Source organism: Phalacrocorax carbo, chromosome 4, assembly GCF_963921805.1.
Source record: "Phalacrocorax carbo chromosome 4, bPhaCar2.1, whole genome shotgun sequence".
NCBI classification, from domain to species: Eukaryota; Metazoa; Chordata; class Aves; order Suliformes; family Phalacrocoracidae; genus Phalacrocorax; species Phalacrocorax carbo.
In genome coordinates, this window is record NC_087516.1 from 83,548,538 (window position 1) to 83,690,966 (window position 142,429).

The 142,429-nt window shown below is 43.6% G+C and overlaps 2 protein-coding genes and 2 long non-coding RNA genes across 8 annotated transcripts in view; 3 read left to right on the forward strand and 1 right to left on the reverse strand.

Annotated features, from left to right (window-relative positions):
- Nucleotides 1–4,039: 4,039 nt before the first annotated feature.
- Nucleotides 4,040–67,736, forward strand: BMP2K (BMP2 inducible kinase). Of its 3 annotated transcripts, none has more exons than XM_064450761.1 (16): nucleotides 4,041–4,471; nucleotides 27,796–27,914; nucleotides 29,185–29,290; nucleotides 30,983–31,125; nucleotides 31,413–31,534; nucleotides 32,544–32,625; nucleotides 33,279–33,411; nucleotides 35,968–36,071; nucleotides 37,952–38,031; nucleotides 39,681–39,823; nucleotides 41,162–41,340; nucleotides 42,345–42,440; nucleotides 43,196–43,383; nucleotides 45,388–45,545; nucleotides 51,499–51,612; nucleotides 62,569–67,736. In XM_064450761.1, exons 1-16 carry the CDS (start codon nucleotides 4,306–4,308, stop codon nucleotides 64,008–64,010), a joined length of 3,375 nt encoding a protein of 1,124 aa, XP_064306831.1. In that variant the 5' UTR covers nucleotides 4,041–4,305; the 3' UTR covers nucleotides 64,011–67,736. The 3 variants fall into 3 exon arrangements, with proteins under 3 accessions (XP_064306832.1, XP_064306831.1, XP_064306830.1); XM_064450760.1 differs by having other exon boundaries at nucleotides 4,042–4,471; nucleotides 39,681–39,841; XM_064450762.1 differs by lacking the exon at nucleotides 51,499–51,612 and having other exon boundaries at nucleotides 4,040–4,471; nucleotides 39,681–39,841.
- Nucleotides 67,737–69,271: 1,535 nt separating this feature from the next.
- PAQR3 (progestin and adipoQ receptor family member 3) lies at nucleotides 69,272–77,165 on the reverse strand. Of its 3 annotated transcripts, none has more exons than XM_064450763.1 (7): nucleotides 76,746–77,165; nucleotides 76,499–76,661; nucleotides 75,152–75,307; nucleotides 74,205–74,402; nucleotides 72,636–72,726; nucleotides 72,164–72,312; nucleotides 69,272–71,770 (listed from the first exon to the last, which is right to left on the reverse strand). In XM_064450763.1, the coding sequence occupies exons 1-6, from the start codon at nucleotides 76,928–76,930 to the stop codon at nucleotides 72,170–72,172; spliced, it is 936 nt and encodes a 311-aa protein (XP_064306833.1). In that variant the 5' UTR covers nucleotides 76,931–77,165; the 3' UTR covers nucleotides 69,272–71,770; nucleotides 72,164–72,169. The 3 variants fall into 3 exon arrangements, with proteins under 3 accessions (XP_064306833.1, XP_064306835.1, XP_064306834.1); XM_064450765.1 differs by having other exon boundaries at nucleotides 77,094–77,134; XM_064450764.1 differs by lacking the exons at nucleotides 72,164–72,312; nucleotides 72,636–72,726.
- Nucleotides 77,166–77,273: 108 nt separating this feature from the next.
- On the forward strand, nucleotides 77,274–109,728 carry LOC135313307 (uncharacterized). The gene is made up of 3 exons (XR_010372923.1): nucleotides 77,274–77,877; nucleotides 106,812–106,992; nucleotides 109,407–109,728. It is a non-coding gene; the product is annotated as an uncharacterized LOC135313307 (long non-coding RNA).
- A 5,280-nt stretch (nucleotides 109,729–115,008) lies between these two features.
- Nucleotides 115,009–142,429, forward strand: part of LOC135313214 (uncharacterized) — a 323,303-nt gene continuing 295,882 nt past the window's right edge. The window contains exons 1-4 of the long non-coding RNA XR_010372855.1: nucleotides 115,009–115,401; nucleotides 115,492–115,591; nucleotides 118,080–118,182; nucleotides 142,081–142,284. This is a non-coding gene — a long non-coding RNA (uncharacterized LOC135313214). The remainder of the gene's footprint in view (nucleotides 115,402–115,491; nucleotides 115,592–118,079; nucleotides 118,183–142,080; nucleotides 142,285–142,429) is intronic.

Below are 142,429 nucleotides of genomic sequence, written 5' to 3' on the forward strand. Positions count from 1 at the left end.
AGTTTTAACACGTAAAGAACATATTTCTAGAAAATTATAAATTTTTTTTGTTTCTAACACTCAACTTGGGTAATTAGAATTAAAAGAGTTTGTCCAGAAATAGCAAGAGACATTAGCAAAACAACACTCATGCAAAAGAAGTTTTCCACTTCTATTTTGCCTTAATAATTACTTTCTGTAAGGGATATGTAACATTTCTGCAGGAAGCTGTTTTATTCTCACGATTGATTTAAAACCAATTTATGTATTATACAGAGGAAAGAGTTATGAATAGGAAGAAACGTAAGGAGAGAAATGCTTAAGAGTATTCAAGGTAAAGGCATTTGACCTATTCAGCGGCTTAAAGAGGATTAAACCATCACGTTCCAAACTCCAAGCACATGTGAAATGTCTGATGTTTCATTTTCAGGTAGCGTTCTCACCTAGCCCTTTCCTCCACAAATCCTCAAAGTATTTTACGATGAAGTAAATAATCACTACACAAATTTTATAGATGAGAAAATTATTCTTATATGGAGGTGAAGCAGCATACTTAAAGCTGCCTTATCCTGATCTCATAGATGGGAAACTTAAGGCTTAAGGCTGTCTAGCAGCCAAGGGTCAGGAAGGGGACCCAGATTTCAAGCAGTCTAAAATAAAGTAACGGATACATTATCTGGTACAAGCTCTGACTCTCGCTATCTTGACACTGAGAATAGAGTTACTGTTGTATTAAAAGAAGAAAAATTCTGGATGTTTGCGTTTTCAAAAGTAACTGTGAGAGAAGTTTCAAGATGCATGTTATGTGCTGAATAAAGACAATAAGTGGGATAATTTATATGCCATTACAGATCTGCCATTACACAATTATTAAAAAAGGAATAACGTATCAGCATTTTAGACCCCAGGCAATAAAAGAAAGGAAGAAGCAAGATGTACCAATATTGCCACGGAGTCATACGTGGCATGTGACCAGGACTTTTTTGTTTTTTCTCCTGTTTTCATGCAGTGAAAGTTCACTGTTGACTCCACAGTTGTAAAAAGCAGAAGCTGACCTTTATTGCTCTTTTATTCTTTTGATAAGGGAAGCTGAATATCTCCCATGATTTCATGATTCATCAAGTTGAAGGTTTAAGAAAAAAACATTATATAGCACCCCCCACCCCCCCACCCCCAGTAACGATAACTGATATCCCGGCTTCAGTGCAGCCTCTGCATTAAGGTCCCCCACCTTCTCCACCTTTGTAGCTGATCTCTCCTCAGTTTAGGATTCATACTTCTGACTTTCTGGTTTTTGTCACTGGATTTTTCTTCAGACCATCTACTGTTTGGCATCAACCAGAAAATAACTGTGCTTGCAGGTACTTTCAAGGTTTGTTTTCTCTTTTTTTTTTTTTAAACAGCATAAAGGCCTTTCTGATCTGTTTGTCACACTGTCAGGCATGCGTGGCATTAAATAGGTTGGCTCCACTGCAGGTATCCCAGATGCAGAAGACCCAAGCATCGCTGCTGAAACAAATGAGAGGCTTCATTTCATTTAAGGGGGAGCAAAGTTTACTTTGGGTTTCACACCCTGAGTGGAAAAAGCCTCGCAACTCTTCCTTTCTGGAAATTAGTATGTCTTCTAGAAACATTGAAATGTTGTTCCGCTCAGGTGAGGAATTAAATCAAAGTCAGTGGCCCTATTCACATATTCAAAATTATCACTCATGTTCCTGCTTGGAGTATTGGGCCCATATTTTTAAGTGGTCTGTCAAAATCATCTCTGTTATTCAACTTCATTGGCCTACACTTAATAAAAGCAAACCCTCAACAGGAAACCTCCTCACAACATGCTGGCCTCTTACCGAAAACAACCATTTGGGTGCCAAGCCTGCGATTAAATGGGCTGCGGAGCATCACAGGGTAGCTGCAGCATAGCTCTTTGAGATTACTCACGAGAGACTAGCCAGTTTTGCGGCCATCTACGTGCTCACGACCACAACTCAGTGTGCAATACTGATACGCTCGTTTGCGGGCAATGCCTAGCAGTTGACTTCTACGTCCTCTGGTATGCCAAGACAGAGATTAGTAGTGCTAATCCCAGGATAACAAGAGTGCTCATTTTGTCCGGACTATAAATAACGCAAGCAATAATTCAATCTCTTTAAAAAGAACAAATATACATGGGTGGGGATATGGACCCAAAACAAATAAAAACTAACCAGGCTATCCTAAAAGCTAATCCTACCTTCTCGCAGTGACTTTTAGAAGAATATACTATTTTTACTGAGGACGAGCAGAATCGTATTACTCAGTGGCAGTAAACTTATGTGCTTTTAACCTAGCCGTACTTTTTCTCAAAGACATAATTAAAAGCTTATGTCTAAGGAGCGCAGGCGTATAGCACTGTAAGAATGCCCTCATTAACGCAATGCTGCTGATCATGCCATTCCTCTCACAGTACTCTGTTCCTTTCATCTGCAGTCAAAATACCTTTCTCTTCTAAAGAAAACTGTGAATTAGAGGCTCTATATGCTGCTGAAAAATTGATCTCCCGCTTCTGAAAGGATGGCAACAACTACAGAAAGGGGACTGCTAATGCAAATATGCATCAGTGCGTTCAATATATGACAAGTTGTCACTTCAATAGAGAAATATCGTAATTTTCTTACCAACTCAAGAGTATGACAATATGATTAAGTCTAAACTAATTTGATTATTGAAATGCTAACCCAAAGATTTAAGATTCTGACTCCTGCAGAGGTTTTACTGAACTGATGGCTGCAATCGGTATCCATCCAGGAGATAACTTTTGGGCATGAAAGGCTGTGCTGTTAAATTCCCTCTATTGATGCCAAGAATGCAGCTTCGTTTGTTCGTGTGAGAGATTGACAGGAGGTCCCGTATCAATTTTGTTTTTATTGTATGATTTCATTTGGTAAGGGGAACAAAAAACGCAGGAGTACCTCATTTGTATTTGCACGGGGGGGACTACCCAAAAAGAATGGGATTGGAATGAAGTTACCTTTTCAGTTACTCTGATCTCTCACCATTTTTGGGTGATGAGGATCACTGTTTAAGTACAAAAACTGGATGCCTTTGGCATTTCGGACAGTTTGAAATTTGGTTTCAGTCTTAGTGTGAATTTGAGCTGGAAAGTTGAGATAAACGTTTGGGAAGTGTAGGGTGTTTCCCAAGTGCTGTTTCGAGGGATCTGTGACAAATATTGCCTTAACAGCCACGCTTGCCATGAAGCAGCACGGTCATAACAACGTACCTTGCAGTCAGCGGTTCCCTGGCTGCTGCAGCTTAGTGCCTTTCCAGTTGAGCTGACAGACTTAAGCGAGAGACTGTGGGACGGAGGGCTTCCTGCGGTTCAGAAGCCGTTCTCCAAATACAATTGCGATTTTCCTGAAAATTTCACAGGTGAAACGAAGGTTGTGTTGGAAAATTCCCGGGGGTTGCTTTGTCAGTTTCTATAGGGAGGACGCCCACGACGGTACATTTCACAGTGGGCAGCCTAGAGCTGATGTTTTCCTGTCCAGGTCCACCCGTTACCGCTTCTTTTCAGTCAGGTAACGCCCGACCTCTGCTCAGTGCACGCGCGGGGACCCGCCGCTGGGACTTCACGCCTGTCGCCAACGGTGTTGACAGTTATTTCCCCTACTGGAAGCCCCCCCCGGCTCCGTCCCGCCCCGCAGCGGCTGGCTCAGCGAGGCGATACCGGCGCCGTGGGGGCGGCGGGTCCCCTCTGCCTCACGCGCGTTCCCCTCAGCAGGGGCGCGAGGCCGCCGCAGCCATTCGAGCCCCTAACGGTCGCCGCGCGCGGGGAGAGGGGGAGCTGAGTCGCGCGAGGCGCCTCGCTTCCCCCTCCTCCCGCTCCACGTGCTCGCTCGCGGCTGACAACCTCACTTCCGGCCAGGCGGCAGTGGCGGTGGCAGTGGCGGACTGCGTGTGTGAGGGAGCCGCGGATGCGCATGCGCAGTGTGGCTCCCCGCTCCCTTCCTCCCCTCCTCCCCTCCTCCCCCGTCCCGGCCGCCGCGGGGCTGTACCGGGGTTGCGCCCGCCCCTTTCCTCCCCTCCTCCCCCTCCTCCGCCTCCGCCTCCGCCTCCCACCACCCCCGGGGCGGGCGCCGCTGTGGGCGCCGGAGGAGAAGCGGGTGAGGAGGAGCGGGGCGGGTGGCGCGGCCGGCATGTGAGCGCGGGCAGCCGCCCCTCCCGCTCCGGCAGCCCCTGGGCAGCGCCCGCCCGTGCCCGCCGGGCTCCTTCCTCGGCCGCCCCGCGCGGCGCGGCGGGGCCGGGCAGCCGCCCCCCCCTCCCCCGCCTGGCGGGGCCCCCTTCGCCATGAAGAAGTTTTCTCGGATGCCCAAGTCGGAGGGGAGCGGCGGCGGCGGCGGGACGGCGTGTGTCGGCTCCGGCGGTGGGGGCGGCGGCGGGAGCGGCGTCGCCTTGGGCAAGGTGTTCGCCGTCGGGCGCTATCAGGTCATCCCGGAGGAGCTGCTGGCGGAAGGTACCGGGGTGGGGGCGTGCGCACCCGGGGCCGTGCGGGGGGGGCGGCGGGGCCGGGCGAGGCGGGGGGCCGGCCGCCCCACTGCCCCCTCAGGGGCTGCTCGCCCGCTGTGAGGCGGTTCGCGGGTCTGGGTCTGGGTTTTAGTCCGTGTCGGCTGCCGGGGCTCGCCGAGCGACTTAGGGCTCCGCGGCGTGTGGCCGTGAGGGGCGCGGGCTGAGGCGCCCGGGGGAGCGGCGGGGCTGGCGGTCCGCTGGCTCGGATCCGCCGCGCCTCACGGCAGGGCGGTGTAATCCTCTGGTCGGCTTTTGCCGGCTAATGTTAAAAAAAAAAAAAAAAAAAAAGAGAAAAACACCAAACCAAAACCCAACAGCCAAACCCCAAAATAAAAGCCTGTGATCACCCTTGTTGGAATGCAGTCGATTTCTGGCCGGGTCACGAGTCAAGTTGCAGCGTTAGCAACTTCTCCTGTGCGGAATCGCCGTCCTCCCCTTGTTGCGGGGTGCCTGCCTTCTCATTCTCGTCCATAACTTGCGCTTTAGGTCGTTGGACCTCCGCTGGCTCTCAGTGAAGAGTCGCGTGTGGTAGGAGAGTCGTGGATTTGGCTGGACTTCGTTAGTTTTATGACTTGAACGGACACTGGCATGGGCTATCATCTAAACAGCCATATTTGAGTTCTACTCTGTGTGTGTTGGGGGGAAACAGTGCAGTATTCATCTCTCATAGTTGGTGGCAGCCGATGTTGTAATCTGTAAAGTATAATTCACTTCCTAGGTCACCGAGCACAGGGCTGGCCCGGTATACTTGGTAGCTGCTGAATTTCACAGCACTACAGCATGCTGCTTTGGATGTTCTAGGTAAAATACTTCCACCTTTGTAATTTCTATGTCTGTGTATTGCTTAGGCTGGCTTAGGCATAAAAGTCGCAGTGAACTTACATTGCTTGTGTGCGTTTCTTGATGAAGATTTAAAATGCGGTTTTAATAAGACCATGCAGATACTATTAATTTTTAAAAATGAAACGTAAAGGTGGTACTTAAATGTTCATTGCTATCTAGAAAAATTTTATTAGATTAGTGGAGTTGGTAATTAATATTTAGAAAGCAATATTTTGTGTTTGGATTATGAAAATGAAGTTGGGGCTTAGCCAACTGCATACCTGGCTGCTTAAAACCTGAGTGGTCCTTGTTGAGAGCTCCATCAAAGTCACTGTAGTCTGACAGAAGGTCATTTCTCTGCAGGGCTGGCTGCAGGATAGAGACTGCTTAAAAAATTATGGAAATAGTCTCCTGAACAAATTGAGGAAGAGACACAAACCTACCATATATATAGTGGAAAGGAGAATTGCATGGTGCTTGGTTCAGTTTAGTGTATTATGAAAAGTTTTCTCTTAATGTGTTGTTTTAAGAGTCACTGTAGATCACTATTTTTTCTGCTTTCTGCAGCTTGCAGGAAGAATTTTGCCATTCTTAAGGGCTTGGAGGCAGGGGGAACATGAATTTGAACGTCAAATGTTGTGCAAATTGGCTTCCTTACTTATGAGACTAAAATAGAAAGTTCTCTACAGATCTTACATGGCATCTGAAATACAGATGCCTAGGATTAGAACCGATAAGAATTGGAGCAGTGTAAACCTGCAGCATCTTGGGGAAAGTCTTCGAAGCCAACACCAGAGCTTTTCCCTAGGGAGGATCAAAAATGCTGAGAGGAGAAGAAAATAACAGGTGGCATAACTGCATGGTTGAGGTGGTGGGGAGGTGAAGGAGCTGGGGAAATGATACTCTTGCAATGCCTCTGACTGCCGGGAAGCAGCTGGGTTAACAGTGTGTGTGTGGGTGCGGATGTGTGCCCTGTGGTGCCTGGTGAGAAGGTTGCTGTGACTAAGTGCTCATGTGGCACTCGGGCGCTCCAAACTGACCACGAGAAATGAATGAATGTATGAATGAATAAGTTGCTTTTTATCTAGGAGTTGCTTCTTGACAGTCAGGTTTTCCCATGACTTTGTAACAATTAAAGGTAAGTGACTGTATGTTACTGATGTTATATTAGTACTATTGCAATCTATCAACAATACTTAACACTTGATAAATCCTCTGCTTAATAATCCTCCTCCTTTGGGTCAAAGGGGAACAAATGTTTTTGGCTTTGGTTTTTTTTTTTTTTTTTTCCCTCCTAGTCTCTTTGCATAAGGCATTTATTCTTTCATTTTCGGAAACCCAGTTATACTGAGGGTCTTAGGTTTGTCAGGTAGTTCCTGTTATCCTGTTATTCAGTGCTGATGGAATACAATTTACAAGGTACTCTGAGGCTCATAACAACGCTTTGAGACATAAACTAAAACTCTGATAACAAGTTAATGAATATAATAAACATAACAAGCTTATTTCAGAATGGGTATATAATGTTCTGTTAGCAGTGGTGTGGTGTGGGTAGGCTTTTTCGCTAGCAATTAGAATTAATAACGCTACATGCCTGTCAGATTGAAACTGTTTAACCACCACCACCACAGTATTGTCTTATTGCAGTGTTTTAAAGGTAAAATATATAGCATTATAAACTAGTTACTTTTTGTGGTGCGGGACATCCTTGGGGTCAGCTGTCCTGGCTGTGTCCCCTCCCAGCTCCTTGCGCACCCCCAGCCCCCTCGCTGGTGGGGTGAGGAGCAGCGAAGGCCTTGGCTCTGTGCAAACCCTGCTCAGCAGTAACAAAAACATCCCTGGGTTATCAACACTTGTTTTCAGTACAAATCCAAAACACAGCCCCATACCAGCTACTGCGGAGAAAATTAACTCTATCCCAGCAAAAACAGCACAAATGTCTAACGGTATCTAAAGCCAGTGTGTCCTTCTGAGGTAAAGTAGGTATAAAGGTTGAAGCGCTCTAGTTACTAGGCTGTTAGACAGTTTCTTTTGTTTTAAACACATTTCTCATCTGGTGGCTTATTAGCCTTTATAACCCAATGGTCACTATGTTGTTGGGTGGAGGTATTTGTTTTTAAGGTTTATTTCTCAGAGATGGGGAAAAAGCAACCAATTTGGATTAAGGTTTGATGTACAAAATTAGTTCCTGACCATTTTGAGGGCATCTAGAAGTATGTGGAATAAATGGCTGACGCAGGCAGAGTGAAGGCCTTTTCATTATATCTATTTGTTGTATGTGCCATGCAGTGCAAGTTTGGAAAACAAAATTGCATGAAAATATACAGAATTCTCTGTTCGAAGGTACAGATAGTGCACAGGGACCTTTATGGTGACTCCCACATCGAAAAAACACTTTATACTTCAGGAATTGTAGCAAGCTGGATGTGACCAAGTATGAAATATCCTTTTAAACTGATCTCACATGTCAATGCGAAGAGTGAAAAGAAAAAAAAACCCCAAAATTAGCAACTTCCCCAAACCTGTGAGCTTTATATAAGGAGGAGGTCAAAAGTTGTGGTTTGAGATGAGGATAATACTACTTAATTGCTTGCATTGACTTAAACAGAAGGGAGTTATTGAAGTGGAAGAACTGCAGCAGAAGTAATTTTTCTGGAGACTATAAGGGTAGGCATTGGAAGATACTCAGTTGTCTTATTGTCTTGCTGCTTGGCAGGACTTGGGGGTGTTTAAACTGAGTAAATAAAGACTTTTCCAGGTTTGAAGTAGTTCTTGTACCATGAGCACACCAAAGTGGGCATGTGATGTCTTGTGTTGAAATTCAATATGTGGGTATGTTTTAAGTGAGTGGGGATAGAGCAAGCAGAGACAGTATCGATTTTTTTAAAAAAAGAAACTGTACATGAAACATGCAGTGGACTTTCAAGCTTTAGTCTCAAATGTGACTGTGCTAATGAACTGCCATCAAGTGTCCTGCATGTCTTGATCTGGTGTTTAAAGTACTGCAGTTTCAAGGGGTTCTTGAGGCTGCTTGTTCTCCTGTTGTCAAGACCAATTAGTACTGTGTCTGGATGCTCCCTGATTTCTTAATGAGACTGTTTTTAGTCCATTGGAGAGATAGGGTAACCCCATGTCAGGCAGTAGTCCCCTGTTGTTTGTCCCTGTCCTGACCCACCCCCCACCTCGCTTTAAGGCAACAGCCTATAGAGACACCGAACTTTGGTCTGGTTGGAAGTATTCTACCAGAGGGGCAGAAATCCATACCTCTCCTTGTTCATTCAGCTTGAAGTGCTTCAAAAAAGTGAGCTGGGACTTGGTCCGCTAGTAGAAGGGCGATGATTGAACGCAAAGCTTTGGCCATCTGGGATTTACACTTTTCAGAGAAGGTAACAGGGTTCGAGCTTGTATGTTCTGATGGGGTGGTACTTTTTTTATTTGTTTCATGATAAAAGCATTATGTGGCTAGCCCGCAGCTGGAAGTTTATACTGTGCTGGTGCTCCTGGACTTGGACTCATATTCAGCAGAGAACCTTGAAGTGAAAGAAGTAGCATCGTAGAAACAAGGATGAGGGGTTTTTTGTTTTTCTGTTTTGGGTTTTTTGGCACGTACTGGGAACGCTAATCTGGCTGTGGGTGAGCTTTACTGAACTGGATTTCACAGCATTATCCAATAATTACTGTTTGCCTGTGATATAGATGTTAATCCTAGCTATGGATGAGGAATGGCCTAGTGTGCTGTGGGTATAGCACAAGAGGGTGATGAACTTGCTCCTGAAAACCTTGGTTTTTTTTGGAAGGACTAGACTGAGTCTTTGGAGGAAGCAAAACACTCTTGTCACTATTTCAGTACAGTTTTCCTCCACTTTAAACCTCCCACCAGCAACTGCATTGCTTAAAAGAGCGGAGGTGAGATACTAGAGACTGCCATGGAAGAAACTGGGTAATACCCTGTGCAGCTTTTTCCCAGAAGTCCCCAAAGTGGATGTAAAGTAGTGGTAGGTAGTGTTGCTGTGTTTAGAAAACGCAACAGTAGGCTCCTCTTCAACTTTTCTGTGTCTCAAAACTGTGGATGGGGGGGTTGAACAGGGCACATTACTGTTTGTGCTGTAATGTTCTGTCTTTCCTTTGCCCTAGTATTTGTGGAGAGAACATGTGTGATAGTGGTTATACAGTTATTTTTATCTTTCCAGTTGATAAAATGGTGAGTTTGGAGCTGTGTGGTCTTGAGCCTGCTGGCGCTATATCTTAGGAAGCTGTTGTTTTTTTCTAAGTGACCTTATGTCTAGGACTAGAGAGGCAGGGGAAGAAGCCACTCAAGTGGTGATTGCTTTTAAGTTTAATTATTTAATGTTTGTATAACACAGAACACTTGCTTCATTTATTTAATATGATGGTTAAAGCATAGTTTTCTGTGAGGAGGGACCTCTCAATAGGGAGGATGAGTGAAGACCTCAAATCTTCCCTTCCTAAAATTGGAAATTTATTCCCCCTTTTTTTTATAATCCATTTCACACTGCAACCTCTTGGAGTCGTGACTGGCAAACTAGTGAATGAATGAGCTTCTTTTTCATACTGTTCCAATTGAGGCCTAAGAAGACTAGCACCGTAATGGAGAGGAATCCAAGTCCTGATTGGTGAGATCTTGTGGTATGTGTTCTTAGCTTGTCATGCTGTTTAATTTTAGCACAGGTGTGTTTTCCTGGAGGTTTTTCTTCAATTAATTGTCTAAGGGAAGAAGGGGAGTCTTCAAATTGGATCAACATCACAGCTGTGGTAAACGCTTTGTCCAGAAAGGAGGCATGTTAAGTTTTTCAAAATCGGTCTTAAAATTAGGATAGCCTTCAAAGCTTAGTTGTGGATGGCTTTTGCCTACCTTGTGTGTCTTAGCAATAGCAGTTCGATTAGTAATCCAAATAGATGAACTAGTTGACGTGCATAGGGTTATTCTTGCCCTTCTAGGATGCCTTTGTTAAGCCCCATTTCAATTAACCTTTCATACCCTGATTTTTCGGTCTTTAGAGTAAGTTATCCTTGGGATTTGCAACTCTGGCAGCTGCTATAAATTCTGAATTGTGCTCCTGTACAGCATATGCTACTTTGCTGTGTGAAGATGTGGCTCGTTTGTTGTGCTTTGTTCTGAAGAGGCAAATGAAGAGAAGTGCCATCATAACAGATCTGTTAACTTGAGTATTTCAAAGCCTTTAAACGTGGTGTGAACTGACTTCTTAACTTCGAGATTCTGATTGTATGGTAGGAGAGCTTACTTATGTGGCAGGTGTTATGAATATAGCTGGTGCAGGGTCACTTATGTCATGACAATGTGGCATGGCAGACTCCTCATGCGTAGCAAGCTGACATTTTCCTTAGAGGTTTTCTTCATTTATTTAGTGGTTATATAGTATGTGACTCGCCGCTCTTTGCAGTAGCTACTGTTATAATTTCAGTTTGAATATAGTTCAGTTTTTCAAGTGGATTATGAGCTGGAAGCTTGTCTGGAAAGCTGATTTGTGGAATTTGAGTTGGGATTGGTCATGTTGATTTCCCCCCCCCCCCCCCCCCCTTGAGTGTAACATTACTGAATCTATGTTCACATGTACCTGTAAAGGCCAAGCCTGTTACTGTCTCAAACAGTTTTGCTTTGCTAATATTTGAGTAGCAGAAATGGTTTGTTGGAGTTCAAAAGAGGGAGGGAAAAAAAGCAGTGTGAGTACTCAAAACGTAGTGATTTTTATTTTGGTTAAAAATATAAGACACGCAAAGCTCTTGTGCAGCTCCAGTAGTATGCATTGTGGCCTTATTTCAAGTGTAGTTTCAGACTGGGAGGTGGTGAGATAGTGAATGAACTTTCAGCCTCTGGGCAATGAAAGATAGGACGCCTATGCTGTACTGCTTGGGACTTATCTTTGGGCTTTTCAAGCCTAACGAAGGCAGCTAGCAACTTGAAACAAGAGCATTGTTTTGTTTATTACAGGATGTAGCTGTTTTCTCTGTAAAGAAAACAAACCAGGAAGCAGTTTGGGTATTTGCATGTCATCCTAGTCTTACATGGATATGCAGGTAAACATACCTTTTCAGGTAACACAGCGCACAAAATAAATGTTTTAACTTTTGTTTTGTTAGTCAGATGACTAATGCACTGACTGAACTTTGGTGGTACTTCGGGAGAACAGTCATTCTGACGGCACTGTCCAGAGCCATCGTGCGCCTATTTTACATAGATGGAGAAAATAGCAGGTTAGGAAACATCTGTAGGCTGACAGAGGTATCTATTGTACAGCTTAGACCAAGTTCAGCTCTTAAGGAGTCGTGGTCTAATGCTCTTCAGTTGTCAAGTTATTAGTCTTGGCATCCCCTAGGGACACTCCTTTCTGCATTGCAGTGTACGTGAACATGTAATATTATGCCTCCTTTAACTGCACATAATTGTTCCGTTCTTTTTCAAGAACATTATCAATTTAACTTCTGTGTGCCCAGAAGTAGTTAAATACTGAGCGAATACTTGGGAACCTAGTAATTCTGAGCTAAGTTTTTGGGATAGTGGCCAAGAATTAAATGGCTTTACAGGAGAAACAACTTGATTTGTAGCAGTATCATGTTAATATGATGCACAAACTCAAGCCATGTTCCGTTTGCCAAAATTTGATGAAAGACAGATGTATCAAAGATATGTGCCATCTACTTGGTTTTTTTCCTGTGGATGTGTTTTGATGAAGTACACTAATGTTACAGTAGTCATAAAAGGGGGTGTATGCTTGCAGGTGTTTTTACTACAAAATCCTGGACACCCTGAAAGAGTAAGGCAGCATGTAAAAATGGAGGATATATTAGCTTTCTCTGTGAAAGACATGGCCTGGCTCTAAAAGAAGCTCTGCAGGATCTCATTTCGAACATGTGTGTTTTGTTGGTTTAACTGAAAGGTGGTTTTTGGTTTTTTTTTTTTTTTTTTTACTAAACCTCAGTATTTTGCATATCAGCATAGGCAAGAAACTTTGTTAGGTAATCCAAGTAGAATTCATTTTCAGACAGGTGTTAAGTAGAAACCAGTGGGTCTGGGAAGTGTGTTATTTCTCTGGGCTTTTGTTAGGGTAATATCAGAGCTGTCAGTCATTAACTAGTGTGTTACCCATATGGAAGTATTTGTACAGTTACCCTGTGCATGGAGAACTGAAGTTAATGCCAGAGATGGGACTCGGTCTCTATGGAGCAGCATAATTACAGGCTTATATTCCTTCCACATCTGGCAAGAATGAGCATGCTTTATTATATACACGGTAACTGTGTGCACTTAGATGTCTTTCTAGCTGTAGATGTTTTTCTGATTTTAGCTGCAAATGTGTGCACACATGCTGTCTGATGAATGTCTCGCTTTTGCCAAATAGATTTCACCTTGGGTTCAGAGGAAGTGTGTCTGAGGTAATCAGGTTGTGCTTCTTGAGTCTGCTGTTTTAGTTTACAGTGTTCTTCAAGTCTTCATTGTCGAAACTGTTCCATTTGTTAACCTTGGACTGTGTTGTACTTGCTGTGGCTATTTTTTTGCTTCCATAATAGCCTAGATAAGTAGGTTACCGCGGTTGAATGAGTTGCTGTTTGTAAGCAGAGCTGTGTTAACTGACACTATGAATGCTCTATGCCTGCCAGAATGTGGAGTGTAAGAGTGTCAGGTAACAGGTGGTTCTAGTAAATAAATTCTATTCTGCATTTGGGACTAACAGGGCGCACAGACATGCTCAGTCACCTAATGGTAATTGTATTGGTTGAGATGCTGTCCTTTCCCTAAGAAATGGTTAGACTTGCAGGCATCTGATTTGGAACGGAAGTTTGTCCTCATGTGTTTTCATAGGCTTAGCTTAAAAGCTGTTAATATACTGGATGAACAGCTGCTTCCTCAACTGTTGGGAATATCTGCTGGTTTCTGATCCTTTAAGCTGAAAGTCTGAAGCTAGTTTGCAGATCCCGTTGCTGCTAAGCAGCAGTACACTGATGCAGGTCACGTCGTCTCGTCTGTCATTCTGCTGTGGTAGAGATTGCTTGTCCTGTATTCTCCTCTCCAGCCTAAGAAGGTAGGCAGTTCATGTGAAACCCTTCTTCCCTTGAAAGACTAGGTTTTGTTTTTGATCTTCATTGTTGTCTAGCTGCTGACAAGGAAGGAAGACGAGTTCCTCATCTCCTGCTTTCCCAGTTGTCTTGGGAATGGATTTCAGTCTCTTGAATGTTTGTCTACTGGTTAAAAAGGTAGGAACGTTTCCCTTCCTGTCCTCTGATGGACGTGTTCCTTGCCTATGCTTGTCAGGGTTAGTTACTTTTTACAGGTAGTGGTGGGATGTCTTGGGTATGGGTGGGGTCAGTTGTGAAACTGGGTCTCTGACAGAAGCAGGGTGGAGGAAAATGCACACAAAAGGACAGGTTAACAACTGGAAATAGAAAACATTTACTTGATCCTCGGGGTGTGTCTTAATTAAGTGGGGAATATTTCTTTTGGTTTGAGTAGCAAAAGACATGCTGCTTTGTTCTTGAGCAACATGAACGCAGGTGTTACAAAACATTAAGTCTGTGTTGTGGAACTGAAAACTAGGTAACTTGGGGTTTACTCACCATAAAGGTATGATGGTCTTTCCTTAGCCTTGATTCTCCTGACCTTTGCCTTCCTACTACTTGTGATGCAAATGGTGGAAATACTAAAGAAATTATGTAGGCTCATGAGAGAGTGAATACCTCTTAGCACTTTTTTTTGTCTTGCCCTTCAAGAGGGGCCAAAGCTGGTATTGATCTGAAGAACATCCCACTCCCTTAGGGAGAGTCATTATTCCTCAGATGGAGAAACAAAGGAAGATGAAGGGGTTTGCCCCAAGTCATACAACAAGTCTGTACAAGAGATGCGCTAGAGTTTGGAATATCCTGGCTCTGTGATGGTTTCTTCCTCATCGCTTCTGTAATATGCTATACCTCGACTGCCATATGCAAAACTTTGAAAGGAATTTTGATGTTCTAGGACTTGATGAGAGTATATTTGGAACAATCTATGTGTGGGGCTTCCTTCCAAACTTGCACATTATTTTAATGGATTAATTTGTTCCTGTGGCACCCTGAAATTCGAATGTGCAGGTCTCTAAGAGTTAAGTACTAACGTATAGGAATGGTCCAATTCTTGGTTTAATTCCTGTTCTCTTGTACTGACTCATTTTACTTGTCATTCTTCAAATTCATTATTTGACTGTGATTTCTATCTGTGTGCTTTTCTCTCAGTAGCGGTTCTAATGAGCTACGACGACAGCATTTTGCCACTTTTCTGATAAAACAAAGAGTAGTTTTAGAACCTGGTGATTAATACAAGATATTCTTATGTTGTTTTGCAATTCCTGTAGGTTGAAAAACTGCGCTTTTATTTAAATCGTTGCTAAACAATTTTTTTCCTTGTTTTGGATAATTACTGGATTACTTGCATGAAACTCTATGAAAGCGGTGTTTTGCTGTAGAGATGAGCTGTGGAGGAACAAAACATGGAGCTAATCTTCATCTAACTGCTAAATGTGCATGGGCTTGGACTGTGCTGTTTAAGAGCTGTGACAGAGCCAAGTGCTTTTTCTGGATTGCAGCGGTGTGAACACAGAAGGTGATTCCTCTTAGTACTTTGGTATTTTGGTCTCTTGTTGTTCTATACCAGATAGGTCTGTATCTGTTCCATCGCTATGCTCAGAGTTTAAACATGTACAAGTGTTTGCAGGCAGCTAAAGATGATGATGTGAGATAATGAAAGTCCTTAACTGATAGCCTCAGATATACATGTCAGCTATTCTTAAGAAATAATTCCAGCCAGTTAATCTGGTTTTGATCGTGTCCACGTGTGAAAGATGGTCAGTAAGTTCACTTAGTCTCACTCACATGTTTACATCTACGTAGACTCCTTTGAGCAGTGGAGAGATGTGTGTTTCCTCTTGCTAATTTAGTATGTGTACGATGCCTTTGAAAAACAGTCAACTAGAGAATCTTCCTATGACATCTGCCTTAGTCTGAAATGCTTCTAGCATTATGAATCGCTTGGTTTATCTCTGCATGGCCTGATGACTCTTTTGTTTCTGTTGCAACGAAAGGTGGCACTTCTCCAAGATCCTGTAGAACCAGCTGTTTTGCTGAAGCTGGGAACGTTATGCTTTGCCTTGTTCCAACGCCGTGGTAGCGTTGTGGTATTCAGTGGGTGAGTTATTCATGTGTGAGGTTGTAGGCCCATTCCCTGACTTTCTCTACTTTGTATTCTCACCCTTGCACATTGAAATCAGAATTAAAATGGTGATTTCAAGGAAAATTGAAGACAAACTGCAGAGCAAATAGAGTTAGCTCAGGAAAAGGTTTGCTTTTTTTGTAATTGGGTGGTAAGCACTCAGTACAAAAATGGAGCCCAGTTCCGAAAAAGCTGTAGTGATTGCCTATTAGGTACATAATGTACCTGTACCCACTGATTTAACAATTCTGTATGTGTGTTTTATTTTGACTCATTTTGATTACATGGGATTTAAAATGAAGTTTTTGACAAAAGTACGGTGTTACGTACATTGAAGCTGCTTAGCAAATGATATTGGAAATCATACTCTACAATGAATTGAAATAATGGGTTCTATTGACCATAGCCTCAGTGCTGTAGAGTGAGTAACTTCAGTTCCCTCTCTAGTATGTATTGACAGATGATGTCATAGCTCTGCTTTTCGAACTCCCTATGTTTTCAGTTCAGGGTAAACTATAGATGGAGCTGAATTCAGTCAAGAAACAAAGTTGGGAACAACGCGGGGGGGGGGGGGGAAATCCTTTCCACATGTTGAGGATAGAACTACTGTTCACAGTGTGGTGGTGGTTTTTAAAATCTGTTGTAGTGGATGCTCGTTATAGCTGTCTTACTAATGTCTTGGACTAGTTGAGAGGCTTTCTCGTGATAAGTTGGGCAGGAAGCACATCATGCCTAAAGGCATCACCTTGGTTACATCTTCAGTAACACGATATGTCCAGTGTACTAAAGTTTGAGAGACTCGAGGTTTAATGGCACAGTGAAATTGAATTAACTATTCTGGCATAGATTACATAGCTTAGTCCCTTATATAAATGTTTAATCAACAGTGTTGAATTTGACAAAGAAAAAATACAGCTTTCAGGTTGGTTGGTAGGCCTCTGTTGTATGGATTTCTACTTGTTCTTGAAGCTTACTGTTTGGAAAGGGAATCATCAGTGATGTGAAGGTCTGTCTCTTGAAGAAAAATCTTGTTCCCTCCTGCAAACAGCTGTAACAGTTGACAAGTGTTTCTTGGCTTCAGAAATGTGGGTTGTGTTTCTCGAACTTCTTTTTTTGTTTAATTCCAGAACTGGTTTATGCCAGGTAGAGATTCTAAAAATGCCAAGTTAGTAAGGGATGCCATTATGAGTATTATAATGCGTTGTGGATGGGAACCTTGACAGCAATACCTGACAGGACTTTGTACGCCTGTGCAAAGGAAACTCACTAGAAGAATGCTAACCTGCTCTATGAAGAGAAGGCGCATTTATTTAAGTGTACTGGGATGTGCCAGAAGAAAATTTGTAAAGGAAGAAAGAGGTTAAAGAAAATAAAAGGATTGGTTGCTCTACCATACATCTCAAAAGTAAAAATCACTTGAAGATCCTCGCATTGCTGGAATATAGTCTTGTTCCCAGGCTGGAAGATGGTTCCATGAGCACTGAACTAGAAGATTCAAACTGACTACCGTTTCGCTATTGTTCCTGATGTGCCTGTAAACTTTGTGCTGTCTTTGTGCAGTAAACTGCCTAAGATTACTCTGACAACTTTGTATGATGCCGAAGTGCTTCCCGGCTCCCACCAGTGCTGGGAGCAGGCTGGATTAGTCTCTTCAAACATAAATACTTGTACTATTTTGGGGGAGTGGGGGGGGAAGCTCTCATTCTTTCTGTTAGGAGAAAACTACAGTACTCTTCCCTCTGTGTTACCTGTAACTTCCTGCATTTAATAACTCAAGCAGCAAGTGTCTGCATGACAGTGTAGCCCTGGAGCTTTAAGAGCTGACTTTCTGAATGAAGCTTAGTAGATTGTGACTTGTTGCCAAATTTTGCCATAATTTCCTACTTCTGGTTTCTATTAGTATAGATAATGGACCTATTTCATACTATCAAGTAACTTTTGTTAAAATGTGATTTTATAATCTATAGGTGAAAAGAGGTTAATGTGTTGATCCTCACAATCAATGAAGTGAACTGTTTATGATTGGCTAGTCATGTTCTCTGCTCGCTTCATTATTGAGAGAAGGAAAGTATTAGTTGATGTAAACACGGTTGTAGAGATAAATGCACTAGATATATTTTTTTTTCCAGTGAATAGCAAGAGGATGTGATAATATATGTGAAAGTAGTACAGTGGTTATGACTAATTCTCAGGCAGCTTGATTCGAGATGGAAATACAGAGAGGTTTTTAATGTTTATTCAAACAAGGATCAGTTTTACCCTAAGAAATACTGCTTTATCTTGGGTGCATAAGATGTACTACTTACAGGTTCTATCAAATGCTTGCTTCTTTTTCTCTCTCTCTCTCTCGTTTTTTTTTGGTTTTTTTTTTTTTTTTTTTTTGGAAAATGCATTAAATCACCTACTCAGTCTACGTGGTTTCATCTTCCTTAAACTTGACAGAATGTTGCAGGAATTGCAAGCTCTCATATTTCGGTAGCTGCATTCTAATAGTTTGCACATAGATTAGGAAATTGCGATGGCTGTTTTCCTGTTTCTCTGGAAGCAAAATAGCTGAGGCACACATGTAAGGTGGCACAGAAGCTATGTTGTCATTATAGTAGTCAGCTGTGGGTACCAAGTCACCTGGATGCTCGGAGAAGCATGTAGGGCGAGCAGCATGATTGTCTTCAGTGCAGGACCCTGAGCTCTGTTCCTTGTTGGTGTTGGCTAGATCAAACCTCGAGCGTCTCGGTCAGCCAACTGTCAGACAGAATTTGCTTAAATGTAGAACCACAATGTTAGCACTGGAGTTTGGAAGTTGCCTGTAGTAGATGGAGTTGGCGATCCAGCATAGTGCCGTAGGGCTTTAGCTGAGTAGAACACGTTTGCTCCGGACAGAAAAAGAATGTTCTGAAGTCTGTATTACCTCGTTACATTACAGTTTCTTTAGAAATGCACTTAACACTGTCTTGGCACAATAGATGTCTGTATAAAGTCTTTTTGTGCATGGGGGGGCTTCAACTGAGCTCCTTCCAGGGCCATTCTCACAGAAGTCACGCTGCCAACTGCAGCAAGAAAAATGACATCTTCTGGAGTCTGTAGAGGCTTGCCTGTCAAAAGGCCATCGAGTGCTATCTTAGTTTGTTGCGCTCTCACACAAACATGCGCTTACATTAGGCCTGTTTGTCTTAAATATTTTTTCCTTGAGTGACAGGGATGTTGCCTGATGGAAGGGAGGAGAGCAGAGGCTTTACAGAGGATGGCATTTTCAAAATCTAGAGGACTTGACCGAAACAGCTGAAATGCCTATCCATTGGCTATTTCAGGCTTCTTTGCTGGCCCTTAGGGGCCTGGAGGGAATGACAGCATTGTCAGAGGTGATGGCTAAAAATCCCTTTTAAGGCTTTTTGATGAATAGCAACCTCACCACTGTGATGAAGAATTGTTGAGGTCATAGCCATAAGAACACTATGTGGGATTTAAAAGAAGAGGAAGGTGCCAGTTTGGGACTGATATTTTTGATGTTTGTGTGTTTTCCACCCCCTGGTCTGTCTTACCTATTGCCTGCCCTGATGTGAGGGGGTTTCCTGTGTTGTCTTGGCAGTTTCCTGGAGAGTGCTGTGTAGCACATCAGTTTGCATAGAGTTAGTTTATGTCACTGTAACAAGCTTTTGGGATCTTGGGTGTTAAGAGAAAGTACAGTTGACATTTTGAAGTCTCTGAGTATGTGAACTTCGCTGGGGTTAAAGCTTTACTGTTGTTTCATGATAAAAATGCGAGTTCCTATTGGCATCACTGGTGTCTGTGGGTTTTGGTTATGACTGCACACTGTATCAATTTATCTAATGATTTTTCATTGGCTAAAAAATTAAGTTATTTGTGCGTTTGACATTGGTATGCTCTCCTTGGCCACATAACTGTTTCTCTCTTTCCTGGTTAGAACACCAGATAATTTTTTTCAGTTTGGCACCTGGGCATGTCTGGTGTGTAGGTGTTAATAAATGAGAGAACTTTTCACGAAAACATGTAGCAGACCTTAATTAATATTTCCTGGAGCACCTAAGGAAATCCAAGTGTTCTGGATGCCCCAGGTAGTCTCAGGTGCTTTTGTCAAAGGTTCTTGCAAAGTTGGATTGCAGTTGGTGCTATGAGTAAAGAAATGTGAGAGTGCCTGCTCATCAGCAGGGCTAACGGTCCAATTAGCAGGTAGAAATGTGCATTGCAGACCTGCTTTTCATGGGGTGTACTGTTTGTATGCGATTCACACCAGCTATTTTTTGCAGCGCTGTCTTAAGAGCAGATACAGGTTTAGAGAAAGCAGCACTTCTTGTCTAAACTAGCCCTGATATTCAGATTGTTACACAGTGGGAATTTGTGTGGGCAGTGGGAAAAGCAACAGTGGTATGTCCCTTGGAATGCATTGTCTGCACACTTAAAGTGGAGAAATGTTCAACTCCAGAACGCGTGTGTGTAGAAATGGATTACTTTAAAAGTAAGGAGCTATTTCTGCTCTTGGTTTTGGGAATGCCGAGGTCTTGAGATTGCAGGCAACATCTGTCAACTGCTCTTCTGGATGGGGCTCTGTCTGAGAGCCTTGTGTTCATGACTGAGGCTTGCAGAATATGCATTACTAAAAATACATGCACATGTGTGTACACACAGAAGAGCATACATAAGTGTATATGTAAATGTGTATATATGTGACTCCTGTCTTTGAATACTGCCTTTATTCAGCGGGAAGGCCACTTTACAGTGCTTTCCATCCAGTGAGCACGCAGAGGTGTTATGGATTTGATCGGCAGCCATACAGCCAGGGTGGTGGGACAGTCGATGTATGGCACCTTCCTGGGTAGCTGGAATGCTCTCGCTGAACTGGGGGCTAGCAGTGACTGGTGCAATGAGGTGGCACCATAGGAGTGAATGAAGTGGTGGCAGCCTACTGGCATGATAAAAACCAAATGACTTAAAACCCACACTCTGGAAGCCTAGCGTGCAACATGAGGTATACACCAGCTGCTGCAGGAATTCTTGTTGTGTTGCTGGGAGACGGATACCTTTATTAATGGGGTTTCACATCATCATCTCATGCAGAGGTGCTTCAGGAAAGGAGAGGCAGAATCATGGCCAGTGGCTTCCTTGTCTTGTGGAGGTTTTGCCACAATCCGAGTGCTTGAGCAAAAATGCTTCATAAGGCTTGAACTGCATTATAAGTGTTGTTAAAGTGTAGCCTCAACGATGACGTGGTGTTTGGAGACTGATTAAAAATTTCCAAATGGTTGAGTTCTGTGCTTATTTTAAAGGTTTATCCTTTAAAGGTTTAAATACTGTTAGCCTGAAGAACTAAATAGCATTCTCTACGCAAAACTCAAGTACTGTGTATGCTTTTAGTCTGTTGTTCCCATAAACGTGCCTGCGATACATCATCTGTACTGATGAACAGAAGACAGTGCCTCTGTGGAGGAAGGACTTCCGTTGTTGCGGGAAGGAGGGAGTTTCTGATAACTTGAAGACGTGCCCTGTAATTTCCGTAACAGGGTGCCAATGAAAGTACAGAGTTACGGGCACTGCAGCAGTATACCACAAGGGAAGAAATTGAGAAAGGTGGAAGAAGGGGCTGTGTGCCACTGATAGCAGTGTATCAGGATCACAAAAGCACCCTCTGAGCTCCAAGAATATGCTGTGTTCACTATATGAAGATGTCATCAAAGCTGAGCTGCCAGAAATAGCACTTGACATGGGTTGATCTGCAACTCGGGCAGAAAGGAATTTATTCAAAAATCCTGGTAAAATACCACCTCAACATGCTGCTTAACACATGTTGAAAGAGGGCCTTTCCTTGTGCTCGATATGGAAGTGAGTGTGGGTATTAAGAGCTGTTTTTTACTGAAATCATGCTTTGCTTGTGGAGAAGGACTACTTCTTCCCTGATTGTCTTAAGAAGTGTCCTGTTCCTTTGGACACTGGCTTCTTTAGGTTTATCAGGTGGCAAGACACCATAGAGGTGAGAGTTCTTCTGTTTGGAGTTGCTTTTGGCAAAGAGCATGTGCTTGAAATGGTTAATGAGGCCTTAACTGCTTTCCTTCATTAGGGACTTAGAAGAACGTTTTTGTCTCTTCATACTGCTTGGAGCCTATGTGCAGGGACTAGACTTAGTCTGTATTTTGAGTGGATTCATAGTCCATAAAATGGTTCACACTCATACGTTGGGTTTGCAAACTATAGTGTTCAACTATAGTGTTCAGAAGGCTGTGCAATTTTAGGAGTGTAACTTCTGAAGGAGGGTGGCTTTTGGCTGCAGGTCAGCCTGATTTTGCAAGATACTTGATATCTGAATGACTTTTGGCTTTAGAATTAATAGAGAGCAGATGTGTACAAAGTGATCCAGGTCTCAAGTGATGCGGAGTAAGGTAGCAGTGAAAGTATTGCTCAAGGCAGAAGTTAATTCAGAACACAGATGAACATCCCTCAAGTGCTGTTGTATGTTAGATTATCTGAAATGAAAAAAAACCCAGATGCGGTATTTTGAAACACACTAGCATGTGGGACACATGGCTATCTTAGTGCAAAGGAGGCAGGAGAAGAAGGTTAGCAGAGAATAAGTGTAGGTAGATGGGTGACTGGAAAATACTTTGCACTTCAACCTGTTTATCCAGCTTTGTGGAGAGAGGGATGCAAGGCCATCTCGCTGGCCAAGGCCATATGAGGCTGGCAGCTGAACTTGTGAACTGGCTTCAGATTAGAAATAAAATATCCTTCAGGTTGTTCAGCTTTCTTTAGAACAACTTCACTTAACGACTGTAAAAGCAGTTCTGGATCTCTGCTGTAATGGAGACAATCATGTTGGCCTTAAAGCCCCTTGTAGGGCTCACAGCGCTGAAGATTAGCTTACTCAAAAACTGTCCTTTTTTTTTGTTTAACTCAAGACTATATTTAGTTGTTGGGGAAGTTAGTAAATATCCAGCTGTCCAGATCATGTACGTATGTAACAAAAACTAGGATCTGTTGCCTCCTGCATTTATTTGTTAATTCATTTCAGGTTTTTGAAATGTAAGGAAAACTGGATCTAAATAACCTATCAGAAAATACACTTTTATATAACTATTACCTTTATAAAAACTTACTTTTGAGTCTTCCTTTGTGTCTAAATGGAAATGGATGTTAAAATTCGGCCACGTCTCCATAACAGCCAGGTATTAATGCATTTATAGGGAAGCGGTTATTCTTTGCTGGGTGTTGTGAGAGTGACTGTAGTAGCTACTGTTCCTGGATCCACATTTACAGGTGTGGGTAGTGGTTATTGCATGTTACTATACAGGAAAAAACTCTTCCCATCGTGAAGTTCCGTTCTGTTTGTCTGAGAATTGAGTATATAGTCAAGCAGCTCACCAGTTACAAGAAAAAAATTTCGTAATTCTATAAGTCTTAATGGTATATTAAAAAAAAATGTTACTGCCTGTATATCCAACTTTGTTCAGTCTGATAGATCAGCAGTCTGATAGATGGTAAAGGTACTGCAAGATTCTTCAGCCTTATGATGTTCTACCTGAGTAAGCAAATAGGATACTTTGAATTCTGACAGCCACACTGTTTCCTGGGTGGAGTTTCAGGAACTTAATGTAGTAAAGCACAAATAGAATGGTAAAGCCTGTCAAGTTTCCCAAGGCTAACCTTAAACACATGTAAGAAAAAACCAAACAACAGACTAGGCAAGGTGGCTGATATAGAACCACAAAACCCCAAAACATTGGTAGTTAGCTTGTAAATAAGATTGCCAGAGGTACATGGTTAAGGTGAAAGAAATGACTGTTCAAGGCAAAACAGAGGTGTGAATTTCAACTTTCTGAGCTTTGTAATGATTTCATCTCACAAAGCTTCAGGGTTTCAGTTCTGCTAGAGTATCTACTGACTTAAATAACCGTAGATTCTATAGACAGGCTTTTTAGCAAGTATTTTGAGGAAAAGTGACTTGTATAACCTGACGGTCCTGTGTAACTTCTGAGTATTGAAGTCTCAGATGAGTTTAATGGAGATGAAAAATTGTAAGAGATAGAGCTCCTACAAGTCTTTTGTGGCTTGACCCCAGCCAGCAACTAAGTTAAGCAGAGCTGCTCCTTCACTCCCCACCTTGGTGGGGTGGGGGAGAGCATCAGAATGGTGAAACTGAGAAACTTGTGGGTTGAGATACAGACAGTTTAATAGGTAAAGATAACTTTAAATATCTTTATTTATTAGGTTTAATACCTAAAGATAAATAAAGAAAAAGCTGTGCTTGCAAGCAAAGCGAAATAGGGAATTAATTCGATACTTCCCACGGGTAGGCAGGTGTTCTGCCATCTCCAGGAGAACACGGCTCTGTCATGTGTAACAGTTACATGGGAAGACAAACACCATAACTCTGGATGTCCCACCCCTTCCGTCTTCTTAACCCAGCTTTTATTGCCAAACATGATGATGTATGGTGTGCAATATCCCTTGGTCAGTTTGGGTCAGCTGTCCCAGCCATGTCCACTCCCAGCTTTCTGTGCGCCCCCAGCCACTCGCTGGCAGGGGACAGTGAGGGGCAGGAAAGGCCTTGACCCTGGGTAAGAGCTGCTCAGCCGTAACTAAAAGACCTGTGTGTTGCCAACGCTATTTCCAGTCCAAATCTAAAATAAAGCGCCATACGAACTACTATGAAGAAATGCAATGCCGTTCCAGCCAAAACCGGTACAAAGTCTCAAATCTGTGGAAGGAGATATAGAGATCATTTGGTTCTAATGGTACGGTACAGAATGAAAAGGATGCGTGTATTTGGAGGGGAAAATAGCGTCTCGGTAGCAGTTTGTGGCAAGGTCTGAGAGTGGCAGAGATGAGTCTTGGTTGTGAGGCACCCCCAGATTGTGGTGCCTCATTGATTCACACTTAGCAGGAAGCCTGTGGGATGTTCTTTCAAAGGTAATGTGGGCAAATACAGGTTGGCTAAATGCAGTGCTGCTGTCATCATGCAAAATTATATTTCTTTTGCTTTGCATACGAGTTTCTTTAGAACTGCAGTTGCTCTCATATTCAGGTCTTGAATGCTAGCTGTGCTACCAGCCCTATAGTTACCTTAGTCGCTTTTACTGTGACCTCTCAATTTATGCTTGAGTTGATTCTTGAGGATATGGAACAAAGGAGAAAAAATGGGATTGTGGCATTATGCTCTCTGCCTGTGCCTGGTAGTCTTATGTACTGTTGCCTTAAATATGTTAGTGGCAAGTTTTAGGTGGTATCTAAAATTATGTACTGACAAGTAAGCTAAAGGGCTTGCTACACTGAAGTACTGAAATGATGAAGGGTGGCGAGGTTCGCGTAATTGTGTTGCCAAACCTGTTGATGGCCTGAGCACATGAGCTATTTGCTAGGTTATTACGTCTGGTCATGTTGCCCTTTCTGTCCGTTTTTAAACAAAGGAACTGCAGATTTCGTTGCTCTCACACTTAAGACCACCTGAAGTTATGTTGCTGTTTGATGGAAAGGCCTCAAAGTCAGCAAAGCTCTTGCCTGTTGCCAGTAGGTCAATATGCACTAGTCAGTTAGTGCCTGCATGCCTGTCTTGGGCCCAGCTGCAGCATGTTGTGGTATTTCTTGTGCATGGGAAGATGGGGATGCTGTGGGGAAGCTGTGACTAGACTATATTAGGCATTTGATACGGCAACCAGAATTGCCACGATGGGTGGGAAAGAAGAGAAGGGTGTGGAGAAGACAGTGGCTTAACATCTGCAACTTCCTTGTCATCTCTTCATGTGCCATAGCTTATGATAGTACTGTTTTAAGCTTTCTTGCAAGTGTTGTGTTATGGAAAAGTCAGTGTATTTTTGGTCTTCACTGATGTAACATAATGGACTTTTTTTTTGTTTCTGGAAATGTGGGTGAAATGCCAGCTCCTATGCTGACAGGCATTGGAAGTGTAGTTCTTTCTGTACAGTCTGCAGTCTCGAGTCTCTGGCAGAGCAACTACTCCCTATTTCTGGTTGCGTTTGTGTATAGGAGAAGGCCACGTTTATAGCCAGCAACGTTTGCCCCGGATAGCAATGTTGAATAAGATTTTTCCTATGTGTTTACAGAACTGACGATTGCTTGCTTTGGTGCATTCAGTGTGAAGCTTAACATGAGAAATCACTTGAAAAGCTAAAAGCGTAACGGTTCAGGGTTTTGCTGGATAAAGATTCCCAGAACATTAGTAGCTATTAATTTTCCTATTAAAAAATGTACTTCTCAAGCTTCATTCAGAGCTATGCCACTTGGCTCCGATGAAAGGACTTCTATAGTAGCAATATTTACTAATAGAAAAGCATTCAAGGTCACATATCTACCCCTTGGCAAGATGGGCAATAGGTCTGCTTTTATGGCTCTTAACAGGTTTCAAGTGTTAGTTCATATTGCCACCTAATGGCAAGAAGAGCAGTTGTCAGTATATTTAGATTATTTTCACTACTTCGTACTGATGGCTTTTACCCAGTCATGTCTACTCTGGTTACATAAAAAAAATTGTCAGGGAAACTTGAAATCTGGCATTTGGTTCTTATCCTCCTGCTAGTCGTAGAAGATTTTAATGCTGCTTAAGATGACAAGAAGTGATTTTTGGTTTCTGATCATTACTTTTGTGCTTTACCTGAGTAGTGCTGTGTATTTTTGGTCAAGTATTGGTGCTTAAAAAAGAAGCCTCTTCCCATCAAGGGCATACTACAAAAAATCTTACACTAACAAAGGTCTGCACATGGTTCTTAACACGATCCCCCAGGCTGGTATTAGGGGAGCCCTATAGGATCAGTTTTAGAAGGTGAGTAACTTCAGAGCAGGTGTCCTGTTAATGTTTTGGGAAGGCCCTAAGTCAACTCAGTTAAGGACTATAATTTTGCAGAACTTAGGCTTTTGTACTAAAATTGGAAGTAATGCTGTTTTGACCATGTAGCATCTCATTTGGCCAAACATGCAGTTAAGGTAAAAAATAATCCATGTTCAATCTTCAAGATAATTTCCTAATAAAACCTAAGTTCTTGAGTTGCGGATTATTACGTGCACATTTGTTCAAGCACATGAGACTTGTTTCAGGTGAGGTGCATGATAAGATCTGCAGGCAGTGTTTAAGTATAATGAGGCACGGAAGGTGTGCGTTTCAGTTGGCTGCCTAATTATCAGAGCAGTTAAGGGTTTCCATTTACGTATTTCGGTCCTGATTGTGTACCTGAGTCTTTGCACTAGATTAAAGCTCCCATGGTGATAGCTGGCTTACCATCAGACAGCAGTTAATTAAAGAATGCATGATTGACACGGGCTCTTCTCTGAGGCAGATTCCCAAAACTGTGGGAAAGCTGTGCATGTGAACCTTGAGGTGATGCTAATGTAAGCTGCTTGAGGCCTCGAGCAGTGGTGAAGAGTAACAGAGGACAGACAAAACAGGGGAGTTCTGTTTTTCCCTTGGTTTGCCTGAGCATTTGGAGGTACTTCCTGTGGAGGCTACTTCACTTTGTACAATACCTGTTTGCGTCATCTTCTCTACCAGTTAAGAGGAGAAGAAGATCCTTATACTGTGAAGGTGGGAGGCGGGCTTCAGTATATGGCTCACAGTTGATGCTGCTGTTGGACCCAGAATGCTCTTGATGGGGCTTATTGTGGGAAAATGTTTAATTCTTACCTGTGTATTTCATATGGGTTTAAATAAAAACATTACTTGAGACTTCATTAATTGCACTGGCTGTGATCACAGGGAAGGCCTACCTGTCTTTAGGCTATGCTGAAAAGTTATGTGACTTGTTCAGTATCTCTCAAGGCTTCCTCTTTTCTTAGTGTTTTAATTTTTATATTTTGAAATGTATGTTTAGGGATTTTAATATTAACCTTTATCAAGTGTTGAGGGGTTTAGAAATTGTGATCTGGAGAATACCTTCACGTTGTTCAGGTTTCTGGATGACTCTAAGTACTTCAGGGTTGATAACTGAATACACAGAGATTGTACTAGGCTTTGTAAATTTATTTGTATGTGAAAATACTTTTCAAATATTTGGGTTTAATGAATGTAGTAACAAAGTAATAAGATCCTAATATTTTTGTTACGAATATTTCATCTATGTGAAATGGATTGAGGTAGCAAACCCTTGTAAGTTTTTAAATGTTTAAATACTCCATGAGTGATGTAGACTTTGTTACTTGTTTCTAAGCATGTATCAATGTTGGCTAGAGGAATAACAAAAACTTAAGTAGCTTAATTTGCTTGTAATTGTTTTTTCCAGGTGGCTTCTCAACTGTGTTTCTGGTACGTACCCATGGCGGGGTACGTTGTGCACTGAAACGAATGTATGTTAATAATGTGCCAGACCTCAACATATGCAAGAGAGAAATTACAATTATGGTAAGAAACCCGTTTTTGTAACTGGAGAATGTATTAATTTGTAATATGCGTACACAAAGTGCCTCTTCAGTGACAGCTGCTTTTAGATCACTTTTCTTTTGACATTACCCTCCTGATTTTGCACAGTTAGTTTCAGAAACTAATGCTGAATTTAGGGTTGGCGCATGATTAACTTGCGAAGCAATTACAAAAAAAATTTATTTGATGCTACAGTCAAGTTGGTCGGCGCATCTGCTTCCCAGGTAACAGTAAATTCTACCAGTTCTGCAGTCATTACTCAAATTCTCAAGGCCTCTGTGCCACAGATCTGTGAGCCAAATCATGCTGCTGGTGACTTCCACAAGTGTTTTCTTCAGTAGGCATAAGTGTATTCTTGAAGTTGCAGTCCAATGCGGAGGTAACGGATAGAAGTGCAGCTCAACTCCCCTGTGTCATCAGACTTTGGTTTTCAGCAGATGATTACTAAATAAGGAGAAACTAGAATGTTTTCTCAGGCATTCTTGGGTTTATGCTTACTTGACAGGTAAAATAAAAATTTAAGGGGGGAAAAAAAACCATTAGTTTTTGGCTGGCAAGAGGAAATCTATTATATTGCCCCTCAGCAGATACTAGAAAGGCTATTTATCTCCATCTCCATACAATTCTACTTTACACCTGTTCTAATCTCAGCAGTGCCTATTTAATTATCTAAGAGGTACTTTTATGTTGGCCTTAACATAAAGGCAGCAAGTCAGTAGTACAGATGACACCACTTGTATAGTCAGATGTGAAATAAGCATTGCTTAATTCTGTATGTAAAATAGCTCTTAAGAGTTAGGTTTTTCCCCCCATCGGACACCTGCAGTTGCTTGTTTGTAATAACTTCATAATAGCTCAGATGGCAACACTTGTGTCTTCTTTCCAGCTACCTTTTTTAATAACTGAGAGACTGTGTTTCAGTTTAGCTTAGGACAGGCACGAGTAGCTTGATTCTTCTATTGCCTACACATCCAGGCTCTAGCTATTACTACTTAACAAGGTTGTTTTAAAATGCAATAGTTGGATGTGTTTGCACTGTCCAAAAAGTAGCACGTAAATTTCTGTTCTGAGTAGTAATTGCATTGTCTTTGTAGTGGTCGCTCTGACATGGGTGGCGGCAATGAGCTTACGTTCTGTGGATGTGGGAGGGGGTTAACTTAGCTTGAAATGATGAATGGTTGTCTGAAGACTTGTACTGTCTTTTTACTTAAATTTTTCTGTGCTGAATTGTAATGTGCATCTTCCTTTTCAGAAAGAGTTGTCTGGGCACAAGAATATTGTGAGCTATTTGGATTGCGCTGTGAACTCTATAAGTGATAATGTTTGGGAGGTACTTATTCTCATGGAGTACTGTCGAGGTAAGAGGCAACTCCTAGGTTTTCAGAGCAAATGCAGAGAAAAAGTTTGTATTAGTCACAGGGGATGTTTACTTAAAATTGTTCCCTTAATGTAAAAGGTAAACCTCGATATCTTGTGCTGGAAACCAGTTAGTTCTTTTTGCTTTTCTGTTTGCGTTGCTGCTCTTGAACACTGGGAAAATATTAAAGTCAGTTTCACACAGCTTTGCCATTAAGTATGGTTAGAAAAAGGGAAATTATTCGTGTAAGTATGAAGCATGAAACTGCTGTTTGTGGTAATCAATGTGTAGCTAGAACATAATTTGATCGGAAATATTGGCAAGCTTTTCAGTGCTTTCCTCTCTTTGGTATTTTTGTTTTAGATAACAATATCTAAGATGCTTTACTCTTATGTGACAGGTCATGTGTTATAAATGACCATAGCATAGTTACCATTGATAATGCTGGCCAAATAAAATAATAGTCCTGTGGTCCCACTTTATAATGTAACTTTGCTCGATAGAATACATAATGACAGGTAGTTGATAGATTTGTTTGTTTGTTTTTGTTTTCCCATCCCCACCTCACGTATGCATTGGAATCAACTTGCCATTGAGTTGAACTTCTGAAGTTTACGTGAAATTTAGGGTAACTTGGCACCGACCTCATTAAAAAAGATGGTGGTTAAACCAAATAGATGATTCTATTAGAACAAGTGCTACGAGTACAGAGTCAATACTTCTAGACTAGAAAGAAAACTCACTGCATGTTTTGCAGTGCCTGAAGAATACTTTTAGTTGAGATTTACATGGGTTTTATTTGCAGTAGAAGTGGCAAACGCTACAGCTTGTGCAATCTTTACCATAAGGTGCCAAAGACTATCCTGACGTATGGTTTGGGGAGGGGAATAAGGAGACAAGTTGAAAACTAACGGCCACAGTTTCAACCCTCAATCCTCTTGGTGAACTTCTGTACCCTTGCAGGACCTCGCTTCTGCCTTCCTGTTGATAGGACTCTTCGCTAAACTATGATGGTAAACAGCCACGTGGATGTCAAGTGTCAGATGACTTAACAGTGTTTGGCTTTACTCTTTTCAAAGCATACTTGCTTCACGGAATGCTCACCAAGGCCCTCCAGATATTGAGTCTTGCTTCATCTGTTGGTGTTGAGTGAACATGGTGGTAGTAGAAGCATAGTACTATCCAGTAAGATTATTTCAAGAAACAGGGAAATAATGATTCCCAATATTAGAAAGAAACATATGAAGAGGTTTAGTGAGGTCTTCCTCAAAGAGTGGACTTAGGGCTCTCTTTTTTTTTTTTCTTCTTATCTCCCAGAAAGACACAGAGTGCCTAGAATATGAGTAAAAGTGAACTTGTTCGGTCACAGTGTTCTGGCTATGGATCTAAATGCAAGAGACACTTTTGACGTAACTTCTTTATGTGATGGAAGCTGCTTTGTATTTACAACCATTCATCCCGAACGGGTTTCAGTCATAGGGACTTTCTTTTTTTTCTTTTATTCACTTGAGACAGTAAGTTTTCTGTCTAGGATGGTACAAGAGTGTGTATTTGGAAAATGAGGTTTGTTTAATATAAATACAGAGGCTGGAAATCTGCCTTGCGTCTTACTTGTGGACTTTTTGCATATAAGTAGGTCTTTATTTCTCTCCATGATAGTAATTACTAAAAAAGCAATTTGTTGTTTCTTTAGCTGGGCAAGTTGTGAATCAGATGAATCAGCGTCTGCAGACAGGCTTTACTGAGTCAGAAGTAATGAGAATATTTTGTGATACCTGTGAAGCTGTTGCCCGGTTACATCAGTGCAAAACACCTATAGTTCACCGGGATTTAAAGGTATGAACTTCATAAAAGGAACACCTAGGTTAAAATTAATGATCTCCTGGAAAAAGAATTGAGAATATATGAGGTATTTCACTAAGACTGACTTCTAGTTAGGTAAGCACTTGCTATCGGTGGAGCTGTAAACAGAGGGACTAAACCGTAAGACATTACTTAGTGCTAATGCCAAGCCTATCAATTGATTTTTCTGAAAACTTTCCAACTTGTTTGTGAGAACATGTTACCTTGGAAATTAATACTGTTACTTTCATCTAATGTTTGCGTGTTCATTTCCTTTCAAGGTGGAGAATATATTGTTAAATGATAGCGGGAACTATGTTCTCTGTGATTTTGGCAGTGCCACTAGCAAATACCTTAATCCTCAAAAAGATGGTGTTAATGTGGTTGAAGAAGAAATAAAGAAGTAAGTTCACTTTTAAGTGGCCTATCATAAGCAATGGTTGTGCTTCTAGGAAACTCAAATGTGTTATTGCGCAGTGTGTACATATCTTATTAATATCAACCGAACTTAATGGTTCAACTTGAACTAGTGTTGACATAAGTACAGTAAACCTGTGGAACTATCTGCTAACATAAATTTGTTTCTTTATTCACAGATTATTTTCGTAAAACTGAGACTCCTAAAGAAAAAAAAAACCTGTTAGAGAAAAGCATGCTGTTTTGAAATTAGAGAGTTATAAAATTTATGTCTGGCTACTGGCCATTTTAGGAGTTTGATACTTGAAATGTAGGCTATGGTAATACAGCTAACAGTATGAGAGAATTATGTAAATAAGTATTGGAATGGATTTACGTTATGATTTATTTGAAGAGTTAAGTCCACGGTCATTCTCCTAAGACTGATCAGAAAAACATTTTGACTTTGATTACAGGGGCACTCTTGAAATAATATATTAGTTTGGTTTTGCCCCTTCAGGCTAACTGCTGCAGAGGAATAAGTACAGGCTACTTGTTCTCAAGCTATAAGGTGATACAGGTTTTTTTCCCCCGGCTCTGAAAAATACTTGGACTACCAGTTTAGTAAATACTTGGAGATGTTAGTTTCTTGAAGTCCACATTCTGTGTGTTTCAATAGGCGATAGGGAGTACTCTTGTATGACTCTGACATTACCTCTTTGAAATAACTGAGAATTGCAGTATTTAAGCTAAGTGACTCTTGCAGAAGTACGTGTGCTGGGGAAATAATGTTAGAAGTAAATTTTAGCTGATTTAAAATTATAATACACAAGAACAAATATTATGTTGCTACTTGAAATATTCTCTGTGATCTTGCAAATGCAGTAAACGACTTGAGTTGCGTAAGACAAGGCCAGGTGCGTGCCTGAAACCTGGGTGTGAATGGTGTGTGTGTGGCAGATGATTTCAGTTCTGAGGACTCTTTTCATCTATGGTCTCTTCTAATGATGTGCTAGGTATACAACACTATCGTACAGAGCTCCCGAAATGATCAATCTTTACGGAGGAAAACCAATTACGACGAAGGCAGATATCTGGGTAAGCAAAATATCAAGTATTAAGTAATAGGGAACTAATGGATAGTTGTGTGTGGGAAGTTAAAAGCAACATTGACTTAACTGAAAAACTAACCCTTGGAAAGTGAAATATATCATGCAACTATACAATGCAAAGAACAGTAGAGGCATCTTTGGTAGTTTTGTCTTCTATAAATAAAATGAAAGCCATGTGTGGTGATCATTTTGAGTTAAGGGGGACATGATTTGGAATTTCCTTTGTTTCTTTTTGTTCAGGTTGCTGTTTGATAGTCACCAGTGATTCCTATTGGAAACCTGGTGGCAGCACAATAAGGAAAGGTGCTTTAATTAGGTGATGTGCAGCGAAGTAAATGAAGACTAAATTCAGCTGAAACGCTAGTGGTATCTCTGGGTGATATGACAGTGTGAATGCAGGGTATGCTCTTATTTTGGTAGCTCGTTGTCTAACATAGGAGTCAGTGGGAAAGAAAGCCTTTTTAGAGCTGCTTTATATATCAGCTTGTCACATCGACAAAGTGTTTAGTAATGCGGCTTCTACAGAACAGTGTAAGCATCAGCTGTAGCTCAGATGCAATTTGTTTCTCGTTGGTGCTGCTTTATTGTGTAAAAGGCTTATTCTCATCCCTTTACAGTGGCTGTATTGGTTTTTTACAGGCACTTGGCTGCTTGCTGTATAAACTTTGTTTCTTTTCACTTCCCTTTGGAGAAAGTCAAGTTGCTATTTGTGATGGAAGCTTTACCATTCCGGACAATTCCCGATACTCCCATAGTATACACTGTTTGATAAGTAAGTATCTGGGCAGTGCTGCAGTTATTTTGCCTCATAAATCAAATAAAACCCAGAAGAGCCCACTAATGTAAACGACTGACTTGGATGGGTGCAGACTGGCTGGGTTCTTGAGTGAACAGTGGGAGTTGCTTCTGGCTGCCATCTGTCTTGCAACTCCTGCACTCGCCCTTGAAAGGAGGCTTGCTTATCGCTTCGCTCAATGGAGGACTGTGCCACAGGGTGCGGAACTGAGGTGCTGGCCTAGAAAGGAATTTCAGAAACCTAGAGCAATCTTCTTTCCAGTAGTGCTAAAGGTGAGCCACGTGAGTGAAGTACAAGCGAGTTGTTCTCCTGGATGGGTGACGTTAAAAATCAGCTAATGTATTCTGGGCATTTAATGGGTGAGTTGATAACTTCAGAATTGAAACAGAGTAAAATGGGCCAAAGACCTGCCAGATGAAACTGTACCTCTCAACTCGGAAGAGCTTTGCTGGAGTCGAAAGAAATTTTTGGTTTCTTTGGTAGGCATGGGTGATTTTTTTTTTTTCCTTAGGTGGCCACAAACCACAAAGGGGAATGAAAAAGGTACCTCAGAATTTATTCACAGTTCCTTTTTGCTGTTAAGTTTGTATTTTTTATGGAATGTCAGGTCGTTAACAGTATTTACTACCCCAGTTGGATAGTTGTGCTTGAACAAATTTCAAGTGCAAGTTTAGTTTAGAAATGTGAAGGTACTGAGATGAATAGCCCCGGGGGGAATTTTGTAGTAGTTCCATGGTTTATAACAAAATAAGTCTGAAGTTCGTGCAACCGGAAGTCTCCGACACGAACTCTCACAGAAGATTGAAAGCACAAAGAGCGTGAAGGAAGACTTGGGATAACAACAAGTTCTGAGGCTAGTGGTTAGTCTATTATCCAAGTACCGAGATAGAGGATCTAATATTTACAGCAATAATGAGTCTTTTCAGTTGGTTTTTTTGGCAACTCTGAGTAGGTTAACCTGACGGAACGCAGAAAATACAGAAAGATTGAAGAGGAGCTCTTAGTTACTTCGAAGTTCTGAATGTGTTGACCCCATAGTTGATGCTTTTGTATATAGGACATACCAAATAGAAATCATTTTTTTGAGCACGCATTCGTAATGGAGAAACAGCAGTTGCCATGGCAAGCATTTGACTTCTGCAAATACTTAAATGACGAAATGAGATGAATTTTTGAGTGATTAAGTCCTTTTCTCTATGTCACAGTGCTACTTTTAGAAGAATACAGGTTTTAATCCTGTCTCCTTAAAAGTATGAATGCTGATTTATTAAGATTCAGTGAACTGCCCTGCCAAGATTAGCATTACTGGCATGGAATATATGTGGGTGGGGAAGAACCGCGTAACGGAAACTTCCCTTCTTCCTATTTGGAATTAAACCCCCAAAAAAGCTGCTGTTGGTCATGAAAAGTATTCTAGGGACTCTGGGCTTCACCTCACCTCTCTTACAAGGTGGTGGGTGGAAGGCATGTGTGACAAGCTGAATGTTGGCCACCTCAGAAATCTAATATTTCAGAAGCAAGTAGCAGGAGTCACTTTGAAAGTGTTCTGTTGCCACTTAATGGTGCTGTCACTGTGAATTGAAGTCTCCTTTATTTTTTGAAATCCCATTAAAAATAAAACCTGCTGTCAACTGTATTGGCCATGAAATAATGGCTTGGAGTAAAATTGTAAGAGGTATCTAAAATTATATTGATATTAAAGTCTTCAATATTTTTTACTAGATCTTGTTTAATGTGGGCTGTACTACTGAACAGTTTTGTAAATGTAGCTTAATTTTCTCATCAAAACTGAGAACTTAAATTTTCATAGGTTGTTAATTTTCTTTGTAGCTGAACATATTCTTAGAAGCTTAGCTTTTTTTTTTTAGAAAAAACCAAAGTCTTTAGCTGTTTAGGTTCTTCAGTCATTCAGGCAAGATTTTCTGATTATGTACTATGTATCATACTGTAAACAATATAAAGTAACTCTTAACTTGCTTGAAAAACACCAGAGCTTTGAGTTTGGGAAGCTAGTGCTTGACAGGGACATCAGAAATTGTGTCTCGTCAGGAGTAAGTCTTTTCATCCGTGGAAGTACGTACTTATTTTAAATACGCCAAAGTGAGCATAGCCAACTAAACCTGCAAGACAAGTAAGATCGTGTAGAACCTTAGCCTGATGCAGTTAGATATATTTGTGAATCTTGTGTTAGCTAAAATAGATTTGTATTAACCCTAGAAAAATCTGGTACTCTGAGTTGGTGTTATGTTGCTCCTGCAGTTATTTATTACTACTTCTATTTAGCTACCCTTTCCACAACTGAGTATCAAAATATCAAACAGCATACATCATCTCCAATAATATTTGACCCTAGAAGCTATTTGACTTCACTAAAAGTATATTAAAAAATTTGACATCATAACAACAAAAATTCTTCTTTCTGGGGTAAACTCATTTGGCAGAGCTACTGAATTTCTTCTTGCGGGTAGCACCCTGTCTCAACAGGGGTTTTGATAAACAACAGTGATAACCTGGTCTTATCAATTTTGGCAGGATACATGCTTGAACCTGATCAAGAGCAGAGACCCGATATCTTTCAAGTATCTTACTTTGCCTTTAAACTTGCCAAAAAGGATTGTCCAGTGTCTAATATTAATGTAAGTAGTCTTTAATTTTCTTCTGTGTTTTTAGTTTACTTTCTAGGTAGCACTGACAAAAAGTATCGTCAAATCAACTGAGGAAGATTATTTCAATGTCTTCATAAACCTCGTTCCTGAATTGAAAACATAGAGCGGAGTGTGCTTCAAGTTGCTATTGTGTACATGTAACATAAGCGCTATAAAAAAATACTTCTATTATTTTTGAGAGCATAGCTCCATGAATTATAGTTATGCTGCACCATTATCTGACCGCCAGTTTTAACCATTTCTAGTATCTTGTGTCTAATAAAATTAATATGAAATACACTACTGAGCTTAAACTTCTTGACAGTAAGTTGAATGGTGTAACTATAGTGTCAGGGGCATTTATGCTTGTTCTAGAGAAATACTTTTCCTTAATCGTCCTTAAGAGTTATGTTAATCCATGGGAAGGACGTACAGGGAACTGGAAGGCAAACAGAATAGTGCCTTCATTAGCCTATATTCCTACCCTTATTTTCCACAGGAGTTGGAACTTCGTTTGAAAGTGTGAACTCTCTCTCAGTGATCATATCATTCACAGGTCTAATGACTGTGCAATGGAATTTGAGGGCACATCAATCATGTTCGGTATTGTAAAGTGATTCTCAAGATAGGCACCAGGAAAAATCTGTCTCAAAATTGATGTTGGAACTGATGTCAGTTATAGAAAACTGCTTTCAGAGGCAGACGGTTGAACTTAGTGAGATCCCTTTGAATTCCTTTGTCACTGATTGTTGGAGAAGAAGGTGCTCAGTAAATTGGGGTGTTGCTTTTTGGAAGCTTAGCTTAAAAAAATAATCAGAGAACCCTGAAGTACTTACTGTTTGTAGGTAAAGGCTGAATTTCAAGTGGTTTGAATGGTTTTTCATTATGCTGTTGCGATGTGTGATTAGGAGGAGTAATTTCCCTTGAATACTTTATCCTGAAATACGAGCAAGTATATAACTTTATCTTGACATAACATAATTTGGGAATTTATTATGTCACTCACTGGAGGAGTAGCATCACCTCGCTCAGGTGACTTGAGAATATTGTCATTGGTTTTTCTATTTTTCCCCTGCAGATAGGAATTGCCTGCTTAGTTGGCCCTTTGCCCTATGACAGACATTAAAAAGTGAAAGTGCTTGGAGTATTCTTACAAAGTGAGGCTGTTGTGTGTGTTGGTTTTTTCCCCTTTTTTTCCCCCCCGCTGAAGTGCTAAAACAGAACTAGGAGCAGTAGTCTAGGCACTGGTTTCTCTTGCTGATAATTTTCTCTGGTAGTGCTTGCCCCTCTAGCCCCCATGTCTGCCTTGAAAAGAGAAGCAGTAGTGAAGTGTGCACGTGGACACTCCTGACCTTCTCAAAGTTCAGTGAGATAACCTTCCTTCTCCCTCCCGCAGAACTGCCGTTTTACTTAGTTACATGAATTTGAATGAGATGGGACTAAGTTGAAAGGCCATAGAAGTTTAGGTGCTGCCCGGTTTTCTGGAACTTGTGTAGCGGTGGACTAAATCTACTGTTTGATCCAAAGGTTAGGCATTGTTTTAGTTCCTAAGCTTGAGGCTAAAATGAGTTTCTTCTGTGCAGTTACAAGAAAATATTTTGCGAAAAGGTTTGATGTTAATATCGGTAGTTGATAGTGTGTATATGAGGTGAAGTAGTTGACAAAACACAGCAATGTTTTTCTCTGTGCAACAGATAGGAGGACATAGACATACTGTTAAATTAAAACACTTTTCATCTATAGCCATGTGAGTTCGGCAAGAAGCCGTGTGAAATAAGAAGCTTGAACCCAAGTATTCCTCTTGAATACATAATGATTTTTTTCTTTCAGGATTTTGTTTTTTTAATTTATTCAAATTTATTTTTCCCAAGAATTCTCCTGTCCCTTCAACTCTTCCTGAACCCATGACAGCTAGCGAGGCAGCTGCTAGAAAAAGCCAAATAAAAGCAAGGTGAGCAGCAGACGTGGCTTTACCTTTTTTTTGCTAATATTGTTAAGCTACCTGTTTATCTGAAACCTGTTTTCATATGCCTGTTAATTAAAGAAAAATTATCTTATTAGTAGAGGTGATCAGAATAGATAAACTGTAATTCTAAGAGCTCAAGTCTCTGCATTCCACTCCATTCCTTTTTTCATTGTATTGAGAATCCACAGAGAGAAACTGAGAGCCGGTTTTGTGGTGGAATGAGTAAGTGCTAGCAGTCTGCTTCTCATCTCCTTCATTTTCTCCTAGTACAAAAAGTAAATTTTGAAGTGAAACATTTTAGTGGCACGTGAGGACAATATGGCACAGGTAAATTGTTCTTAGGACTATGATATGAATGTGCAAATCAGAGCTAACTGATGAAGGTAAGTGGATTTTTTTCCTTGGAAAAATGCTGATTTTTATTCCAGAACATGCATTCTTCTGTACTTGTTAACAGAAATAAAACCAAAACCTTGTGAATACCTATTCATACCTTTTACTTCTGCTGCGGTATACGGTGTATGCTTAATGCTAATGCTGGAAGAATCCTTCACACTTATATTCCTTGTCAGTCGAAATTGTTTGGGTTTTGAATGTACCAACATGTGTGACTTAGGCACTGTTATATTATTCAGCTATAATTATTGGCTCTATTTCAACTCTGACTTGATTAGCCTATTGTGCATGAGAAGCAAATGAATGGGCTCATCTAAGCCATGTTTGAGCTGTGTAGACATGTCTATGCCACGTTAAGGTAATGTCATCATCTGATGTGGTTGGTTTTGCTGGCTCTGCTCTCAGCTGATTATGTGTAGTGGAGGGCAGGCGTAGGGTGTCTATGGAATAATGTATTGAGCTCCAACTAAAGCTACAAGACGAGAGTAGGAAGATGCGTGGTTCTTTGTAAATCATGTTCTCCTGAGAGCCCTAAGTTACAGCAGGTTAAGGCAGATGGTGTCTTGATACAATACGGTAGGAACTAATACAGGGTGTTAGGTACTGGAGCTTAGATAGTGAATTAGCGTTTTCCAGCAGTTGGATGGTTATAAAAAGGCATTACTATAACGTGATAACAGGATTAAAGCTCAAACGTACTTGGATTTTCAACATCTTAATTACTCCAGCAGACTACTGCACAGCTCTGAAATACTGCAGGGGAGACGCAAATATTTTGTGCAGCTCATGGTTGTTACAAATGTTAGAGGCTAAATCTCTAACAATAAGCAGAAATGAGTTGATTTAATAGGTAAGACTTTTCTCAATCTCATTTCCTGTATGTTGAACAGCAATCGTCTCTACTTGTAGGATGGCAGAGTCAAGCGCTGCACATAAATTTCACTCGCTACTGTGAACTGAGGAAAGCTTCTAAAGAGAGAAAATTCATCTAGTGCCATGGTCTCCTTGGGAATAAGGCTGTTGTACAGCTCCTTGTTAATGGTGTTCTGCAGCAGCCATTTATCCTATGGCTGGGGAGTGGAATTTTAGGAAGCAAATTTTGAGTTAATAAAACCCAGTTCAGAAGTAAAGCAGCACATGATTAAGACATAATTGAGCTATTAAGAGAGAAATCATGTTTAACTTCAAGAGGGTCTTTTTTTAATGAAGTCTTTACTGTGGAAAACTTGCCATTTCAGAATAACAGATACTGTTGGACCAACAGAAACCTCAATTGCACCGCGACAGAGACCAAAGGCCAATTCAAGCACTGCCACTTCTAGTGTGCTGACGATCCAGAGCTCAGCAACTCCAGTCAAAGTACAAGTTCCTGGTGACTTAGGTAATCGTGGGCAGAAAGGTAACTTGAAAAAAAATCTAAGGATGGATTAAAATAAGTGAAGAACAAATTTTGTGTTTCTTTTCCTTCTTGCTCTAGTAGGGGTGACGTTTAAAACTCTATTTACCCTGGTTTTATTATATGCCAAAACCCAGATCTCGATCCTTTCAAAAAGACTCTAATGTGCAAGTAATAAGTTTGACTAGGTGCCGCAAAAACCTAAATGCATTGTTGAGAAATGGAGGTATTTTTGCGCTTAACACTGATTTTTTGAACTAACTTGCCCACTGTGGACTGTGAGAGAAGTTTATGCTATGTTTTGACTTTCAGGTAATTCACTAGAAGTACTGAGCTCTTCCGCAACAAACTCCATTTATTCTAGTAGGAAAAATAGTTTCCCAGTACATCAATAGGTCATGAGACATCAATAGTATGTTGGTATTATTTGTAGGCTGGAACCATGTAAAAGCTGCACTTCTCTGATGATTGACCGATGCATTTCACATGGTCCTGGGGGGGCAATAGAGGAGTAACTGGGGGAGACACAGCTGAGGGAAACAGGTTTTCAAAAGTTCCTTTGAGATACTCTTTACCTTATGCAAAAAGAGCTATGGGTCTGATAAGTATTCACTTAAATGGTTTTCATTTATATCATTAATAATTTCCTAGCTGCACTTTGTGGTGTTATGTCTGTTACAGTACAGGAAGAGTAGCCTCAGGGAAGTTATGGGGGAAAGCCCCCATTCAGAAGCCTGTGGAGAATGTTTGTGTCCAGGTGTAAACAACTTCAACTAGATGGGATCCAAATAACATCAAACTTGAAGCACTGCCTGTTGTGACAAGGAACAGGTGGTTCCTGGCCACTTCAGAGTATAAATACAGCATGCAAGAGAGAATGATCTCTGTTGGTAACTGCTTACTGATAAGGCTGCAAAAACAATTGAATGGCAAAATTAATCAGGTATTCTGTTTATAAGGGAATTTAACAAGTAAGCCAATAGTTCCCTTAAAAAAAAAAAATAAATAAAAAATTGTAATCTTTGAGGATTGTAGGGCTTGAGATACTAGACGGTAGTAAAGCAGAAGCCTTGAACCCAACTTTCTCTTTGTGAGACCAAAGGAAGCTTCCCACATCTTGTAAGTAGAAGTCATGCATTGACAGGCCTGGAAGTGTTTTCAGACAACTGAACTCAGTAACCACCAGCTGTACTAGTTGTCAGACTGGGAAGGGAAGTTAAACTGTTTCCCCTTGAGGTGTTAAATAAAAAGGCTAACTGCCAGGGAGCTCTCTAGCTAAACTGTAGAGATCAGTATGTCAATAGTGTTGCCTGAATATCACAGGAACCGCACGCCTAGGGAATGGACAAGAAATCTTACAGTCCCAAGGGACCAACCAGCACCCGCCGCAGCAGAACAGGGTTCTCCAGCAGCTGCAGCAGGGGGACTGGAGACTACAGCAGCTACACCATTTACATCACCAGCAGCAGCAACCTACCATTCAGGATGCCTATATTCAGCAGGTACAAATCAAATCTGTGGACAAGTTTCTAAGAGACATGCGTTACGCTTGTCAGTAATGCCTGCAATCATGTGCTACTTGAACTTCTCTGGGGTTGCTGCCTGGTTTTTCCTCGTGAGAGAGAGAGAAAAGGGATCATGGCTCCTGCACTTTTTTTTACCACTGATGAGACTCTACATAGGTGTTGTAATGCTTATCCTAAAAACTAGCTTTCTTTGTGCTGTCTTGTTTATGGTTTGACCCTGAATCCCAGCTTGCTTTGTATCACTGCTGTGTGGTCCCAATAAAGGCTTTGTGTATGTGTAAATGTGCTTGAGATAAACATTAGGAATTATCTAGGACGATGCTATGCTTGCAGTAGATGGCTGAGCATGCAGCATCTGAATGGTATTTTTGCAGTTCTTGCTTTTTTCAGTTTTTCTTGGTCAGTGAAGAGCGTCCTCTTTGTAGCTGTTCTGTCTGCCCAGATTTTTCAGTGATACCACATATTCTAGCACTAACCATATTGCATACTGTCAAGTAAAACTGCTTTACTTGGGTAGCATAAGTAACTCTAAAGTTAATAGAAGAGTGCCTAGGTCAGACAAGAGCTTTTGGATCTTGCCCAAGACACCTATTTCTATTACTTTTGCTTTTCATCCTGTTTTGAGACAGGTTATTCTCTAAAGCACAGCCAATGTATTTTCCAAGGGGGCTCAGCACTGGTGAAAATTACGGAAGTTGGAAAGTTATTTGGCCTGCCTTAGAAAAGACAGTGCTGAATACGTAGTCTAATTTTTTGTTAAACAGGATGGTATCCGGACGGGGGGGGAGGAAAAGCTTCCAAACACAGAGACACTAAAACGTGACAACTGAATTGCAAGCTGATTCTTGGTTATGTCTTAACTGAAAAAAAGCTGTCGAGTCACAGAAGTGGTATTTTAATTGATGTTTCTTGTAAATATCTGGACATTTCAAAAGGGGAGTCATGACTTGTTAAAGCTCTTTTCTTCTTTTCAACTACAGTATCAACAAGCAATGCACCAGCAGATGGTCCAACAGCAGCTGTTGATGCAGTCGGTGTACCAGCAGCAACCTTCCCAGTCTCAGTATCCCGCTATGGTATGTCAAGAATAGAATGTAGGTGGTACCATCTTAAAATACGTGCTGTGTATGTAAGTCTATTGTAAAGATGCAGTAGGAGAAGTTTGTGAGTAGTTGTAATGAGCTGTAGATGTGATGAATAGTGTCATGTTCAGCGTCTAAAATGATATTCATTTAGGGGAAAAAAAAAAAAAGGTTAATCCTAACTTGGTTGTGAAAGCTTTTCTGGAGTTGCAGTTCTATATTAATTGGATGGAATAGATCACAAACTTAAAATTAAGTAAGTATATATTAAGTTGAAACATACTTGGTGCTTAGGGTTTCCAGTAGTGACCACAAGCACAAATGTATGTTATGCTATGAAGTGATAGCAGACATGGTGGCATCAAATTCCTACTTGAAAAGCAAGACAGCTACCTGGCGTAATCTGTTTTTCAAGTCAGGAGAAACTGTCCTGAAATTTTAATTATAAATTTTTAAGAACAGGGTATGATGAAAATTAACTCCTTAGTGTTGCAGTAGCATATACTTCGGTTGCAATAATTACTAAAAGCTAAGTGGCAATGTGTTGTAAGAGAAAAATGGTATGTCTGACCTGTTAGGGCAGTTGGTTTTCACCTGTGTAATGGACAGGTGTGTTCACCGCTGAAGCTACCAAGCTCTTCTGGAGTGTGGCGCCTGTTAGTGCGTTTGCAAGGCAGGCACTGTTACTTAACAGAATAGATTCACCCTGCCCATGTGAATTTTAGTAACGTGATCATTATCCTCCTTAGGTGCAGCAGTATCAGCAGGCTGTCCTACAGCAGCAGATGCTTGCTCAGCAGCAACAGCGGTCACAACAGGCACATTCTCCTGAATATATCACTTCTCCACAAGACTTCTCACCAGCCTTAATTTCCTACCCTGGGTCACTTCCAGTGCATGCTGGAACAGTGGCAGATTCTCCTTACTCTGCAAGCAGGCAAGTATTCTGACACAGATGTACCCAAGGGTCACTTACTGTGAGCACGGCCAACTCCTTTTGTCAGAGATAACTTGTTTCGATAGTAAGGTACTGCTTAAAGCAGTTGGTTAGTTGCTGTTCAGTGGTAACAGATATTTTGGAAGCGAAGTTGGACACTTGTTAACAGGTGAGCCTTGTACAACTTCTTAAAGAACCCATGTTCCACTTCTTTACTGTTTATAGACTTATTCCAGAAACTGACTGATTACCACTTAGCTTAGGAAGATCAGCAGCCTGTGTTGACTGAGGTTATGGGTGTGTGAAAGTCACCTCAAACACTTCTACAGAGGCTTTATCGTTGGTGTTCCTATGCATTTGTCTGTTGATCAGAGGTCTGACTTGTGTACTCCATTGTATTAATACTTGTCATTAGCGATATGTTCCCTTTGCAGGGGCTGGTGGACTTGGCCTTGCTTAATAAAGTAAAATAAATAATGACTTTCCCATGAATTCTTATGAAAAACAGTGTGTGGGATAAAACCCCCTTCTTTTAATGATTTAAAAATAATATTTAAAAAATCACGGTTTGGTCCACTTTCACTAATATTATGAACTAGGTTATAAATTTACATAGGTGCCTAGTACACTATGTTGCAAGAGAAGCCCTTTGCATTTGTGGGAATGCTGCAGTCTTCGGTGCAGACAGCCGTGACACACAGGCTTGCAGTTAATAGTGTGGCTTAGGTGTTTCAGATGCTGCTGTCATTCTTAACCTCTTCTAGGTTAGAGTGTGTTGAAAGAGTAAAAGGCGAAATATTTCCCTGTGTAGGCTGCACTGATATCCCATCTCACTGTGACCAGTTTGGCTGTATCTCGGGAATTAGGTAGTGCTATCCCTAGCAGAGAATCTGGTTTTGCGCTTCTATGCCAATATCTGAGACTTAACAGCTGTACTTGAGTCAGGTCTGTTGCTAGACTATTTTTGTCGCAAGTAATTTCTGACAGGAATCATTCCAGTCAGGAAGTAAATACGTGTATTTCCAGCTTCTCTTCTGTGTTTGGCTGAAGATACTAATCCTGCTGTTTAGCTGCACGTCAATGACTGAATTAGCAATGGTTTGCAGTGTGTAAAATGGTTGTTATTAACAATCAGGAATTCTTGTACTCACAGGGAATAGGCTGTGAGTTTTTTTTCCCTTCACATACTAAAAGCATTGCATTGTGTTGCATGTTGTCCTTCTCTCAGAAAGAGCCAATAGTCTTGTGGGACGGCAGCACCCAGCTGGCAGGAAGAGCCCCTTCCCCTTTTTCTTGTCCTGAGGACATAGTACCATGTTGAGCTGGGCTGCAGGTGTGACCCACAGAGCCTGGTGAAGCGCAAAGAGAAGAGCAGTTAGCATGCAGTAACTTGCTGATTGCTGCTTTTCTAGCCTGCTTCAGACAGAAGTGGTAAGCATTGTTTGCTACAACGTGACCGAAAGGAAAACCACATCTGGTCAAAGGTTTCCTTATCTGTGTAGGTAAGACTAATACAAGTAGAAGCTGTGATATCAACTGATCAAGTTAATTGTATCAGTTGGATGGGTGTAGGATTCAAAGACACTTTGTGTCTGCCAAGGAAGATTTTGAAAGTAAAGAGAACGGATGAAAAATTCAAATGTATTGAGTAGAATTTTTTTTGAGGAAGACAAGGCAGTCTCCTATGGCAATATAGAAGTGATCGCAGGTGAAATGAAGTTTTTGCCCTTGCGTGTCACCTTAACGAAGGATTCTGTTCCTTGGCTACGGCTAATGAACTGAAAAACAAAATTCCAAGGATTGCGTACAGAAATGATGCGATCAAACTGCCTATTTCAAGTGATCCATTTTCCCTTGAATTAGCCTTTGGATACCGTTGGGATAAACCAACAATGCATGTGTTAATTTGAGTGTTTTGGCATAATGAAGCATGTAATTAACTTTCCCCTGATAAACAGTCCAGTAATGTTTCTCTTTATTTGCTTCTGTCAACCGACTGTACAGGTCAGGTATTCCTGATGCTGAAGCGATTGCCAGTTACCCAAAGCAGAGCATCAATAACCCACCTGATATGTCAGGCTGGAACCCATTTGGAGAGGACAATTTTTCCAAGTTGACAGAGGAGGAGCTGCTGGACAGAGAATTTGACCTGCTAAGATCAAGTAAGGGACGCTTGAAGGCTTATTTTACTTCGCAGTAATAAGGGCTCTGTGGTTGCTCAGCAGTTCCAACACCTGTCTGTGGAAGGGCCATGCAGCCTGTGTATAGGAAATTCTTTCTGAGCATTTGAGGGCAGAGTGGGGCTGTCTTCTTTCTTTCCCTTCAGTTTTTGCAAATGTGCGCAATACGAACTCACTGTTCAAAATTGGTAGTTACTGGCTCAAACACTGCAGAAATGGTAATATCTTAGCTCTTAACTACTGCTTGTATCACCTTTATTGTCAAGAAGCTCTGAACAGCAGAGGTATGTTGTCAGATAGGAAGATAAGTTTGGCCGCTTGCTTCATTCCTTTCCAGCTTTTCCTGCACACCAGAGCAGAAGATTATGTGGGTCTGGTATGTCCTTTGAAAATGCCTGAAAGAAAATTTATCTATTACATTATGTTAATGTATTGTAATGTCCTTTTTGATGAGTGGCTACGTGTAAGGGCTGCTTTATTGTTCTGATATGGCAATAGTTGAATAAACTTTTTTCCTCTTGAAGCCAGTTATCTCAATGGTTTTTACTTGGAATTACTTCCTTTTCCTAATTGCTTTAACATATGCTCATTAGATGCTCTTCCTGAAACTGGTTTGGTCAAGATCAGATTTATTAGTGACACTTGTAAGATGTGACCGTGTCAAAAGCCAGATTGCATGTACTTGGCTGACGATTAGCAAGTTCCTTGCAATTAAAAATGCAGTAAAATTGCCTGTGAAGTATTGGGGAAAAAAAAACCAAACCCCTGTGCGTTCAGCTGAGTCTGTCTTCTTCGATTTCTGTGTCCTTAAATGTAGCTGAATAAGATGGGTGCATTACCTGTTAATCCATAAGGAGAGTGACTGTTGATTTTCTGTGAAATTCCACCGGGTGGTTTTCATTTAAATTCTGTGTTCATCGAGTAAGATTCCTGTTTTTGAGATGTGATGTAGCCTGCTTGCATATTAGAGTAAAATGACTTACTGCTAGCTGGGGTAAATGGCTAATGTACAAGCTGAAACGTAAGCATTCTTTCTGAATTCAAGTTTAGAATCTGAAATTATGTAGTAGTAGAATTAATTATCTTAAGGCATGCTGCTTCCAAATGATGCCTTAAAAGCCTTTTTAAATAACACCCTCTTGAACCTGGAGGAGGTTAGCTTGAACCAAAAGGTCAGCACAGCGTTCCCCATTTCCGGAATCTTTAGCTGACTGTTAGGCTGCTGGCTCTAGTTATGGTAAGTTTTATGAGATTGATTTGGGTAAGCCACATGTTTTGAAGAAATAAAAGTATCGATGAAGATATTAACCAAGGACGTAGTTCAAGGGGCTTTACAAAAAAGCTGGAAAATGGTGTAGAAGAGATACGTTTACCTGGAGTAGCTCAATAGGCTGGTTATAGTAAGCTGGGGAAATAGAAGATCATGGAATCATTTAGCTTAGAAAAGACCCTTAACGTGGAGTGCAACTGTTAAGGTATTGCCACGAAGCCTGTCGCTAAACCCCAAGCACCACATCTACATGTCTTTCAACTACCTCCAGGGATGGTGACTCAATCACTTCTCTGGGCAGCCTGTTCCAGTGCTTGATAACCCTTTTGGTCAAAATGCTGAATTGCATGGAAACGGTGAGACTTAAAGGTTATAATAACTTGGAGGTAAATGCTGCTAACTGCTGTCTCTAAATCTCTAGCAGAATTAACATTTAACTACTAGTATAATTCCATTATTGGCTTTGGTACTACATTTGTGAAAATAGTCTGAAGCTTTTAAAGATGAAATCTGCCTAGGCATGTTTTTGGCTTACATCTTAGTAAAGATCATGCAATGCACAGGAGAGTGGCATGTGGTAATAAGCTTCATATGCTGTATCTGAAAAGTAAGCATAACAGCATAGTTTTGCTTCCTAGTAACCAGCATTAGGGTTTTTTAGTCACTTGAATACAGAAAACATACGATTAAATATGAAAATACTCACTTGACCAGTAGTACACTAGATGGCAGGCTTGGTTATACATAACATGAGATGGAGTTACAGCTTTTCTTAGGCCTTTTGGCTTGATTTCTCTTAGAGGCCCCATGGAGGTGGAGCATTGTTAGTTTGAATCTCAGTGTATGTGTGTTTTGTGTGTGCACATAGATACATTCATCAAAGACTTCCGAGAGCTTTTAAATTTGCTTTTTGATATTAGGTATGTTGTTCCAAAAATGTTATGAACTTACCTTGAGGTGTTGGTGCCTTTACTGCAGTCAAAGCAGAAATATTGGTACTTAATATTGTCTGCTGGAACTTTCTCAAACTTAGATGCATTAATGAGAAACTGGGAGATTTGTTGTACAATTAAGCCTCATATCTATAAAAATGGTCTACAACTGCATAATACTTCCTGATTATACCTTAAGGATACAGGCTTATGTAGGTTATCGCTTACGAGAGCACTGCTGTTTTACTACTCTAGTAATTTTTTTGCTCAACTTTTGAGTTGACGGGTAATCATTTAGCCATCTAGAGGAAGGAGAATTGAAGATACAGGTTTGATAAATTGTTATATTTATTGTAACAAAACCTGGTTGCTGTCCCATAGTCTAGAGTTCATGTACAGTGTTACAGAAGTTGGTCTTTTTGCGACGTTACAGGCTGCTGAATAGCATTGAAAACATGAATCCTTTCTTTTCACTTCCAAAAGCCTGGTTTCTGTTGTTGAGCTTACGCTTTATACATAAACTGAAGATATTATAAAAACTGTCAAATACATTTAAATTTGTGTTCGTGACAGTAATACATGATCCTCTAATAAAGCTTGTTTATATTTAGTCAAGATGCAGTCGTAATTTGTCAGGGTAATATTACCATTTGGTTTACGCTTTTAGTAGCTTAACGTCAGTGTGTATAGTGATGGGTATTGCTGTGATGGTTAATCACCTGCCCTTTAAAAAGGGAGCAAACTGATAGAACAGAATACCTTGCTTACACTTCGGGAAAGTTTCCATAGTGAAAACATGACAGTTGAAGTAAAATGTAATGTGCAATTGAATGAAAAGTTCTCAGCTGAGCACCTTTGTGGAGAGCTTTATGGAGTTACAGGGTGGAGTTCCTGGTTCTTGTGTACACTGTTGTTCCTCTGTTGTAATCATTGCTATTAATGATGGTCCCGAAGCAGTACCGTGATGCTGGGGTTGTGACAACATTGTGAAGAAATGGATTTCTTAAGAAGAGCTCCTGCAACCACTTCACAATCTGTGCAGAACTGGGAGTCAAGGAGATGAGTCATCTTTCTCACCAGGAGAAAAATAGCAACACAGCCTTCACAGTGAATTGCACAAAGAGTCTTACCAGGCCCCGAATCATCTTGGTGCTTCAGCAGACTCACCTGTGCGTGCAGAGCCAACAAAGCTCCGTGCCCATCTCCTCTGCAGTACGTACAGTACGAAGGAGCTACCTAGGCCATCTGTCCGGGAAAGAGCTGTGGTTCTCAGCAGGCTTTCCTTGTGCGCTGTGTTTCAGCAAGTCCTGAGGGAGCTGTGTCCTGAGGCATCCTGGGCGTGTCACCTGACCGGAAGTGGCTGGATTCCTTGTTCGTGGTTTTAAATAACTGCACTTCTCTATGCAAGGGTCTGGCATGCCACGTGGCACATGATGGTGTCTGTGGCAGCAGTGGGGGCTGCATTCGTATGATTATTCACTGAGGGGGGAAAAAAAAACTTGGATCTTTATTTTAAGGAAGTTGCATCTTAAGCACAACGAAGTCCAATACTGACAGTCCCACTGGATTTACTTTCGCTTGTGTGAAGCTGGACACAGCATCACTGTCTCTTTTTTCTCAAATGCTCTCTAATAAGGAGAAGTGGTTCTTACTACAAGGTGGACAAATGACACTTGTGCTTCAGAAGACTGGAAAAATGGCTCGTCCTTTTCCAATAGCCTTAGATTTGATGAATTGACAAATTGTCAACTTGATTTTCCAGAGAAATGTATCCCAGTATGTGTGTGTCTAGGTGCCACGGAGGAGTTGCAGCCTTGTAGTTACTCAATTTACCTTGTTTTTCTTGCATGGTTAGCATTTCCATCCATTTCGTTTTCCACTATCTCTAGCCCTGCTGCTGAAGCTGGAAGATGTGATGATTGTCTGGGGCCTTGAACATGCATAGTCTTGCATGCCAGCATTTGTAGGGACTGTCCAAAGGTAGCTCAAGTTGGTTGCGCCCTTAAAAGTTACTCTAGAGTTCGGTTGCCTGCAAGCTGTGCAGCACTCAACTGGTTTTCCTCTGGAGGCAAGACACTATGGCTAATAGAACAAAAGCATCCCTCGCTCAGTCTGTGTTTGTAAAGATGTAAGTTGAAGGTCACATCCATGTCTTAGAAGACAAAACTAAAAAAAAAACCCCCAAAACCAACAGAAAAAAGAACCCAGCAAAGCAAAACACCTCCCCCCCTCCCTCCCACCTCCCCCAAAAAACACCCCACCAAACCAACCCAAAATACCCAGTTTTACACAGATGGTATAAAACATATAGCTGCTAGTCTTTTGTGCATCTCTGCTACTGTTCTCTTCTGCGTGCCTCTGTCACTGTGCGATAATATTGTTTGGGTCCATCAGTCCCAGCCGGTTTCGGTATGTGCATGTTGAGGGGAGAGAAACTACTTAACGTCCTGCACTAGGAGCCCCCAGCTGGGATTAAATTTTCAGAAGGGTTGCCTGTAATGGAGCAACTCCTACCTGTATGTATTTGGAGAGTCTTAACAGTAGGTGAGAGTAAGACCATTGGCATTACAGTCACTTGAAGACAAACAACACTTGTCTGTCCAAAATGGTGTGTAATTTCAATAGTCTTGTGCTTTGTGCGCAGGGTTACAGGTGTATGTCTGAAGTACACGAGCTTGCTCTCTAGTCCCTGATGGTTGTCCTAGTAAAGCTTCCTGGTTGCTGTATTGAAGGACTGAATAGAAAATATGCAGGTAGTTTGGTATGTAATTAGGGCACAGTTGAGCTGCATCTCTGCAGTGGTAAATGGTCAAGAAGCTTGTGCTGCAAATGGTTTGGAAGGTCAGCTGCTTGCTGTGAAAAAGGGGGGAAGCTAAATGCTGTGTGTTCTGCATGGGGGGTGTAAGATACTAGCTGATGGTGGAATAGCTTGTCACAGTGGTATTGCTAAGTGCCTGATGGGCTTTGCTCAACCTTCCTGAGTAACAATGTGGTGGTTGTGTCAGATGGTCTGGATCTTAAGTTGCCAGCAATGTTAGAATAAGAATTTAGACAGAAAAACTTGTATTCACCATTTCTAGTCACTCAATTTTTGAACTGCATTAAAAACCTTTCATTTGTTTCTTTATAAGAAGGGAAAAAAAGATACAAACCAAGCAAACCAAACTCTGCACAATATAACCCCAAACGCCACCAAATCCAGTCTCCTAAGGGTTGAAGACCAGTCAAAACAGACACTACACTAATGTTATCTGATACTAAAAACTGAGTAACTAACATGTTACAAGTTTAATAAAAAGTACTTCCAGTTATTTTACTGTGACTGTGAAATCTACTCTTTTGTGCCAAAGGCTGGCCTAAACTTGTATGAAATGAATGATTTCATGTTTTAGATAAGCATAGTGATCCTGACTTCAGGACGTCAAGAGCACAGAGGGTTAGTACTTCCTATTACAGGGTGCATAGGCTGCTTATATAAAGTGGGTGAGAGCCTCATTTAAAGCATCCCGTCACCAAATACATGCTCCTTTTGGTGGGACAGCGTAATTTAACGGTAGGAGAATTTTCCTAAATGACTGAGAGCTGTGAATTCAAGATGTAGGATATTTTGAGAAAATGCCTCATCAGGAGTAGATTCTCCCCTCACCCTGTACAGTAGATAACTGCATAGGTGTAAGACCTGCCATTTTTATTTTATTTTATTTTTTGTTCTGTTTCACTTTGTTTTTTACAGACAGGCTGGTGGACAGGAGAGCATCTTCAGATAAGAATGTGGAGCCACGTTCTGCTCCACAGAAAATTCCTCCTGAAGATCCCTTTGGTTCTGTTCCTTTCATTTCACACCCAGGCAAGTTACATCTGTAACATCACTACCTCATATATATATGTGTGTGTGTATACATAGACATATATATTTATGTGTCTGTTGAAGTATGTACATCCGGTTCAAAGACCAAAGAATGATAAAGGTGTTGCCTGTCTCTTGATAGCAGATGGGTCGAAGATATTTTGTTAGTATGTTGGTTATCTCCAATAAAAACTATTTCTGTATCCAATTCCTGGTACTTGTACAGCGTACAGACTCTGTCGTCTTCGCAGTGCAATTACATTGGACTAGTGCAACGTGAATCGCTTGTACAGAACAACAGTGCTTTTGCTAAAGGCAAATTACTTGCTAAGGCCAAATTGTGCTGCTTACGTGTAGTCTGCTTCCAACTCATGCTGTTTCTTTAGTTCGGTTATCCAGCCAAGTTGAGACTGTAAGGTTTTGCTGCATTTAATGCATAGTTTCAGTACAAACTGAGTTAAAACAAGCAAAATAGCTTATGTTATCTGTACATTTGAAGGGAGGGGGGATTCATTATCGTGTTTCAGTTCAGCTTGGGTTATTTTTACCTTTGATGGAAGTGAAAATAGCATCATATGTAAACACTGACTGACTGTGAAAGTGAAACTGCATCATCCTGCAACTTAATTGCCAGTTGTAACATTAGCATGATCAGCACTTTAAGTTTTTTTTGTACCTGTGGCAAAGTAAAGCCTACGAAACAGTTAGATGGTAGAAAGAGCTTTAATTACTTATGGAGTCACTTAGGTGCCTACCTAAGTGTGATAACTGTGCTTTAACATGACTTTTAAAAATTATTCTTATACAAGTTCAAAAAGTCAGATAACATGCCTTAAAATAAACCACTTGGGGTCAACCTAAGTTAGCATCCCTGTTTCCTTCTGCTTCCATCTTGCATTCTGAAGATTGTCTGCTAGGGCTGCTTGATGCTCGGCTCGCTAGTGCTCCTGTACGATATGTGGAGAAGAGTGACCAAAAAAATGCTGTTGTATTCTGCAAGGCAATTTGTAAAAATACCTCTGCATCTGTATCCTCTCCGGGCATTAGAAAGACTTGAATTAATTCTCCTTGATCTATTACTGTGTCCGTAGTTCCACACCCCCCCACCCCCCCCCCCCCCCCCGGTCATTCAGAAAGGCCAACTTTACCTTCTGTTACCTTACCAATATTCAGTAGTTCGAGACAGTGTGAAAGCAATTCTTAAGTGAAGGAATGTTTGCTCTGTAGGTGGCAGATTAGAAGGATTTACCCTAGAGTCTTCATTCAAGAGGTTGCTTTGTTTTATATGTGAGCTTAAACACACATGCAAAATGGACAGTAATAGTTACACTTGATCCGACACGGTGACCATCAGGCGCTTAGTCTCTTCTTTTCAGTGTTCATAACCATGTGTCTAGAGGTTGTTTTCTTTTTTCCTTTCCTCACCTGAGGTCTTAATGTATTTGCCGATGGCTGTTTTTCAGATAGCTATAATATAGCTTAGATTGTAATGAATGGCTTCGCTTTATTATGTCATGATTTATTTTTGTTACTTTGAATCCAAGCTTTGATTCTTGACATAGTAAAAAACAAGGAGAGGTATCTTGTCTTAAGGGGGGGAAAAAAATATCAAGACAATCAATTTCAGTCACAGCTGAAAAACCAAACTTCATGAGAAGTGTTGATTGTGAATTGTGTTACTTTTTCTGCTGGAAAAGAAATTCTTCTGTAGTCTTTTTTTTTTTTTTCTAATTACTCGTAACTGGAATTGCAACAAGTGTACATACTGGCTTGATTTCAAGTAAGGTATTCATCACTCTTGTTAACAGTGTGTTACACTTATGAAACAAATGTGATATGGCTGATCTTGAGATCTGGAGATATCTTTTCGAAGTTGGTTTGTTTTTCCCATGGAATTGTTCTTGGAGATGTCTTGAAATGAGGTGTTCTAAGACAAGAAAAGGAGAATGCTGTTGACTTAGACATGTCTCATCTCTAGTTGAGGGCTCTCTAGGACAAACTTGGCTAATGTCCCTAATATTTTTATTTCCTTTTGTGGTTAACATTTCTGTATAATATGTTCTCTCTGATTTGTTCTTTGGGACTGTAAAAGATTTAATGGTGAAATAAACGATGTGCCTACCTTACTCAGGGCAACAAAGGGAAGAGGACTGAGTAAAAAGTGTAACAGAGGTTTAATACCTTGAGCTCAATTCCAGCTTTCAGGTGAGAGACTGTCTTTAGTTGGAGCCGAAGTTTCACTTCGTTACTGTAGCATGTCTATGCTGCCAACATGGAGTGTTATCACTATTCACCCCGGCTTCTGACTACTGAATTTTGACTTTTTGGATTATGATGAGATGAAATGTTAATGTTATCAATACAGAATATTTGAAATAAATAAAAAAATTTACTTCCTTACCAAGTGATAGTTCCTATTGAAGATGTGTTCTACTGTGTTAACGATCTTTTTCTGCTTTTGTACTTTCTTTTCCTGTGTGACATAGGTCTCAGGTGCATAAATATTGTTGTATATGGACTGTAGCTGAGTAGAGTCGCCCGGAGTATTTCTTTTGTTTTGGAGGCTTAAGGCTTCTCTGCGGAAAGCAACACTTGACTAAATACTTAACTAATTTGTCTAATACAAGGTTGCGATAACAGCAAGAAGGTGACAATCATGTATCATCTTTTGACTAAACAACTTAACATAAGGTGCTGGTAGTCCAGCAAAATAAGTGCCATCAGGTACCTTTACACGTGTTTGGGAAGGTGATGGAAGGACAAGGGAGATGCAGAGGTTGAATTCTGAAGCCTTTTATCGTGGCTGGAAAGGACCATGGGATGCAGAGAGTTGTGACCGCTTGGGAGTTTCCCTCTGGAACGGAGTGTGTTTCAGGCCGCTGCTGCTGCCACAAGGATCGCTGGAAAAGAGAACCTGGAGCTGGATGGACTAAGGCTGCTTATCTGACAGAGCTTCTGTGCTTATTCTTTGCAGGTGGGAATGGAGAGCCAGTAACAGCATGCATGTCACTTGACGTGCTCTGCAGAGGGCAAATAGCTGCGTGAAACCAAGTACCCTATTATTGGGTTCCTCTTACTGTAATTGATAGGAAACACTGTACAAGCACTTAATGTTACTCACACGCTGTGTGTATCATATTAAAAGTGTGATCTCGTGTACTACATGTGAACTTGCTATACACACTATTTTATGCCTAAATGTTTGTGGAAGATAGAAGTGGCTTCGAACTTGAAACAGCTGGAAAAATAAATTAGCCTGAGAAAGAATTACAATGCCCGATCTGATCGAAACAAAACTAACATAGCAAGCTTCTTAGGAAGAAGAGAGAAGAAAGCACAGTTGAATAGCCACTAGTGGGGCGTTTTGGACACACACCTAACATGTGGAGACCAGATTCTGGTTCTTGAGTGCCTGAAACACTAGATGGTGACAGCGGAACAATTGGCTCCTGCGGTCAGCATTTCAGAACAGGAGCTTTAGATTCAAGTGTGTGTTAACCTGCTGCTGTTCTAACATAGGTTGTTAACATCAAGTTGAGTGTTTCAGAAACTTCAGAGAGATATTCTGCTATATCTGAATTACAAGAAGGAAATGTCATGAATATACTACAGTTTGCTGTTGAGTTGTACTCACTGGCCTTTTGCCATCTTATATTTGTTTACTGTAATTCCTTCTGGGATTAAACTGGCCTAGATTGCCTTATGCTTCCCTCTGCTTAATACTGAAAATCAGAGAAGTAATAAAAGATTTAAGGTAACTCTCAAAATAATACAGATGGATTGTGTGAGAAGTGGAGATGTTGGCAAACTTTGACGGCAATTTCTTCGCAAGTGCTGACTTGAAGCTGTCTGCTAGGCGTTGTCTTCCTGCGGAGAATCTCAGTGAGCTGTTGTATTATTGGGATCAAGCTCTAGTTTAGGTCGTCTGTTTAACTTTCTACTGAATGCTTGTAATGCTTGTCTTCTGTACTGTAGGCATAGTGCTTCTACATGAAGTCACTGCTTTTCCTAACATATGCAGGTAACCCCTTCCCAGTCACTGCGTGCGTGTTGACTGCGTGGAGACTGGTGATGAAATAAACTTCAGTTCTATAGTGGCTTCCTCTTGACTTCCAGACTTCCTGTGCTTGAAAACTCGGTGGTATCTTTAAATGGTCATTATGGGTATCTGTCTTAGAATAAGAACAATGTTGTGATGTGGTATGTAACTCACTAATCACAGCTGTGCAGATCTGGCAGAAAACCAGCGAGCTGTGTGCCACACAGCAGTACAATGGAAACCGGCTCGTGACTTGGACACAGTACATCCCTGAAAGGACGCTGCTGCAATAGCTGATTATTAGCATTCACAGTGTTAGAGTGGAGAAGTGTGGTGTTTGGGCATGAAGAAACATGAGTGATGACTATGCGTTTCGTTAATTTTCGGTATACTGCTTCTAACAAGGTTTCAAACCACTGCAAGCTTTCTTACCATGATTTTGGAGCCCTTGCATCACTCTGCGGTCTCGAGCGTTAAATGTAACACAGCTCCCTATAATTTCAAAAGAAACCACAAACGTAAGCACAGGAGAGATGAAAAGACCTGAGCCAACTTACTCTACCACACTAAAACAGTTGATGCCATCAGCTCACGTTTCTTTGGCAATTGATGTTCTTCAATTTTTAACTAAAAGATCCTCAGACCTACAACTTGATGTGCCTGTTGTACAGTGTTCCAGATTTAGTTTACTTATCGATCCAACTTATTTTAATTGTCATGTGTTCTCACTGAAAATACTGCTTATGTTACTGGCTAACCTCTCTTTGGGAATGGCTTCAGGAATTCATACTACTTGCTGAATGCAGGTTCAGGATCTTTCCCTGTATCAAGATAATCTTTAGGCTTGAGCTTTTCTAGATATACTTCCAAAGTAACTTGAACTTATTCACACATCACAAGAATAAATTACATATGTGCACTGTGCCAGGGAGGTGCTTTTTCTCTCCAAAATGAGTCAGTTATTTTCTAAATTTTTTTCAAATATTAGAGCAAGCAGGGTCACCTTTCACCTTTTCTATAACATGCTTCATCCTGTAGACTAATCACTTGAATGTCTAAGCCATGCATACTAGGCACAACTGTTTTGTTCTCCCACTTTTGTCCTTGAAAATAAAGGTGGTAAGTAGTGTAAATCCATTACAATATTCAGCAGCTGCTGCTCTGGCTGTTGTCAAAGAAATAGTGCAGATTTAGTTGCAGCGTGCTGGTAATCCTTGGGCCTGACATGTGGCAAATTGTTCTGAAATGACGGTGGCAGTATGTTACCAATTCAAAGAAAGCTTAAAGCCCTTCTGCCCCACTCTTCCACGACCCCTGCAATACCCTAAAATGATGAACCAGCAGCAGGCATGTAATTACTGCAGTTGTTAGAGGGAATTCATCCTCTTATAATCGGATGTCTTGAAAAAGAACATCAGCACAGAAAATTTCCTTGAAGATTGGGATCCTCTTATACGATTAAAGATGTTCCACCTGGCTTGCATTTGAGGGAAGAACAATTGTCTCCTACAAGATGCAAACCTGATTAGAAGCGTAGTAATCTGAACAGTACATTACAAACAGATGTTACTCAACGTTTTGCAGAATTTCGTTATAAATAGATATCTGAAGAGTCTCTGCAGCAGTTCAGGCTGAGGAGATGGCGTGAAATCAACGTGACAGAACACTTCATTTTTGAAATCTATTGGCCCGAGCATTAAATTGTCATAAACCAGGGAATTTTCCCATTTGGGGCGTTTTTCCTAGTTGTTGTGCTGCCTTCTAAAGCAGTGTGGGATGGGGAGCTGGAGTGTAGAAAACCAAAAAATATTCCTGCTGTGGGTTTAAAACTGATAGCTCGATGGAGGATCTTTCTGACTCTTCGGTTTGGCTTTAACACCTCTCTGCTGCAGTTTTCTTCTCACTTAGGGACTAAACCAAAGATGCTGCAGATGAGAAGGTGTGTGCAGAGATGGCCTCTTCCATGAGGCTTGGCTATGTCAGACTGTAAAGCGTTTAAGACTAATGTCTGCTGGGAGCAGATGGCTCTGTTTGTTTATGACGTCTCAACACAAACTGAAGAATTAAGCAATGTGCTTTCTCTTTAGTGAAAGATACAAATGTGGGAGCAGTTAGGTCACCACTCTTGAAATACTTGAGGAATAAAATGGCTTTCTTCAAAACTATGTAGCAGGAGCAGTTGCTGATTGCAGTGTCACCTGATGTGTGCCTCTTGCTTTCCCGTTGAAGTTCTGCATGTAGGGTCATACATGGTGGTTCTGATACTTTAATGATATTGAGCTGTTACTGCAGCTTGTGAGTTTCTGATCACTGTGAAATTCATTGTCTTATCAATAAGTCTGTGTCCATAGACAATAAAGTAACATGAATTTTTTGCTGTGATAAAGAAGTGATGTTCATAACTCTGGCAAGGAGATGCTGGGTGAGGTGGAATGTCAGGGCTGAAGAGCTAGAAATCCAGAAATGATTTGTGGTGAAAGGAGGGGTTTGAAGCTGTTCAGCTCATAGGCAGTTAACGGCCTGGTGCTGTGATGTTACAGCTGGAAAAATAAATGTGCTTGCAATGTCTTTGAGTTGCCTCAGAATGGGGGTATTTCAGAAAATGTTTCCTTACGTGCAGGGACAGACGCTTCCATATACAGAGGCTCAAGCTTACTTTTCCTGTGTGCTTCTTGGTTCTTGCCATCAAAAAGGGTGTTGTGTGGTATATTCGGTGTGTGATGCCTTGTATCCCATGCCCTTAGTAGCACCAGAGGCCTCAGAACTGGCTGGTGCCAAGACAGATTGCTGCATGGAATGTATTGTTAAAATGAACGAGTACTTCAACTTGTCAATACTCTTGCTAGCTATTCAAGCTCCTTCTGTGTCTCTGCCTGTCAGTGAGTCATGCGCTTGGCATTTCCTTGAAGGGGGTTCAGAGCTCCATATATTTGAACAAAACAGTTTCATAAGTAGCAAGAACACAGTCTCTGTATTTACCGTAGAACACGAATCTCCAGCAAGTGGAGTTGCTCAAGGATTTGTTCTTGACTTCATGCCGCTTTCTCTAGAGATGGTAGTTGCTACGCTTGAGATGGGAAAATTAGGATGCTAATACAGATTCCTCAGAATGCGATTGTTTGGTTGAGAGTTTCCCCAAATCACTTGCTGCATATTGTCAGCAAGAATAACAGTTACGGGTGCATCTATTAAGAGATGCTGGAATGGCTTGTGTGCTGGTATTAATATGTTAAGTATGGCTTGGGAAACTGCTTTAAGTGTTTTGCCGTGTATTGTCAAGTTCTGTTTGATGTATGTTCTGTCCAGAGGGGTCTGCCATGAAGAGCTAAACATGGCGTGGCGTAGGTTGCTTCTTCAGCAAGTCGGCGGCTGTTGGTACAGGTTGGGTGGTTTTTTGTTTGTCGGTGTCCTTAGCAGTTTGTTTTCCAGTGAATGTGACTGTGGCAGCAATTAACAAATAATATTTTGACCTTCTAGGAAGTCAGGTATATTAGATCTACTGTGGTTCAGCTCATGTTTTAAAAAAAATTACTTTATCAATCGTTCTCTGCATGTGTATCGGAAATCATGTACGACAGTATAATGACTCCTTAGGAGTGTCAACTCATGTGGATATTGACATACATAAAAAGTCTGGGCGTTTTGTTGTGTAAGCGATGTTAACATCTAACCTAGAAATATGTCCTTTTGCTTCTCTGTTTAAATCTAATTGCGTTTATATTAACAATAGTGTTTCAGTAAATATTGGAAACAGCAGGATTTTGAAGATAGGGGCTTATATAGTGCAATGTGAAGGCTGGACCTTTGGGAAATCTGAAGAGAGGCCAAATAATCCAGATTTTAATTTAGTGGGTAAAACAAATATGTAGTATTTAAAATTACAGTAGATAAGAAGCAATCTGACACCAGAAACAGCCCAAAGCCCTAATCACCTGATGTTTCAAGTCATTTTGGTCATCTTGTTTTTAAATCCATACATAAAATTGCTGCAGAATTTCTAGAGTTATTTGCAGTGTAATTGTGAAAGGGCAAAATTGCTACTGGTTGAAGAAATTGACTATTAGTTTCTTATAAAAAAGGAAGAAAGTGTTTTTGTAAAACAATATTCTGATTTAAACTGCAGCACAGACAGAAAATTTTGACTTGGCCTGGAAGTTTCACACCAATTTCCTTGTGAAAGAAGAAGTTACCTGAGAAATTATTTTGTATATTACAAGAACAAGGGAATTAAGAGCTGGATTCTGGTTGAAGATTTTCTTTTTCCAGAGAAATAATTGACATACACATCCATCCCCAGCATTTCCAATCCTGTGAGCACATGGACCTGATTAAATCTGAGCAATTGTTTAACAAAGCTGTAAATGGAAGGTGTTAATTTTGGTTAGGTGAGAGGGTCAGCAATCTAGCGCAGCGCCGTGACCAGAGCTTGTTAATAATGGCTCTAACGAGGAGCAGCCCGTGTCCCCAGCTTTGTGTCAGATACTGGAAGTGGCAGAAATGGGCACGCAGCACTCAGGCTGTACCGTGTTTGTTGCAGCGTCTCGCTAGCGAAGGTGGCGAAGCGGGGTACAGGGGTGTGCCTAGCCGGGTAAAAGTGTACTTGGTATGGCTGTTAGGGAAGCACAAACTGCCCGTCAGTCCAAGTCCTCACTGGTGCAAGCAGAAACACAGTTGGTTTTGCCATTGTTCTGGCCCATCTGAAGGCTGGTGCCCACGTAATATTCAGCCGGGAGTGTAATATAGCTTGCCTTGTAAGTATTGCGCACACATTTTCGGTAGTTGCACTGTGTTTGTAAAGAGGTGAACTGTCATTGCTGTAACTAGTGTTACATGTTAAATTATATATTCTTAAAGCAGCGTGGCTGCGGTGTGATCTGTGTCCTGGGGAAAAGGACATTTCAAGAGCAAATACGCTTTCCCTAGCTGAGACCAAGTGTTTTGCTTTTCCTCCTACTCATTCTCTTGAAATAGAAATCTGACAGTCAGTCAGCTACGCTCTAGGGAAGATATCTGTACAGCAGCGAGGCTCCGACACAGGGAGGCACTTGCTTTGTGTAAGTGAGCGCCACAGCAGTGGCGCTGCGCAGGCTTGTCTGGTCTGTGTGCTCTTGCCATCTGTTTTGTTTACTGACGCAGAGTTTTTACTGTTCCCGGCACTTGTAAGCCAACCACCCCATGAAAGAGTCGTCACTGAATTGTTCTCTTAGCTCTAGTTGTCAGGTAGTAAATAGCGGGGATGAAGGTACTGAGGTAAAATGAATAAATTTCTTTCCCATAGAGAAACTGAGCTGACAGATACTATTTAGAAACAAACAAGAAGGCACTGCTCTCAAACTTAAGTTAAAGCAATAGCTTTTTTTTGCTTGAATTGCTACACAAGAAGTTAGAAGGGGCTGAAAGCGGAGCTTCAGCGTTGCTTGAGAAAAAGACATTCTCTAAGCGTAAGTTTGACAAGCCAAGGCAAGAATTGCTTTCCAAAAAAAAGAAGAAAAAAAAAAAAAGTAAAAGCTCTCCTGTGTTGCTGTCTCAGTGCGTGCTGTGGTGGCATTATTTGTGGGGAAGGCCCTGATGGAAAGAGGATGTTTTCTGCTGAAACGAAGAGGGAGCACTTGGGGACACCTTTTGTGATGCCCAAATGGCAGTGACCATCAAGCTTAATTCTCCCTGGGATTTATGAGTCAAAGTTAGTTTTGGTCCTGACTTCGGGGAGGGAGTATTTCAAACTAAGACATGTGCTGGAAAACATCCTTGTCCCTGCATCTCCATTTCCATACAGTTACGGTAGCCGATTACCTAGCGATCTCCCCGTAGGGATTGTTGTCTTGACTGTTTCCCTTTGTATGCCTCAAAAGACACTAATGAGGCAAAACCCCCCAAACTCTGTCGGCAGGCTCCAAGTCCCACTTGTTCAGCTCATGTAAGGAGTCCGTGGCCTCGAGGGCAGGACAGAGATGACGACCTCATGTAATTTTCCCTGCACTTTGCATGTGAACAACTCCTCTCTCACCCAGTTCCTAATTTTCCTAGACCGTAGAAGAACCTAGTTATCTTGGAGATGTTGTGTAGGATTCTCTCATGCTATGAAAGCTTGGGAGAGGAAAGACTGGGGACTAACAGGGTGTCGTGCACTTGTTTGCTTTTTGAAACTACATTGAATATGTCAGTATTGCCACATGTACGCGATGGCATGGTAAAAGCTTAGTAGAGTGGGGTCAGTCTCAGAGAACCCCTTCAAAAGGCAGCCTTAAGGGATGTGTTTGTCAACAAGGTGCATTTGTGTTCAGGTATACCAGAACTGGGCCACAGACTGGTTGGTAGGCCAGCAGAGCCGAGGCCTCTGAGGTCTGTTGTTGCAGTCGAATGGTACCCGAGATCGCAAGTGAGTTATGTGAAATGGCTAAAAATTTTTCTTTTGCCTATGCTGGCTGTTTCATGGCGAGAGCAATAACCTTGTCAGAGCAGACTATCAAAACAGAAGCATTTCAAGAAATAGGTAGTCTGCTTTAAATAACGAACCAAACAAAAATCCAAGTCAAAACAAAAAAACCCTTCAAATCTTTCAAGCACACTGGCTCCTGTTTCCCTGGAGAGAAGCGTGTATGTCATGATTGTGTTTACAAAGTTAGCTCTAGGGACCTCCTGTGTCCATAGGTCCCTCCATCATGCCCCCAAAAATACTAGTATTATATTTGTAGATGTCTTGTGCTTGAGGAGTAAAGCTAGACAGTCTGACTATTGGTCAATTTATGAACGTTGTTTGAAATATTAGGTGTGATTTTTACCTCACTTCCCGCAGTAAGTACAGAACAGTCTTTTGCATCAACTCTTGGTATGTGTGTCTATGGCGTGTGTGGAATAAGCGCTGACTTTAAGAGTGTATTTCAAGTTCTGTTTTGCATTTTTCTTCGGACCTGCAGGTTCCCCTGGAAAACAAGGAGATAACTCAGCCAGCAATCAAGGAAATAACTTAGGGACCCCAACCAGGGCTGGAAAACTGAGCCATGCTTTTAGAGATCCCCGGCCAGGAAGGAAAACTGCAGACGGACAAGTGACAAAAGGTGGTGATGATTCAGAGAGCGATTTTGAATCGGATCCTCCTTCTCCCAAGAGCAGTGAGGAAGAAGAAGAACAGGAGGACGAAGAAGGCTTGCAAGGAGAGAATGGAGACTTCAATGATGACAATGATACAGAACCAGAGAATTTAGGCCATCGACCTCTTCTCATGGACTCTGAGGAAGAGGTGGAGGAAGAGGAGGAAGAGAAGCAAAGTTCTGACTCTGATTCTGACCGTAACAAGCAAAAATCTGTGGAAGGGCTCCTGAGCAGTAGGTTCAGAGATGCTGTGGGCAGTGGTGAGATCAAAGAACCCAGTTCAGTGCATACGTCCTTGTCTGAGGTGCCAAGTACGGTAAGCAAGGTGAACCCTGGCCAAGAATTTGATGTGTTTGGGGCAGTGCCCTTTTTCACTCTGCAGCCTCAGGCAAGACAGAAGATGGACAAAGACGTCTCTTCTCAGGTGGCTTTTCCCAGCCTGAACCAAGACCAGGATGACTTTGATGTTTTCACAAAAGCCCCCTTCAGCAAAAAGGTGTCTCAGCAAGACGGCCAGGTGGTGGGAACTGAGCCTCTGCTCTCCCCCACCTCTCCACGGAGCGTTGATATTTTTGGCTGCACCCCATTTCAGCCTTCCCTTCTCCCCAAGATCAGTGGGAGTAAAGAGGACCTGTTTGGGCTGGTTCCTTTTGAAGAGATCACAGGGAGCCAGCAGCAGCAGCAGAAGGTGAAGCAGCAGCAGCGTAACCTGCAGAAACTTTCTTCCCGCCAAAGGCGCATGAAACAGGAGGTCTCCAAGAACAACGGAAAGCGCCACCACGGCACCCCAACCACCACGAAGAAGGCATTGAAACCGAGCTACCGCACCCCTGAGAGAGCCCGCAGGCACAAGAAAGCAGGCCGCAGGGACTCACAGAGCAGCAACGAGTTCCTGACGATCTCGGACTCCAAAGAGAATATAAGTGTCGCGTTGACTGACAGCAAAGATCGAACCAATCCTCTACAGGCAGATGAGAGTCTGCTGGATCCTTTCGGAGCCAAACCCTTTCACCCACCGGACTTGATACGGCATCCCCAGCATCAAGGGTTTGGTGACAACCGCGGGGATCACGGTGCGGTAGTAGTGGCTGGTAGACCTAGGCAGAGCTCCTTGCACGGAGCCATTCATGGTGGTGACGGGCTGAAAATAGATGACTTTGGTGCAGTACCCTTCACAGAACTGGTTGTGCAGAGCGCGCAGAGCCAGCAGCAACAGGCGCTGGAGTTGGATCCCTTTGGAGCAGCTCCATTTCCTTCCAAACAGTAAATGGTTCCAGTGGGTTCCCCCGCTCCACCTCTCCGAGTTACTTGTTACAGGTTTTAATTAGTGGAGTAATTTATCTGGTTGAATTGAGAGGGACATGGGTGGTACAGTTTGTTCAAGTTCAAGAAGACATGACCAACTTGCATGATGAAATTTAGAATGATGGCAAATTTGGGGGTTTTTTTTGGTTTTGGGCCTGTTTGGTTTTGTTTTGTTTTGTTGTTTTGAGAAAAATAGAAGAAAAAACGGGGAGCATAATTTTGTTATGACAGATGGCTCCCAGAACGAGAAGAGACATCAGATATGAATCATTGTCTGTCACTGACTTGGGGCCCTGGGACATATTGTGATTCTGCACTTTTGCGTTGCCTTTTCAGTCCTCTGTGATGTGCTCAGATGGAGGGAGGGGGACAGGCGGAGATCACACGAAAAACGTTATCCATACGTACAGGTAGGCTAACGGAACTGTGGTGGTTCTTTGCGTCTCAGTCGCAGTAGACTTAAGAACCAAAATGTACTAATATCCATATTGATCTCCTGGAAATAGGTGAGTCCCTGCTTCCTAGGTGAAAACTACCTTTATTAATCATAAAAATAAAGAAGCCGAGTCCTCAAGGGGCTGTGGCCCAGAATTCCAGAGCACAGCTATGGCTTGGGGCCTGGTGGACATCTATGCAGCTGCAGAGATGAAAGGCAGATTATTTTTTGTGTGCCTAAACGTTCAAATCCTTTTTCCTTAATTATTTTTTACAGTAAGTGCCATTAATGTAAAATAGCCAACTGGAAGTTTAGACTTAAAACTAAAGATACAGAGAATATAATGGTTTCCGAGTGAAAAAGCCTGAATGTAGGGAAGTAAACCAGCACGGATGCAGCCAGTGTTTGCAGCACTTTGAAGACTACTCAGTACGCTGGGAGGAGAGGCTGGTTTACGTGAAGAAATCATTTGGCACATACGGAGTATTTCAGATGACTTGTACAGTTGACTGTGAGATGCAGCCATCAGATTTATTTGGTTACAAACTGGGATTTGTGTCTGAAAATACCTTTTCTTTTCCTCTTGGATTTTTATTGCAAAGAAAACTTGTATTCTTTCAAACCTGTTGTTTTTTTAAAAAATAATAATTTTATGAAATGACTGTAACCTAATGTTCTTTTAAGTTGTCATGAATCTATTATTGTACTTAAGTGTATTTTATAAGCAAGTTTTGCTAAATGCACTGTGCTCTGAAGAAACCTGGATTTGTTTCAGAGCAGAAGCACTAAGCAGCAGTAGCTTGCAGAAGCTGATCACTACTGTACCAGCAAACTGCATTTCACACCACGAAGCCTTACAGGCAGGACTCCGGTCCTGCCGCGCAGTACCTCTGAGACATAAGGTGCACGAGACGTGGCGAAAGGCTTGGGAGCGCGCGGTGTCACAGGTGACGGGAAGGTGATGGGAGCAGATTCGTCGAGGACAGGATTTTGTTACTGTGTTGTAGAATTGTGCTGTGTGTAGGCGGGACGGCTTCTCTGCTGCCTTGCAGCTTGTGCCCAGCCATGCTCACTGTCTGCGGAGCCAGCATGGCTCGGGATGGTCCAATTTGTCTGCCTTTTTTCCGTGGCAGTCCTAAAGAGGAAGGAGGTAGTTCCTCTGCTTATCTCAACTTCATATCCTGCTCTGCTGAATACTGACAGCTAGCTAATTGGATGTTTATATGTGGAGGACGTTAGCATTCATGGTTGCGTGTCCCCGTGTCCCCACGCCTTCCACAGGTGGTGAAGTGAAATACTGAGGGTTGTGCATTTTTGTTCCAAGTCTCCCACTGGTTATACAGTCGTCCTGAGACCTGGGAGGGTGGGGGGGTGGATCCCCTACAATATTTGTTGAAAACAACACATGAAAAATAAGCCTCTTGACTCTTTTGGGGGTTGGTCTGATAAAACAGTCCCTCAGATATATGTGAGATTTGCTTCCCCTAGTCCTGGACTATGAAAGTAGCTCATACGTATCTGTACACCTTCATTGCCTTTATCTTCCTTGTTTTTGTTTTTCTCACAGGGTGAAAGTGAAATACTAGAGCTGTGCTTGATTAAGTATGCCTTTTTCAGGCTTAGAAATTAAGCTTTTAGGAGGTTATGAGTAGAAATGTTTCGACTCTTATTTGCACAGGAGTTTCTTAGGCTTTATTACTACTGTTCTCACCTGGGTTTTTTGTACCAAAGCCTCTAAGAAGTGCATGCCAAGTCTGTAGCATTTTCTGATACTCAGGTTAACTGTTTTGGTGGGTTTTGTTGGTTTTTTGTTTTTTTTTTTTGATCCCCCCTCTGCACGTGCTTATGAGCTGCCTTCCTACCATTTCCTCCTAAACTGTTCCTTACTGGCCTGAAGAGCTGTTGGAACAGAATGCTGTGACAAACGGGGCGGGTGGGTGGAAACAAAATGAGAATAAAAAACCAGGCAACTGACCCGTGGTCTTAAAAGCGGCCAGTCCTCACCAAAGCCACGCAGCCGCTGCTTCCCCTGTTGGAAAAGCAACTTGAGGGCTTGCTCGGCCGTCTGGTGCCAGAGGAAAGGGTTAACACCACGCATGGGACTGGGGCTTAGCTCCACTGCCTGAAGGAGAGATGGTTTGCTGTTGGACACGGAGGGAAAAGGCTGCGCACGGGCAGACTTGGTGTGGGCGAAGTTGACTTTGCGTCAGCTATACACAACTAAACCCAGGTTTGGGTTTAACTTCAGCTTTTGCTTTGATTTGGTGTGTGTGCGTGCTCACGTGTGCGCTTGCCATGGCGTATATCGTGACCTTACCTGAAATACGGAAAGACCTTGCTGCGTGAGACATGTACCCTACTGTCTGTGAAGATGATAAAGGCAAGGTAAGGAACCGAGACTTCCCTTCCAGCAGAAAACCGATTGATTTGTACAGCTTCTCTTTCAGCATGTGGAACGAGCGAACCACAGGCCTTGCAGAATCAGCTGCTTGAGAGAGAGATTCTGTCAAAAGGTACTAAGACGCCCTTAATGGTCGTGATTATGGAACGAAAAATAAGATAGTCGTATTTCTCTGCAGACTCTCAAATGGCCTTGAGATGTGGGCGACAGCTTTGGCTGACATGCGTAACGTGGGACCCGCGAACACCAGCTTTGGAGGAAATAACTTTTAATCATTCGGGGCGTCCCAGTCAGTAAAACCAAGTACTGTGAAAATAAGTTGATATATTTGCTACTGTGAGAATAAGAGTTTATCTGGAGTTTTTTTATACTGTATTGTGTATTTTCATATATGAAAAGTATATATAAAATACACACATGCTCGCACACATCATATATCTTGGAGTTGCTGCTTTTAGTAACGCAGCAGCCACAATCACTTCCGTGTGACTTGAGGGAGTGAACGTAAGTGAAAGCTGCAAAAGGAAAAAAAAAAAAAGGTGCCAAGGGTGGCTGCTGCGTTATTTTTCTATAGTGCTTATTTCGAAAGGAAAATCAAGAAAAACGTGTATAGCTAAATCTATGACTAAGGCATCACTTAATATTGAAGAGCATAAAAACCCATTTTAAAATCGCTGGCATTCAGCTTTTAAGTGCACTTTCCTGAACTACACTTCAAGTTCTTGTTACACTTCAAGTTTCTAAAGCTTTTTTGTGTACCACTAAACAGAGAAATTTAACTTTTTTTTGTGAAACTGATGTACATCATAAAATACTTGCAGTTGTTAAATAAACAAACGTTGTAACAGTGACTTTGCAGATCTCCTTAAACATTGCATTATCAAGTATTCACGTTTAGGCTTTAACTGACTCAGTATGAGCAATGCTGCTTCTGCTGACGGCTTTTTGTGGCTGCAGGCTCCAGTCACTCCCTTAAAAATGTTTTATAATATTTGTATTTGCTGCCCAATCATCTGTCTTTGACCAACCCGTTAAAAACCTGTTGATCATGTACTATTTTAAATTCCTTAGGTTCAGTATTACTCCTTAAGCCTTCCTGCAGAGCAGTTGGGAAAGGATGCGCTCGGATTCCCGAGGTGGTAACCAAAGCTTGGTCCTTTTTCTAGAGCCAGAACGTTCAGTACAGTTCCCAGAGCTATCTTTGTGGGCTTACCTAACGTTCTAGACATAATTTTAATGTGATTTGACCCCCTTCTGCCAATTATGGATGCAGCTTGTACCGATTTTACTCTTACGTGAACCAAAGCAAGAATGAAAATGGTCCAGAGAAGATGGAGCAGTGGCAGGACTGTTACTAAATAGTAGCTCTTGCCCTGGCTGTTGTGTTTTGCTTATTTCCTATTTCAGTCTAATTTTGTTGCAAGCAAATCCACAAGGAAAAAGGAATAGGAAATAACTGGAGCCTTCAGCTTAAATGAAAATGAACAACCATGGCTGTTCAATTCTTGCTTTAAACTTAGTTTTTCATGGATAACAAGGTCTTTTCAATGTGCCCACGGTTTAAAGGCCTAGCAGAGAGGGACAGGGAGAGCGCTTGGGCCAGTCCCGAGGGTTACTGGTGATAAACACTCTGCGAGCGCTAGCCACGTGCTGCAGGGCAGGGTGCGATCGGGCGCTGGTACAGAGGGTGCTAACTCCTCCCTGCTGGCTGGGGCAGCTGCCTGCCACAGGCAGGATACGCGTACGGTCACAGTGGTTCTGCCTCTGCCATCTCTGATCGAGGGGTTGTTTTGTTTTCAGCCCCCGCAGTTAGAAAAGCACTTAAAAAAAAAAAAAGCGTTCTGCCTACTTTTCCTGGTTTGTTTTTGCAGCGTAACTCCTAGTGCTTGATTTCTCATTGCTGGTGTTTGCATGCAGTTGAACTACTTCTGTTAGGGCAAAAGCACGTTCACAAGGCTGAGGTGGGAAAGAGTGCTGCTGTTTTAGTTGAAGCAGAGCCAGGAGCAGCCTTTCTTCTTTTAGTTAGGACACAGTGACAGAAATGGCCGGCGCTCTTCAGGTATGAACAAGGCCCTGCTTGGAAATCATCTAGATCTAAAGGCGGTAGGTTGCAAAGGCAAGCTCATCAGCAGATGCATCAACTGATGCTTCTCCAAAAAAAAACATTTAGAACAAAGTACGGCCAGTAGAATAAACCGCACACAATCCTGGAATGGTGCAGTTGAAACACCTGTCCTGCCCATCCATGCTGTGCCTCGATAATTCCAGCTACATTCTCCTTGTCTATTTAAAATCCAGGGGATGTGACAGAAGGTGTGTGGCTGAGCAATTCACATCTGTTGTTGGACCACATGAGAGCCAGGAGTGGTGTTGCTGCAAGTAAACGTCCAATGAACTAAAATTTATTTACAGGTTCAGTATGTACATAAACAACCATCATGCAGCTTGATAAATTTTGTCAGGGTAATAAAAATGTACAGCTTCGCAGTCAGTTTCCTTATCCAGTGAAAACTGCTACAGTAGTTAGAGTTTACATTAAAAAAAAATACATTAGCAAACTATTAAGTCAGTATGCTTTCAATACACAAACACACATTCTTCAAATATTACTGTTCACATAATACTGGACACAAGCTTTTATACTTGCAGGTTCCTTGTCAGGCTTCAGTAGTAGTAATGAGTGCACTTGGAACTTGCTTGGCTGTCAAGTTTTTAAAAAAAGAAAAAAAAAAAACCAACGCAAAACCCACCCACACAACTGAAGAAAGCCCTAATCAGTGTTTAAACTGAAAGGGGCAAAGATCTGGGAGTTAAATACACAGTCAGTTCTTGCTACTACGTGCCTCTGGAGTTGGAAGAAAATGCAAAACCACCCACTGAGCTTAGGGAACAGTTTGCGTTACTCCCCAGCATAGCGGCAGGGAAGTACCCTGCCCTCTCCATCCCCCAGGAGCCTTTCAGGTTCCTGACAGTACGTGTCCATCGCTATTCCACATCTCCTTAGCATGTCCCTGATGAGAAAGGCTGAGCAAGCTGGGCACGTTTAGCCCAGGGAGGAGGCAGCGTTGGGGGGACCGGACAGCAGCCTGTCCACCCCAAGGAGGGCACCGCAGGAAGCCAGCATCTCCCCCCTCCCCATAAGCTAAAACCCATCACGGGAAAGCCCCCCACAAGAGGAAAGAGGCAGGAGCCTAGTATTGACCAGGCCAACAGATCAGGAAGGGTTGTTCATGTGTTATACAGCTTTTAGCAGAGTTGCTGAAGGCTTTCCTGGCCTGCTGCAGGGCAGTGCTGTCTCTTCCTTGGCCTCAGGGATAAGAAAACTGGCTTGAAATCTTACAAGGCCCCTGTCAGTGTGCATTAAGCTGGCTGCTGGCAGATGATTACAAAATATGAGAGAAGATGCTGGGACACGATCGAAGGCCACGCTGCAGGTAACGGGGGAGTCAGAGTAAGGTCAGCTGGGACACTTTATAATCCCACAACAGAATGTTTCTAGCTGTAGTTCCAGCAGGAACAGTTAGGGTACCTCCCGCTTCCTAACAGCGGCCATGCCGATGCCATCGTGTCCTTCAGCAGCTCTGGTCCCAAACTTGAACCACTTGGGATCAAGTTGTGACAGCATCTTGAGGCAGAGTAATCTCCACCTGGCTAACACTGACACCAGATCACCCAAAGCAGCAGCATTTGCTCCTGCTGCCCAAGTGAACTGTTAACACAGGCACAGGTGCTATACAGAAGCCTCTTGAAATTGATTCTAACCCAAAAATCCACATAATTCCAAGTTTGTGTGAAAAATTGGCACCAAGTGAGCCTAAGGATACTAAGCTACAGCTATCTAGTGACCTGTATATCTCAAGTCTCCCCCATGTTCAGTTTGTAAGAGACGGTTTCATGACAGATTCTAAAACCCAAGGCAACCTTTTCACTGTGGCAAGCTTACGGCGAGAAGTCATTGTCAGTATCAAAGTCTGCAAGTACAGTACAACATGTTGCAGGTTAAAAGGCCAAAGTTCACTGATTGGAATCCAGAGCAGGTTCACTACTCAGGGTGTGTTATTTCATCTTGTTAAACAAGAGTAACTTAAAAAAATTCTTAGCAACTCTACTGACTGCAAGATAGTAACGAACATAAATCCGCAGGCTTAGAGTAACTCCAGAAATATTTCAGAACACTAATTGCAAATTAGCGAAGGGATCTAGAGAAATTTCTTCAAGTAATGGCACTACCCACCTTGGGGGAGGCGATTTTTAAGAGCTGAAAGGAAGATATAGCTATGGTGGATGTCATGTGATCTTATCTTCCAGAAAAAGGAAGGGTTTGTCCAGAAAAGTACAGGAGTCCACTGAATTCAGTTTGATACGTTACGGTACTGACGCTGAAGCGTAAGCACGTCATTCAGACAAAGACTCTGAAGGATGCAACGCACTGTTCTGCTACGATTTAGATCCAAGACCAGGTCCCACAGTTACCATGGCTTTACAAGCACGCGGTCGGGAGCGGTTTCTTAATTTTGCACTTGAACAAAACCTGAAAACCTGGTATATGGGTCCATTAGCTCAGCAAGGGACCTTACTACTATTGTTCCTGTTTACCAAGCAAGGTAAAAATACTGCTGTGATCCGAATGCGGAGTTTTACAGCCCACCTTTGCCTTGTCCCACGCCAGGAAGACCTGTTTTGTACTTCATTGTAGAACAGGAAAGGGATGTCAGATCCTGGGCAACACTGTTGGTTTTTTTCAAAACTCCTAATAATATACTGTCCCAACAAGTAGATAACAGTCCAGAAGTCAGAAAAGGAATGGCCTCAGTGCTTAACTTCATAACTCAGCTTATTAGGTAAGGTCCAGGCCCTCAAAGTCAGGTATTTCCTTGCAGTGCCTCTGAAATACAGTGGTGAAACACATTTAGTCACTTACTATGCGTATGAGATTATCAACTCTTACCTGATTTCCAAAAAATCCAGATGGATGCTTAGTAGGCTGAAAACCTGACAAAAGCCTGAAGAAAATGCTACTTAGGAACAAATACTAATGACTAATTGAGGCTTTCAAAATTCTGAAACAGAGCCTCGTGCAGCCCAGCGGTGTAGGTGAGCAGAGTGCCTGCCACCCACATCGCTACCTTCTTATTTACAAGTATTACACCGATCAGCATCATCTTTGGGGAAGCTAACTGGGGAGGCTGACTGAAACTTGTGACAAGTTAAACCCAGGATTATTTAATCCTCTACTTGTTAGAACATCCTATTCCCATGAGTACCAAAACTGCTCTACCTTCACTCACAGGCCTGCGCTATACTCAGGACAGGGCTTGCTGTGTCGGTATTGCATGATGTACACTGTGGACTGGTGCCACCAATACAGCATCACCACTGCAAGGATATGCCATACTTGGTGACTCGAGCCGAGGTAGTTCAACTGTCCTGTGGGGAAGAAAAAGGGCAGCTGGTTAAGCTGTTAAATTCAGCACTAACTCACGCAATGCAATTAACAATCAGTCTCCTCCAAAGCTCAACCATACACTCCACTTGCTGGGAGGCGGTGCAAGTTCTTTAACGAACTTCATCAGATGCTGTCCGCCTTCTTTTGAAACAAATACACTCTATGTTTTATTCTATAAGTGAGAATGCTTCATGTAGAACATGGTCAACCTGTTCTGTCACAGGACATTCAGGACTCACAGCAAGGACTGTGACACTGCAGGATGCCTAACTGCAGAAAAAACAGCCAGAAGAGAATTTCCTACCTGGGAAGTATCTTTCTGGAACTTTGGAAATATAGAAGAGAAAAGCTACAGCAGCGATGAAGTACATGACAACTACACGCGGAGTGAACTCCTGCAAAAGAAAAGGAAGCTCTCCTATTCTGTTAGAGGGTAAAAATAGCAAAAACAAAAACAAAAAAGTCCTTGAAAATAAAAAAGAAAAAGGCATGACAAAGCTCAGTCTTACTTCACTGTCTATGTTATCTATGGCCAAAATCCAATGGGGAAGCAAATGCCAGAGTTCAGGAAAACCTGAATAGGAAGAAACTTCTTGTATCGTGACCTCTCTGCCAATACACAAGCTACTTAGTGTTTCTGTGCAGCCTGCAGCAGTCAAGGAAGTTATCAGTAAAAGGACATCTTCCGATACACTGATCCTACACGGAAGGGCCAGGATAAACGAGAAGGATGACTTCAGTGCAAAATCGTGTTCACTGGTTGGGACTGTAGTCGCTAGAACCCAAGGCCACCCGACTACTACTCACTGCATAGCAAATAAGCAAGCAACCTGTTCACGAGTTGCTTTTTGTTTACTTTAACAACGTTTTATTACCAGAAACGGAGCATTTTTCTCAAGAAACAAAATGTGTACCATACCTACCACTGTGCTGTACCAGGAGAAACTAACTGGGGGAAGACGTGGAGGAACAACTACTGTTTATCTGATTTTTAGAAGGCCAGTGTTAACTGCCCTGTCTAAAGACTACGTATATTCGTAAGCATTGCTCTTCTATAATCCCCAGCAGCTCTGGACTGGGCTAAACCACCACCCCATGTGACAGTCCTCCAGCAGGGCCAGTCTAAGAATGGGCACAGTTACTGCTTCCTACAAAAAGGAAACGTTTGCTTCAGCACCCTTAGGTCCCTGGGAAGTTATAATGATTTCTGGGGTTCTTATATTGCAGCATGTTTTACTGTCTTTAGCTTTACTGTGCTGCTTGTTTATCAGAGCATACTTCTAAGCAGTAAAACAAGAATGGGAAAACAGTTCAGTAACTTCACAGTGATGTTAAATGAGGGCTGCTTAAGCGACAGAGGGCAGAGTAGGCAAGCACTGATTTTTGCTGTCAACCCAGGAACAGAAGAGGAAGCAAATAATCATCCATCCCATCAGCGTCTTGTGGTTCCCCTCTCCCACGCTGTGGAGGCAGACAGCCCACAGCACTCAGGCAGCCTGACAGACCGCTTCCCATGCGGCAGCTGACTCAGCTCTTAGCTCCTGACCCTCGCCCTGGGGTAAGCGAGGGCGCGGTCCGTCTACCCACACAGGCGCTCTTCTGCCCCTCGGGCAGATACGCTCCGTCACATTTCTATCCGGTTTTCCTTCTCATGGTGCAATTTTAAATCAGTAAAGCAGATTTAATCTACTCAACCTGTTTGCTGCTTCTCAATAAATTTTTAAGTGTTTGCTTTTGAATCCTATCGTCCAAAAGAATTCTGTGCTTCGTTACGGCTGGTTCTCCCCCCTTATTTCATGAACTGTAAGAGAACTGAAGGAAGAGAGCAAGTGAAAAGCAGAAGAGAATCTTATTTCCTTATTTTTTCTTTTACCTGTACAATAGATGCACCAATGCCGCCATTGAGCCAAACCCAGTGGATAGTGGGGATAATTCCATATCCAGACACTGAGCAAAAGATGATGGAGCGCAGTCTGTGCCACTGTTGTGTGAGGTAACTGGGATGAATCTGAGCAAAAAATACTGCCAAGATCATTGCCAGCACAGTGATTAAATATACCTGACGCCAGTACTGAGAAAAAAAGAAACAAAAGCAAGTTTGTGGGAGTTCTCATCACATGTAAAAATAAACTCTGGGTAGAAAGTTTACACTACTAAATGCAATGATGTATCAACTCTCCTGTCACTGCTGCGAGCACAAATGATGGGGTTTGAATGAATGGATGTGTATTTATCAACTGACAGCGAGGGGAAGGGACTCTACTGCTCGCATACACCTGGTAGAACATTTATTCCAAGCAGTGCCTTCACCAAAACATTTTAAATACCTCTGCCTAAGCAGACTCGTTCAGCTACCCGATCACTGCATCCATTGAAGACACAGATGTAGTTTCCTTCAAAGGCCTAGGCTAATTTTGTGTGTCCTCTTTTAGATGAACAGAAAAGAAGGTTGTTTGTGCCTCATGTAAACCACCTCGAGGGAAATGATGTTTGAATTACTTGTGGTGGAGACACATCCCATAATCAGCCTCATGCATTTGACAACGGTAGGACCTGTGAAGTTTGCCCTGCCTTCATACAAATTTAAATATTTCCTTAGGCTTGTCAAGACTGGCAGCTTGAAAGGGAAATCTCAATTTGCCTATCACTTCAGCAAGCAAAGTTCTGCTCGTGTCAGAACGAACTTGTTTCAGTTTCCATCTCTGTCCCCTGGCTAATACCCTATTTGGACACCCTGCCACGAACCCCCTTCGGATGGCGTGGCAAGTACAATGAGACAGCCGGAACTAAATGTTACACGAAAAAGTGCTTGAAACTTACGTTATTACAATAAAATGCATAAAACACGCCTGACACATAGCAGCCCAGGATACCGATGGAAATTCCTGCATAATCTAATGCCATCCATCGTCGGCTGGTCTTCTCTGAGCGGTGACAACAGAAAAGATGATATCCTACTGAGCAAAGCATACAGACCTACACAAATATTCAAACAAGAAGGTATTAATCTCTTAAAAGTTAACAGGGAGCATAGCAAGCTTAAACTCTGAAGCTTAGAATGTGCAGTTGACCCATTGCATGTTTTGCAGCACAACTCTCTGTGGGCGATTACGATTTCTGCAAGTCATCAACAGAAACTAATGTAAGTTTCTCTGATAGATTGAAGAAGAAACAGGAAGCTTTGCAGGACTCGATAACCCCAAGGTGCACAGCTACGAAAACTGGGCTACTGAGGCCTAGGCCATGAGGCCAAACAAAAGGCAGTACACAAGGGAGCAGGGCCACGTCTGCATGAGTGCAGCGGGATGATGAATTCTGCTGGGCCAAACTGCCACAAGCAGAAACCAAAGTCCAAACATGCCCTGACTGCCTGGCACCCAAGTTACTTCTTGGAGGAAACACACAAGAAATTAAGCTCCTACGCACTGGCTGCTTATTTGCTTCTACGCCGGCATAAATTTTTTTCCCTGAGAGATGTTTTTTGTGTTTCTCTGCAACCCTCAACAGGAGTCAGGAGAAGCACAACAGTAGAGCTTGCCAAGCCAGCAAGGGAGGTTTCCCTGCTTCCAGCTATGCACTCTTTGAGGAATATACACAGCACTCTCTGGCTCTTCATGCTTTTTTAGGGACAACAGACTTAACAGGAGCTTCACTGATCAAATGCTAACACACTTGAAGTCTGCTGTTGAGAACAGATTTCATCTGACACAGACGGTAAGAAGTTAGAATGCAGGCCCTACTCCCATTCCAGAGCAGCACCAGGCTATGGCTAAGTTCACGTTCTGGTGGGTGATGCCTTCCAGCAGCAACTGATGCCATCTGGAAGCCACATTGGACACAACTGAACCCCAATCCCCAGCTGAACCTGTGGCCTTGGGCAATTTAGTTGGTTTCCACAGACTCTCTCCTGCGCCAGCTACACTCACTCCTGCCTGGACTTTATTCCATATATTGAACAGGTCAAAATCAACCCAACCAGCGAGATTGCCTGTGACCTTCCAAAGCAACAATATTTAAAACACACTTTCCCAGGCCCGACCCGAGCCCCTCCTGCTCCGCCGCCCTACATGCACACCGAGCGGGCGAGCACCCTCAGCGGGACCTGGGGCTCTCCTCGCCCAGGCAGCTGCTCCCTGGCCCGCGCCCCGGCGGGGAGCCGGCCCCTACCTGGAAGCAGAAGAGGCAGACAGAGCAGATGACAAAGTCCTCCCGGGAGGCGCCGGCGGCCGGCAGGACGGCCGTCAGGTCGTAGATGCCCAGCGTGAAGAAGAGGACAAAGCCGATGAGGTGGCTCCAGATGTTGACGGTCTCGTTGGAGAGGATGAAGAGGCTGCGGGGAGACACAGGGGGCGGGGAAGGGAGGGCGTGAGTCGGGGCTCGGCCTGAGGCAGCGGGCGGCGGGGGCTGCTCTCACCTCTTGAGGCAGAGGCGGGAGGGTAGGTAGGCCCGGTAGCCGTCGGTGATGTAGGGGTTGTCCTTCAGGAAGACGGGGATCTGCTCGTAGGTGTACAGGCGGATGCCGCGGGGCACCAGCACGGGCCAGTACTGGTAGCTGCCCAGCTCGATGTAGTGCGCGCTCCGCAGCAGCTTCTGGTGCATCCTGCCCGCCCCGCCGCCGCAGCGCCCCGCCGCCGCCCCGCCGCCGCATCTGACCGCGCCGCCCCGCCCCGCGCCGCCGCCCTCGTCACGGGCCGCCGCCCGCGGGGAGCGTCCGCATGGCCCGTGGGGTGCCCGTGGGTCCCCGCACCGCACCGCGCCGTACCGCACCGCGCCGCCGGGGCCGTGGGCCGAGCGCTGCGCGCTGCCGCAGGGGGAGCGGCGGCGTCGGCTGGTGATGGCGTCATAGCGCGGCGGCGGCGCCTGCGCCCTCTCGGTAGCACGTGGCGCCGGCTGCGGGCGCGCGGGGGCGCTCTTCCCGCCGCGGGCGCGCGAACGGCCGCCCTGTTCGTTCCTGTGGTTGTGTGAGCGAGTGTTGAGCGAGTGGGTGGGTGGGTGTTGAGTAAGAGTGTGCGTGCGGCCGCTTTGTGTGTCAGTGAGTGTCTGTCTGTCTGTGTGTGTGTGTGTGAGGGGCAGTTCTGTGTGTCGGTGAGTGTGTGTCTGTGTGTGGCCACCTGGTGTGTGTGTTTGTGTGAGCGGGCGCCATGTGCATGTGAGTGAGGGGCTCCCTTGTATGCGTGTCTGTGTGTCTGTCCGTGAGGGGCTGCCATTTGCGTGTGCATGTGAGGGCTGCTGTGTACATGTGTGTCTGTGTGTGTGGGCCCGCTGTGTGTGTCTGTGCGTGTGAGGGGCCGCCGTGTGTGCGTTCGCGTGTGCGGGGCGGCCGTGCCACGCGTGTGAACGGCTGCCGTGCGGTGTGTGTGGGATCCAGGGTGAAGTGTTGGGCTATGCTGGCAGGTTTTTTTCTCACTTTGGAAGGAAACGGGTCTCAAAAAGTGGAGGTTCCACCTTGGGGCGCAAGGCTGCTGCGTGGTGTCCCTGCAGGCCCCAGACTGGCTGGAAGTGGTGCAAAATGCAGCGCGGTTATGCAGTCACCGGTGTGTATATAAGTAAGTTTCCAGTTATAGCTCTCGTAACATAAGACATACGGTGTTACATTACTGTTGTGGCAGAGAATTTTGTCTGAAAGGAAATGGTGCACATCTCTGAGAAGCTTTTGGGGAAAGGTGTTTCCTTGGGAACATCAGCCATTTCCTTCCAGTAGACCCGAACGGTGCAAACCTTTCGAAAACAGAGGCCAGAAACAGACGTGTCAAGTTAAAAAGCACTGAGGACTGTCATGGCATGTGGGAATTGTACCTTGCAAGAGCAACCTCTGCTTAACTGAGATAATTATTAGGATTTTCTTTTTTTTTCCTCTATGTGCTCCACAAAGTACCTAAAATAAAAAATAATCTCAGTAGTGAAGAAGGTTCTTCCAAAGCATATGCTTTGCCTAAATAAGAAAATTATGGGCTGTTTTCCAGTTGCTTTTTTTTTTAATTTAAAAAAAGTAAAGGAGAAAGACGTCACTCACTAGGTATCATCTGGCTCTTGTTTTCAAAGTTGAAATGATGGTAATGCTGAATGGTAATCCTCAGTGACCTGCCCCTCCCCTCCAGTAATGTGCCATGCAAAATTCTTGGAAGGTCTTTTGTCTTATTAAACAAAATGTGAGAGCATTTCTCTAGGATGGTGTGACAAGTATGAAAGATTTACCCACAGCAGAGAGATTTGTATTGTGAAGTAAAAGACGCGGAGTGATGGACGTTTGAAATCAAGAATGACAGTAAAGGCCAGGTGTTGAAATCCTACACGTAGCAATAGAGGCAGCTGTACCACATCTCCCCTGAATTTCCGTGTTACACCATTTGGTTACCCACATAAAGTTGGTTTTGGTTAGTAGCAGCTCTTGATTATTTCTACTAATCATGGACTGTGATTTCTTAATGTCAGTGCTCTGAAAACTGTATTCCTCCTGCCTCTGCAAACCTGCTGACAGTTCCTCATGCCTTCTCCCTCTTTCTCAGCTGTTCTGTGTGCTGGGTTCATTTTTCTCCTGCATGTACTGCAGGACTTTGGAGAGTTAGTTACCCAGAGGAATAGTAGTATAGTAATCACAGTGATAATTCAGCAGGTTTAGCTTTAAGGAACTACTTGATGGTCTCACCTTTCTGGGATGTATCTAAAGCATGTCTCTGAATGGTTCATTCCTATTTGTCATGGTTTAACCCCAGCTGGCAGCTCAGCCCCGCACAGTCTCTCGCTCGCTTCCCACCTTGGTGGGACGGGGGAGAGAATCGGAAGGGTAAAAGTGAGAAAAACTCCTGGGTTGAGGTGAAGACAGCTCAACAGGTAAAGCAAAAGCTGCCCATGCAAGCAAAGCAAAACGAGGAATTCCCTCAGTCCTTGCTATGGGCAGACGGGTGTCCAGCCATCCCCAGGAAAGCAGGGCTCCATCACGCCTAACGGTGACTTGGGAAAACAAAACAGCATAAGTCTGAATATTCTGCCTTTCTTTCTTCTTCCCCCAGCTTTATATGCTGAGCATGATGTCATATGGTGTGGGACATCCCTGGGGTCAGGTGGTGTCACTGTCCCAACCGTGTCCCCTCCCAGCATCTTGTGCACCCCCAGCCCCCTCGCTGGTGGGGTGAGGAGCAGCGAAGGCCTTGGCTCTGTGCAAACCCTGCTCAGTAATTTCAAGAACACCCCTCTATTATCAACACTGGTTTCAGCACAAATTCAGGTGACAACCCCATACGAGCTACTCTGAAGAAAATTAACTCTATCCTAGCCAAACTCAGCACACTATTTTATTTAGTTTCTGTCTTTCTTTCCACATGGCTTTTCTGTTTCTATTTTTTCCCTTCACTCAAGCTTGCTCTTAATGAAATTAATAAGAATAATTGAGGAAAGATACACAGGAAAAATGCATTCTGAAAGAAGATCTGTAGACATAGTTCTTTTGACAGGAGGGGAGAGACCCTGGTCGTGGTGCTGGCTATATTTAAGATGGAGCACAGGTACACAGGAAAGCAGGGTGCAATAAAACACCTTGCGGGCAGTGCAGGGCTGAGAAGATCTAAATTGTCTGATACTCAGGAGATGGCTCAGAGAGTCTTACATGTAACAGGGTCACAGGACTGAGAATTCAGATAGCAGAGTTTCCGGGAAGCAAACTCTTAGGGGGCCACAAAGGAGTTACCTGGTAGCTTGCTCAAAAGGCAAATAATTCATAGGCTGTCGGTGTTCCTGTTCTGTGGTGGAAGACCAGTTCGATTTCCAGCTGACCTGTTTCAGATGTGCTAAAAATAGGAAACTATCCTGTTTTGGTCAGCGTAGTGCACTTGGAAGCTAAAATGCCTGAACTAGACTAGGAGAACCAGCTAACAAGAAGGGCACCTACATGCTGGCAACTTTTTTCCTAACAAGTGCTGCACTGGCTTTTCTCTTTGCAGTGCTCACTTGGAGAGTGAGCGAGATAATATATGTTTCTGCAGACATTTGCGTGTACAGGAATAAGAATAGACCTGCCACGTTAATTCAGGTGAGCGAGCTCTGACTGTCCCAAGGAGCCTCTCGCTGCTGCCGTGAAACTGAGACCGGGGGAGTCGCAGTCCTGCCAGCTCCCGCTGACAAATGAGGAGATTCATTGTTCGCTCGAGTGGTGGCTCACTTCCGTCAAGCCAAATACTGCTTAGAAAGTTGCTTAATTAGTCTTAATTGTCCATTGAATCATTAGCTCACTGAGAACATTATACCTGGAAAAAACACTTTGTTTCTAAGCCCTGTGCAATTTAAATGAAATCCCAAGTGCTTCAAAGAGTTCAGTCAGAAAGAATCGGAGCTGACAGCACTTTTTTTTAATAAAAGAAGCTTTAATTGGCTGTTAACTTAAAGCTTTGAAGCTTTGATAGGAGAAGTGTTATAGGTTAAATTAATAGGGAAAATTGAGAAACAATTAGGGCAGCTTTAAATTAATTACTTACACTATTTATTTTGAGCTTATTGAACAATTGTGTTGAATCCGTAAGTGATTGAAATTAGCCATCTGTGCAAGATAGCTTTGACCTGAATTGACCTTCTTGGGTAAGTAAGTAGCTTGCCCTAATTCCTGTACTGTATCCCTAATTTTACTGGCAGATGAGCTTAATTGGGAGCAAAGATGAATGTGCCTGAGAAGTTCCATAGTTTTCTGTTGGAACTAAAATCACCTGTGCAGACAAGGTAGGGAAGGCTTGCAAAGAGATGGCACAGGAGGTGGCAAATGACCTAAACTATGTCTTGTTAACCCTAGCTGTGCCATGCTGAGTTCCATTGTCCTGCCGTCAGCAGCGTGCAAGTACAACGTGCTATTTAGGTGCCGGAAGCATAACCCTGTACCTGCTGTTTAGCCTGCTATTTGGGGAAAACCTAGGAGAGGACAGCAAGTTTATTTGTACTCTGGTAATTTGCTCTGTGGTACCGACAGGATCTTTTTATGCACTGCTCCATTCTGTTGTGTTTTTTCAGGGAGTGACAGTGGGGCAAATTGTGTGGAAGAAGCAATATCCAAACAAAATATTTCAAATGATCCTGACAACATGGGAGGGAAAAAATTTTTTTTTTTTAATTTTGAAACTGAAAGGCTGAAAATATTCTTGGTGCTGGGTTTTGAGGCATCAAAACTTTTCCCACCCTGCCCAGGTTCCCTATTTCTGGCAGGCCCATCACAGAGCTGCTCCAGCTGGGCAAGGGGAGCCTCCCTACAGCCGGTGGGCGATAAGAGGATCGGAGGCAGAGAGCGGGGTAGGTGGGGTCCGAAGGCAGAGCATGCCTCTCCCGTGCCGGCATCCCTTCGCCGAGCCCATGCGTGGCTCTCCCTCCAGGTGTCAGCCTGGCTCTGTGCATGGCCCCGCCGCCTAGGAGCCGGGCCCCGCGTCCCCCGGCTAAAGAACAACGGGCAGGCGCCAGCGCCTGGGCTCTTGTCCCGGCGGTTTCTGGCAGACCTGTAGCCCTGCATGTCGGGTCAGGGCCAGTAAGTATTCCCGAAGTAGCTGTGGCTCGGTGTTTGCTCCTCTTCTTCTGAAGTGCCTGGCGGAACACCCCCTTCTAGTTTTTGTTCGTGGGGTTCTAGCTTGTCAGAGGTTTGTTGTAGGCAAAGGAGATGCCCTGGGACTCCTTTTCCCACTGTTGGAATCTGCTGCCGTGGGAGAATTCGGCTCTCGGTTTCCCAGAAAAGGCAGTTTAGTGCCCAGAAATGAAATCTGTCATCAGTCTGACCTTAGCTGAGAAAGTATGTTTGGGAACATTGGGCAAATGTATCACGTGTCTTCCTTTGCATCGTGCTTACAGCTGTGTCAGTGTATAGCTTTGTTTGCCTGTGTATAGAATAGGGTGTGTTTTCCCTGGGGATGAGAAGAAGGAGGTGTGTTTCAGAATACGGTGCTCAGGCGCATGTTTCAATGCAGTGCCTGTGAATAAGATGCAGGCACTGGATTATGACCACAGAGACCGGGTATTTATTCGTGTGCATAAAGCACTTTTGGTTCTGTGTCAGTGTGCAAAGAAAGCTTGCAAAGGGCCGTGTATAGAATACATGTTAGTTACTAATGGTTACATCAGGAGATAGAGATATTTAAAGGCCCTTGTCATGTAAACCAGATAGATCCTGTCTCTTCCTTCCTTGGAAGTAGCCAAAGCATCTGTGAAATTAACTACTGCATGTTGGTATGTGGTAGAGTTGCATGTAAGAAAGTAAGCTTCATAGCTTTGTGGAAGTCAAAGAGTCTTTGAAAGATGTGTGAGGGTGAAAGAATAGAAATGCTAGGACACTCCCGATTCAAAAACTCCCTTCATGAGAGAGCAATAGGAATGCAAGTACCTTGTGTTTGATAATTAGAGCGACCTTAATACTAAGAAAGCTTGATATCAAGGCCCTCTTCCCTGAAGATACATCCTTCGTCTTCGCACAGTCCCTGCTAGGATTTTTGTGGTGAAGCTCTCTGTGGTTTCCTGTAGCACGTTCCTCAGCACAGAGCCTGAGCGGCTTCCAGGAGTGCCCGAAACAGAACGGCTGACATCTGCCGTGGGGGGTTCAGGCTCTCTGTCCTCTCTCCGCGGAGAGATGCATGTGCGTTGTGTGCAGTGAAGTGACTTGCTTTGGTAGGGCTCTTCCTTCTCTTTTTTTTCTTTTTTTTTTTTTTTTGCGTTTTTTGTTTTCTGACTCAATCCCTTTGGCTTTCAGCTCCGGCTTCTGAATTTCAGCATCTGTCAGTGGTGTGATAAATTCTCTTTGGTGATAAGAGAACAGCTGCCAATAGCGAGAGCAAGGATGGCATTTGGGCTTTTTCCCGCCGTGCGAGAGCTTACAGTCAGCAAAAATGCGCTGTGTACACAATGGAAGACAGCACCTCTTCTGCCCAGCCTACTGTTTTGGTTTTTTTTTTTCCCCAATTTAGCAACATCTTTTTGCTCTGTATTAAAGCAGATGCGCATGAGCAATTGTGCAGCGTACTAGAGTCCTGAACCTAAAGAACTGGAATTAACTGACAAATGGCTTTTTTTCTGGAGAGGTTCTGAAGGTGAAAGCGGTGAGGGGACAATAAAGGAATTTATCTTTTTTTTAGAAATTAGGGGATTTTGAGGGAAAGAAAGAAGCTGTTTGGGAAGCTGCTTAATCGTATGGGATGGTGTTTCCTAGCACAACAACCTGCTCCCAGTGAAATTGGTAGGGAAAAAACAGAACTTGTTACTGTGGAGTCCTGAATTTAGGAGCATAGGGTTTGGGTTTTTTGGGGTTGGGTTTTGATTTTTTTTCTTATTTAAAGGTCTCTCTAACTCCTGCTTGCCTATAAAATTTTATCACAGCTGGAATTCATGCCATGACAGAACGCATTTCGAGACAAGCTGTTTTGACCACAGAGGTTTTGTTTCTCTAGTTGTGGTGAGTTTAGCTGATTTATTTATAATGAGGGTGAAACTCCAGGAATTGTGGACATCTTTGGTCGATATGGTAATTTCATTTTTGGACAACCATGTGGGTTTCTGACTTCGCTAATGTAAGAACTAGACCATTCCTGTGGAAGTCTGGGTCTCCCCTCCCCTGGTCAGAGTCTGACAGCAAACTTCCCAAAAGGGGATCGTCTCTAAGATGCCATTAAAAGTCAAAATAGCCTTTCTGTAAAGTAGTCCTATAGTTGTGTTTTACAAGATTGTAATTTCTTGAGTGCCTTCTCAATAGACCATGAGAGAGAAGAGGGGCTGGATTTTCAGTGATGTTTGAGCATGTTTTGAGCTGTGCGGACCCTCAGAATGATTTCTCGGTGTCAGGGGGATTAGGTGCCCTTTCCAGCAATTTTGTTGTAAATCCATACTGTTGCTGACTGACCTCTGTAGGTATTGGAATGTCGTTGCAAACGTGACAGGAAACACATGTTCTCATTTGGATCTGATGAGGATTTGTGTGCCTAAATCAGTCTGACCTTTTCCATAATCCCTTCCAAACTTTTAATGTGTTCTTCAATTCAATCTGGGAAGTGCCATTTTAATCCCAAAAAAGGCCTGAGTACCTGGTGTTTGGGATCATCTCACTGCACTTAATGATGTCTTGTTTTTTTCTTCATCTGCCAAGATGAGCACATGCAAATCACGATTTTTCTCCTGACTGTGCTGCTAAATGCCAAATCTCTGCTAAGTAGCAGTGGTACGGTTTGAAAATTGGCCTTGTCAAAATGAAGGTTTGCGTTGCCTCCACAAGTGCTTTGGGATGGAAGGATCTGGTAAGCGGGGAGGAAACGCTTGTCTCGTTTTGCTGTCTGCACTGTGGATATTGTTGCCTATCTGCCAGGACTGGGTTTTTCCCCTTGCTAGTTAGTTTGCCCATAACATACACAATTGATCTTTCCTCTCTTGTCCTCGTTGTCTGTCCAGCTTCTTGAAGTCACTGAGACCTTTAAGTGCAAAGATGTATGGAGGAGAGAGTGTTTTAGGAAGTGCCGGGAAGTCAGTGAAAAATGAAGCACAATACAACTAGCAAACTCCTGCAGTTGGTTTTAACGTACTATTTTGCAATGTCTTTTGTTTGTCTACTTCTTATGCTAGTAGATGCCCCAGTCCCATCGCGATGTGAGGCTGGGAGCCCTAGAATGCTCCTTTCAGCAGTTACTTGGACTAAAAATTCTCTGCGGAGGAGGGAGGGAAGGGGGGGGTCAGTAGCCTGCTTTCCTGACTAAATTTCCCTTTTTTTCATCAAATTATTTGACGGTTTCATCAGTTAATTACACATATTTAAGCTGAAGTGTTGATTATTTTTTTTTTGGGGGGTGGGTGTTATCAAACATTAAGCAAGGCACATACAAGATCATTTCACAATCTTAGATGCATTTGTTAGAATTTTTCTCGGTTTTTCTCCAGTTGCATCTTCCATGCCATTTCCTTTGGTTCACAAACCATGCTTCGTACCGTATCTCATCAGTCATAGAACACTCATCAGCGTATCCCAAAACTGGTTGCAGAGCACTTGAAATTGACCAGCCTTGAGAATTCCTTCATGCTTCTGCTCCTTTTCCTGTAACCCTGGAATAAAGATAACACAGTCTTTTCTTGCGATGCTGTGCCTGGGTAAATAAGGTAGTGATTTAACTCTCTGTTCGTGCTGTATGCATTAAGCCACAGTGAGTTAGAGTTCTGTTACTCTCTCCCAAAGCCCGTCTCTATTCTGTCTTTTCCTACAGTCTTCAAAACTGATGGATGCCTTCTGACAGTATTCCTGCCTTCCGAGTGACTGGTGGATTGAAACCTTTTTTACTCCGCAACAGGCAAATCACTAGAGCTACTATTTTGTCAGCTTCTGCTGCGTCACTAGGAAGTAATCTTAAAAACGTCTGAAGTGTGCCTCTTCCCCTTGTAACATCTTTTGGTTCTTATAGACACGCTGAGTGATACGACTGAGTTAAGAAAGCTTACAGCTAAGCTGCTGATCTGTGCTGCTACGGAGGGATTTTGAGTCATAATTGGAGTGCAGCATCGATATTGTGTAGCAATAGGAAGTGAGCAGAGCTCAACAGCTCTCTTGCTTGTCCTGAGGCCATGTGTCATGGAGAACAATCGGGCTTGGCTATTATGGGTATTTCGGGCAAGCCAGGATTTTTTTCGGCAGCCTTGCAAGGAGTCAAACAGCCACAGATGCTTACTCCTGACTGGAGCTGGAGGTTTGAAGGGCAGCTGAATTTGCTAATGTTCGTGCTTTGATACAGAGTGTGAGAAATGTTGATGAGGCATGAGGCAGAACAGCTTGCTCTATTGCTGCTGTATTGGCTCTGCAGAGTTGACCGTAGTTAAAAAAATGGCTTTTGTACATAAGCGTAGTTAATATATAGAACTTGGAAGACAGCTAGGAATAGCTATGGGCAATGGACACGGTCTCTCTCTGTCTCTCTCTTTCTAACAGAGTTGCTTCCCTGCCCAGAACTGCACTTTAATTTTCAATCACTTCAGTATCATTAGGAAAGGCTGACGTTTTGGGAACATTTGTACATTTTAACTATGAACAACAGTATCCATGCTTTGTCGTACAAGGGGATACGCAATGAGGTCAGGGTTATTCTCCCAGTTGTTAGCAATGGTGACATTTTGGTTTCAAGCATAAAACATGGTGTTCTTTTTCCAAAGAGTTAGTCCAAAGCAAAGGCTCAGCGGGGCTCCTTTAAAACCAAAGACCTACTGGATGGGATGCACTTTCTTGGGTCCCCTGGGCAACATATTTGTATGCATCCCCCCTTGAACTTCCCTGAGGAAACCTCTGCTGCAGCAGGAGAGCCATTTTAACAGTTGGTGAGTGAGTTCTGTCTGTTCTGTGCTTGGCCCTCTCTTCTGCGTATCGAGGAGGAAGAGCAGATAACTTTACTAACAGTGAGGCATCTGGCTGGCCATCACAGAGCAAAGACCAAACAGAACACGGTTGCCACCTCTGATCTGGGGACCCGCCACCCTCCTTGTATTCAGGTAGTCCGGGCTGCACTCATTCTCACACCCCGGAGCTCCCCTTTGGTATCCAGAGGCCATGTCAGGGAGCGAGACCTCTCAGCTCCTACCCAGCCTCGTTGGCCATGCTGCTGCAGCAGGAAAAGCCTGGCTGAAGCAGTGCCTGCCTGCAGCTGTGAATGGCTGTGGTGTTTCTCAGCTCATGGAGAGACCTGCTGCGTCCAGCCAGAGTGAGAGGCAGCTGCAGGACGAGCAGCAAACAACCTGGGAGAATAGATGACTTTGCACATCCTTCTTTCTGCGTCCAAGTCGTTTCAACTTTATGTCAGAGTTTTTCCAGGTAAGTTTCTCAAACAGGGATTGCAGACACAGTAGCTGTTTCTAAGGTGGGATCAAAGGGCGAACGCTGTTGCTCGCGTTAGTGATCAGTCATTGCCTTGGTAACCCCACTGACTGCGGTGGGAGCAGCTTGTGAGAGAGAGCTTCACCCATGAAAACTGGGAAAACTGGGATCTTTCCTGTGGAGCACCAAAGGCTGTTCTCACACAATGCAGATGGGTGAATGGCAGAAGAGGCAGTAATTTTGATTGTTTTTTTGTTTTGTAGTGGTTTGGGTTTTTTTTGTTTGGTCTCGTAGTTTTCATCTTTGTGTTCTCAAAGTTAAGACATGCATCAGCTCAGGGAGGCAGATGCTAAATACCTGTGCAATTGCTGAAAGAATATTTATCAGCTTTCCTTTGTCTACCATGTTTCAAAAAAAACCCCAAACACCTCCAAACACCAAAACAGAAAGAGACCCACAGCCTCATTATTATTTCAGTGTAACTTCTGACATGAAGAGATCAAGGAATTATCTGCTTTTTGAATGTCGGTCCCTGACTGTCGGTGTGAAGAGACCAACTGTGGCTGCATGTGAGAGCAAGTTTCTGGGCATGCTACATGAGGGGCACTGGTGAGTTTCTTTCAGGCTGCTGAAATCCTTGGGTTTTTTCTTTTTTTTTTTTTTCTTCTTTTTTTGATGGACTAGTACATTATTAGGATGTGGACTTGTCAAACAGGCTTGCCAGGTTTTCATCAGTCATCCCAAGCGGACTGCCTAAAAAAGGGCTGGCACTGCATCACATGGAATGACCGATGATATGTCATATATTTTTAATGGGCAAAATGTTTTAATAAACATTCTCCCTCCTAAAACACTGGATTTTAAAATAGGTTTTAGCCTTGAGCCATGTAGCTACCCAGCTGTGAATTTTATAAGGCAACAATCTCCACATCATTAGATGTTATGACTGATACACCAGCGATTGCAAGAGTAAGTATTTCCGCAAATTAAAAAGTTTCCGATAACAGTTAAAGGAAGTGTGGCTCTACTTGGAAGATTTTCTCAGCTGAAAATTAAAGCAATTTTCTAAAATTATGAAGACAGGCACGTACTGGCTTCTAGTGAACTGCAAGTATCTGTTTATTCAAGCCATGCTGATTTTTGCGCCTGACAGCTTTAATCACATTGCCTGACACTTTTGAAAATGAAAATTATTTTTATTCTCATGCGATTTCTGCATCTTTGGCCAATCGAAATTCAGCTGAAATGTTGAACAATGAGGCAGGTTAGACCCCAGCTAGATCTACCATAGTTGTATCGCTTCATAGGAAATGCCTGCTTGGTTTATCTTTTTTCTGGGTTAAAACAGTTATCTTGTTTTATTTAGAAGCATATGGGACGAAATCTAGAGTTGAAAGATGATCTGGTGACCCCTCTTTGGGCAACCCAAGTCCTTCTTCTACAATGGCTTCTGTGCAGTGGTCACTAAGTCACGTAGCCTTTCTGAGATCTCTTCTTCTCAGCCTAAAACTACTACCAGGTTAAACACTCTGTCCCTCTCAAAAATGGCGTACCTCTTACAATGTCTTACGTGTTGCTAAACTGCAGAGAGTGGAATCATAGTGTCTATGTGTCTGAAAGATGGAGCTGGTAGAGGTGAGGCTCTGCTTTATCTTATACTTTCTTGCATCTTCTTTGGACTGTAACAATCCTTTAAGCACGAGCTGAGAGTTTAAATAGTTGAAGTGTAGTTGTTTCTGAGCTTTTTGCTCTTTGTGGTGGGATAGAACAGATCTATTTTCTGTGATTATTTTCAAGTAATTATTTAAGGTCACCACTGGGGCATTTATTTGCTTTATATAAAAATCACCTTTTTTCAAACAGAAGGCATTCCTATAATTCTTGCAATTAATTTCAAGTTTCTGTAGGACAGGAGGAGAAGCACAAACGTTGCTTGAAAAATCTGAGTAGATTTAATTTCAGAGCAGTGTTAATCTTTTACAGCGTGCATAGTTTCATTCAACATCAGTCCTGTCAGCTAACTAATGAACTGGAGATATAGCTATATTGAACGCTATAATTGTGTAGTTGGGTAACGTCAGGTTTTTCTTCTGGTGTCAGTCAGAGGTACTTGCATTTCTAGCAATGCGGGAAGAAACTTTTCATTACTGGTCATGCGGTGATTTGTTTTACTAGTGATTAGGTATCCCAGACAGAGTTTTCTCTTCAGATTTGGCATGTCTCTATTTTTGGTACTAGACTGAATAAAGAGATCTTATTTCCACAGTACAAATGTTCGCGCTGCAAGTATCAGTTCTTCGAGAACAAGTTAGCTGTCATGAAGACTCGTACTGCTCCGTCGTTCCCCTATGAATGGGGCAACTTCTGGCGGCACATCGTGCTGTGTCTGAGGGGTTCAAATATAATGGCACTGAATAACAGCTTTGGGCAATGGGGTCCTAGAGCGAGCACCGTGGCCAGTCTCTGTTTTAGCAATTGCTTGATACAATCATGTTCTTTTGAAGAAACTGACCCTTAGGTCCATGTCGCAAAAGAATTTTCAAATAAGCTAAACCAGGAGAGCCTTGAAAGGAAGTCTGAAAACTTCTTGTGCAGATTGACATCTTTCTTGTGTTTAGATGGGTAGTGGCCTCCCTTCCGGAGGTGAATGAGTTGCTGTTACTCCATAGTTTTGGCGTTTTCCATTTCAGTGATGAACAGACAGAAGAAAAACCAGGGATCCTGAGTGCTAGTTCCTGCAAGGGCAGATGGCAACCAGCAGCCTCTGTTCCACTGGCCTTTCAGTGCAAAAGACCTGCCACAACAAGAGCATTAGAAGAACCCCATTAAATAACATGAGACTAAGTCACTGGGTCGGGTCCCTGCTTGGAGAAGACTGTTCAGTTCACCCGGTCGTCTTCTGCTGCCCTGAACAATGGAGTGAAAATAACTATGCCTTACACTGTGGTACAGGGGAAGACATTGGAAAAGCATGTCCAGATGTGCCTGTTGGTTTCCTTTTTTTTTTTACAGGTAATTCCTGTTATGTTGTGTTTCAGAGCTAGTGACAGCACAGCCGCAGACCTAAAGCACTGTGGTCTCTAAAGCTGTCCCAGGGATTCGTGCAGCTGTACCACCTTAAATCATGGGCAGGCTTAGCGCTCTATAGGACTGGATTCGGCACTGACCAGTATAAAGCCTTCCTGCAGGTTCTCTCCTATGATGGGATCTTATTTCTTGCCTCTAGCCAGGTTTCACTCAGTCCCACATCGTTGCTCTCCCCGTCCCTCACATGATGTCTGTAAGGAGCGGTTAGTTAAATGGCAAATAAATCTGATCCCTTTTAGATGAAAAAATGACTCAGGTAAGTTGCTGTTTGTTTTTGCTTTGATGGCTGCATCTATTAGGTAGTTATTTCTGGCACTTTCTCCTTGCTGCTGTTACCCCCCATAAACCCCATTCCCAGGGGCCTGACAAAGTTGTGGGGCACTCGAGAGCAGTGTGGCCTCTGCCGCAGGAGGATATTCCTGCACCGGCTGCCTCACCTCACGATGTGTCCCCCCTGGAGGTTTGGGCCTGGGGAAGAGCTGAGGAGCTGGTTGCTCTGCTCTGGCATTGCATCGAGGGCTAGAGCAGCTGGTGGGGGAGCACGGGATCCCAGGGGGGGAGCGAGCGGGCAGTGATGGGGAGGAGAGGCTGTGCTTTTGATTCTGCTGCCCTAATGTCGAAACCAGCTTGGGAGTGGAGAGGGAAGGGGCAACGTGGCAGGCAAGACAAACAGTGACCTCCCCCCATGGTTCTGTGTGTGGTCACACATCCCTACGGGTTGAGGAGAGCCATTTGATCTTGAACACAAGGGCAGAGGGGACCCCAAGGTTTGGGAAGTGTTCATAAGCAACCGTCTCTTCCTCTCTAGCACATAAAGTAGGGATGGGTGATTTCCCTTCCTCCCCTGAGGAAGAGGAGCTGTGCAAGCACCTCCTTTACCTGCCATTTTATGGCACGCGAATACCTGACTTCTAGGTGGAACTGGGGTGGCATATGCTTCCTCGCGCACTGTTTTGATACCAGGGGAGAGCCCTGCAAACCGTAGCACAATATTTGCACAACCTGCGCGTGGATTCAGTTAAGTCTTGAAAGACTTTGTGGGTTATGACATTCCCCTAAATGTGCTGAGCTTTCTTTAACCTTTCATAAAACATTGTGATCTTTATGGACTGTATCATATTGTGCAGTAATGTGCTTTATTGTCCACAGAATAAGCTTTTCTTAAAGATAATTGGAAAGCTGGAAATGGCTGCTATCGGCTGATTTTTTTTTTAATACATTATTTCTGAAATGGGCCTGGTGTAATAATGACCCTATCTGTTCAAGATTTAAGATTTGTCTTGGCAGAGAAAATTGATCCATTTCACCTTTGTCTAATGGAAATTTTTATCTGGGATTATCTGTTTATGTAAATGAATGTTCCTCTGAAAAGAGAACTTGAGGGGGCTGTAAATCTCAGTGACACTTTGGTTTCATGGGGGGAAAATTGGAAAGGATTCTAGTATTTATCTGACTGAAATTGGTTATAAAAACAAAATTATCTTCGTGTACCTGCTGCATCTGATGTTTCCTGGAATTTCATTACCTTTTTGAATAATGCAGCGTTACCCTATATACAGGATTCTCTGTGATTAGCCCCGAAATTGTTGGGGGCTCGCTTCCCAGTGTTGTAATTATCAGGAGAAGGCAGCTTATTTGGGGCAGTGGGATTCTGATTCAGTGCCCTAATGGGTACCAATTAGCACAGCCACATTATTCATAGCGATCTGTGTAGAGCAATGACAATAAACCACAGGACTTTTTTTCTTTACTAGGTTCGGTGGGGTTTGTTTGTTGGTTTTTTTTGGTTTTTTTTTTAAACTGAGGAATGAATCTAATTACAGGGGGAAATGTCTTTGGCTAATCAGCTTTTGTTTACAGTTTGCAGGGCAGGACTGTGAATGTAGCATTTAAACTGATAGTTTAAACATCTTTCAAAGCAGTTTCACTGTTCAAGGGACAGACTAGGTTCTTTGCCAAGTTTCCTCCTGAGATCTAGATGACACAGAACTGACCAGGCTAGGTCCTTGCTGGAGCAGCCGTGACGAAACATGAAATTTGGCTTGTGCGTGCTAGCAGTGAACATGGTTGTCTAACATAGCTGCTGTAAATGCTCCCTCTTTGCTGGCGTTCAGTGGCACTGACAAAGAACAGAGAGCTGAGTTGATATTGTAGCGATTATTGTATTAAAAAAGGCGCTATACAAGAAGATGCAACATTTTGATTATTTCTGAATTTAACAAGATGGGAACCCCGTGTGTTTTCACGTGAAGCACAGCTACTTTGTAGGTATCCAGTCCTTGCCATCTTTGCCAAGCCAAAAAGGATTTTGATGCTATAAGGGCATGGAACTGTCAACTGTATGTGCCCAGAGGGAGCAGAAGAACACAGGCTAGACATAAACATGCATTTAACATATGAAACTTCTGGTTGCTATCGCTCGCAATCAAATTGCTGCTCTCCTGGAGCAGAGGAAAAGCAGTTTGTATCTTCGAGCCATGAAAGAAATGATGTGTACTTCAGAGTACGCTTCAAGGTATAAAATGATGCCCCATATTTTTACATCTAATTAAGTAGCCTAATTTTCAAGCATCTTTCAGAGTTGCTGATTGCTCAGAGCCTTCAAAAATCAACCTGCTCACCTAGCTGGCCAAGCAAAAGGTAGGAGCCTAGCTTTGGAGCCTCAGCATCCAAGTCTTCCCGGGCTGAGCTGGGCCAAAGGCTTTAGTGAAGAGGGGATTTCCCCTCTGCTATTAGAAATCATAGCTGTAACTGATGCTGTACTGAGGCACCTCAAGACTTCTTCCACGGTCTAGCATAGCATAGCATAGCAATTAGTACTAAAAATAAAAGAAAAAGTGTTAAAAAAGGCAAAATGGCAATTAACCATGGCTTTCACTCTGATATCTGGCAGATTTTTCTTGAATCTTCCAGGTCTTAATGTTGCTTAATTTTATTTCCATAAAACTTCAGGCAGCAATGTTCCCTCCCCAGGTTCTTCACTTTTGTGACTTTCTGCTCCACATTTCAGGCAGTCATTTCAGCTGGAAATATACATTATTACCAGCTCATTAAATCCAAAATAAATGAAGTGGAAAATTACAGAACTCCATGGATTACAGTGCACCCAACTCAACATAGAAGAGTGTGATTAAAAACAAAGTGGTCTGCATTTTAAAAATGGATTAATAGTTTTGGGCCCAGCTGGCGAAATATCATATGAAATGTGTTTTTAGAGTTGGACTAATGTAAATTAAATCTCACTAAGGGTGCTCGCGGTGGGCCTCTACAAGTGCAGATCTTCCCAGTATACATTCTCAAAGAAAAAAGAAAGAAAAAAAAGGATGAAGGAAAAGAAGGAAAAGATATATTTGTAGCATAAAGGAACGAAACACGCGAGAACCGTTTGAAAAGTGTAGCTCAGTAATGACGGTGGTACGCTGCAATAAGAGGTATCCACGGAGATCACTGCAAATTCAGCCTGCTCCGGAGCGCAAGAGGAGCAAGCACGTAGCAACGCAGGGTGGTCCTGGAAAATCAGACTGCTGTGAACCAGAATACGTGACATAGGCTTATCTGCTAAGCTGGAAAGTGATCGGGTAGTGTGTGTAACTCAGAAGGTCTTACAAAAGCTGTTGTGGACCCCCACGGGGCTAGCTGGGGTCAGGACTGCAGGGGCGGCTTCCCTCCTGAAGCGTGACCCTCCACTGAGCTTGGTGCCTCTGAGCAGAGACTCAGCACATGGAATCGGTTTGTATGGAAAAAAGCGTGCCATGCCTGGTGCTGCTTCCCTGACACTGAAGCATTTAGGTACTGCAGTCTCAAGCATTGTAGAAAAATCTTAACAAGTCCAGAGGTCAAGATCTTCTGTAGATCTGGTCACACGCTTGGTGTTATACGGGGGGGGGTGGGGTGGGGTGGTGGTGTTTAAAGCTAATACAGGAGCCCAGCTCAAAGCTGAGGGTGGAGAAGACTGTCTTTTGCCTTGGTTCAGATGTAAACGCACGTCTAGTTCTTTGCCCAACGGGAGCTTTGTTAGGCTCTGAATCCTTATTTGTTTTCTTAGAAGTTAACTAAAATAATAACAATGAAAAATTACAACAAATACATTATTAGGCAAAAGCCCTGCATCTTGAGAATAGTTTGGTTGCCTAACTAACAGCCCAGCATTAAATGCTAACATACAGGTAAACTAACTCCTCCTTTCAGAAGAAGCAGTTTGAAGGAAGCGGTGTATGTGCGAGTGTATGCAGGAAAGGTTTCTTTGATCCTCTCTATTTAATTTGTTTCCCCTGGTTTTGGTCCAGTTTCACTACGGCTTAAACAAAATGAAACTGGATGAGTGGCAAAATGATTTTTTTTCCATCTTCTCTGTGTCACTGTTTAATAGTGAAGGAGAAAATGGAGAGTTAAGGATGGGGAAATGTGACAAGACGGGTAGAGATTTTACAGCACAAATAAAACTCCAGGCTTCCTCAAGTGTTCCCAGGTTTGGGTAAATCTTATAATTCCTCATGAGATATAGAAAAAGAGAATAGTTTTACTAAGTCTGGAATAAAGTATATTAAACACTAAAGAAAAATAAAGTTCATATCATTACAAACTCCTCAGGATCTTTTTCCTGGTTTGTCCTACAACAAACGTACGTCAGCATTTAAATGCTGCTGTTAGGTTGTGCTTTGTGTGTGAGCTTGAACTGAGAAACAGGGTTTTGACAGCACAGAGCGGACAGTATTGCACACTCAGAATTTGGGGTTTCCTTACTTCTGTTGAATTGAATGTCTGCCTGGCTTCTCTAGCAGCATACCGTAAACCCGCATCCCTGCAGCTCTTTTCTGCAACCTCGAAGAGCTGTTACGTACAGTGGAGAAGGGAAGGGGGGGGAGCAGACCATCTGTGGATGCAGATGGGGATTTGTGGACGGTGTACAAGTTGCAGTCACTGACTAAGCAGAGATGCCCAAAATGTGTCATCCAAATTGACCAGTCAGGCTGGTAAGGGGAGCATTAGCCTGTTTGGATGCGTGGTCTTACAGGCCCACCCCAGCAACTGTGCAGCTTGCGCAGGCAGTGGAGCACTCCAGCAGCGCGCTGTTCCCGCTGCTGCTCAGCAGCAGGAAATCGGAGCGGCTTTCACCTGTCATCTTAGCTCAAACCTCCTCAGACTATCAAGCTTCATTTTGTTTTTTTCAGAACGTGTTGCAGGAAATCTCTTTTCCTTTTTATTTGTGTTGGTTTTTTTAAAGGGATGATGCAAGAGATTTGCAATATTTGTATTCTCTGAGATGTAGTTTGATTACCAAGTGTTGTGATGCTGCAGTTAGTGAATGAAGTGTGTTTTGTTTGGCCAAGTGACAGCTAGGTTTGCTTCAATTGCTTAGATCTCTTTTCTAAAAGATGACAAAACCCCCACAACCTTGCATTTGTTGGGGAAATTAATTCTGATGGGAAAAGATAGTCTGTTTCTCTCCTATTCTTGGGGAAAGACCATCTTAGGTTGGAAGATATAAGTGTTCTTGTACACCACATCTGTTGAATATTCTGACCTTATTGATTGCCAGTTAACCTTTTCTTGCTTTCACTTCAAAAAGAGCTCTTCAAACCCAGACTGTTGTCCGTAGAATATTTTTATTTCTGTTGAGTGTTCCCGGTACGTGTTGTCCTGCTTGAGGAGAGGGAAGAACCTTACACAGCTCTTCACTGCTGGGAGGTGGTGGTTTGGCAATGCTTTCTCTCAAAACACGTTTGACCAGCGCTGAAGGGACAGGTCGCTTTGCTGCATGCTGATGGGCTAGTACAGGTAGGTAGAAATTGGGCTAGAGGAAGAGTTAACTGCTCGAGCGTGCGCGTTCCCTATGTGAGGGGAACCTCAGTGAGGGCGATGAGCTCATGGAGTGGTCCCTCGGGTGGAAACTTTGCTACCAGGATCTTCTAAAACCTGGGTAGTACTCCAGTGATCCCATGAGGATCATGCCAGGCTGGCAAGAGGACGGACATTCATCCCTTAGCACGTCTTTCATGCTGTTAAGCTTGCAATGGCTTACGCTCATGTGAAAAAAAGGCAAGCTGCCTTCACTCGTAGGATATTCTGCGGAAGCCGTGGAGTGTTAAACATGCAGGACAGAAGGTGGGACACGGCTTGTAATGTGTGAAGAGCACTGTCCAGGGATGTTAGTCACTGTATTAAAGTATGTGTCAGTTAGTCAGCTATAGCTAAACCTCATCACAGACCCGGCAGCTCTGCGGTGGGGTATCTAAATCTACTTGAATGGGTTAGCTCTAGACTTAAATCAGCATAAATGAGATCACAGTTTTTCTAAGCAGACCATAAAATGCAGTGAGTTGTACAGCTAGTCCAATACGTTGTTCGTTGCCAAGTCCCTGAGTGGGTTTTTTTGGGTGTCTGTGTATGTGATATCTTTCCTAGAGAGCTCCTGAGATCAGTAAAAGAAATAGTGTGGAGAGGAGAGTAGAACGGCAGGAGAGGGGGGAGCAGTGCGACTGCCTTTGCTGGTTTTCCTCAGAAGTGGTGGGCAGACACTTGGCAAATGCAGCTGTGAAGAAGCAGCGAGGGGAGGTTTGGCCACAGGCTTGGGTTCCCTCAGAACAACTTGTCTTCAGACCGGGGTTGAGATTCAAAGACCTGTGACTGCTGTTGAAGGTCCATTTGGATTTTTAGATGTCGACTAACAGAAATCACAGCTCAGGTGCTTACATGGCATGTCGAGACTGTGCTTAGGCATACTGCATTTGTTTGCCCAAGTGTCCAAAGCCAGTTTTTATTTCCGAGAAGGCAGTTGTGACGGTGGCAGTTCAGCCTTGCAAGCATTTTCTCCAAGTGTATTTCATGCCACTTTTTTCTTTTAAATGGGCCTGGTGTTTTGTGAACTGTAAAGAGGCTCCAAGCCTGCTTATGCAGGACTGCAGAGCAACAAGCCTCCTTGTAATGCCTTTCAGGATGGCTCCATTTATATTAATCGTGTCACTAAAAATATTCCCGTTTACTTAGGGGAGCACAGTCTGTCTCACAAATCATCCAGAGAAGAACTGTATCTACAGTGAGTCGCATTTTTTTTAAGGTGTGGAATTTTCCTCTGTCAGCTTTAAAATAACACCCCCTCTGCACTCTCTTGCAGGAGCTGGTACAGAAAGCTGGTGCATGTTACTGGCAGGCTCCCGTGTTTGACAGCAGAAGTGGCTGCGTTTCTGCGGTTAGAAACAAAACTGTGAGTGTGGCCCAGAGTCATTCAAAGCTCTTTGCATAAGTAATATAATAGCAGTGAAAAGAGAAACTCGGGTGCCTCTGTGCTTGGCGAAATATGCGCCGATGACAGTGCGTTAGTTATGTTTGTGTTACTTATTGTCTGTTAAGTAAGAACACTGACAATGCAAGGGCCGTGACTGAAAGTGTATTGGGGTTGTCAGGCAGCTTTTGTCTCAGCTTAGTGTGAGTTTTGCGTGTCAGACGTCGGTGGTTGATAGCTGTGGGAAGGTGCCGTCTGGATCGGCAGCACCCCGGACCGCCCAGCCTCCCTGTAGGGAAGGGGAGGCAGCGAGGCCAGGGGCCTGACAGAGGGTGCACAGTGAGAGCTGGTGGCAGAGCTGTCCTCGACCCCTGGGGCTGCCAGTTCACAGCAGCAGCTTTTTGCTTTCCTGGAGATTTGTCTCTCTTCGTGGGGCCTGTGATTGCCGAGAGAGCCGGCACACGGCCACCAAGCTGTCTGCCTGGCCACCCGGATTGCGCTTTGACCACCCAGCTGTGGTTTGGCCGTGCTGTCTGTTCTTCTCCCACTGACTCAAAGCGGATTTCTTCCTCCCAGCCTTGCTCTGATTCGTGTTCCTCTCAGTCAGCATGTGTCTCCACCACTCCCTCCAACCTTTGGCTTTGGGCCCTGATCTGCATTTGGTGAAAGCCTGTAGAACAGTACCAATGCCAACAGGCTGCATCAGCTTCTGGGTGTTGCTCTTCCCTCCCACTCTTTCCTTCTTTGGTACTCAGTCCACCTTCCCTGACTCTGTGCTTTCCCCCTACCTCCTCTGGATCCCTTCTCCTCTTCCTCCCCCTGCCCCTCCCTCACCCAACAAAGTCTTAGGTTCTTCCTGCTTGTAATTTGTCGCTAATCAGCTGTCAGTGTTGGAGCAATGATGAGAGGTTCATCTCTTGCTGAGGGTAATGGCCTTAAAAGTCACAGAGTCAATGTCAATGGGATCGCTCCAATTCAATCAGAGACCTGAATGAGAAATGGCCCCCGCTGACATTAGCACTCATTTTGAGCCCAAGCATCTGGGCCCTAGTAAATAACCATCAGTGGGTGGGTCCGGGGGACAGGTCATTAGCCCCACGAAAAATAAATATCGTTTCCCTTGATGGCTGCGAGTAATTTAGCTCAGACGAGGAAATTTCACCCTAGATTAAGTATGATGAGCCAATATCAGTCAGAGGAGGCCAAACAGTGAGAGCTTGATGAGATAGAGGGAAATTTATATGCAGCTGGCTGAATGCAAGATGAGTTTAAAGAAATGATGTTCTCTTCCGCTCTTTAGCCATGTGCAATGCCAGGCACTGTGTTTCCTGCAACTGACACCCCCTCCCTGCACTCCTGGGGGCTCCCCCAGCCCATGGGCATGCATTTGTGCACCGCACGGCCCATCCACTGCCATCCCCACCCCCTCCGCCGGCACCAGCCTCTGCGTTCAAACAAGCGTTCTCAGGCTGACAGCTTTCGCATGCGATGCTTTGGAGTCAGAGCAGCGGCAGCAGCGGCGAGCAGCTTCCGGAGAGGAGCTTGCCATGTCCGCGGGCTTGCACACGAGTCACAGCCGCGGCCAGCCCTGCCTATCCAAAAACAGCGAGGGGGCTTAATTGCTCTAGAGCCCCTCAAGGCCCATCGCCTGCTCCCTTTCTCTTATGCGAGTAACGTAATAAGCCTCCCTCTGTATGTTTGCTCTGCATGCTGCTTTTTTAAAAATTTTTTTTGGTTACTTATTTAACCCATCAATCTAGTACACGATATGCTCGATGGCTATTAATTCCACCCCACCAGCCCCTCTTTATTGTGAGCCCACATTGGGAATCCTGTTTTATGTTTGCTGGAAACAGTAAGCAGGCAGCTTCTCTCTTCCTCATTGGCCCGGCTTTATATCCTAAAGCTGTGGCTGGAGGCTGGGGTCTGTCCCCTAGTTGTGCTCTGAATACAGATCAGGCACAATGTAGTAACCAGTTCGGCTCTGCCTCTTTGTCAGGTCTTTCAGGCGGACCCCGATGGGTGACTGGGACAGGAGCATGGGATGAACCCGATGAGCTGGGACAACAGAGTAAAACTGGAGGAAGCTAAGAGCAGGCAGAAATCAACAGAAGCCACATGGAGAAGTAGGTTATTTTAGCATAGACATGAAGGAGGGAACTGTGGATAAAAGGAAGGAAGAGGCCTTGCCTACAGCTAGTGCATGCTTTGTCTATCTCTTAGGAGGCCAGTTTCTTGGTGTTTGAGCTCAGTAGTTGTGTCAATAACAGAAGTCGGACTAGTTATGTGGCAGAGCCGGGTGGCTTCGACCTTTATTTCTACCTACCTGGTGCATTGTCTTGTACCTGAATATTTGTCTCACTTCGCTTACGTTCCCTGTTGCCTCAGTAAAATATGTCAGCCACGAAAGACCAAGCAGTTAGCAGGTTTGACAGAAGTTAAAAAAAAACAAGACAAAACCAAAAAAACCCAAACAGGTGGAAATCTGCTGCGAGTGCAGTTGTTCTTTTACAGAATGCTCCTATTAGAAGCTAGTGATTTCCTTCTACCAGCTCACCAGTTTGCACACTGTACTCCCAAGTAATGACAAAGCACGGTCAGCCCATATCTCTGGGAACCTATTCTGTCACTGTGCTTGAGTTAACCACAAGCAGCTTCTAGTGGGTCGCTTAGTGATCAGCAGCAGATGCGTATCACTTACGGCAATTTTTTTTTTTTTTTAAGAAACATTGCTAACGGTTCATATATGTCAGCCTTCTTTTTTTATGCCCAACTGAGCAGAAGCAAAAATATCTTTGTAAATATTCTGCCCTCCCTTGCAAAATCTCTGTTGAAGGCTGCGTCCTGCCATTGTCCAGAAGGGCTACCCAAACTAGCCAGAGCAGGAGATTGAAGTGCCAGAATAACTGCGTTAGGCATTTGATGTTTCCCCTGGCCTGATAATGTCTGATCAGCATCTCAGAAGTATTCCTTCTCTGCAGTAAATCCTGTGCAGGTATGGTCAGGGGAATTACGACAATTTCTTCAGAACGAAGGTCTGGCAGGACAGAGGGTCTGACCCCAAGAAAAAAGTGAAAGGCAAAGCCTGTACACAGATGCACCCCGCTTCCAGCCAGCCTGGTTTTGAACGGTCTCTGCATTGCATCCCCGATGCGCAGGAGCTGCGGCAAGCATAGCCAAAGTATGGGGCTGCTGAGCCCTCAGGACCGGCTGCTTGCTCAGCTTTCCTGTGAAACAGCACTGTTCAGCAGGAGCTGACAGTATCTCCTGCTTTGGAGTGTGTTCCCCTCCTGAGCTCACCTCTCCCCTTGACTTGAGCATCACTGCTTCGGCTTTTCTTGGCACTTGAAGGTTTTCTTCCAGTTTGCAGGGGGACAGGAGGCTGGTTCCCCTCCTCCGGGATAATGGCGAGAGAGTGCTTAATCACTCTTAGTGATCTCTGAGTTAGAGGTGCAATTGCTGAGGCTGTACCAGAAAGCTGTGTTAAAGGGAAGAGGATGTGTTTGACCTTTGGTTGGTTTTACAAGTGAGAACATTTTGGCTGGTGTACGGTTTAAAATGTCTCAGCCCCTCAGACAATGCTCAACAGAAATGGGGGCTGGACTGAGAATGCCGCAGGATTTCTGTCACGTCACTTACAACTCACAGGGTTTCAACACTCAGTGTCTGAGGCTGAGAAACCCCTTATAGGACTGTCAGACATATTCATACAATGCACTTTGTGCAGAGGAGTATCAAAGCAAGTTTTATTGTAGCTGGCTCAATCTCCCATTCTTATCTCTTCTGCTTCCCCCAGGTCGCTCTTGTGGAGGAACATCCCAGCTCACACAGCAGAGCTGTGGTGCATTTTTAACGTGGTTTAGATGTGTGCATGGTCTCGTTAGGGATGGCATAAAGTCACATTCTTAATAATGGAAGGAGTCTCTGTCTGACTCACGGCAGCTTCTGTGGGGAGCAACTGAAACGTGTTCAGTTTGTGAGTTTATTCCGTGGTTTACGAGAAGTTACTTTTTGATAAAAAAAATGGAATCAAGTATTTTGTTCTGGAAAATGTTCTGAGATCTTAGCTTTTTATCTCAAAACAAGGTTAAAAACACTGTCTATTTATCTATCTGTGTGGCTGTTCATAAATATATATTTTTCAAATATTGGAAATTCCTGAGGCATGAAAGTTCTAATTTTTCACTTTTTCCCCTACGTTCCTGGTGATATGATGTAGTTAGCTGAAGAGAGAGGCTGCTTATAGTGCAAGGAGTGGAGCTCGTTTTTTCCTCCAGGTGAAGCTGTATAGCCAATAGAAATAAATGCGGTGACTGACCTGGGACCTGTTTTTAAAGGTGTAGAAATCTTTGTATGCTCTACCAGCAAAGGGAGCTGACAAGTCAGCCCCAGAACATAGCGATGTGATTGTAACGTACAGAGGTTCTTGCTGATGAAGTGAACGCGAGCCTCTCTTCTCTCTAATGTTTGCTTTGCACGTTCTTTGCCCTGTCTCTTGAACTTGGCCAGGTCTTCATGTAGCAGAGTTGCAGGTTCTGTTGCTATCACAATAAAAACAAAACAAAACAAAAAAACCTCCCCACCCACCCACACACAAGAAAAGGCAATAATAATTGTACATGTGGTTCACACACAATAGCTTTTCCCTTTCTCCTCCCTGCTCTGAAAAAATCAGTTGGCAGGACTTCTTGGGCCTGAGCGTGGATCCCTTTGGAGGGTGATGGTCTGTGTTTGGAACTATGGACAATAACTGTATTTGTCTCTGAGAATCAGTGCCTGGGATGGCTCATAGTTACTTGGCCTGTCCAGCAGTCAGGGGCAGTGCAGCAGAGGGAGAGAGACATGTGTCTGTTGGCTCATAACCTGGCCAAAATTGTACTTTCTGTGCAGTAGGATATATGTAAAAGAATCGTGAGTTCTTTGCTGCATTTTCATGCAACAAATGGACTTTTCCTTGTTACCTTTTTCTGGGGTGTTTCAGTCTTAAATTTTTTTTTTCTCGTGCATTAAGCTACAGCATACCCTCGTGGGGTAGTAAGGGCTAAATTCTGGCCTATCACAGCAGGAGTTATAGCTGCTTAGGCTAAACCTGACTTTGGCCCTGAGCCTTCCCTGCTCCCTTGCCAAAGCTGAAATTGCCAGTCCTGTTTTTTTTTTTTTTAACCTTTTTTTTTCCCCCTGTGGTCTGTAATCATTCTCTGTGATGCGGTGTCTGTTTCCTGATCACTTGTGTTGGTACACAAGCAGATTGATGAGCAAACCATTGACAAAGTCCTGATGGTAGAGGGGGTGATGATGAATTGAGGGCCATTATAGCAGGTATTGTGCACGTTCTACCAGCTGACACCGAACTTCCCTTGTAATGCCAGTTGCCTTCTATCATCTGGTAAACGGATTGGATGCAGGCTTCTCCCAATTAAAGCCAGTGAGGTCATATACTTCCTAATTACAGGCTAGCCCATTGTGTCTAAATGTGACAGACATGTGCTTGGAAAATTGCTTTTAATGCCTAAATAAACATGATGAACTAAATGGCAGATTTGAATTGTAATTGAAAGTGCTCAGCCTCTTGAATTTTGCACTGACTTTCTGACAGCCACTTGTACTGCCGACCACCCCCATTTGGGGACGCTTTATTCTTGGCATAGGAATGCTGTTACGTCGCGTGTGGGCCCTAACCCTTTCCCTTTCTCTGGGACATAAGTCTTTTACAAACATATGCAGCAGGATTGCACAATGGAGAGTAATACAGCCCTCCTGGAAAAGAGGGAAGGATTGCGGAAAAGGAGAAAACCAGAGTTTACACCAACAGCTAGAGTGGGTGAGCGAGGAGGTCTAGGGGAATGCAAGTATTACAGTACAACGCAGGATGGTTAAACAGAGAGACTCTGAGTATTCCTACGAAATCCCAAGTGACTGCCGTCACCATCCAGGCTGGGACATGTCTCCACATGGGCAAGTTCTGCTCCCAGGTACTTGGTGAGCAATCTGGACTGTTTCCAGACAAGCAAAACCAGTCGCTCTTAATTCAGACCTCAAGCATAATGTTGCCGTCTTGTGCTAAAACCTTGACCAAGAGAGGATGAGATATGCGTAGATGTTCAGGAACCATCTTTTTGGGATATATGTATGTTAAATAATACACTTAATGCTGGACCAAAGGCAATTTAAGTGTTGCATTTTGTCTGGAACTGAAGGCAAAATGCTCAGTTTCCCAGTCAGCTTGCTATTGCTTGCATATGTATTAGTTTCTACTGGTAGTATTCCCTGCAGGATTATCTAAACTGGCTAAAGCCTCGCTTGCTATTTTCCTGTGTTTTATAATGGTTGTCAATATTCAGTGCTCACTAAGTCACAAATGCCTGCTGTGCCTGGCTTTGCTCTGCTTCTGCTCCGTTCGTTCCCTAGGGCTAAGTCTGTGTCTGAAGGTTTTAGTCTGAGTCAGGCAACTGGGATTATCTGTGAAAATGAATAACCCTCCCAGCAGTGTCCAGCGTAGATGGTGCCATTGCAGAATGAATGTGGAGAAGGTGTGACAATGGTCAGAACTTGTTCTCCAGCTCTTGTGGTCTCAGGTCACGATTCAGCCAGCCGCTTAGATGCGTGCCAGGCTTTAGTGTGATGGCTAACGTGCTTGAGGCTGGGCCTGTGATGCTGTGCTGTGCTGTGCTAACGAGCAACCTGAATTCTTTGAACCAGTTTAGACTGACATCCCACAAAGCCCTGAAGCTTTAACTTGAAGAAGGCATGCGGTCTTGTTGTTGGCACCCTCCAAACCCAGCGATCCCGAAGTCCTTCCCGGCTGCCAGACACAGGCAAGCTGTCTGTCCAGGTACATGTTGGAAGGGGAGCTGAATGTACCTTTGTCTCCAGCCCTGTTTTTCCAGCAATGTCTGTCACTTGGCATGCAAATGCCACCAGTGACCTCAGTAGAATCATGTAGGTACCTTGAGTTAAACCTGAGCAGAAGGGTTTTGTCACAGAAGGATGGTGGAAAAGCATTGGGGTTTTAGAGCAAGGAATAGCTGAAAGCCAAGGTTTCTGTCAGGTCAAAGCCCCATTAAAAAATCAGGACTTTATGTAAGGAGTGAATTATTTTTACCTTCCCTTTCAAGCAATGCTAAGATCAGAAAAGGCTTGGATCAGCAGAGCATGTACTGACCGTGGCTTGTATCGCTCATTTTCGATGTCTGATTGTCACGTGAGCCTTTCAGTACTGTACCCGATCAGATGGGTGCATATATTTGCTGGCTTTAAAATAATACATAATCTAATCAAGCCTTCTGTTGTTCAGAAGTAAGCAGCCTTCCCATTAGGAGTGGGAGGCCATGTTTTTAAATCAGTGGCATTGGTTTGAAATGCTGCGGCAAGGTGGCGTCTTGTAGATCTTGTTTTAGCATGCCCTCGTATATGGATACAGCATAAATATGTGCATAACTTTAAGATTGCAAGCAGCTCTCTCCAAATCAGTGCTTGAGGTTATATGCCAGCATTAGCACCCAGCTGGACTGAGACTTACACCGACAGGTATTTTCCTGTAGAAAAATCAGCATATTTGCCTCGTGCTTCATTGCCGGGATCCTTTAATGCTGCCCGAACAGAGAGCACTGTCTTCCTGCCCCATGGCAGGGACGAGTTCTCTGAGGCAGGGCTGAAACGATTCCCTTTGCAAGCCGTATTTTATCTCTTGAACTGATGGATGTCAAACTTACGATGGTGTCAAGATAGATGTGAAGTGCTTGGGGCTTGCAGTGATGTATCGTGCCCTGTTGTTTTATGTTGGTAGCACGCTGGTACAATTTACATCAGCTATTCTGTCTTACCTTGAACTGTAAGGTACAGCAGCTGTTTACTTGATATTTACAGCACTGTAAGTATTTAGGCTATGCTTTTGACCAGAGCGCACACGTTTCACGGTGCTTTGCATCCTCTTGGACTCTGGTAGACCAATCGCACGAGACGCTCAGCAAGGAACAGCTAGCTTGAGTCAGTCGGAGAAGGGGTCAGCTCTGAAGATGTGGTATAAACTGCTGTTGAAGTTAAATCTATGTTCTCTCCAACCAGCCCTCTATTTTCATGACACTTGCAGGAGGTTAACTGTCTTAAAGAGTGTCAGTGCTCTTTCAGATTTTGTTACAGTAGACTAGTATACACAAAAGTTACCGGAGAAGTGGAAGGTACAGAGTCTGGATGGTTTTTTATTTTCTTTTTCCCACAGGAAACTGGGTTAAAAGTTTAAAATGTGAATAAAATATGGGGGTACTGATAGCGAAGCTAGGTGGGAGCTGTTGTTGAATCTGAACTTTTGTTGAATACATTGCTGAATCTGAGCCTTAAATCAGGTGTGCTGAAGCATGAAATGAAGGCTTTATTACCCCAAGTTGTGTGCTACGTACTGGCATGGGAGAAGGGCTGTTAGCTGCAGCTCTGCAGAGGATTTCTGTCCTTTGCAAATGATGTGACATCAACCCTGTTTGTTTGGCACAAGGTAAGGACATTAAAGGAAAAAACAAGTCTTGCCAGTAAGGGCTTCATTCCTAGGGTGTAGATTTAATCAACCAATCCGGTTTAAATGACCTGGCTGCTGGGAGAGGAGGAATGCTCAGGCAGCCAAAATAACAGCTTCGATCTCCCTCTCTGTAACTTTTTGTAAGGCTAGGTAAAATCTATGCAAATGCAAAATGCTCCTGTCCTTGGTGGGTGTATTTGTCTTAGCGTGAATGAAAGTAAGATTTCCCTGAGAACACTGGAGGCAAGTCTCCTGCTCTGCTGCAGACTCTTCGTGTGAGCTTGGCTTAGTCCCTTAGGTCAAAATCCTCAGACGTATTTGCACATTGACTTCCACATGATTTTTTGTGGGATATAGAGGGTGAAGTGGCTTTGCCAGTCCGGATCCTACTCTCTTTGGCTTCACCGATGCTATTTTGCCTGCTGTACTTGAAATGTACCCAGGCGAACCTGCCCCTGTCTGGGAGAGTTGTGTTTTCCTCCCTTGTCAGGGTGTTGTGACGATAAACACAGCAAAGATTGCAAAGTGCTTACTTGATAATAGGAGCCATATAACTACCTGACATGGATAAGCTGCTCTTTTGTGCATGTGTCTGGTAAGAAAAAGTGTTATTTATCCTTGCAGCATCCTCTGAGAATCGAGAGCTCCCTCTGGGTTTCACCTGATGCCTTTAGGCTGATTACTGCTGCAGCCATCCTCTACCTTATTCCCACGCACTATAATCCACCCATTAGCTCTTTTCCTCACTAGAATTTATTTACAGTGACCACCACCTCTTCTGCTGCATCGTGTGTAGGGCCTTTCTTTCTATCTCTGCAGAGTCCCATTGTACAGAAGCAAGTTTATGGCTGGAATTTGCTGTTCCTTTTCTTTCCAGATGGTTGCTCGGAGCCCTGCTTGACCTCTCAAGTACAGGCTCTGGACTCAAAAGCAGGAATTAGCAGGCTTTGTCTTCTCCTTCACAGCAAACTGTGAAGAACTTCAGCAGGAGTTTGGCTTCAGGGAGAGGCAATGTATCGGAACACATTGCAAAAGACACTTCGTGCAAGAAAACATGGGTAAGTAAATGAATTATTGTTTTTCTTCCTGTAGCTGGAACTTGCTTTCCAGCAGGGTTGGAAGGTCCAAAGACCCCTGCTGAAAAGAGAACTCCCTCGGGTGTCTCATGCAAATGATCTCATTCGCAGGGGTCCCTTTCTGCTTGAGTGGGCGATGTGGCACTCTTCAATCCTTTCCGCTCTGCCCTGCGTGCCCCTTTTGAGTCTGTCTCTGAGAGACCTTACCTGCAGTAGATGGAAAACTGGATGCCGCCTGTCGTGGCTCTTCTGTTCATGCCAACGTGAATGTTGGCGTTGGACATGGTGGTGACGAAATGCTGATGGAAAGGGCAGCATTTGCACCTCTGGACTAGACGATGAAAGCAAGCCGCTACATTTTTAGCAATAGAGGCACAACTTAGCCTGTGTGTAAGAGCAGACACTTGTGCAGGGAGATGAGGTGAGTTGCCTGTAAGTGCTTCCAGCACTGTATGAGTTTGAGACTGGACTCAACAGCTTGGAGCATACCTGTGCAGTGGCAGATAAAAGTCATTATTGGCGCCACCATCGGTATGTGGAGGCTGGAAGAGGGTCAGTCTGATATTAATTCTACCTGATTAGTGTAGGGCTACATTATGGTTTGGTAACTCATCTGTTTTGTTTCTGTATATTCTCCTATAATGGATCATTCTGTCCTAAATGCTTTCACATCCTGGAGTAAATAAATTTGTCTTATATGTATTACCCTGTGCACATGTGTATGTGCGGTGTTTGTTCTGTTACGTGTTTTGGGCTCCCTACAGAACATGGTAAGTTTACTCTCTCCTTCCAGAGAATTGATTTCTAAGAGCCAGTACAAAGTTCAAGTACACGCTTCTAAACATCAGAGACACTTTAGGCATCTGGAAAACTAGGACAAAGTTAACAAGTGTAAGAAGTTTTCAGGTAGCCTAAGAATGCATGGCCACTTGATATTCCTTGTTGCTTCTTGTTCTATTTGACTCCTTTCAAGTAACTTTTTTTTTTTTGTGCAGAAGGCAGCATTTTAAAAAGATGATCTCCTGGGTGGTGTTGTACAAATAGTCTTTATGGTGACCATTATACATTTCAGCCCTGGTTGTGTGCTGGTGGAAACGGTTGGGAGTCAGTTTCTGTTTGCTCCGTTTGTTTGTTTATCTTCTATAATTATAGCACAGTTTTGGATCCTGCAATATCTGCTTTTCGTCCTCTTGCTTGATCAAGCAAGATGAAGCAAATCTTCATCAGCTCAAAGTTTTGAAAATAATGAGTCAGAGCCTGCTGTCAGTTTTAGGCCATATAGTTCCAGTGAGAACTTTATGGCTTGTCGCTGGAAACAGAAAGGTTTCCAATAGGTGTGGGTATAAACCCCAAATTTGATCAGTTTCCCTCTAAACTTCCAGGATGGATTGTGGAATCAGATACAAACCTTTTGCTAAAACTGTACTCGCCTTTGTCCCCAGGCCAAGTTTTTATCTAAGCAGGTACTACGTAAAATCTGAGGATTTCAACGCTTGGCTCTACAGTGAGCAGATTTCTCAAAACGCAGGTTATCAAACATAGAAGCCAGCAGCCAGTACAGAGAGAAGCATACTGCGGAAGTCGAAAGGTTTTGGATAAGACATTCTGAAATTTCAAGTGTCGCTATCGGCAAGATAGTATGGTAGTGCTGTCTGTGTGTGTCAGCTTTAGGTGGAGGATGCCTGTCTCCTGAATCGCTGTCCAATGTAACAGCAAGATCATCCTGTTTTTGAAATGATGGCATTTTAATCAATTGGAAAAAGCAGCTTGAGCTGGCAAAGTTCCTCCTCTTTCTCCCCCCCTTTTTTTCACTCCCCTTTCCAGCACTCATTCCATGCAGCTAAACTGTGGCCAGAAAGATTTTGCAGAGAGCAGTTCCAACAATATTCTCTCCAGAACCAAGACACCCTCCGCTCCTTATTTCTGCCAGCAGCAAATTTTTAGGAGTGATTTATAAAGTCCCAGGCCTGGGGGCTTTGTAATGGAAATGCTGACAGACCCTTAACTGTAGCATTGTGAAATGCAATGCCGTAATACAATGAATAATATTCATGAATCTGCCATAATGCTGGATATTATCACTCATTACCATTGTAAGAAAGGGGTGATTAAACTAATAGTTACTGAGAGACATTTCTGGTGACAGGAGGCAATGATTAGAATGAACTGACTTCAATATACATTTAGAACTGGGAATAATGGGATGTGGCAGGAAGCCAATAAGTGAACACGGCCCACAGCTCTGATCAATGAATTACTTTTTTTCCGCTTTACAGCAGTACATGGTGTTTAATGAAAAATCAATAGCCCCCTGTAATTCAAAACTGTAATCAATCGTTTGACCTGAAGCTTTCCCTTTTTTTTTTCTTTTTTCCTTTCCCTGCCTCCCCTACCAGAGAAGATGTCTTTGGCTGACGACATAGCTCAATTGCAAGGTGCAGTACCTCGCAAGGCTCGCAGAAGGAACCTGACACGGGTCTCCTGCAATTTATACCAGCTGCAATGTATGTATTTATACGGAAAATCTGGAGATGGACTCGGTCAGATGTTGCTGCAGCCTCGCCATCCTTCTGCCACAGCCCAGATCGGAATGTGAAGTGAGAACTCTCTGCTCCTGCGTTACCCTCTCTTCACTAGCTGCAAGGAGTTTTATGGCCATTGGTCCCATGTGAATCTGGCATGAAGGCATCCATGGCCCGAGGCAAGTTGAGAAAGGTTGGCCCCTTTCTTTAGGCTGCAGCCACTTGTTCAACCCAGAGTCAAGAAACACTGCTGCTGCCCCAGGCAGCTGCCTTCCCTGTCTGTGTGAGAGAGAGCCTGTCTCTGCCCCTGCCTTTCACCGCAGCTGGGCAGAACTCTCTAGTTAGTAAAGCAGCCCTCTGGAGAGCTCTTTTGGGATGTCCCCTAAGTCCTTTCAAAACTGCAGATGATGGTGCATAGGTGTTGAGTGATGCTGCAAGCGTTGTACTGTTTCTCAAAGGAAAGGCCTTCCCACCAGGAAATACTTGGGCAAAGCAGGTCCTTCAGATTCAGCAGAGCTCTGTCAGTTGACACCATTAGATCTGACTTGTTAAACCTCTGCTTTATGTAGGTGTGAATTAATTCAGCTTTATTTTGAGCACAGCAACAGAGGCACAAGTGAGAGAAAAATAATGCAGTTGAGTGTCTTGCTGTCAGAAAAGTCAGAGCCATGCTTTTGGCAAGTAGGTAGGTCATGTCATCGGTGCCTTAGGCCTCCTGTGCCTGTCAAGGCTGTCAGAGGGGTTTATTTTAAAGATCAGGGAAGGGAGGAACTCAGTGTTGGGAATAGGTGGGAAATCCACTGGGGCCATTAGTGCCCATTGACTTAGGAAGAAAGATGCATAACCCTGGGTGTTCAGGCAGGTTGTGTTATGGATTACAGGAAAAAGATTTCTGTCTGAATTTTGCTGTGAAGTTGAAGATGCGTTGCTGGTAAGGCTGGCTATCCAGGGTTTTACTGGGCTAAGCTGACAGCAGGTGTGATGTTGGGCTCATGTGCAGTTGCTCCTGATCTGCATCAGTGAGAATAGGAAGAAAAATAAGACTGGTGTGTCTCAGCAGCACCTTGTTAAAAAGGTTAGTGAAGCTGATGAGCAGCATTTCCAGCCCAGGGATAACCTATTTGTATGAACCAATAATAAAACCCTGCTCTCAGCGAGTTCCCAGAAAGGACAGGTTTTGGAAAGCTAATGTTTTATTCGATAGCTGCTTGCGTGGGTTTTTTTTCTTCTTTTTTTGGTTGTTTTTTTTGTTGGTTGGTTCTTTGTTTGTTTGTTTTGTCTTTCCTCTCCCTTGCTGGCTTCTTGCTGTAGTCTTATCACCAGAATCAGACAGAATCAAACATAATCTCCAGCTATCAGAATCAAACATAATCTCCAAGGGTAGAAATGAAGCATCGACAATGGTAAAGACCTGCCTATTGCAGGATTTTTCCTAACAGCCTGTTCCTGGCAGTTTTACTCAGCCTACTTCTAAATGATTCAGTGACAAAATTACACCCTTTTCCAAGACAGCTCATAAACGGAAAGAGTTTTGCTCATAACCTAAGCTCTAAGATACCGTCTCAGTATGCTGGTTTTGGTCCCTCTTTAGCCACAGACTATGCAGTTTTCTTCCTTGAAGCATTAGAAAGAAACATAAATGGGTTAAGCTAAAATTTACAGCGTCTCTCTGGTTCCTCGCTCCCCACACCCATCCCTACCCCCCTGCTATTTGTTGTAGCGCATGAGGAGAAGAGAGCAAGCATGTCTCTTGGGTTTGACGGCTCCCTTCTGCTTCTCCGTCTTCTGTGGCCACTGCTTTGCCTGTTAACTGAATGGCTGATTTCCTGGCACAGAGACAACGCCGGTCCCTTGGCGGGAAGCTGAGCACACGCAATAATGCCAAGCAACACTTTCCCATGGATTGTGTGTGCCACAATTCTTGCTTGGTGTCATGTGCTGCCGTCTTCTGATTTTTCTTTCCATCCGGCAAAAATACATATGCCTCAGGACGGGGGGAGTGAGTGGGTAGAAACTGGATCTTAGTGGGCTGGAGCAAACACTAGGGTGGAGGGGCCAGGTTTCCTTAGGGGAACAGCTGTAGTCAGAAAAACGTGTGTATTTTGGTCTGTTTCAGAGCTTTGGATGGAAGCTGGACTGCAAAATAATATTCCATGTCATATCTGCACACACGCCTGTACACTGCTCTCACGAGAGGGTCGATCACTTCCCTGTCCACTGACATGCTGGGCCGGCATCTGTCATTGCACTCTGCGGACTGTGGCCAGGCGTGGCAGGTGTGGCCCAGGAGGCAGGCTCACCTCAGGTGAAAGCAGAGTGCTTTGAGCAGGTCTTCCACATCACTGGTTTAGGTTCCTGCTCCTTCTCCTTCATTCTCTCAATAGCGCTTTAACTTACATCACTGGCATTCCCTGTGTAACATCTTACTGACCTTGTGTTTTGCTTTGCAGAAAAGCTCCTTGTATTTATAGACTGCTCTTGAGAGGTATTGGTGGGGGGAGGAGGAGTTTGTTGGAAGGCGGGGAAATTGAGGCGGTCTTTGCAGGACCGCACAGCAAACAAGCTGCACGAGGCAGAAGAGAAGATCCCCTTTGAGTATTTACCAGTGGCCTGTGCATTTCTGATTTGTTGTGTTCTCATATGGAAAATACATCCCATCCTGTAACAGCTTCTTTGGTGATAGGCCTTACTCTCTACTTGGAATACAGGAGTTATATTGCAGGTGTACATGCTGATATAACCACAGGGTTACTATGCTGCGCAGCAATGAGTTTGGGTCCTGGGCTTCTCTGATCCAAAGGGGCTAAAAAGATGATTCCTTGCCCTGTCGTAAAGCTATTGAGACTTGCAAAAACAGGAGTGGATTTCACCCAGAAAGAACACGTCCTGGGACAGCTGAGCAGCAGTAATTGTGGGGTTGCTCCTGAAACTGTTCCCGAACTGGGAGAGAGAACCGAATGCAGCACTTAAAACACCTACACTAGTTTTAAATGTCCTGTTTGGTTCTGAAGAAACACTTATGCCTTTTATTCCTCTTCGATTCCAGTAGGCTGAGTAGTGACACTGTTGTACTGCTTGGGTGCAAGCCAAGCAGTCTCTGCTGTGGCTCCTTTTCTGTCCTGTAGTTCCCAGTCATTTGCTGCTGTTTTCTCTGAAGAGGACTGGACAAGGGCTTTGGGATTTGGCTTCAGCAGACATGAGGCCTTAAACGTGAGGAAAATGGGAAGAGTGAAACCATCTTTCCTTGAGAGCTCGCTCCCCACTGCCACAGCCAGGCCTGCCTCCAGAGCCACATCCATGGCTCTAAACTGTCCACCTGGTTACCAGAGCAGCGGGTACCAGGTACCACCTCAGACACAGCAGGGAAACAATAACGCTGCTACTAACGATGTTGTGAGTCAGAGAGGCAATGAAGCTCTCAATCTGGATGTTGCAACCCTCATCCCGCCAACAGAGTGAGTGAATTTGCAATAACGCTGCGACTGCTGCAATGGCAGCTTGTCAGGCGGCTACTGGAGCAACGAGAAGCTCTCAAGCTGTGGTAAATACACTCTGCATCGCATTTATGTAACAGACCACGTCCTATCCCGAGCTCGTTTGCTACACAAAAAGGGCCAGCTCCTCCACTGGTGTAAACTGGGGGAGCACTGCTGACTTGGGTGAACGATGGCTTAACCCTGGGACGATTCTCTGAAGTCTCGCTATCAATCTCTTCATCTAATCCCGTGCCATTGAGAGATGAACCTGTATTTTTACCTTCTGCTGCATGACTTAATTGATTTCTATTTTTTTTTTTAATACTATTTGTTAATTCACATTGTGTATTTGGCCGAGCAATTATATGCATGGCCATATTGTGTGACTGCAGCAGTCTGGTGCAGTGCAAGGAATGCCACATCATGTGAGACGTTTCATCTCCATGAGTAACCCAGTCACTGTGGTAAATGAATACATGAATACAGTACATCCAGGAGAGATTAAACGTATTGACCGGTGCCTCTAGTCACCATACAAATGTCATTGTTTTTTAATTTCCCCCCTACCCCCCCTTCTTGTTTTCCCGACACATTTTGGTCCCCTTTTCGATTCTCCCCTTTTCCCTTAAGTAGAGATGACACAGATCAATACCTTTGATGGAAAGTAATAATCAGGCCTATTAAGTGACAAAGGTTTACTCTGTAACAGCTGTGCTGGCGGGAGAGGAGAGCTTGTCTGACTAATGAATCATGAAACAATCAGGCAGTAGCCATTTGTGTTTAGATCTGTAAATATGGTGTGGTTCAAGTGCCAGACCATCTCCAGCACTCCAGCTGGGGGCACAGATGGTCCACATTCAGAACAGCACAAGTGTAAAGAAAAGCTTCCCCCCCTCCCCCCTCTCCTCCGCTGTCCCATACTGCCCCTCTCAAAGGAAGAGATCAGCTAGCTTGAGGATTAACTTGTGTTGCAGGCAGGAGTCGTAGCAGCGGCCTTTCAGACGAAGCAGCCCCCAGCAAAATGTGTGCTCCCTTGCTTGTCCAAGGGGGAAAAGCTAAAGCCAGGAAACCCCTCAAATTCTGTATGCTGTATAAGGGACTGCTATGTTTTGGACTAACAATTGGGTTTTGTTCCTTGCTTTCTACCCCTTTGACTTCTTCTTCGTGCTCTACTGACAGATTTCCTTCTGAAAGACATGATGATGTCAACTTGTTCGCTCCTAAAGGGCAAGCGAGTGGCACATAAGGCATTCAAAGCTAAAGGAGCACCGGCCCAGCGAGAGAGGGAGAGAAATGAAGTTGTCAGGGAGTTGAAGCTGTTTCCACTCCCCTGACTTCAGCTGAGAGTCCTGCCTCCAGTGCTGGTGGCTGATGCGGCTTTTCCCTTCGCCTCCTACAGAAGGCCAGTGATCCTAGCTAACACGGAAGATGCTTCTGATTGTTCCCCCCTCCCCACCCCAAGAGCTGGTACCATGATCATAAATATGTGCTGAGGGCTCTCTCACCTGCCACAAAAACAGCAAGTCGAGTAGCCCTGTTTATATAAAATATAAGTTCAATCTTGACGAGTTGCACTGTTTAAATATGGACTTTAATGCAGTGAATTGAAGAGACCTGCTTCTCTGCTATCTTTTACACTGATAGAACTCCAGAGAATCCAAACAATGGGAGAAAGTATAATACAGTAATAATAACAATTTCAGGCCACAAAGATCTCCCTTTAATTGGTATGTGCTGTTGGATGCTTAATTGCCCATTGCAAGTAAGCTTACTACTCTGGAACGTTTATTTTCTTTCACAGCATGTATATGCGTCTGCATGTACATGTGTATGTTCACAAATCTATGCGATACATTTGCTTTCTGTAAGCTCTTGAATCCGAGCACTTTGGAGCTGTACCTCAGTTTGGCTTAGTGATAAGAGGCTATTGCTGCAGCAGGGCAGTTGCAATTGCAAATATATGTTCTTCGGACACGCTTCCGATTTCTTCTGTTGCAAATGGGTAATATAGCAGAAGACGAAACAAAGAAATAGCTTTATGTGTGGCACACCAAAATTCACTTGCTGGCTGAAGCGTGGAAGTGACAAAGGCAGAAACAGCTGAGTGTGCAGCTAACGGATTGCCTGGGATTAGTGCTTTTTGGAGTAGCGAGGCTGTGTTGCTGAGACTATGTTTGCATAAATATATGTCTGTTTCTATGCTGCTAGAATTACGGGCCATGCTTGAAGGCATTTAAGAAGTGTTTTCATTGTCTTTTTTTGGTCTTCCGACAGGGGAGGTGGTGGTGGGATACCATTGTCCCGCTCGGTCGCTGGGAGAAAATGATGAATTAGCATAACTGTGATCTGCTCTTCAAACCTCTCTGAAGAAGGCAGTACTGGCAGAAGTGAGGGTATGACTTGCCCTTCTTTCTTTAGTATTTATTTAGCTGAGGAGTATCAAGTTAGCTACCATCTCTGCTCCTTGTTCATTTCTTTTACAGATTACCAGTCCCTCAGTAGCTTCCTGGCTGCTGCGGGGAACCATTACCTTTGAGGAAATGTCTTTCCAGCGGGTCTTGCCTGAGGCTCCAGCTCTGCCTGGTAAATTCTGTATGCTTTTGCTCTTGCTCTGTACTGCATCTTCTGCGATTATTCCTGCTCAGACAGCAAAGCATTGCAAACGAGAGTCAGTGAAGGCATTTCACCTGTTGGTAGTTTATGCTCATTTCATTCTTGCAGTATAAATAACTCTACAGGGCACAAGCCAGTGAAAAGACACACGTGAGAAAGAGGTCAGTTTCTGTGCGTGCGTTCTAGCTGCTTCTGACTCTCTGGCAGCCGACGAGGGCCCGAAACGTATAAAACCATGGGGTGTCCAAAACCTCCCGGATAGGTCACCCCCATCAGCTGCTTGAAGGTTGAAATGTGTGCAAAGAATGGAGCCAACTGCAGGCACTTGGCCTGTAGAGTTGGCTTTCTGGTATACAGTAAGAAGAAAACCTGAGGTGCCTCGGTGAGTGGATCTCTGCTGGCAGGCCAAGAAGTTGAAACTGGTCTCATGAGGAACAGATCTCATGAGGAACGTTCCCTGCTCAGTACAGATAACCTAAGATGTCGTGGGATTCCATCGCCTGCATTTCAGACTGTATGAAGCGCCCTCTGTGAATTTATTTATGCTACAGGACTCTACAGACCTGTTTGAATTGCAGAAAGGTCAACAAGAGAGCATGATGGTTGGCTTGGCTGGAGATGGTTTTTCATCACTCGGTGTCCTAGCGGAAGGCTGGTTTTGACTCTGATCCTCTCTCCTTCTGCTGGGTGAAAAGTGCTCCGGGGCTGAGGTTACTACAGACCAGCGCATCTCAGTGTAATCCGTTCACAGAACGAAAATTCCTGAACCCACAAGGAAATATCTAATTTCTATGTCTTAACTGAGTCAAAGGGGAGTGTATGGCAGAAATATCTAATTTCTATGTCTTAACTGAGTCGAAGGGGAGTGTATGGCACTGGGAAAAATAGTTCAATTCAGATGACTTAAAAACCAAAGCCATTTAAAGTGTAAAACGAGGCCAAAGTAGGCAAAAAGCACTGAACAGACACATGAAGACTGCCTAACGCTTGCCCCAGGACAGTCCTGCTGCTGCTGGAGGTTGCTGGGTAGCCTGCCCGACGTACAGGCAATAGGTTTGGCTTCTTGTCCGATGACGGCTCGGCCCACAATGTTTATCCTTGCAGGGCTTTTTCACTAGTGTTTAAAAGTCCCTCAGCCTTGATAACTCAGGATGACACAGTCTGAAATAGGGATAGAGGGCAAAAGGGGAGAGGGAGTGGACTTTTTTCTTTTTCCTTTCTTTTTTTACCCATTATTTTGTGTGGACAAAGGAGCAAGTTTGCCAAAACCCTAAGAAATACAGATTTTTTGGACTTCAACAATAGTACCATTCTTTCCAAAAATCACATTATGTCTCACCTCATTTGAGCTGTTGAATGGTTATGTCATGCAAAAAGGTGGATGAGAGAGGAAAGCCCCAAAGCTCTTTCAGCTCGATCAGTCCAATCAATAAAGCTCACAAAGGTGATTATTCTCTGATTTAAGACCTGCTCTTCTGTTTGCAGTATTATTTGTTTGTGCTGACCAAAATGCTTTTGGGAGCAAAAAGAAGTTTGAACTCACATAAAAATAATTTCTCCAGGAAGTGGTTTTCATCCTTCTCTTGTCCAATAATGCTTTCCTTTCTTCTTCTTCTGCTTTTTGGGGAGGGGAATAGTTTCTTTTTTTTCTCATAAGCAAGGCTTAATTTTGCTTTTTGAAGGCATCTTCTTAGAAAAAGCAACTGGGGCCGTGCACAGCTGGCTTTTGGAAATTGAGTTTCTACTGAAACTTCCCTGCTATTATCTTGACAATCTTATTATTATCAAAGCATGCAAATATTAGGTATGACAATGAATGCTCACGGCAGGGAGGAACATAGCTTGGCCATCAGAGGAAGGGGGCCGCTAACAATTGTGCCCCCTGTTGCAAAAGCCATAATAATTTAATATTCTCATACGGGGAGTCTCCATTTTCTTTGGCCTGCATAGAGCCGCTGCGTGTGTTGTTTCCTTTGGCCAAATCACAAGGGCCGTTCCTTGAACATTTTGCAAGACTTCAAATAGAGGATCATGCTGATAATGACTTCAGGGCAGGATTTTTTTTATTTTTTTTTTTTCGCCTACGAATAAATGATTTAACTATTAAACTGAGTCAGGCTTCTAGCTTTTGAATGTAATTTATTTCAAGGTTGTGTTAAGCTTGTTAGTAAGATCAACCATTTTTCTTCTTTTGCCAACCTGCTTAGCAAAAAATAGGGAAGACAGATCAGCTAAATGTCATCGACTCGGTATATTTGAAGTGTCACATATTGTAATTGTTAACTACCAGCTGCATTATCTGGATATGGATTTTATTTTTTAGGACTGTGTTTATTCTCCGCTACTAAAATTCATCAGCATATAGCAAGACATGTTAAGTGCCTCATTTTAAAGACAAATAACTTGGCAAATTGGTCAATTAGGTGATTTTAATGGATGTTCTCGCTTCTTTGCACAGATCTGCTAGCTCATATAGAAGTCAGACGTCAGGACTTCTGTCTTCCTGGAAGACTGGCCCTTCGAAAGCAATTTGTCCCGTATCCACTTTGAGTCCTGTTGTGGTGAGTAGAGGAAGAACTGTATAGAGAGTGAGCTAAGCCTGGCAAAGCTGACTACGTAAGATGAATTCTCTGTAGCACGTGAATCAACTACTCAGTCGCTCCGAGCCATCAGGAACCACTTTCCTGTTTTCAGGCTGAATACCTAGGAGCCGGAGCCGTGGGCCAAAACTGGTGTCTTCAGCAGGGCATAGATTTACCTGTTTATAGTATGAGGAGGCTCAGTAGCAAATTTTTATTTATCAACCGAACTAAAGGAGCAGGGGCAATAAAAGAAAAACTGCAGACAGTAGCTGCCACTAACTGGTCATTTGAAAGCTGTTATGAGGAGTTATCTCTTTCTCTTCCTTACCTTATGCTTGTGTGCGTGTCTGCGTGTATACAGAGCGCATAAAATTTTGCAAGTAGATTCGCACCTGAAGAATGTTAAAGATGGCTTAGGCAAAGTTCACCAATAAATATAGTGTTACAGTTTTAAACACATGCTGGAGATTCCCATGACCACAGGGGTCCTGCCTCTTGTTTAACAGCCTGGTGGTCTGAAACATCAAGGTCAGAGTGCATCTATTGGTCTGTGTGTCTATTGTCTGCACTTCCAACTTAGGCTGGTGAAAAGGATAATCATGTCTGAGCCAACCTCCACTTCCAAGCCTGCACCGTTGGAAGCCTGTTCATGAATTATTATGGGGAGATACTTATGCTGGGTGGCCATTTAGAGACAAGGAAGAGAGGCCTCTTTCTCCAAATGTGGGTATCAGGAACAAGGTTTGGGTTAAGTTAGCTGGGGCATCGGGGTTAACACCCTTGATCTTCCTTTGTTGAAAGTTGTGGGATTTCTGGCACGCAGAAAGCTAGGGTAGGGAATTCCTGCATTTCCCTGGGGCTTACCAGTGTCCTGGCAGCAGAGACGCAAGCCTCCGTGTACGCAAGGTTGCCGTTCGTATTTGTCGAGAAGGTAGGACTCTTCTGCTGCTGCAGGTATCTATCACATGGACTTGCAGGACACAGGGAGGTGGAGAGCATATGGAGAAGCCCTCTGAGAGTTATGTCTTTTTGATGTGCCCGTTGTCGCAGAGACTTGGGAACATTTTCTTTCTTGTTCTTGTGAGTTGCCGCATTCATCCGTCCCCATTTGCCTTTGGAAGCCACTGAAGCTACAGCTGGGTACAACTGGGGAGAAGGAAAGAGCATGGGTTGTTGCTGCCAAATAAGGGACACTTGAGGAAATTGAAAAGCAATATATTGCTTACAGGAAGAGATATTATGCACTTTTATACTGCTGATCTCAAGCCCCTTGTTGAAGTCTGTAACTGAAAACGGGGATTCAGGGAGAAAGTAGGTTTTTAGTTATGAATATTTAATGTAGCTCCAGGGAAGTCACTGTGACTGCGGTATCCCCACACTGCCCACTTCTGCAGTCAACAGAGGGTTGTTTGGGTTTTTTTGTTTGGGTTTTTTTTAACTGTATGCAGGCTGTTTACAACTCAATGGGGATAGGAGAGACGCTCCTCTTAGGGACAGGTTTCTGTTGCAAACCGTCGCAAAGGATACCTGTACCTTCTGAACCTGTTGTTTCTCGCTGCTGTGGTTGGCACAACCAGAGGCCAAAAGGACCTCTGCTCAGCACCAAGTCGCCAATTCCCAAATCCTCACAGCCTGGAACAGCAGGTTGACTTATATCAAACTTCCCACGGAAACTGTCAGAGTTGCCCTCAAAATGAGAGTTGCCGAAGTACGTTGGAGGTTAGTTGCATTGCCGTTACTGCCTTTACAGATCCTGGTCTGTGAAGGCTTAGCAGCTGTGCAAAGGGTGTGCCCTTTGATGTTCTCTGTGGCTTTATGCCTTGGCAGTGCTTTCTCTGGGCCGGTGTTGGATGCCACCCATGAGAACAGGAAGACCTCGCGTTTGGTGAATACCCATTGCAAGACACACCTAAATACCATTAGCAAAACGGTCGGTGTAAGAGGGTGTAGGTCCTTATAGGATCCTTTATGTGAATACTCACAGAGCTGCTAGTGCCTTTCTTCTTTTTAAGTTTAAGGGTGTAGGTGTCTCCAAGAGCAACAGTGTCCTGGGATAACTTTAAGATGCCAACTTCTGCAAATGGCTGCTGTGGTGTCTTAATTAAAACTGACTACATACGTATGCTTCTCCACTCCCAAGGGAGTTATACTGGCTCCTTGCTCTGGTTTTGGCTCATTTTCATAACTTGTCTGGGAACCTATGGCGCAAGATCTGTGGTTTGCTTGGAAGGATAAGCTGGGCCCAAGCGTGGTCTTTAAATCAGTGTGTACTGGCGGATGGGCAGAGGTTGGATTTTGTCTGTGGGTTGGATTTGCCCCGTGGTTGGCCTATGGGGTAATGGGCCTCTGATTCAAGGCCCAGGTGATATGTAGGTATTGGTCCACAGGAAGGAAAGCGTGGGTCCACTTCAAATAAGCAGCATGGTGTCATGGCCTGATGGTGCGTCACCGACTGGACTTTGGAGCTGCAATGACTCTACACTGACAGGGCACGAGACTATGTTAAATCAGTACCTTGTACCAATGGCAGGATGCAAATCGGGGAACAATTTGATGTGTTGGGTCAGGGGACCAGCGGTTTGATCCCGTAGTAGTGAAAATGATGATGCTTGATCCTACTGCAGAGTAGTGGCCCTATGGTGCATGGGAAGAGGAGCCCAAGAAGGCATACAGAGGGCTTTCTGTTCGACTTATCCCCCCACCTCCTCTGAGGTAATGCTGGACAACAGCAAGTTTGAAAAATATTTCACATTCTCAGATGCTATAGTGATGAATCTGGTGTGTCAATGGAGAACAACAGGCAGAGGATGAAGAAAGGCACCCTGGGCTTAGATGCAGCTCGCTCACATAAAGCTGAAAGAAAGTCTGTCCTAGTGGTTGAAGCATAGACCTGGTGGGAGGGAGGTGAGAATTGCAACAAGTCTGACATAGGTGCCTGACTGAAAATATTTCCCAGTGCTTTGCTGAGTATCGCTGGGGTGTGGAATACGTGCCGCTCTGCCACGAGCATGTGAGAGTGAAGGAAAATGCTTTCAATGCTCCTCAATCTGCAGATTGAGTCTGCCTCGTAAATCGTGGGAGTTGTTTAAAAATCCCGAGCAGGTGCCTAACGCACTGCTGGTATGGTAAGGGTTAACTGGGACGTCGCCTCCCGGTCCCACTAATTGGACTCATTTGCCATCGCGTGGCTTCCCACACCATTTCAGAAACTCAAGGGTGTGAAAAAGATGGAGCAAAACCAATGCAAAGTGGGCTTAAAGTGACTGCTGTACTAAATGTCAATGGCACAACTAAATATAACCCTGAAAGTAGAATTTATGCTTTGCATTCCTTCGCTTTTTTATTGTGGTGAGAAAAAAGCCAGGAACTCAACGGGCTGTAACTTTAATAGGTCATTCCAGCCAGTGCTTACCTTTACAAAATCCTGATAATACCGAGAAGACAATACAATGATCAAAAGCAGTGATGAGATTTTTTAGCAGCATTAACCGTCATGACCTAGCAAAATGAAAGAAAATGGTTTAACAGAACTGTCAGATCCAATATAGCTAATAAAGGCATGGATAAATGTTTATTACATACCGGAGACAGATCATTTCTGTACAGAAATTGAGGATGACCTTTACTGATAACTCTTATCTGCCTGATATCCTGAATAAGAAAAAGAGAGGGGGAGAGAGGGCTGCACTACTGCTGATGTTTATGAAAGGTGGAGAAAAATTACAATTTGCAGATGATTGTTCTTAGACAAGGGCTCTTGGGAAAATAAAGACACGGAACTGTTCGTTCTGTGCATGAGATTCCAGGCTCTGACTTGGCTGTGTCAAACATAAAAAGTGTGTCCAGCCAGGGGACTTTTTGGGAGACGTGATTTTTGTACATTTTTTAATATATATTTTGTGTGTGTGTGTTTGCATATGCGTCTGTGTTCGAGGGAGTAACAGTTGAATTCATGCAGATTTTCCTCTCTGTTTAGGAAGTTCCAAAGTTACTTGAGTAATGCTGTCACAAGTAATCTTCCTGCCAGCAAGGTTTCTAGGCTGAGCACCCATAGTTGAAAGCAGACTTCCAAGAGAAGCCAGCTCCCGTCAAGACTCAATGGTCAGATCTACGGAAGAAGATTGGAATTTCAAGCTGTTGATTTTGGACTGCAAATGTGATGTAAGCTTTCTGAGGAAATCTGTCCGCTCTGTTCCAGTTTCATATGAAGCAGCACAAGTATTTGAAACACAGGTAATGCCAGTGCTGAACCTGTCGCATGAGGCTGCAGTAAGGCCACCCTACTTCACAGCCACATGAATATGGGAGTCAAGAGACACACGAGTCGCCGGGCTGCCTGAAGCACTGGGGCGGGCAGCGGCCCGGTGGGTTGGGCTAGTAGAGTTCTGCTGACGGGGGAATCAAAGAACAAGTTAAATGCAGGCTTCTTTTCCACTTGGCCTCGATTTCAAGCACCGAAGGCCTGACCTCCCCGATGTTCTCAGTATGATGTAGAACTTCATATGCCGAAAACACAGCTGTACCCGTGAGGGCTGGCCTCTTCGAGTAGCTGGACACACAGGAAACGTCACAAGCTACCTGTCAGAAAACTGACTGGAATGAGATGCGAGTAAAATCAGAATCAGGCCTACTACATGCAGTTAATCATAAAAAATGCTGTCTTGGTAACGGTTGCAATTAGTTATGAACTTCAATAATTTCTAACGTCTCCATGTTGGCCAATTACGCTGCAGAAATTATCAAGTAACCCATAGCACATTAGCTTTCTGTAAGGCCATTGTTTGGACGTGCTCAGATCCTCTCCAGGATGAATTAGCATAGCTCTCCGAAGTACAATGGTGCTGTGCTGATTTACATTGGCTCAAAAGCTGTCCCTTTGTCTGCTGGAGTCGTAGCAGGAGCAAGTTTAAATCACGGCTTTGGAGCAGACACTCTTATGACCCAGCCTTATAGAAATAACGGTATGTGTGTTTTCCCTCTCGGCTGTGCAGATGACTTATTAGATGCCAACAGTAATTCTTTGGTCTGGTGGTAGTTCAACAACATGCTGAAATCGTACTTTAATGGTGCAATTTGAAGCTGGGAAAAGGACCACGTAATTAGTGAGCTCATCTGACTTGTTAAAAAGAGAAGCCCATCAGATGAGGAAATTCCTTAAACTAGTGCTATGATGAATGGCTTAAAAGTTCCTCATGCACTTGCCCTACAGCTTATTAGGATGCCTTTTTTTTTTATTTTACAGGACTGCAGAGGTGTGTTAGGACTGCTGTTTTCTGGTGGTGGGTATGCTTATTTTACTGCAGAATACTCACTTTGTTGTAAGCCTCAGCAAAACAAAGCAGTACGATTCGTTACTGTTGTTACAGTCCCACCCCTGAATGCTCTGTGTCTGTTGCCTGATTTCTTCAGAGAACAACTGACTTTCCTGTTTATGTGAACTTTAGTTTGTCAAGTTATATGGCAAGTAAGATTCTTGAATCCTAAAAGGCTGCGTCGGTAACCTTAAAATCCACGGTAGCTGAAGTGCTTGAATACTCAGAAGCTTCCAGGCCAGGCCCACAGACACACCATGTTATTTTGGGGCAAGAACAGCGCTTGTAACGCTCTTTTTGATGAGATCTCAAGCTCTGTATTTGTTAGTTGTCGTAAGGTAGTCTGACTTCCTGCTTCCCTGACAATAAAATGAGTCGGCAGCCGCAGTGCTTTTGCCTTGCGCATGGATCCCGTGCCTGTAGTTTGAAGATTGTGTAGCTGGTTCTGGGCTGTGTGGTTTCAGAGAGAATTATTTTAAAGGAAAAAATCTTGGGGAAATTAGTTGCAGTTTTAAAACAGAATATTTTGTCAAAATCAAATTTATTTCAATGAGGAACAATCACTCTAATGGCTGAGAAGAATGCAAAGATTAAATGAGGTATGAATAGCTGTAAGATGGTACAATTACCACCTCAGAAACAATATATTTGTAAAGTTAATTCCTCTTGAACATGAACAATCTCCTTACACTTGACCCCTCTCTATTGCCTCTTCCATGCTTGAACTCTCCTTGAACTTTGAAGATCCATCTTGAGAGTATGATATGGCCATCTCTTTTGCATCTGGTTATTTTAGCTCCAATTTGCAGCCCTAAAATGGCAATTATGGTGATATATTGCTCAAGTCACCCGACATGGATTAGTATCGGGATCAGCGCGTTTATGCACAGGAGTAGTGAATGGAGACTACAGCTATGATTTTAAATGACTTGATTAATTCTGAAACAACACTTCAGAGTCCATTACATCCAGCAGGTGTTGGGGTTCAGGCTGCACTTCCCTTAAACAGCACAAGCATGTCATATTTATTGCCTTTTTTCTTTTTTCTTTTTTTTTTTTTTTTTGGTGTCCAGCATTCCTTTCCTCCTCCTTGCCCCTCCTTCCTGTAAAAGTTCAGCGGCCTTGGAGGCAACCTGGACAATGCTCTCTTTTCATAAATCACACGGTGGGATTCAGATTGCCAAACTGTAATACGTTTCTTTATAAAAACCTCTGGGGACACAGCCTGACCAGTACTGGAGCGAGGACTGTGACTTGTTGGACAGCAGGCTGTTTTGGCTCAGGGTCAGTTAAATAATGCTGAGCCTGCATAAAATATCTGGTGGCATTAGTACAAATACCGCTGTCCTCTCAGGACTGAACTTTTTTGCTGGATCTGCGGTGTAGATGCTGGACCCCTCTCTTGCCTTTCCTCTCTGTGTTACCTGCCGTTGCTCCTTTGGGGACAGCCCGATAGCTCTTGGGAGGCTGGGAACGTCTCTGGGATATGGTTACATGTGGGGGTTAGGGTCTCAGCTGCTGCGCAATGCTGTGGTTCCCACCTGAGGCTGGGTTTGTCTTTAAAAGGAAGAGGATAAAATGATTGGCCTAATCAAGGGGTTTAATGTGCTTTTGATCTTTGAGCTCTTACCACACCATTTGATACTGTGAATGTCGGGGTCTACCTGTGATCTACACTGACTTTAAAGCAGGACGAGGAGAGGCAGGTTTACTATAGAAGTGTTCCTACTCAGGCTGCTGGGCGCTGCAGCTGAACTCTTTATCAGTCTGCCTCTTGTCCTGTGGTCAGTACTGCACAGAGGGAGAAAATGACAGCAAAACACAGAAATCATCTGAACCAGAGGGGTGACTGGACTTGGATAAAGCAGGGAGAACCGTGATGAAAATTCTTGCAATACATCCCTATTTGCTTGTAGGGGACAGCCTTTTGTAGTGATCAATTGTCATGTGGCTTTATTATGTGCTTGTTGCCTTTATTTAAGTCTTTGTGGCCTGATCCTGATGCTCTCTGTGTCCTGTTTCAGCTAGAATAATTCTTCCATTTTGCCAGAGTTCAGCCAAACAGAGCCGCAGGCCGGGCAGGCACTGCACATACAAATAAGGCGCTATTCAGTGAGGCGCCACTGAAGTGATTGCTTGATGGCCAAGGTACTCCTTCCCATGAATAAGGGGACAAAAGTTTGGGGCTAATGAGAAGCACAGCATTTGAGTGTTTGTTTTAAAGACAGTGGCTCATTCTGCAGGCTGTGGTACAGAGGCAAGGGGAATTCTGTCTGGGGTCAGGAGTCTCCCAAAGGAAGCGGCTGCTGTTTGCACTGAATATGTAACTCCTCTTAGCAGAGGTGACAGTATGTGAACCTGCTTTGAAGGCCATGGAAACCAGTGGGAGCCTGTCTGTGCACATGGAGTATGCCTCAGCTGGACAAGCACAATGCTCGGCTGAAGTGCATAGAAGGATCTACTCGGAGGAAATTACAGGGGAGGAAAAGGATGCAGAACTTGTCCTAAGGCAGTTTTGGAAAGCATTGCCCAGCTCAGACCTGCTGAATGAGCAGAGGGATGATTGGTACAGTGCTCTCTAGGAAGTGTGCTTCTTGGGGATCAAATAAGAAGTAGTCATACACAGTTCTGAGGGTTCAAACCCCTGTGAAAAAGTTGTCAGGGAAATATGTCGCATGACTTCGAATGCAAAAGGTTGCTTTTGAGTTTTCCTGGGTTGTGGGTTTCGTTCCTATGGGAAAACGTCTAGTGAAAGGCTTGGTTTTCCCTTGATGCTTCATCAGACTTCCATTTCATTTTTAGCGTGGATGGGAAATATCATAGGCTGTTCATCTGTGAAAACAGTTCATTTCCTGCGGGAAGTTTAACTGCAATGAGAAAGAAAGCAGCTTTTAAAAAATGTGGCGCCCTAGATGTTTGCAAGTGGTGGTGTTTCTTCTAAGCTGAGGGTGGGGTTTGATTGAAAACTGAAATCCAAATAATGCCTAAACATTTGGATTGGTTGAAATGTGACCCTAGAAAGCCGTGAAGAGCTAGGAGGGAACCAGGGCTGGATCTCAGGAGCACAGAGCTCAATTCTTGTCTAGTCTTGCACGCCTCTGTTAATATCATCTTTCCTGGGTAATAACTTCACTTAGAAAAGTGTTAGGTCAGGCAGTGAGTTCCCCGAACAGCTGCCTGGGGCTGTGGGTACTGTAATGGCATTGGTCCTTATCTTGGCAGACCTTCCTGTTTCCAGCGTTTATGTAACCTGTTCTGTGACCAAGAACCTGCCAGACAGCAGCGGATCTGTGTAAGATAGTCTTTTACCTCAGGGCTTCATGGTAAATGTCCTGGTGTTTCTTGGGCTCACGTTCTGGGAGTTTACCTGTGTCTTAAAAAGGGACCTTAAGGTCCACCTAGCGATCAAGGGAAAATGTTGAAGACAGGGGGCTCATTTCCTTATTATCTCTATCTGAAATGGAAGAGGGATAAACTTCTGTTCTTCATTAAAAATGGCACAGGTGGGGCTAGAGGGAGGCCTCTGCTAGCCCACAAAAGGCTTGGGTGACCCTTTAGCTATGCAAAAATTATATTCATGCTTTTCAGACTACTGGTTATCTCCAGTTGTTCCTCTTCCTGGTGGGGTCAGCCCCCTACAGACACTTGTAGTCCGTTAAAATATTCTCCTTCATCCGTGGGCTGGCAGTGCTACAACTGTGGGAAAAGCCCTGGGCTGAAATCCAGGAGGCTGGAGTTTAATTTTTGTCCCTGCAGTTTCCACTGGTTCACTTAACCTCTCTTTGCATATTCTGGCTTTGGACATTAGAAAGGGGAGAGAAAAATAACAGCTTTTGCCCTGTAGCCAGTACTGCAGTGTACCTGTCCAGATTTCTTCTTCCCTTTTTAAAGAAACATTTTCCTGCGTGTGTGTTTCCCCTCCCGCTTTAAAACACACTGACTGAAAACCTCCAGCTGCTCCAGCATCTTTCTGATTCCTCTCAGAGCTCATGCTGATGTCTTCCAGTGACAGGGGGCCCAGAGGTGGATCCTGATTGAGAGGTTTTCCTGCAGGGGCCCTTGACAGCCCACAGCACCGTGGCACCCGGGAGATGGCTGAAGGGCTTGAAGACATGTCAAGTGGGCGATACGTGCAGATGGAGGGCAGAGAGCGGCCCGCAGGGTAAATGTCTGCGATCAGAACGGAGCCCTGAATGCTCTCAGCAGTAGCCAGCTGGGGTGCAGGGCTCAGTCTGCTCCTCTGCTTCTGCCTCCCTGTTGACTGCCCTGGGAGCTTCTGTTCAGCCACCGCCTGGGTCGCCAGCTTTAGCCAGTAACAATTTCTGCCTCTAAGCAGTAGAAAAAGTCCCTCAGAAGACCCACGTCCTTCAGAGCAGGGATTTTTCCTGAGCAAAGATGACTGCGCTGTGTAGCGGGCAGCATGGCTTGCAAGCAGACACAATAACGTACCCAAAAAACAAACCTCTGGCACCGAAGTGTGACAGCCAGCAGCAGAGGTGGTGATTGACAGGGGTCTCTGTCTAACGCCTGCTCCATTTGGGGGAAACCATTCTTTCTGAAGCTGTTCCTGACCTCAGGCGTGTTTCTGTGCAAACTCCCTGTCAGGCAATGCTCGGCCCAGCCTGCCTCTCCCCCCACCCTTGCCGAAGGAGGAGAATTCTGCACACTGGCGCAGGCCAACTGCAGGCATTCAGTGTGATACCCAAATCAGGATTTTATTTATATCCCAAATCCCATTTCTCAGCACTGTCAGTTCTTTCCCTTGCGGAGAAGCGAAAAGACAGTTAAAGGGACTTTCGGTGACATCCCCGCTGTTTAATGAAGCTTGGAGTTATGGGCAAGTGACTCGAACTGCCGTTATTATCTGCATGAGTGACTGAAGGCCGAGGGTCTAGCAGTGTGCAAAGAGCTCCACCGCAAATGTGCACATTGATCATTCCTAATCAGACCAACCAGGTCAGGGGTGCTGGAGAGATGGAGAGCTCTGAAAAAGCTGACAAATGAAGCAGCGGAGCTTGGGGGTTAATGTAATATTCAAACAGAATGAGATATTCATTTTCTTATAAGCTTGTCACTTTTCCCTTCCTCTGACATTTTGCCAGAGACTACAATGAAAAGGCAGAGAGAGTGTGAGAGTGTATGAGAGAGAAATGTCCTAACCTGGGGGGGAGGAGAAAATCCTACCAGTGTATCTAAAGAGCAGAAGGGAAGAGGCGTGGGGAAGTGCAATTCTTCTGCCTCCTCCTCGTTTTTCCAGTGCACTCTTTTATAGCAGAACACTTTTCTTGGTTTTTGTTTGGTTTTTTGTTTGTTTTTTTTTTTTAAAAAGGTGATTCTGCTTTGGGACCCTTTATATTTCTGCAGCCAACACTGTTCTGTTATTCTGCAAAAATCCTGCTCAGGCTGGATTGTCTCTAAAATGGCTACGTTTGGGTTGCGTCTCGGGCCAGAACTGTATTGCCCTGGAGGAGAATGGCCTATGTAGAGCACTGTAAGAGGTGAGGAGCTGGGCAGTGTGCTGGTATGCTTGTTCTCTTTTTTTTTTTTTTTTTTTTCTCCAAACCACTGTGTTGAAGGCTGTGGGCAAAACATATGTCACGTGTCAGAAAGCATCCTTATTGCCTTACTTGGGCTCCTCCTGACTTTCTGGCTTCTTAACAGTAAATGCCTCACCTGAGGAATTTTAAGTATCTGATAAAAATTCACTGTACTTTCCAGTGCCTTGCATGCCCAGGCCCAGTAACTCACGACAGTTGGAAGTTAAGTGGCATAAATGGTACCTACCCAGCTCCTGTTGTATAACTGGACAAACCAGAGCACAAAAGGTTTGGTGGTTTGTTCCAGTCATCCCTGCAGGGCAGGAGAAGGACTTGAGAAGTCCCGGTTGTCAGTTCTGGACGCTAACCTGATGGGTGGTCGGGTTATGGCAGAGCTGAAGCTTTTGTACCCTCCGAGAAAGGTAGGCACCTTATGCTTCAGGGAACTCTTAGCAAAAGCCTGCCTGGAATTAACGATTTGAGAGATTTATTTGGCTCTCTATAGGTTAGAGGAACTTAATGCTCTGAAGAATGAGAGAGGCTTGAGAAATTAGGGGTCAGGGCCTCCTGTAAGATCTTTGCCGATTCAATGATCATCCCGGCATTGCAACACAGTATACGGTGCTGAGGTCAGCTGTTGTGGAGGGAGGACTCCACGAGGAGACCCAGAATGCTTGAGAGCTGAAGATCTTGTGCAGTGCGGCACAGCTCCAGGGGTTCAGATGTGGCAAGGACCAAGCACTTGTCCTTGATAAAGTTGGCCATTCCTTTTCTATACAGTTGTGCATCAGGAAATTATTCTCAAAAAATCAATCCCATTTTCTTTTTTAAGTGGAGTTTCCTGCCCATCAGAAAACTTTGAGTTCTCACATTTTATTTTATCTCGTCCCACTCTGTTTCCTAAGCATTTTCTTACTCTTGTAATGTCTGGAAGTTATTTTTTTTTCCAAGCAGCAGTTACTTCAGAGTTTACAAGGAGGCTGTGATTTTATTTTTGTTGTTTCATCCTTGATGCAAATAACTCCGAGTCTGCCTAGTGGGATGATACGGGTCTTGACCAGGAGAGTACACGGGGATGGGATGAGGAAACCTGCGTTATGACGACACTACAGGAAACAGGAGATTTCTCCTTTCAGGCTGCTCTCTATACTAGTTTCATGATGAAGTTGGAGGGAGAACTGGAAAGCGAGAGGAGGAGGAAAGGGAGGATATTGCTGTTTGTCTCGTACCTTTGGAGTGTATTACAGCTCCCGATCCGCAATAATGAAATGAGCCTTTTACGTTCACCAGACTTCAGACTGCAGCCTCCAAAGGTTTGAGAAGCACAGCTCAAATTCACGTCAGAGCTGACAGGAATGTGTAATAGCAGCAGCAACAACATATAATATAGACACACACCCACCCCCAATTTCTTTTCATTTTCCTCATATACTGTGAAAAGCACAAAAGACGGAAGGATGGACTTTGGGGGAGCAGTCACTGGGCTGGGTCTCCATAGATGTGAATTCAGCTCTCTCCGTTCCCACTGGGGTGGTACAAGACCTGGGATTAGCAGCTGTTTTTTTTTTCCCCCTTCTCCTTTGTTTTGCAGATCCTTTCAAGATGTTTTTTTTTCTCCCTGTCTGTTTTGACTATCAGTTCTTCAAGGCTGGCATGATTTCTTATTATGTTCCTTTTACAGAGGGGCTTTCTTCCAGCAAGAGCCTGTCCTGAAGTACAGAAGAGTAATACTAAATATTTGTTAATGTCGACAAGCAGAATTATTTAATCTTCCTGCTCCTTTAACCAGTACTGCAGTCTGCTGGCTGCCTGCGATGTTAGGTAGTTGGCAACATTTTTCTAATACAAGCTCTCTCTGCTCGTCAAGCTTCTGTCTCAGAGATTCATGTGGAGCATTTCAGTTTATTCAACCCTTAATCAGATGCTTGACCCATTCTGAACAGTGCTCAGCTTATGACCTCTTCTCAATAAACAAGTTTTAAACAAGCTGCCACATCAGATTTTTTGCAGAAAACGAATGTGAGACAGCAAGGAGAGTTAATCATGCCGAATATTGCTCTTTTTGCCAGGCCGCTCTCTCTGCCTCCCCGCAAGAATAATTTACATTTTCGGAAAAGCCCAACTGTCTCACTGAAAAGAATTGATACAATTTCTGTAGCGTCAAGAGATCTGCTTTTCTGTGGGGAATGAAGTGTATCTAAACAGGCAAAATGTTCTTAATGGTTACGCGTGATGTACAAGGTGAAGGCAAACCCCATAGCCATGCAGACCATTGCTCCATTGGATGCCTCATCCTTAAGAACTCATTGGTTATCGTGAGAGACAAGGAGGGAGTTTAGAGAACTCCCTGACACATTGGTAGGGCTGCAGGCCCTGATGCTCAAAATTAGGTCGTGTGCAAGTCACCCTGGGCATCTCAGTAGTGTAGAGCTGGGTCTTGATGCTGTAGGTATTTTGGGTTTGGGTGTTTTTTTTTTATCTCCTCTTTGTTTTTAGATCTCAGTAAGCAGTGGAACTGGAAAGGAAAAGTGAAGAAAATGGTGGTTTTTCAGTGACTGCAGTCATCTTCACCAAAACTACCACCATCTTTGGAACGCTTACTTGCAGCTTCAACAACAGTCAACGAAGCTCGAATGGGTAAATGACTGGATTCCACTCGCCCGGAGGGTGATGGCTGCAGCGGCAGGTAGCTTCAGGCTATGGCCTCCATTTCTGACTAGCAACTCCATTTACTGCTACAAAATGCACGTGGCCTCGTTTCCCCTGTCAAACCAAGTGCAAAGTATCTTGAGGCTTTGCAGTGCCATTCTCTGCAAGCGGTGGCGTGCCAGAACAGCGCACCTGGGCGCTCGCGTGGGGCAAAGTGGTATGAATATTGGCGGTTAGGACACCACTTCACAGGTGTTTGAACACAGGCCCTTCCCTGGAACGAGCTCTCCTCCGTAAGTTGGCCGCCTCCTTACAACCTGCATCGCCTTGGCCTGGTGAGTGCAGGAACAGTGGAAATGAATGGAGGTGAATATCACAAGTTCTGTTATAGCCGGTTGTTGGCATCGCTGTGCAGCTGAGCAGTGCAGTTACTGCAGGAGAAACACAACAAATATTGACAAGACTTTATCGCTGTACTAAATGGTACAAGCTCCAGGACGCTATTGTTTGCTGATAATGTTGATTTTGCAAACACAGTTTCTTATGGCTCGGTTCCCTAATCTTTCTGTGAGAGGTGTTCAAATAAGCTTAGACCAGAGGTGCCATCACCGATGTTGTCAAGCAAGTAATGTAACTTTTCTCATGTAGCCGTGGCCCCGATGACACATGGACCTTGTCCATCGGTGAGGCTTAGCGCCGGTAAACGTGACTGGCAATAACAGTGTCTGTTTGCTTTCCTTTCTAGTGCCTTTGGATTGTAAAATGCTCTGAGATGATTTGGTAGTAGCTGAACTTGGCCCTTTCCTCTGGCTCTTTCTGTGGTGGTGAAGAAGCCACAACAGTGGAAAACTGGTTTTCGGTTATTACATTTGGTCCTGTTTTGTTATATTTTGAGGAGGCTACTGAGGTTGGGGTGTGTCCTCTGACTTCTGGTCAGTAACTTGTAGGGCAGGCTGAAAACATGTAAAGGGAGGGTAGGAGTTGTGTATTTTCCTCTTAGAAAAGGAAATCGGTGAGGGGACCAACCTTGGGCAAATTGCCCCTGCTCCAGCATTACTTGCTTTCTCTATTTTGATAATTTTTTTGTGGAGGAAGGAGTCTACAAAGTTCCTATAATGCTCAGCACACTTGAGTCTTTCCAGACAGTCCAGGGCCACTATAAAATTTTAAGCACAACTTGATTTTTTCTTAATTAATCATGATAGTTGTGCGGTTTCTGATGTATCTTGAACACCTTAGACTGTGTTTTGCTGGTGGTCAGCTAAGAAAAGGTTAAAACAATTCTTTCAGACTTCATAGGGTTTAAGAAAATTTAGTCTGTTGGTTCCATTATCTGGACTTATTCGAGAGTTTAAAAGGGGGAAAATTTCTCAAACGGTCTAGTAGTTTTCCCTCTTTCCCACTAGATGGCCGATTGTGTTATGTCCAAGAACCATTTTCTGTCCTGACATCTGGGAGGCCCTTGGTGCGAGGTGTACGTCTTAGTCTGCCGAAGCCCAGACGCACGAGCTGGGCACAAAACGTGCTCTTTCGGCAGGACGCTTTCAGGCAGTACCCTGCTGGGTTATAAGTAATTTTTTCCCATCACTTGAGTTTCATAAACTCTCATTCCCAATAGAAATAATATTCAACAGCAAAAATCAAGGGACAACACATCTGTTAGGAGGTCAGGAACTATCCTGAGTGGCATCCTTTGAAACTGTGTGAGACAGGAGAGCAGCTGATAGCCATGCTTTCTTGTTTGCCCAGTTTCCATACTTGTTTTTTTTTTTCTTAAAACGGCTTGGCACCTGTTTATGCTTCATATGAAATATTTATTATTGTCTTATTTACATTACTTTTAAATGCTTGATCAGAAATCTGATCTATCTCTGGTTGATAGGCTCACTTCCCAATAAACGAAGTAAAACCCAGCTGCTGTGCAGGAGAGAGTGAGCATCAGTCAGATCCTCTTTCCAAGGATTGTTCTTTTAGAGATTGCTCTTGCGTCCTATTTGCCTGGCAAGAATTTAATTACACTGAAGAAAAAGACAAACACCTAATATTTCACTTGGGGATGGAAAAATGTAAGAATCCTTTCGGTTTCCCAGAAACAGTTCTGGGAAACGCTTTTAGGGAAAGCAATAGCTGTGCTTGTTATCCACCTGCTATTCCTAGTACATACCGAACCAGGTACTTGGTCATCTTGTATTTTCTGCTCCCTCACACGGATTTGACTGCACGACAGGTGCTGTTTCTTTTTTTGCACAGGTTCAATTAAGTTGCCTGTCCAGCTCGTCCTGGAGCCCTGTGAGAGAGATTAGGTTTGAGCTGAGGAACCCCCCTCTGCTCTTGGCCAGATGTTAACACATTTCAGTGCCTCAAGATGCTTCTGGGACACTCATGGCATTGCCAGAAGTAACGAGACCACTCATTGCCACAACTTAGGCTTTTTGCTCTAGAACTGCATTTTCTTAGTTTTTAGTCTAGGAAGATGGCATTTTGGGCAAAAGCAATGATTGCTGTCATCCTTCTTGGCAGCTTTGCCATCTTTTGTACCCTGTAGCTATCAGATTGCCTTCCTTTCAGTGTACTATTTTCTACACAAACTCCAGCCAGCTTTGGCTGTCTCAGGGGACTGACTTTGTCTACATTTCTTCTTACTTGCCCTTACCCCTGACTGTGAAGCAGAAACACGGTCTCCATAGGAGATGCACTTAAACCAGAGTTCCCTGTACAGTGCAAGCTGAAGAGAAAAAGGGCTTGCAGCTCGGAACTGTCCATGAGAGTGGGTCTCCCACTTCAATAAACACTGAGCTTTTCTGATGGCGCCTGAGCTGAGCAAGGGAGAAACTGGTGTGAGCAAGGAGGGGACTGGGACTGCCGAACGGTGTGCTTACGACAAAATGGTACCAGGCAGCCAGCTTGCTGCTACTTACAGACCGCTGCAGACTGTAATCTGTCTTTTGTAATCGGACAGAGAACAGGACCGGGGCTGTGGGTAAATGCCAACTGTAAATAAATAAATAAATTCAGACTGAACAGAAAGAAAAAGCTGTAATTTTCCATGGTAGCAGCCCCGCCTGCCCCTCCCCCCAAAGTCAGTACTTAATCATTATTTTCTTCCCGAGCTATCTCCTTCCTGCCCCAGCGGACGCCTCGGAAACTGCTGCTTTGCAGTCTTATCATCCTTGTGTGTAGAGCTGCCAACCCTGAGGACTCGGGGATCCAAATGTCCTGTGAGGTTGGTGCATTTTTCTTTACACCTCCTGCTTGGAGCTGAACACTGTTTTGCTGAGGCGTTCTTGGGTGTCATTCCAACTCTCGTACTGATGACAAAGAGCACTCTTTCTTCTAGCAGATGTAACTACAATCACCACTAGGAAAACAGGCTCCTGAACGTGGCGATGTTTGTTGTGGAGTACCACACGCCCCATGTGGGTGCCTCAGTAACACCCTTGTATGCCTGTTTGAGGCTCTGTTCATGAAAAAGATATTTCTGTAGAAAATCCTGTGGGCTGGACCTGGTTGGTCCCACCCTGATGACAATCTTTTTTCAGCTTTTTCTCTTCTCAGGAAACATGCCGTTGGAGAAGCCTTGAAGACGTCCCTTATTCTAGCTGTCTGTAGGCATGCAAGCTGCAAGTAATGCCTCCATCCCGGGTCTCTGTTGACCATACGGGAGGAGGTGCTGAGGATTTTAAAAGCCCAGTTAGGAATCCTCTCAGCCAGGGCAGATCCAATTAGCATCGTGCCAATGAAAACACAGTCTGGGTATGTTGAGGACCAAATAATGGTCTCAGCAAAGGCAACAGCAGTTTTGCTATTTAGTTCCATGGGACTCAGGGCTTGACCCATCTCACTTGCCTTTACTTCAATAAAAATCAAAGTCTAGCTGTAAGCCTTATCAGCTAGCAAAAAGCAAGTGAACCAAGTGGTGTCCTGCGTGACTTTTTTTGTTAATACAATCGTGCATCTTTTAAGTGACTACTTCAATGTAGCCCAATGCTGATGTAGGGCAGAGGCAGAAGCTCCTAGGGCAGGGGTTTTCCACCTGGCACCTGCATACTCCTGACTTGTCTGTACATCTCCATCTGTGGGATCTCTGGAAGGTCTCTAAAAAAAAGCAAGGGGCTACTCATAAGAGACATTGAGGGGGCTGCAAAAAGGCAGACACCTTTACAGAGCAGATCTTGCTGATTTTCATGGGGTTACAGTAACAACTTTCATGGGCGCTTTTGAAAAATCTCCCGTAGAGAATCTCTTGTTTAATCACATAAAACAAGTGCCTGGCTCCGCAACGACCTACTCATATGAGTGGTCTCTTGGCAAGATTAATTTTAAGAGAATCACAGGACTTGAAGGTTTTAATGGTTTTCCCAAAACTACTTTATCTATTTAATTGTACTGTTAAAGAACAAAATTGTTGTTGCACTTAACTATTGATCCATGTGAAATTGACATCTTGATTATCTCTTCTCATATTTGGAAAGGATTAGGTAGTGGGCATTTGAAAGTTTTGACTGCAAAGATGAAACTACATACAGTCTTACCGCTCAAGTCGCGATCTTAACGCTGCCGATTTTAATAATTGGAATTCATGATCTCACTTTTGTGATTTCAGAAAAATCCTGGATAATTTTAAAGGTGAAAAAAACTCAGCAATCCCCTACTGGAATTTAACTTACCCCCAGACTTCTACCTTTACAGAACACTAAAAAGAACAAAGAGCATACAGGAAATAACAACAAAACAAAACTCAAAAACCTATCATCTTAGCTTAGAGTAAAAATGTTATTATGTTTTAAGGGTGCCGTTAAGTGTGCCAAATGAAATTTCATACGATCTGTTAAAATTTTAGTGGTATTTCTACAAGTTATATTTTCACTTAAGCCATTACTGTGTCCTTGTACAGGCCAGAGTATTGTAATTCAGATAAAAAGGATGTGTTCCCGTACTCCATGTCCCTGTGTGTTTGCAGAAATGGTACGGCTGTGTCAGCATACAACGCTTGTGTGTAAAAGCAACTGAAAACACTCACAAGCAGGACTAAAACCAAAATTATATATTTGAACTCTTTTTTTTTTCACGGCATTTCCCACTGGACCTGAAGGAAGCTTAATCTGCATTTTCTGTAATTAAGATATGATCCAAGCTATGGAATTTCAGACTTTCTTGTCAGCCTGCAAGGCAGGGGTAAGGCTAAGGAAAACCTCCTTGGCTGTGGTTGTTAGCGCGCTTTTATACTTGACACAAAAGTGTGCATTTCTTGTTTCAGAGGAAAGAGAAGGATCTTTTCCCAGGGCTTTTAATTTTAAAAGGCAACTTTCATTAATGTCTTGTCTCTGCTTTAGCATCCTCGATGGGAAGGGCATATCCTGTGTAAGCAGATTTCAGGAAGGTGCTTGGATGCTTAGGCTCACTCCCGCCTGGGGATGGCAGCTGCTGTGCCGCTGTTTTCCCCGGACAGTCTGCATTTAGCCAGCCAGGCTTCTCAGAGAGAAAGCAGCTGAAAGCACCAAAAGCCTGAGATGGGCTGACAGAAACAGTGAACTTCAGGTAACTGCCCCTACATTGGAAGGCTGAAAACCAGAACTGCATGCCCCTCTGGTCCATTTCAGAGCAGGGGAAATAACTGATGGAGCTGATAACATTCCTGAACATCCCCCACACACAACACCGGGCGCCCCCTTATCTGTCCCTTCCCCTTGAATCCCTCCATGAGCCTTCCGCCACCCCCTTCCTCTACACGCTTCTGTCTCTATTTCCCATCAGAGGCGGCAATGCCTCACGCCTGCCAGGAAGACAGGATGGCTTGGTTGCCCTGCAGTCAATCAGACAGCTTGGCTTGCACGGGAAAGCCCAGCCAGCCGAGTCACGTTTTGACCTCCTTCATCTGCTCATCTGAAAAGTTCTGGAGCTGTACAAACTCCTGATAGCATTCTGCTCCAGAGCCCCCACACAGCTCCAGGAGCTCCATGCAGGGAAAGCGTGCCGTGGCTGCATCCTAACCCCCCCGATGCCCTGTACGGCTCATCGAAGGGCCCACACGCCCCTCTGCTGCTCTGAAAAAAAATATCTTTATTTGCTGAAGCTGCATGCTGCTGCCAGCCTGATTTATCCTTCAAGCCCTTTTGAAGTGACCTTTGTTTTGGAAGTGGTTAGTGCGTTTTTCTCTTGTTAAATCCTTTTCCTCCCATGTAAATCATTTTTGGCTAGTGCTCCTGGCTAAGGCCAGTCCTAAACCTAGCGCAGCTGCAGGCTCTTTCAGCGGGCACAGATAAATATAAAAGCCTTGCAGATTTGGGGCAGAAGTGTATTCTACGTAGCCTTTAATCAGCTTTTTTTTTTCCTTTTTCTTAAACCACAAAAAAATGCGGTGTGCGTCCGTCGTTCCAGCTGTCTGAGAGGGAAAAGTCTCCGCAGCCCCCGACACCTCACGGCCGTGAAGCGCGCGCTCGTGCCCCCGCCTCATTCGAACCGCGGCGGCCGTTGGCCTTGAGGCGCGCGGGGCCGGCTCCCCTCAGGGCGGGCGGCGGGAGCTCCCCTCACGGCAGGCGGCGGGGGCGGGCCGGCGCGGCCCGGCGGGACAGCCGGCAGGTGATACAGGCGAGGGGCCGTGGAGCCCCCCCGGTCTCCGCCAAGTGCGGACGGCGGTCTTCGCTGTGGGGCGAGAGGCGGCGGCCGCCTCGGGGAGCGAGGCGAGGCGATCCCCTGCCCGTGCGCCGTCCCGGCGCAGCTGCGCGGAATGTTCTGGAAGCCGCCGGCGGGGAGGGGACGGGAGGGGAGGGTCCACGGGCAGCCCCTTTCCCAGGTGTACCGCGGAGCGCCACTCGAGTTTCTCGTTAAGAAAGCCGGAGCTGCGGCGACGTGAGTCTTCCTCAGGATGTTACGGGGTGTGGGGGGCTAGGGGTGCCCTGCCCGGCGGGGAGGGCTGGCTGGCCTGCGGCGGGCAGCGCTGGTCTTGGCTTCGTATTCCCAAGTAAGTTTTAACAGTCCCCTAGACTTCCCGCTGCTTTGGGAGCTGATAGGATGCTTTAGAGGAAAAGTTTTTTTTTTTCCTTTGTTGGGAAGCTGTGCTCGCCTTTGGAAACAAAGGGCGCTCAAAAGGGAGCAGGTTGTGCTTGCTCGAAGAAGCTGGAAGCTTTTCTGTATCTTTCACTCTGGTTAGCAAAGAAGGGGTTTATGTTGTGTTCTGTGTTTTTACAAAACAGGTGTACTCTGCCTAATATTTTGCAGTGGCCTTGTATTAAGAGGTCTTAAGTCTCTCTTTCTACAGTGGAAGGTTTTCATTTGCACTACCTTGTTGTGCTTTTGGGTAGGTGAGGAAGGTTTGTGGTAAGGAACCTTTTCTCTAAACTTGCTCTTCAGATAACTTTAATAACTGGATTTTTCTCTCATTGTGTTCCAGTTTATAAATATTATTTGTGAAAGAGCACTCGGAAAGGGTTTTCAGCACTGCCCTATATACTGTTCCAATATCAGTGTTGGTTACGACTAATGTGGTGTGTAGTAATTCACAAATCCTACACTAACTCTACCAGGGCTGTAAATCTTTGCGTGGTTTATTAAGAGAAGGTATTGGCACTCACTCGTGGCTTTTTATGTTGGAGGATAAAAATAATTTTGAGACTCTTCTTAATTTTCTGCTATGACTGGATAATTTTATTCTGGTTGCTCAACTGGCAGTTTAATGTCTGAATTCAGTAGGGGTCAGACAGCAGTGTACACACATGGAGCAGGCTGCTGTAGCTTCCTTTTAGCGCACTATTATGTTCTATATGTTACCTGCTGCTGTGTTACAGTCAGAGGTCTCTGGTCACCATGTTTCAGATGACATGGGTGCTGCTCTGGTAGGTAAGAAATGCTCAGCGATGTAAAATTACTTCAATTAATAGTTAATTACATGAGGTGATGCTTCTGTGAAAGCAGGCTATCCCAAGTCATTTACTACTGCCTGTGTCTAGTTATGGTATGTGTAATGTAATATGATGTCAATTACTACAAATACAAGGGTTAAACTCTTAGAGAATTTTATCTTGTCTGTGCTACAAGCTGGTTTTAAAGAGGTTGAAGGGGTTTAAAAATGTGGATGGGTTATTTGAAAAAAATCAAAACTGACAAAACCGAAGAAACCCCAAATCCACAAAAAAAAAAAAAACCCCACAAACCACGAAACAAACTTTCCAGTGAAAGTAGAGCAGCACTGCTTCAAGATGTTTATTTTCTCTTAGGATGTTTGTTTCTGAGAGAGTAAGTTTTGTATATTTCCGGGTCTTTAAATTCTGGCTAAGAGAGAAATTAGCAAGTGTTTGTTTACTTTAAGTTCTGGTGGGGTTTGTTGTTGGTTTGGTTTGTTTCGTGGTTATGTGGTGTAGTGAAACAGAAAGAGGAAATGAACAAACCCTGGGGGTTTGGGTGGCTCTGAGGTGGAGCTGCCCCAAGGGGATGGAACAGGTGGGTGTCGTAAGCAGTATTAACACGCTCTTAAGTGAAAAATGGGAAACAGTTGCACCTGCTCAGCAAAGAGTATGTCTTTAGAAATGTTTCTTTTAATTTCTTACTATTTCCACATGAGACATGTTTAGGGTTAGGTAAGGGTCAAATTTTGTGAATGGGTTGCAGTCTTCTTTCTGTGCTGATGGGGAAGCGGGGTCATGGGGGAAATAGATGGCAGTGCATTATTGTACGGAGGTTTGAAGAAAGGAAGTAATTATGACTCTATCAGTTCAGTGTCAGTCATTCTGTCTCTCTCAGTTTTGACACGTTCAATTCCAGTGACTGGTAAAAAAGATGAGTGTTAGGGAGATTTGAAGGAAAAATTTTAATGGGGGGAAGCAAGGGGAGAAAAAAGAAACCTGTCGGAGGCAATTTCTGGCAGGCAGTCGGGTTCCTGGTGCAGACAGATTGGCTGATGTTGATTGTTGACAGCTTCTGCAGCTTGCTAATTACAACTGTAAAAAAAATCAGGTGAATGACAGTAGCTTGAAATGTTAATTCTTCTTTTTTTTATTTTGCAGCTGCAACTGTTAGTTGGCTATTGCCATAATTGATGGACACTGCCAGTTGCTTAGACAGATGGAAATTAATACTTGTGTTACTGTTAGAACTCACTATCACAGTCACGTTTTCGTTGGTCTCCTGCACTGAATTAATGTGTATAAGATAGTGCGCATAGAAGGAGCAAACACAACTTCTACCCACAGACCAGGCAGCGGCACTGTGCTCATTGTGCGTCTCTAGGCCGTGGTACAGGATGGTGAGGCTGCGTTAAGGAAGAGTCATTAGCTCTGCGTTTCTGTGGGCAAGATGGGTTGAGCCACCTGAGAGCTGTACAAGTGCTCTTCTAGGTTTATGATTTATTCCTGTCACTAGGCATGTCTTTGGGAGGGGTGGTTTGGATGTGGGGAGGAGATAACTCTGCTCATTGGCCCCCCACATGAGCTGGGTTCAGACTAGAGTAGTTTTCTGGTAATATTGTTGTAAATCTTATGTGGCAAGTCTTAAAATGAGTATCAGTAGCATGAGTTTCCCTGCTGATGCCAAAACTTTGCTCTGCCTTGCATGAAAGGGGAAAGACTGGAACACAACAGAATGGCTGTGCCTGTCTGCATTAAAGGCGTGTGTATGGGGGAGAGAAATAAATAATGCTTTCTGACACCAAATAAATAAAGTAGGGTCTTGTATGTCTTCAGGCTGGGAGGTATGGACTCTGAATAAAGGAACCTTCCCTGCAGTGGCACTATTTGAGGAGGCATTCATATACAGGGTGTTTCTGCACATTATTCTTCAATAAGTGTTGTGGTTTCTCTGTATCTCACCTGGCCCTCTATTTTCACAAAATTTGAAGGCTGTATAGCTTTTTGATCTTGTAAGCAGAGACTCCCTTGATTCCTAAAGCCTGTGTCAGGAAGCAGCAATGGAATTTTTGGCTCTTTTTTTTAGTGTCCATTAAATATTTAAAATGAGAAAGTATTTTTCTTTGCTTAAGTGATTTCAGCCTACACCTGTCAATTTTTGCCCAAGTTGTATGCAAATAAAAAGAAGTTATTGGCTTTTGAATGGTTTCAATGATATGATACAGTGAATCGTACGGTATTTTTGTGTGCTCTTGGAGCTGGGATGGTAGCCTCAGTTTTTTGGTTTGCTGTTTCTTGCTGTGTTGTGTGTTTTTTGTATTGAGGATGATTGCTGTAGCAATACAGCTGCTCTTTGTGTTAGGCCTGTGCACTCCTTGAGTTCCATGCCAGTTTATTTAGGAGACAATCTAATTTTACTTTCTGCTTTCATGTCCTGACTTAAAAATGTCTCTGCAGAATTATTTGAAGAAGCAAGCTATTTAAATTCTTTCAAGCCCCAGAATCCCAGTGTTTTCAAATGTTCTGTTTTTGCTGTTCCAGGTGAGAAGGCTTATTGACTAAAACACCCTGAAAAATGTGATCTGGATGTGAGCATGCAGCTGCAGATGTTACCACAGCTTAGAAGAGAGAAGTACTTGCGTCCAAGATACCGCAGCTACCCATCCAACCTAGAGCAGATGACCTGCTTGCTAGGACAGTGCATGTGAGAACATGCCCTCCAATTTTTCTGAGCTTCTGAAAAAGGTTAGATGTTGTTAAAATTTACCATAACAATGTGAGTGTCTTTGAAGGCTTCTGCCAGAGTTGACGGAAACTTGTGGCTTAACTTATCTGAAACGCAGCTGTAATCCTAGCTGGTGTTTCTGAGTTGTGGTTACATGTGCATCAT

Coding starts and splice junctions, on each gene's coding strand:
- BMP2K (XM_064450760.1), top strand. CDS start 4,306: ATGAAGAAGTTTTCTCGGATGCCCAAGTCGGAGGGGAGCGGCGGCGGC. Junction 29,291..30,982: donor TCTCATGGAGTACTGTCGAG/GTAAGAGGCAAC, acceptor TTGTTTCTTTAG/CTGGGCAAGTTGTGAATCAG. Junction 32,626..33,278: donor CGACGAAGGCAGATATCTGG/GTAAGCAAAATA, acceptor GGTTTTTTACAG/GCACTTGGCTGCTTGCTGTA.
- PAQR3 (XM_064450763.1), bottom strand. CDS start 76,930: ATGCACCAGAAGCTGCTGCGGAGCGCGCACTACATCGAGCTGGGCAGC. Junction 76,662..76,745: donor TCCCGCCTCTGCCTCAAGAG/GTGAGAGCAGCC, acceptor GTCTCCCCGCAG/CCTCTTCATCCTCTCCAACG. Junction 72,727..74,204: donor TTGGTGCATCTATTGTACAG/GTAAAAGAAAAA, acceptor TTTCTTTTGCAG/GAGTTCACTCCGCGTGTAGT.